Below are 144,179 nucleotides of genomic sequence, written 5' to 3'. Positions count from 1 at the left end.
ATTTCAACTGCGAAATGGGATTTTGTTTTTAGCTAGCTAGCAAAAGAACTTTTGTTGCATCAGTTTCAAAAACTATCACATCAGAAAGAAAAGCTTTAAATATATCAAAATGTACCTTGCTTTTTCTCATCAGATAATATCTGCCAGGTAATAATTAGTGAAGTTGAACAGTTAAATAATTTTATCATTTTTTCCATGGAAATTTCTCTTATGTTCTGAAAAAAGAAAATATCCAATCTAAGGAAAATGGCACATGGTCATTGTTGCATCTTCACTGATAATGGACACAAAATTCTCTATTCTAAACGAAGTTCATATATATGAACTCAAACAAATATTCTGTTAAGGAACAAAATAACTTGCATAGTTTAACATGGGTACCCAAATCAATGTGCAAACCAAGACTTAACTTGCTTAAGAGAGCTATTTAGAGAGTCTAGGACAGTGATACTCAAAGAGAAGTCTCTGAACCATCACTTTGGAGCTGTTTAGAAATGCTGAATCTTGGGCCCACATCAGAGCTCTTGAATCAGAATCTGCATTTTTAACAACCTTAGAGGATTCGTGTTCATACTGAATTTGAGAAGCACCCGTCCACTACTATTTTCCGCAAGAATTTTGGACATAATATGCAAGCAGTACTTTCATAGACAATAATGAGACTAGTTGGTCACAAATATACCAGAATACTCGTATTCAGATTTGTGCCATTCCTGGTGTAGTCACACTTGGAAGCTATATACTAACTTCCCTCATCTCCATCCGTGAACCTATGTTTGGAAAGCCCCTTTTGGATTTGTTAAGACTCACAAAATCAGTAGCATTACCTTATAGTTTCACTGCCTTTTAATACCAAGAGCAGCTTTTCACACTGATTTTATTCACAAAATTAAGCCAAATAACACGGATCTTTCCAAAATCAAATCCATTTTCAAACACAAATATTTGTTCTCTTGGGGAATAAAAAGAAAAAAAAAGGGGGGCTCCAGGCTCTGAAAACCTGAGGATAGAATCAAAAAACTGTTCAGATGACAGTGGCAAATTACAAAAACATACAGCATGACTCCTTTAAAAAGGGCAACTCTCACTTATATGTCCCATTAAGTTTGGCCATTTTTGTTGTTTCAACCGGGGACCCAATTACAGATTTAACTACTTAAAAAACCGACCTGGTGAAGATCTTATTGCAAGAAGATACCATGAGGTATTCCAATCTGTCCTTGGAAGAAGGAATTCTTATAAAGGAAAGGAAATGTTTCCAGATTGTGGAAGTAAATAGACATTTGTGTTTTTGTGGTCTGGAACCTTCTATCAACAAATAAGCTCTATTGTCAGAAATTGGAGAGGAATTGATCCTTTGTTTGGGGCAACGGGAGGGAAGACTGCTGATCCCTGTGGGTGAATTCCCAGGGGTTGAATGTGGACAGTGGATACCATCCAGCATGGTATATTACTAGCAGGTCCTTGGGTGGTGTGCAAACCTAAAGGATAGGCACTAAGATGCATGTCCTGTGGAAATGCTCTCATTCAAAGGAGCATCATGGTCTGGAGATCCATGCAGCACAGTGTGGTAAAATGAAGCAATGCCACAATGACCCCAGGCAATGAGTTCTCCTGGGGCCAGAGGAGCCATGGGGCTTTTCTTTGGGGCCTCTGTAAATCCACAGAATCCTTAAATATTTCCGATTAGGGGAAGGGGTACTCCAAGGGTACAATATTGATGTTTATGTCTATCATGAAGATAAGATTCAAGCCAGTTTTGATTCAACTCAGAAATAGAAAAGAATAAAAGATGGTGCCTGCAGCCCAAGTCTTATAGGGCAGATCATTAGAAATTAGAAATTAATTAGATAATTAGAAATTAGAAATTGTTATTTCCTTGTCATCATTTTCTGACCATACCTACTCGAGGTGTTAAATAAAGACTCTCACTGGCAACAGTTGTCAAGATGGTCAATTTCGTGACCAGCCACTTCAGAAGTCAGTAATCTGGGAGAATAAAGGGAAGTAGCATGATCTGTAGTGTGGGATACAATGGGCCAGGTGAGGGAAATGTAGGTTCAGAGAACAGAGATTATAAGACATCCATTCAGTCTTTTAACTGTGTTCATGGAACTTCTTTTCCCTCCCACCCCCACCCCCCCCGGAGCTTCTTCTATAGCATAGACACTGCATGCACTGGGCAGAAAGCGTGCAAATCAAATAACTGGTTTTTCCAGAGTTCGTATTATTGAAGAGAAAGGGATATATGATCATGACCATGTGATCTCGGGGAATAAAGGGTGTCAGCACAGGACGCAAAACAAAATAGTTAAGTTTATAGGTTGGGGGTCAGACAGGGCTGTCTGAAAATGTACTACCCAAGTTACTACCCAAGTTGGACAAGTTATCTAAAGAGAAACTTTGGCCCCCCCCCTTAACTTGCTAGAAGAATTTAAATTGCGGGGACTTTCTCAGAATGAGAGCTTCTACCAGAGATAAATTTTATCTGAGTGATCCATCTGTATGGCAAGGCAAACATCTAATTACCAATCACTTGCTTCTCTTCTCATTGCCCTGTGAGCTGCTCTCCTCCCCTTTGAATGTATGTGGGCTTCCTGTATGTATGAACTTAAATTTGACTTTTCTCCTATTGAACCATCTCATGTCAACTTAATTCTTAGACCAGCCAAAAGAAACTCTGAAGGGTAAATAAAAATTTTCCCTTCTATGGTACACCTGGGTCGCTCAGTCGTTAAGCGTCTGCCTTCGGCTCAGGTCATGATCCCAGGGTCTTGGGATCAAGCCCTGCACTGGGCTCCCTGTTCAGCAGAGAGCCTGTTTCTCCCTCTCTCACTCCCATTGCTTGTGTTCCCTCTCTCGCTGTGTCTCTCTCTGTCAGATTAATAAATAAAATCTTAAAAAAAAAAATTCCCTCCCCAACAGTCACAAGAGAATTAAAGTACATGGTTCATCCAGGGGTTGAAAAGGATTTAAATACAATCATAATAAGAGGTCTGGGAAAGGAGGCAGAAATGATGATGAAAATGTAAAACAGGGCTGTGATGCGGCTGGCCACATAACCTCTTAGCAATGAGGAACCAGCAAATGTTTTAATACAAGGAGCAGAATCAGATATATATTTTAGAAAGAGAAGTGTGGTACTTTGCAAAGACTAGAGGAGAAAAAGTCAGTAGTGTAGGGCATCTAGGATAGAAAATATTTGAGGAAAATCAAATAAACAGGGGCGACTGAGTGCCTCATTGGTTGAGTGCCTGACTCTTGGTTTCAGCTCAGGTCTTGACCTCACAGCCAACTCCACACTCAGTGGGGAGTCTCTCTGAGATTCTCTCCCTGTGCCCTTTCCTCTACTTGGGTTCTCTCTCTCTCTCTCTCTCAAAATAAATAAATAAAATCTTTTTTTAAAAAAAGGAAAGAAAGAAAAAGAAAGGAAGGAAGAAAGAAAAAAGAAAATCAAATAAATGTACAAGGAAACCCTTGGGAATTATTGGTGAGGGAGATGGGAAGATGGGCAACAATATTATGACTGTCTTTCTCCTTCTTTTACACACATACAGACCCCAAAACCAGTATATTTATGTGTTGGTCCTATAACCTCTGTGCCTCATTATCCCCATTCATAAAAAAGGAGGTAATAATAGAATGTCATAAGGATAAAATGGGTTGATACATAAAAAGTTTCTGGCACATAGTAAGGATTATATAAACATAGTTATCACACTCTTTCCTATCATATCAACTCCTCCCCCTTTTTCCCTGGTTTAATCACTGCCCCCTTCCCACTGTCAACCACTCTTTTATTTTTAAAAGATTTTATTTATTTATTTATTTATTTGACAGAGAGATCACAAGCAGGCAGAGAGGCAGGCAGAGAGAGTGGGGGGGAGGCATGCTCCCTGCTGAGCAGAGAGCACAGTGCGGGGCTTGATCCCAGAACCCTGGGACATGACCTGAGCCAAAGGCAGAGGCTTTAACCCACTGAGCCACCCAGGCACCCCTGTCAACCACTCTTATGTCACCAAATATCCAGCTGCAAATTTTCAGGCCTAAAATGTTTAAAGAGTTCCCCTGCTTTAATTCAATTCAATACATTGTAAGCAGCTCCCTCTATGTTAGAAGAGAAACTTTGCTTCTCCCTTAACTTGCTAGAAGAATTTAAATTGCGGGGACTTTCTCAGAATGAGAGCTTCTACCAGAGATAAATTTTATCTGAGTGATCCATCTGTATAGCAGACATGGTAGGGGAAAGTCCACGTATTAAAGGAATTATCCTCTTTTTTCTGTACTAAGGAGGTACAGAGGGAGAATATACGAAGTACCTAAGGTAAAAAACATGAGCTAAGGCAATGAGAGAATTTACAATGAGAGACAATGAGACAATGAGAGAAATTACAACCAAATGCACAAAGGAAAAGCACTTTGCTGGGTATCAGAAGACCCATGTTCAGGGGCACTTGGGTGGCTCCGTTGGTTAAGTGTCTGCCTTCAGCTCAGGCTGATCCCAGGGTCCTGGAATTGAGTCCCACATCGGTTCCCTGCTCAGCAGGGAGTCTATATGCCTCTGCCTTGCCCCCTCCCCACTTATGCTTGCACTGTCTCTCTCTCTCTGAAATAAATTTTTAAAATCTTAGAAAAAAGGGGCGCCTGGGTGGCTCAGTGGATTAAGCCGCTGCCTTTGGCTCAGGTCATGATCTCAGGGTCCTGGGATCGAGCCCCACATCGGGCTCTCTGCTCCGCGGGGAGCCTGCTTCCTCCTCTCTCTCTGCCTGCCTCTCTGCCTACTTGTGATCTCTCTCTCTGTCAAATAAATAAATAAAATATTTAAAATCTTAGAAAAAAAAAAAAGACCTATGTTCTAAGTTAATGACTCAACACTTACTGACCAAACTTCCTGGGCAAATTGCTGAACTCTGGATGGAGAATGTGCTGATTAATCGATGGGGTCTGGAACCAGACTGGTGGATTCTCATGGGACTCCACTATTTACTCACTCTGTAGCTTGGGACAGATTACTTTACTTCTCTGTACCTCTGCACCTCAGTCTCTAAGAGGAAGATGAGAACAATAATACGTGCTTCCTACAGCCGCTATTCCACGAATTAAAACGTGGAAAGTTCTTAGAACACTGTCCAGCACAAAGAAAGCACTCCATTAAAAAATGAGCTATTTTCAATATTTCTGAACCTCCATATCCTTTACCATAAAGTAAGGATAACTGTTATCAGACTATCCTAGAAGGTTATTTTGAGATAATTCACATGAAATGAGATAATTTATCTGAAGTATGTTATTTGCTGAGTATATAATATACAAAAGCATAATGTTACTTATAACATGAAATGAACAAGTAATACTGCCAGATAATAAATTATTTCTTCTCAGAGTATCCTTTGGCCGTCTTATAGATGGGAATGCCATTTGCAGCCCTTCCTAAATGCATCAGAACTAGAATGAAGCCTTTAGATCTAGCTTACTAGAATTCTAACCAGTGAGAATTTGGGACAATGTGGAAAATAACAAAAAGTGTCGTCAATGTTTTTAAATAATCATTTGAGTGGGCTGTTTTTAACCAATGAACATGTAGGCACTAATGACCATATTTTTGAAGTGATATTAGAGCAAATACAAGAAATTCAATCTTTTTCAAATGTTATCCACTCGGGATGTCTGTTGACATTTTGCAACGCAAATCATAAATGTACTTAAACTCTTGAGTAAAACATCAAAATTAAAAATCAGCCTATCTTTTCTCTGCGTACCTTTCTCAAATGGCACAGAGAACTTTACACAAGCTCCAGGCACCTCTATATTTAATTCCTAGGGGCAACGGTATTCATCACTGCATTAAATATCCTGGTCAGGTACTGCTGAGTCAACCCTGTTCTGGGACTTTCCTTGATTGTGAATGCAGCATACAAGCCTGGAGATGTCATTATTCCAACATTATGATAAGGCACTCACTTATGCCGCAAAGGGGAGCAGATTTTGCCACCCCAAAATATGTCTCTGTGGCATAAGGATTATTTTGAGCTAAAAGCAATCAAAACCTAGCAGATTCAGGAAAAGCTCTTTACCTCCTCCTCAACTGCCTAAATTTACATGGGAAAGAGGCTATTATCAGAGATACTTTTTACCCAAGAAAGTTATCTGCAGGGTGCTGGGTGGCTCAGTCAGTTAAGCCTCTGCTTTAGGCTCAGATCATGATCCCATGATCCTGGGATTGAGTCTGGCATGGAGCACCCTGCTCAGTGTGGAGTCTGCTTCTCCCCTCCCTCCTGCTCATTCCCTCTTACTCTCTCTCAAATAAATAAATAAATAAAGTCTTTAAAAAAGAGTTATCTGCATAACAGGGTAACCTTTGTTTTCCAAACATCTTCTCTGCCTTCCAGTAAATGGTCTTCTGTCCCTCCACCTCCCCAGAACTCTATCTCTTTCCTTAGCTCAGGATGTTATATAAGCCTCAATTACCTGGCTGCCCCTGGGTCTCATATTTTTAAGTATGAACTTTGTTTTTCTCCTGTTAATCTGCCTTATATCAATTTAATTATTAGACCGGCCAAAGAACCCAGAAGGGAAGAGGGGCTCATCCAGTGCCTGGCTGGGGAAATCTTAAAACACAAAATACCAACATATTTGCTCCTTTGGCCTTTTGTAAGTGAGAAAATTGTGGTACACATAAGGTAGAGTTGTTCTCCAGGTCTCAAAAGCCTTAACAAAGCTCAAATGTGGCCTCTCTAGTCTTTGATGTATAACCTCTATAACCTTTACCAAAGTAAATTCCAAGGCTCTGTTTTACCTACTGGTCCCTTAGTTGACTAGTTAAATGAAGTTTCGTTTCTAGAGTCATTTACCAAAGGGTGATGCTAATTATTAGAAATAAGACTAAGGATGACATGCAAAGTCTCAGCGGAGCAGCTGGATACAATTTAAATTGAAACACCGGTCTGTTTTAGCAACAGAATGAGGATGAAAAACACCACTCCACTGACCATAATATCATCATCACTCTTTACAGCTGGGACTGTTTGTTCTCTACTCTAAACCACACCCAGAACACAGTCAACCTACAAAGTTTGCTTCTCTCCTTGCCATCTTGCATGTTAATCCTGGGCCAGCTGCCTTGACAAAGACAGCTTTCAGATAACCATGAGAGGGCTACGGGTTTTTAAAATAAGTAAATAAAAAAGGTTCCAAGTAGTAGATAACTCACAAACATTTGATATTTGACTTTGGAATTCTGAGGCATAGACATTAAGAAATGCTTACATCCCCACAGGCTTACTCTGTTTCTGAATCAGGACTTACTCTGCAGAGCCCAGGTGTGCGCTTCTCAGGGTCCCCGTGAAAAACAAAGATGAGACCAAGCAAGAAGAACGGACCAGGATCTGGAATTGCATAGAATCCTTACACCTGTCTGCAACCCCTAGACCGGTGATACAAATCATCATCCTGGATCAGATCTGGGGAGACTCAGCCTGCCTGAGTCTGGACCTCAAGGGGCAAAGGTCTATTTTCCAATAAGGATTTAAGGGAATGTTTAGAAACAAGCCATAGTTCCACACTTGGAAATACATGGATGCTCTGAGTTAGAAACAGAGATCATCAGCCACACACGTAAATTCACACATGCGGACCACCAGCATCTCAAGTTAGTAGGGCCTGCACTCACCGCACTCACTCATGGCTACTAAATTCCAATTTAGGGCAATTCCAAACGACTGTGAACATGTGTGCATTTCCATACATTTGACGGAATAGGTTGTACCTAGCTCAACAGCACACAGTACTTAAAATCAGATTACAGATTTCACCTCTGCGGGAAATAATATTTATCAATATTACACAATGATCAAACCCAGATGATCCATTATACATGACAACATCTTGGACAACAATGAGTCCACTCCCAGGAATCAAGAAACTGTACACCAGGGGTGCCCGGCTAGTTCAGTCAGGGGAGCGGATAACTCTCAATCTCGGGGTCATGGTTTCAAGCCCCACACTGGGCAGAGAGTTTACTTAAAAAAGAAAAGGGGCGCCTGGGTGGCTCAGTGGGTTAAGCCTCTGCCTTTGGCTCAGGTCATGGTCTCAGGGTCCCGGGATCAAGCCCCACATCAGGCTCTCTGCTCAGCGGGGAGCCTGCTTCCCCCTCTCTCTCTGTCTGCCCCTCTGCCTACTTGTGCTCTCTCTCTCTGTCAAATAAATAAATAAATTATTTAAGAAAAAATAATTTAAAAAATAAATAAAAAAGAAAAGGAAAAGAAACTGTACAACAGAAACAACTCCAATGGCTTTCGAGTAGTAAAAAGAAAAAACTATTTGTGGTATGCCCATGCTGTGAAATATGGCTCAGCAGTCGAAAGGAACAAATTATATGGACACACATTACGTCTAACGGCACAGATGAAGATCAAATTCATTATACTAAGTAAAAGCAATTAGATGCAAAGAAAAAGCTATATACTGTATGATTTCATTTACATGACATTCTGACAAAGGCAAAACTATAGGGATAGAGTGCTTTTTCAGGATTTCAGGTTACAGGGGAGTTGACTACAGATGGTAAAGGTTGATTACAAAGGATTGCACAAAGGCATTGGAGAGGAGGAAGGAGTGATGGAAATGTTTTGTCTTCCTGCTGGCTGTGGTTACATGACTCCTTGCACTTGCAAAATTCATAGAATACTATACCCCCAAAAGTGAATTATCCTGTATGGATATTAAAAATTAGATAACAAGTGCAAAAACTTCAATATTTCTTTCTTATGTATCCAGAAAGGGAGAACTGTCTTTTGAATATTCCTATCAAACTCTTACCACTTCAAGAACTTAGTTCAATGTCACCTCTTCAGTAAAGCCTTCCCATACTTCTCTGTATGGGAGACTTTCTAGGTCTCTCTTCCTCCCTGCACCTCACCTTTCTTCTTTGAGGAAATAAACATTATTCATATAGCTCAAGCCCATATGTTAAAGGATCCCTCTCTCTCCAGAGATAACCTCCATCTGGAAGGTGGCATGCCACTTCCCTGACACATCTGTATACTTCTACTATATAATTATGTATGTACCAACAACTTTTAGACTTGGAAAGGTTTCCAAATCTTTTCACATCAACAGTTATTAATATTAACATTACTACCACATGTATTCTTTTGCAATTTGGTTTTTTTTCACCCAACACTGCTTTGAAGACACTCTATTCCTTTTTAACTGCTGCAGAGTATTTCACGGTAGGAATATGCCCATATACTCATTCTTGACAGATATTTAAGCTGTTTCCATGCTCCATGTTACACATCTATCTGTTCTGTCTCCTTTTTTCCGCAAGACAATGAGCGACGCCAGGGCAAAAACCCAAAATCCCAAATCCTTGTACCTCTCCCTAACTTCCATCACCCCAGAGAATCGAGGCACGTGCAATGTGCTTCGCATGGAAGACGATGCTGTGTGCCTGGCATGGGTTGATTGAATAAGTAATGGCAAAATATTTCGAATCATGTGCTCTCTACGCGCTTCTCCATGGTGTAAGATTTGAGGGACAACTGACTCAATTCTCAGTACAACGCCCTTTAAACAGTCCTGTGTCCAAGCAGACATCTATGAAACAAGATCACTTCACAATTTGCTTACTTTCTCATTAGAGGATCTCAAAGCACTATACAAACCGCGATTTTCTCCACTGACATTTGTCCCCTCTATGTGCCTCAAGGTCAGTTCAGAGCAGTATTCAAAGCTTGAACACCCTTTCCCGGTAGCTGTAAAAGGCCGGAAACCAGAATCTGGGTCTAAGTAACAATAACAACCTACTATTCCCAGGTCTTTTCTTCCTCCAGGATTTGGTTTTTCTTTCATGGGTCCGCGTTTGTGCTCCAAGTCGGTTCACCTGGGTGGTTTAAGGCTCTGACATGAAACTGCCTGCCCTTAACGGGTCTTAAGCCACCCGCTGCCCCTCCCCCACCCCAATGCCTCCACTCCCTTACTACTAGGTAGATCTAATGCTGTTTGATCTCATCTCCAATTCTTCGCAGTTTAAGAAGCTGTGTAGCCTTGGTGTACAAAACAAATACACGCTCTAGCTCTGGGCTTTCAAAACCATCTATCATCATCCTGCCTTTGGACGTGACCAGTACATTGTGTGTTTCTGAGAAATTAATCTGGTGTTTAGGAGGAGAAAGGCATTTCAAAATCATTCTGCGTGCAGAACCTTCCTGCAGACCTGCTGAGGCATTTTTCGACGCCTTTCGCCCCTGCTCAGCAAGCCTCAAACTTGACCTTCGAGAGGATTTCAAGGATAGTACCTTCCTCCCTCTCCCTCTCCTGTTCCAAGAGCGAGCGCAGGCCTCCTTCTGAGAAACAGCTGCCCCGGACCAGAGCTCGGAGGACTGCACGTCCAGGCGCGCGGACGCGGCGGTGAAACCGCAGGAGGCGCCGGCGGAAGGCGGGGGCTTGGGGCGGGGGAAGAGGGGGCGGAGGGGTGCGGGAGAAGCGGGAGGGAGGAGGAAGATTATCTGCATATGCATGAGGCACCCAGCACTGCCCTCTTCCCCGGCAGCTGCTCGGGCGGGAGCGGAGGAGGGAGGGGTTGTGGAGGGGAGGGAAGAGGCGCGGACGAGGCGGCAAGAGCAACCGCTAAGGCCTACGCGGGTTCGGGGAACGGAAGAGGTGATTTGCATGGCGCCTGGTGATTGGATGATGGCCGGAGGCTGGGTCTGAGAGGCGGCTGCTGAATGGTTTAACAGAGGAAATTACAGGATTTATTTGGCTAAAGAAAGCCCAAGAGGGTCCGGTCTGCGCAATATGAAGCCTGGCCGCGAGGGGGCGCGATGTCCCATCTTTGTTCCTGTTAAAGGCTCCTTTCACTCCTCCCCACCCCCTCCGTCCCTGCCCCCACCCCCCACACACAGACACACGCAGAAAGTGCAGAGAAACCCTGTGATCCAGTCAACTGGCTCTGCCCCGTCTATTAAGAAAGATGAACACTCCTTTCTCTTCCATCTCCTTCATGGGAGACCACTTTTCATTTCAGATTATCACATCAATAAATATTCTTCCAGGAATAAAAAAGGCACTTTGCCAAAAGATAAGAGAATATATATGAAATGTGGGGATTATTGAGAAAGACAATACATGTAGGCAGGGGAATAGGCACACATATGTAAATAAGCACATAATCACCCTGAGAACACAAAATATAGTGCGGGTTGGGGGTCCAGCCAGACAGGACACCCGGAAAGAACACACATCACTCACAAGGTGCTCACGGGCTGTACACGCTCGCCCACACGCTGAGGCACACACCCACTGACCAGCAAACCCACCACCACCACCAGCAGCAGCACCACCACTACACACACATACATACACACACACCCCTCAGAAAAGGCATCCAAGTTAATTCACACGCAGTGGAAAGACTGCCGAGAAAATATGGGAGAAGAATATAAATGGTTCATCCCCTCCCCCTCCAAAAAATACTCAAGCATAATGATTCTATTTGCATAATACTAATATATGCAGGACGGCGACAGGGGCAAAAAAAAAATGGCTCCATTTGAGGCACACACCAGATAATGCGTGTATACACACACACGCACACGCAAGCGCGACTGTGGGCGGGACACACCCACAGCCGGTCTCCTCCGCCCACGGGCACAAGCAGAGGACAGATGCCATCAGCTGCCATCAGTACAGTTTTCCAGAAAACACTAACGTGAGAAAAACGTAAAGAAACCCACTCTGCTATGCCACAGAAGAAACGTCATTATTAGTGAACCCTGATTTTCTAAACACACACACATACACACACACACACACACACACACACGCTTATCAGACAGGAGAGTTAGGTTCAAAGAAATAAATGGCTGCACAATAGATAACAGAGCTAGAGTGTGTCATCAGCTTAAACAATACTTTGAAATTACTTCAGCCTGAAGATGGCTTTCTGGGATGCTCCTGAAAAATCATACCTAAGAAAAAGAAAACATTTTCATTTGTTCTGCTTTTCTTTATTCTCCCCCGCCCCACACCCCGCCTTCGTATTTTTTAAGACAGGGAAGGGGGAGAATTCCCCTTCCCCAAAGACGGGTAGCCCTGTTTTTGTTTTGCGAGCTCAGGAGCTTTCCAGTTGATTTCCCTGGGAGGACTAGGTGCTAGCGAGAGGTCTTTCCCGCAGCCTCCCAGCCAGACGGCACCACAAAAGGCATTATTACACATTCCAAATAACAAGGGCTGTCTATATATTTACAAATCTGTTCAAATATTTAACCTCTTAACTTGCTAAATATCCCCCTCTTCTCCCTTACTTTCTCTCTTGCGCTCTCCCCTCTCCCCCTTTCTGCCCTCTGTCCTCCTTTTCTTTCTCCTTCTAAAAGGGGCGGGAGCGAGAGGTGCCCTTCTGGAGTCCAAAATGTGGCTGGGGGCGCTGGGCTTTACCTGACCCTATCTGAATGCCAATTTCGTTTCAGGCAATTGCTTCTTTGCCAGCCAAAAATCGGTTTTGAATCACCAGGGCTACCTTTTTTTAAAGGAGATTTTGATGTTGCCTCTGTTTTTAAACTGCCACCAAAAGGCATCTCCTAGATGGGAGGGATTTTCCTGACCCTTTGGAGTTGTAGGTGCCCCCAATCTGTGATGTTTTCCTCTGCGTTGCACCTTCAACCCGTCAAGGGGACTAATAGAGGGCAGCTGCTTAAGTGTGGACCTTCTAAACACAGACGGGGAGTTTCCGCAGCCTTTTGGCAACCCGGCCAAGGCCAGAGGTGAGGCACACACCCATTGCAGGAACCAATTTGGAATGCCACCGTAGAAAATTTCTTACTGCACAAATCTGTCTTTATCGGGCCAATAAACTCATTCTGAGAGCCAATGTAAAATGTGAAGATATTTAACAATGGGCCTTTAATGCAGTAAAAGTGCTACATTAATCCAAAATTGAGGTGTACTCACTTTGATGCCTAAAGGGAAACGAAGAGTTGTGGGTGGGTTTTGCGGGAAAGGAGCAGGTGACCCTCTAAGGGCGCTACGCTGCCCACTCCCAACTCTCCAGGAGGGTGACCTAGATGGGCTTCACTTCGAAGGACCCACAAGCACTCTTCCCCTGGGGTGTTCCAGCCTCACCCAGAACTTTCCTGTGACACAATTTAAGGTGCCCTGAAGGAGCGTCCCGCGCCAATCTGGGATATTCTTTTTCGGGAAGAATTGCAAGGCAAATCCGCTGCCTCTCAAGTTGACACAGAAAAGGCCGTTTCCTCTGGCCTCAAATAGTAACTTCAGTTATGTATTTATTTGTTGCGGGGTGATGGGAACAGGGAAACCGCAGTTTGGCAAGATAATGAGAGATGTGTCTCATGCCATATTTATTCAGGTGACCACATAATATTTCAACTTCCACCATCTTCAGATCTCTGCTCTTCTCGGAGGCGAACTACTCACCAGAGGCCAGAAAGCGCTTTAGAAAAACCAGCCCTCACCTTGGACCCTAGCCTCCAACACACTCAGTTTGGGATACCCCCCTCAGCGTCCAAGTATTCCTCGCCTCCGGGTCTATTTGCCCGGAGCTGACTCTTTCGCGGTGATAAAACGCGCCTGTCTGCATGATAATGACCTTTGCTCGCTAATGTCGGGGCTGGAGTGCCGTGCCAGGAGCGCTTAGAGCCATCCAAACCTTGGACAAGGGGGGCGGGAGTGGGAGGGGTGCGGGCAACCGATAGGAAAGAGGGAGTAGATAACATGTATGTTTAAAGAGGTTTCCTAAAAACTTTTACAGATGTCACATAAGGAAGGAAGACTGAGTTAAAAAAAAAAAAAAAAGTATGTTTACTCTTCGTGCCACGGCAGACGCGGAGGAAAACGTTGGCACGGGATTGTTATGCGATGTGTTCTGTAAAATGCCGTCTATTTGCATGACTGTGTGATGGTCAGGGCATTTCCCCCCCATTGCACAAACCCCTTAGGAAAACTGCGGGCAGTTTAAGAGTTTTCTAGTTCTTCCTGATCTGAAAAGATATTCATCCAAAGACATCATCTAAATTTGCGAAAGAATGAAGGCTGCTTGTCATGCGTCCTTCGTCTCCAGTAATATGTGCCGCCCAATTAGAAGCAATTTAAGCAATCAAGGCCGTTATGAGAGAAGGGGTGTTAAAAATAGGTTTTCTATAGCCTCAGAACTCTAATTCGGAAGAAAATCTAAAATTACATATGTATCATTTCTTTATATAAAATAAATATATAATTCAAGTGTCTCCTGTTTGCTCTTCTTTTTTCTTCCATGGTCCCTCCCCCATCGCCTGCCTTCCTTTTGGGAATTTATTACAGAAGTGAAATGTAAAGCTCTGATAAACCAAAGAGATTAGTGTCCCTAAAACGTCTTTGAGACCAACGTGAGGATTTGGGTGGGGCTTGGCCCAGCTTTTCCCGGTGTCTCGTTCTGTGTCAAGCACCCTTGGCCTTGGTCGTTATCTGAGTTCTGTCCGTGGTGGGCAGGAAAATCTCAAAAGTAATGCCCAGATGTGGAGGGACCTCATTCCCGTAACGGAATTGTAGGACCTCCCCTGGCTCCCGGGAAGGTGGGGGGTGGGGCGGTCAAGGATGGCAGCCTAAGACGGTACACTCCGGGCACTTAAGGAAAATGAGGATAACTGCTAACACATGCACTCACCTTGGAGCTTAGAGGTACAGGGGAAAAAAGGGGGCAAAGAGAAGGCGTTTGGGGGAAAGAGGTAAATAAAAGCAGATGCATGTTTCCAAACGGAACGGGGAAAGTAGAAAAACAAGAAAGTAAAGCAGAACAAAAAATAGACCCCAGGCGGTGTCCTCTGGCAGAAGCAAGAATGCAATACTCGGGAGCGCCACTTCTCACCCATTTCCTGAGTTCCCACTAGGCAAGCGCGAGCGCGGGGAGGCCTGGACGAGAGGCGGAGAGCCGGAGTGGCTGAGTCCCGCGCTTCTTCCCCGGACGCCCCCTCCCCGCCCCCCGCCCTCAATGGAGCCTGCCCTTCCAGCGCTGCATTGTATCCTCCCCAGCTCTCCTCGGAGAGAGAAGAAAGCCCGTCCGGAAATGGACACAAGTAAAGTTGGCAGAACTTTCAGGAAGAGAAAGGCCAGTGCCTCTGCTTCCTACAGGCGCCAGGTCCTGAGCCTTTGATTCCTTTGGCCAGGAGGGCCGGAGTTCTTTGAAAGTGAGTTGTGCTCACCGCCAGCTTGGACCCTGAAAGCCGTTGGCGGAACAGGGAGCGTGGGGAGGAGTCTGCACGGAACCCAGCTCTGGGCTCGGTGTGGCAGGGTGCCCTCGGGGAGGCAGGAAGTCGCCCTGCACTCCACACATACCAGCTGTCTCTAGGGGGCTGACAGCCTCTGGAGTGGGGATTAATCACCTGGCAGTAACCCCCTTCAGAACCCAGTCTTCTGGAAGGAGCTTAAGGTCAAAACAATATACCATCCCCAAAGCCTCTAAGGGTAGAGGATGAGTACAGAAGTGAGAACAGTGCTCTCAGATATGCCACTGTTGTTTAAATAGCAGTTTCGGAGGAGGTAGCAATGCCTCAACAGGACAAGCGGAGGATGAACGTTTGGGTTTCTCAGAATAAGAGCTCCAGGACAACTGCCAGGCAAGTAAGGCAGATGCCAGGGGCCCTTGTCATCCTCCTATGATTCTTCACAGAAAGTTCACAGACACAGCTCCGATAAGATTGCAGTGTTAAAATCCTTCCTAATAATACCTAATTTATTTCCTACTTTTACTGCTTATTTGCATCTGATTCATGAACGGAAGCCATTTGATTTTTAACAAATTGATTTAACAATTCAAAAAGTAATTATTTTCAAATAATCTCCCCTGGAAAACAATGTTGAAATTTCTTGAATTTAAAGTTTCATGAAAGCTTTCATGAAAACTTCATGAAAATTAATTGCACCCATAATTCATTGAAAAAATATGGTATTTGGGGGGCACCTGGGTGGCTCAGTTGGTTAAGCAACTGCCTTCCATTTAGGTCATGATCCTGGAGTCCAGGGATTGAGTCCCCTATAGGGATCCCTGCCCAGAGGGGAGTGTGCTTCTCCCTCTGACCCTCCCCCATCTCATGCTCTCTCTCTCTCTCTTTCTCTCTCTCTCTCAAATAAATAAATAAGTAAAATCTTAAAAATACTGTATTTTTATACAGCTGAGTTAGAAATACATGACTTTTTAAATAAATAAATAAATAAATGAAATATTTATCCTAATGAGGTTGTGATTTAATAAATATAGATTTAAGCATTTTTTAATTTAATTCCTCCTCCTGCTACATAATGTCCTAATATGTTGGGGTAGAAATCAGAACAGATATTATTATTATTTTAAGATTTTATATATTTATTTGAGAGACACGGAGAGAGAGCACTAGTCAGGTGAGGAACAGAGGGAGAAAAGGCTTGCTAAGCAGAGAGCAGGACTCCGGGCTCAGGCTCAATCCCTAGACTCCAGGGTCATGACCTGAGCCAAAGGTAGATGCTTAACTGACTAAGGCATCCAGGCCCCTCCAGAACAGATATGATTGACAAACAACAGTACCCTCTTAAAAGTTAAATTTGTCCTTTAAATCTACTCTTTTCATATAGTAGTTTGAAAGTTTAGCACATACATACATATATGGATAGAACATAATATAGCCTTTTCTCTATTATAAACTAGTGGGTGAATGTAAGTCTTTTCTCCTTACTGGGTCTCAGTTTTGTTAATTTTGGAGATTGAACTAAATAATCTACAGTTCAAAAATTATAGGGTTTTTTTTTTTTTAAAGATTTTATTTATTTGAGAGTGAGAGAAAGGGAGAGAGAGAGAAAGAGAGAGAAGGACAAGCATAGGCGGGTGGAGAGGAGGGAGAAACAGACTCTCCACTGAGCACAGACCAGAATACAGGGCTCAATCCCAGGCCCTTGTGATCATGATCCCAGCCAAAGGCAGACGCCTAACCGGCTGAGTCACCTAGGCACCCCCCAAAATTATAGTTGGGGTTCTTTTTTAGTTGTTTTTTAAAGATTTTATTTGACAGAGAGAGAGAGAGAGATCACAAGTAGACAGAGAGGCAGGCAGAGAGGGAGAGGCAGGCTCCCTGCTGAGCACAAAGCCTGATGCGGGGCTTGATTCCAGGATTCTGGGATCAGGACCTGAGCGGAAGACAGAGACTTTAACCCACTGAGCCACCCAGGCACCCCAGTTTTTTTTTTAAGGTTTTATTTATTTATTTGACAGAGAGAGCACAGTAGGCAGAGGGAGAGGGAGAAGCAGGCTTGATGCAGGGCTCAATCCCAGGACTCTGGGATCATGACCTGAGCTGAAAGCAGGTGCGTAACTGACTGAGCCACCCAGACTCCCCCAAAATTATAGTTTTATAAAATGTTTACTTCAGTGTGCTTTACAGTTACATAAAGACAATATTAATAAACATTTTTCTGGCTATTCTCTACAGTAAGTCTGCATTTTAACTGTCTATACAATACTCTGTTTTAACCATCTGGGAGGACTATCTAACCTGATCCATCACAACATAACAGTCCAAGGGAATCCAGGATGAATTATAAAGGAATGTGTATCTTGATGCATATAACCGCTTTTCTGTAAATGAAGTCATATCTCACTAGATTCCCAAAGAGTCATGATTCAGAAAAGCTTAAGAACCGTTGACCAATACTGGAAGCATTTGTAGGCAAAAACACAACAAACCCTGCAATCGTTTCATTTGCATTCCTTTGCATGGATGAAAGAGTTAGTTCTTAAATTTAAGGGCACCGAATGCTATGTGAACTTGTACAATAGCACTCCATCTAGCTGTAAAAATTGAAAATCTCAGGAATGGTGTTATCTGCAAGAATTTTATGACCCCGAGAAGAGCTTAAATTTTTCCTCCAGCTATTATTGAAGTTGGTGAATCAATACCTTTGATAATTTTATAACTTTCTCTGGAAGAGAGCTAGTTCATTTCAGTAATTATAAGAATCACGAACTATGTGGAGAGGTGCCTAGCTGGGTCAGAGGGAGGAGTATGAGACTCTTGATCTTGGAGTCGTGAGTTCGAGCCCCACATTGGGGGTAGAAATTACTAAAAAATATATAAACTTTAAAAAAGAGAGAAATATGTAGAGAATATGCTCTCTGATAGTGTCTTTGAAGTTGTCTTTTCCTCCAGTAATAATCTGTTCTCAGTTCTCTACTTCCTCACCCCCCACCCCAGCCCCTCTTCTAGTCCCAGTATGCCATCCCCACCTAAGCCCATTCTTCCAGGCTGACCCAAACTTATTTCGTCTGAGCAACATTTTCAGGAATCAGCAGCAGCAGATTACAATGAACAATTTTTTTTTTCAATTTGGCCCAAGTCTATGAAATTAATTTCCATTTCGACAATCACAAGACTTCCCTTGGAAATATCAGTGACTGCACAAGCCATAGACAGATCAAGTGTAGGTGCTCAATCATCTGAATGGGGTTGGGTTATGTTTTCAATTGGAACAAGGTATTAAGTGATTAAACTGTGCCAGCAGACATAACACTTTTATCAAGCCCTTTTCTATCCAAGCAGGCACAAGGATAGTCAATCCCTGGTTCTGACAGTCTCTAAGGAAAACTTGGAATGCTTTAAGAAGCCATGTTTGCAATTAAAGCACTGGCATTTTTCTTTCCATCACAGAATAAAGGCTGAATACCATTTTGGAAACTTTACCTTTCTTTTTATTTCAGTAAGCTGCTTAAGATCCTCTTGCATTCATTGATGGGATTTTTGGCCGCATTCTGCTGCACTAGTCCACAACCATTTAATTATTAAATGTTAACAGATTACAAGTGACTTAACAAAGGCACATTCAGAATTCCAGATACCGTTATCTTAATTCCTACCACAGCTAGCATTCGTACAATACAGAAGATCAAATACCAATTTGGGTACCATGTTTTGCCTGCCTTTTTGTAGCGAGAGTTAGAAGACTGGTATGTCTTTACTTTATTCCTATCAGCATACCTGGCACATGGATGGGAGAAGGCATTAATTAATAAATGAGTGAATGAATATGCAGGGTACTCAGTGTCTGTTTGACTATTTGAGTCATGGGAGAAGCGGCAGCTTTTTAGTAGTTCCTAGGATACTTCCTATAAGTGCTCTTTAAATGAAAAATACAAAATGAACACAATAAAATACTAAATATATACAATAAATCTGAAATAAAATTAAGTAGTCCTTTATACATAAAATTATTTTTAGAAGTCTTCCAACTGATGGAAATGGGAGAAGTCAAAATGAAACTTCCTTGGGAAGGCCAAGAGATTATGGTGTCAGCATTGTTCTTTGTATTTTATGTGGATTATCTCCTTCAATCTCCCAGGAAAACCCTCTGAGACATGGACTGTTTTGACCATTTTACAGGTGAGGAAATCAAGGCAAGAGATATTGACTCACTGCTCCACGTCATATGATGCTGATGACTGCTATATGGTGGAGCCAAGTTTCAAATGGAGGCAGTCTGGTTCTAGACAGAGCTTTTAGCCATTGAGATGGTACTTCACACAGAACAGTGTTAAACTGACGGTCACATAATTTGTTGAAAGACATATAAGAACATGGAAATTAAAGAAATATTCAGAAAAATAGCAAGTGCTTCAAAGACTCTGGAGATTATACTCATATTTCTAATGGCAAATAAATAAATAGGCAGCACAGTATGAACTGTAGTGTCAGCTGAGCTGGGTTCACATCTCTAAGGCCTCGCTTTTTGCTGTGAGACCTTGGGCCAGTTACCTAACCTCTCTGAGCATCAGAGCTTCAACTGTAAAATGGCAATAAAAATAACAACCTTATGGAATTATAAAGATGAAATATAATGGATACAAAGTACTTTCTATAAAATAAGTAGTATATTATATTTATATACTTATTATAAAATAAGTAAATATCAGTTACTATTATGTGTGACATAGACTGAATTGTATCCTAATTTCAGCATTGACTCGATTTTGAAAATTGAAATGCCAGTTTTCAGTTGACTTAGGCTCCTCTAGATATTTCCACAACATCCCACTGTCTTTCCCAATCTGATATCTTCAGAGAATGTTTCTGTCACAATTAAGATGAAACCAAAGTTATGCTCTTTGTGTTTCTAAGATAAACTTGTAGTCTCCCTGCTCCCACCAAAAGTACTGTCTTTGAAGTACAAAGTATATCTAATCCGAAAAGATGCCTGGATGGTTCAGTCAGTTAAGTGTCTGCCTTAGGCTTTGATAGTGACCCTAGGGGCCTGGGATCGAGTCCCACATTGGGCTCCTTGGTCAGCAGGAAGCCTGCTTCTCCCTCTGCCTGCCGATCTCCCTGCTTGTACTCTCTCCACCCCCTCCCCGGCAAATAAGCAAAATATTTTTTTTAAGAATATTTAATGTGGAGAAGGCCTGAAATATGAGGAAGATGTGTGCAAGGGCATGAGGGAGCTTAAAATGAGAAGACAGACTTTTCAATCTGGCCATTAATTTCCCTGTAAGAAGAACTCTCTCTGGTAATAACATATTTTTAAATTACATGTATTTAATTATACACTTATTTTTTTTTCTTTTCAGCATAACAGAATTCATTGTTTATGCACCACACCCAGTGCTCCATGCAATATGTGCCCTCCTTATTACCCACCACCTGGCTCCCCCAACCTCCCACCCCCCACCCCTTCAAAACCCTCAGATTGTTTTTCAGAGTCCATAGTCTCTCATGGTTCTTCTCTCCTTGCAATTTCCCCCAACTCCCTTCTCCTCTCCATCTCCCCATGTCCTCCGTGTTCTTTGTTATGCTCCACAAATAAGTGAGACCATATGATACTTGACTCTCTCTGTTTGACTTATTTCGCTCAGCATAATCTCTTCCAGTTCTGTCCATGTTGCTACAAAAGTTGGGTATTCATCCTTTCTGATGGAGGCATTATACTCCATAGTACACACTTATTTTTTTTTAAGATTTTATTTATTTATTTATTTGACAGACAGAGATCACAAGTAAGCAGAGAGGCAGGCAGAAAGAGGAGGAAGCAGGCTCCCTGCTGAGCAGAGAGCCCGATGTGGGGCTGGATCCCAGGATCTGGGATCATGACCTGAGCGGAAGGCAGAGGCTTTAACCCACTGAGCCACACAGGTGCCCCTACACACTTATTTTTATAAAATTTTTTTAAGGTAAAAGATATATATGCTTAAAAATAATAACATAGATTGACTTATGATGAAAAGGAACAGTGTTCTGCCCTTTCTTCACTTTCATTATACCCCCTCATAAAGAATAATTTTAGGGGCGCCTGGGTGGCTCAGTGGGTTAAAGCCTCTGCCTTTGGCTCAGGTCATGATCCCAGAGTCCTGGGATCAAGCCCCACATTGGGCTCTCTGCTAGCAGGGAATCTGCTTCCCTTCCTCTCTCTCTCTCTCTGCCTGCCTCTCTGCCTACTTGTGATCTCTGACTGTCAAATAAATAAATAAATAAAATCTTAAAAAAAAAGAATAATTTTAGATGTTCTGATTTTTTTTCTGGTGATTACTACCATATGGCTCAATATTGTGTTTATACACCTATTTGTTTGTTTATTAATTTTGGACAATGTCATAAACTTCCTGCCATGGTTCTGAATGTATATATAGGTTACCTGTATGTACCATTTCCCATACATTTTTCCAAAATAGTTTCCTCACCACTTTTTACTTTCTATATTGTTTTTCTAATTTTAAATAATACATTTCACATGTGTTTCTTGAGGCAACAACCACAAGTAACATCCTTTAATTTCACACTTTAGCTTCTCCTCCCATCTCTCACCACCCATAGTACTTTTTGTATTTTATATTTATCTTAACAAATTTGATGACATTACATTCTGCTTTTAAAATTCATAAAATTAGGTTTATGTACCTTTTTATAAGTTAAGTGTAAAGTTGAAAATCAATAAAGTTTTATTGTAAATAAATAATTTTATTTTTTATTATTTATTATATTTTTTATATTTTATATATTTTATATTATTCTATATATTTAATATATTTATTATTTATAAATTAAATGTAAATATTATTTATTACATAACTATAGTATTTTCTTTTTTTTTTCCTAGAGTTTCCTATTCCCTTTCTTCCCCACCCCTCAATTCTCTTTGTTGCCTCCATAAATTTTGATAGAGTCAAACCTCTGAAGTCTATTTATCTAAAACTTCCCTCCAAGAGCTTTCTCCTTTCCTTGACAAATTCTCTCTAAGAGAATTTCTTGACAAATTTCTCTCTAAGCAGTCTCTACAACTGATAGACTGAGACATCCCTTCATTACTTTCCTGGGTGGTAGCCAATATTTTCTGCATTGCATCTGTCATTTTCTTTTAAGATTTATTTGAGAGAGAGAGAGAGCGCACGCATGTGCATGGGGTGGGGAGGGGCAAAGGGAGAGAGAGAATCTCAAGCAGACTCCCCATTGAGCAAAGAGCCTGATGCAGAGCTCCATCTCCCAACCCTGAGATCATGACCTGAGTCAAAATCAAGAGCTGGATGCTTGACTGACTGAGCCACCCTTCATGTCATTGTATGTGTGTGTGTGTGTATGTGTATTAAGAATTCTAGGTTTAAAATATTTTCCTTTAGAAAATTTAAGACACTGGACACCTGGGTGGCTCAGTGGGTTAAAGCCTCTGCCTTCAGCTCCCGTCATGGTCCCAGGGTCCTGGGATGGAGGTCCGCGTTGGGCTCTCTGCTCAGCGGGAAGCCTGCTTCCCTTCCTCTCTCTCTGCCTACTTCTGATATCTGTCTGTCAAATAAATAAATAAAAATCTTTTTTTTAAAAGAAAAGAAAATTTAAGATTCTGATCTGCTATCTTTTGTTATGGCTGCTATGAATCTGATTCTTTTTCCGTTGTTAAAGTTCAGGCACCCCGATCCCCAGGAAACTTTCAGTATACTCTTTACCCTTAGTGTTCTGTACACTTAAATAATGTATTGAATATGGGTCTGCACTTATTTACTTGTTCTGAGCATTGAATGGATACCTTCAATCTAATTCCTCATGCTCTTCAACTCTACTTCCTTTCTTTAGTTGTCTTTTTTCCTGTTTCTGAAATTTCTATTAGCTTTTAAGACTAATTTTTTCTCTCTGCATGTCCTTTATACTTTCCATTTACCTTTCTACTTGTTTTTTTTGAAATTTACTTAATTTTATTCTTCAGTCATTCAATTGTTTTTTAGTATGATCATCACATGTTAAACGCAAGGAGCACTTACTCCATCTATAATTTTTTTTCCCCCAACCATTCTTATTTTACTGATGTATTATGCTTTCTACTTTTTTTGTGGTAAAGATTACAATTTTTAAGGATTTTTTCTGTTGTTGTTGTTCCTGAACTATGTATTTCCTTCAGGGTACTGTCATCTCTGTGTCTGTTTCTTTCTTTTTAGGTCTTTCTCTGGGCCTTTCTAATTCATAATGCTGGCTCTTCTCAAATGATTAGAGATTCTTGAACAGATATATCTACTTATAAATAGGAAATAGTAAAATGGCTAACTGGTTGTTCTCTGAACATGGGTAGGGTCTTATTTACAGGCAGTTCAATTAATAAGATGTAATTTGGAAGCTGGCCATTTTATTGAAGAACAGATACTTGTCATAACTCACAGGTCTTTGTTCTGTAGTTTCAATGCCAGCACAAGTTCCCTGGATCCACTTTGACAATTTCTTTGGAGAAGGACTTTCATTATATTGCAAAATGGTATGATTGTCTGTATTCTACATATTGGAGTAAGGGCATTGATGATTTCACATGCAATCTATTAAATGTCTGGTTTGGGCGCCTGGGTGGCTCAGTGGTTTAAGCTGCTGCCTTCGGCTCAGGTCATGATCTCGGGATCCTGGGATCGAGTCCCGCATCGGGCTCTCTGCTTGGCAGGGAGCCTGCTTCCTTCTCACTCTCTCTGCCTACCTCTCTGCCTACTTGTGATTTCTCTCTGTCAAATAAATAAATAAAATCTTTAAAAAAAATAAAATAAAAAAATAAATGTCTGGTTTTTGTCACACATCTCACCCTCATCCTCCCTCACACCTATTTAAGAGTTCTAAGACTTTCAGGGTTCCATGGGGCTGTCTGAACCCCTCTTTGCCTATATTCACCTCTGCATATATTCTAGGTAGTGGCTGCTTCTCCCCTGGTTCATTAGTTACTACTTCTCCGTCTATTTTTCAACTCCTAGGATTTTCACAAAAATCTCTCTTTTGTTGTTAGATTCTTCTTCTTCTTTTTTATTTATTTATTTGATATAGAACGAGAGAGAGAGACAGAGACAGAGCACACAAGCAGAGGGAACGGCAGGCAGAGGGAGAAGCAGATTCCCTATTGAACAGGGAGCCTGATGTGGGGCTTGACCCCAGGACTCCAGGATCATGACCTGAGCCGAAGGCAGACACTTAACTGACTGAGCCACTCAGGCGCCCCTGTAGTTAGATTCTTCTTATGTTCTTTTATACATTTAAACATGGTTTCCTATAATTTACTAATGTTTTACGGCAGACTGCCAAGTTGAATCAGAAGCTTATGTTTAAAAAATTTAAAAACCTCTTTATATTGTTCACACTTATTTCAGACATCTGATTTATTGCTTTTTATTGGCAATTTGTAATCAATCATGAACTTGAGTTTAATTACAGTATAAATTAGATAGTTTGTTCTAAGGCATACTCTTGGATGATTTGAATGACCAAACATAACTCTTTCTTTTGCAAACTGTGCTTCAAAATGTGAAATGGATATAAAATATTTATTTCTAGGGAGTCCTATGTTAGTGCTTAGAGCCTAAAAAAAACAATGCTCGCTTCTGCAGTACATATACTAAAACTGAAACGATACAGAGAACATTAGCATGGAGAGACTCTTTACTATAGAGAACAAACTGAGGGTTGGTAGAGGGAGGTGGGTGGGAGATGGGCTAAATGGGTGATGGGTATTAAGAAAGGCACTTGTGTTGAGAACTGGGTGTTATATGTAAGGAAGTATGAGGAAGTATGATAAATTCTACTCCTGAAACCAGTATTACACTATTTATTAACTAAGTAGAATTTAAATAACAAACAAAAAAGAGCCTAGAAAAGACAATCTTGGATTTCATGTTATTTATTTATATCTCGTATCTTTTCTTTTTTTTTAAGATTTTATTTATTCGACAGAGAGAGAGAGATAACAAGTAGGCAGAGAGGCAGGCATAGAGAGAGGGGGAAGCAGGCTCCCTGCTGAGCAGAGAGCCTGATGCGGGGCTCGATCCCAGGACCCTGGGATCATGACCTGAGCTGAAGGCAGAGGCTTAAAACCCACTGAGCCACTCAGGTGCCCCTATATCATGTATCTTTTCAAAAGCTACTTGAACAAACTAGAAAGTCCTATTTGTAGCAAAAGCATATACACCAATAGTTGGCATTCCAATAGTAGTTCTAAGTTTGCTTACTAATAAACACTGAATATTAGATCCTCCTTTAAAAGTACCTTCAGGGACGCCTGGGTGGCTCAGTCGGTTAAGCCGCTGCCTTCAGCTCAGGTCATGATTCCAGGGTCCTGGAATTGAGTCCCACATCGGGCTCCTTGCTCGGCGGGCAGCCTGCTTCTCTCTCTGCCTCTGCCTGCCACTCTGCCTGCTTGTGCGCTTGCACGCTCTCTTTCTCTCTCTGACAAATAAATAAATAAATAACATCTTAAAAAAATTTTTTTAATAAAATAAAAAAATAATAAAAGTATCTTCAGTACCAGTGCACCTGGGTGTTTCAGTTGGTCAAGGGTCTGCCTTTGGCTCAGGTCCTGATCCTAGGGTCCTGGGATTGAGTCCCCTGTTGGGCTCCCTGCTCAGTGAGGAACCTGCTTCTCCCTCTGCTTGTGCTCTCTCTCTAATAAAATCTTAAAAAAAAAAAAAATACTTTCAGTACCATCACAATAGTCACAGCATTATATTTAATACTGGAAATGATACACATTATTTGACCCTCGTTCATCCATTCATCTTATAGATCAGCTCCAAGGTGGCTATGGTCATGTCTTTTACCGCCGTGTCTCCAGGGCCTAGCATAGCTCTTGCACAATGTAGTCAACTGATAAACATGTACTGAGTAAACGCTGAATGAACTATGTGTCCAAACAAGGTTCCGAAACTGACAATCAGGTTTGGGAAATTAGATGTAGTAAGATATATTAGGAGTAAGAGTCTGCAGCACGTGATAAATGTCACAGGGGTCACCTGTGTTAGTGCAATAATAGACATTTCATAGAGGGAGAGACTGTTTTAAGCCAGGTTGATTACAATATACAGCAGAGAATGAGGGATGGGATTTTGTTAGGTAGAAATGAGAAGGGCCTTTAGATGGCATGAAGGGTTTAAGTCAAAATAATATCCAACTTATAAAGTGTGCGCACTCATTTAATGTATTTAACGTATTTAACAAAAGCCCGACTTACAGAATTCAAAAATAACAGTTTTATAAGCACTGAAGGCAAATCAGGTTTTCTTTCTTAGATCAACTCTATAAAGTTATTGAATGGATATTTAGACATTTTCATCTTCGTATACAAAACCACATTCTTGAGGCAAGGTTAAAGACCATATCTGCTTAGCTTTGGAGCTGAATTAAAATATAATAATTCACTATGCAAATGCCCCGTACAGTTGATTATCTGCTTAGGAAATAAGGGCAAATTATGTTACTGGATTATGTTATTCCTGATTATATTACTGGAAGTTTAAGCAATTTCCATGTGCAGTTCTTAGATTTTCTTGATGAAAACAGAATGTCTGGATATTTTAATATTCTGTTTACAAATATCCAGGTGCTCACACTTTAATCAAATAAGCCACAAAGTAGATCAGGCAGAACTAAATGAATCTGGCTAATATTCCCCAAAAGAGCACAAACAGGGACAGACTGTGACACTCAGGGTGAGCTGGTGCATATACCTAGAAGAGTTTTATCTGGGCCCCCTCTGAAGCTGAGTTGAGAATCACCATCAACTCCAATGTTTCTAATAAAGCAGTATTTCAAAAAGGCACAAGAATAGGGTGGGCACCTGGGTGGCTGGGTTGGTTAAGTGTCTGACATAGGCTCAGGTCATGATCTCAGGGTCCTCAGACTGACTCCTGCATTGGGCTCTCTGCTCAGTAGATGGTCTGCTTCTCCCTTTCCCTTGCCCTCCCCCCACCACCCCCACTCAAAGACATAAATAAAATCTTAAAAAAAAAAAAAAGACAAGGATATACAGGGCTTCAGAGAAAAAAAAAATGTAATTGAATAAAGAAAATGAGGAAATAATGATAACACATGATAAAATGGTACTAAGAGTCAAACACTCTAATCAGTTCACCTAAAGAGAAAACAGAAGAAAGAAGGTGAGGAGATAATTTATTTTTCTAGAAAGTCTGATCTTAAAATGTCATATAACTTCTCCACTGTTGTCCTTGAGGAAGTATTATGAACAGGATCCTCTCTCTCCCTTACAGTACTGTGGCTCTGAAGTCTTGGATCTTGTCAGAAATGTTCTGCTTCAGATTTTAGGTGATAAAAGAGGCATTCACAGGAAACTCCACCAAGATAGCCAGATAGGGAGAAATGCTTGGTGCCCTTCAATTTAGGGGTACTGGGCACTCAAATTAATTGTATTAATAAATCTCGATGCAAATTCTAGATTTCTTAAGCCTAAAAACTGGAGTTTCCTGTTGTTTTTAAAATTTATTTATAAGCTATATTCTAACATGTTAAGTCTTCTTCTCAAAGGACACATCATAATTTTAAATAGAATGAATGATCAAAAAGCACAGTGGTGAGACAGGAGTCTTGGAAATGTGGATTCTAAGCTCATCTCTGACAAGAATCACCGGGGTGAGGTCATGAAATAGACCACGGTTTTCTGGACATCTAATGTTGCCAGAAACTCACAACTAGAAACCTGCTGAATGCCACCACCACCTACATCCCAGCAGTGCCAAACTGGTTATGTCTTTGAACTTTTTGCATTATTTCTGTTTTGCATTATTTTGCATCTACCTTGATGAACTGGCTGAGCTCTACAATTCTAGTTCTAAAGAAATGAAATGTGCCATTTACAGCCATCACATGGAGGGGCTGTGTACTATACTATTCAGGACATTTCAGGGGTATAAATCGATTTTAAAAGGCAGAATCATGGGCACCTGGGTGGCTCAGTGGTTTAAGCCGCTGCCTTCGGCTCAGGTCATGATCTCAGGGTCCTGGGATCGAGTCCCACGTCGGGCTCTCTGCACTGAAGGGAGCCTGCTTCCCTCTCACTCTCTCTGCCTGCCTCTCTGCCTACTTGTGATCTCTCTCTGTCAAAATTAATAAATAAAATCTTAAAAAAAAAAGGCAGAATCATACACATGCTTTAGTGGAACCCCATATTACAAGTCAATATCTAAACCACTTGGTCCTTTTAAGTTTCAAAGATTATGCCTTATCTTTCCTATTTTACATGAGCAGGGCTTACTGATGCTCTAAAACATGCAAATCAAAGTCCAGCAAAATAATGCAAGCTAATGGCAAAGCAGAAAGAAACTTCTAAAACCTGCTTTTACAAAATTTTGACCTCTCTTACAAGCACCAACTTTTTAAACATGAGTTTCTGTCTCAAAGGGACTAATAGGTCACTTTTTCATTTTGCAGCATCTAAGACACCTTGCCCACACTTACAACACTTAGTTTGCACTCCCCATAGGTCTATGCCCATGCAGACACTAAATTAAGTGACCAGTAGTGGTTTTTTAGACCAACAGCTTTTTAATTCTGGCAAAGCCAAGCAACACTGAAGGCTGCTTCGGAGTTGGAAGCACTGCCAAAATTACACCCATGTGTGAGTACCACTTTTGTGGCACGCAGGCCTCCAAAACAGAATTTCTGCTTCCGTTAGCAACAGAGTGTCTCTAGGCAGGAACACTCAGAGCCCCCACGTGTAAAAGAAGCAACACCTGGAAAGATTATGAGAGCATTTGCAGGCTGTGCATAGTACTAAAAGCTCTGCTGAATCGTTCCACTGCTGCTCTAGTCAGTAACAAATTGAAGCACTTTATAAAATTTGTAGCTCTTCAATAATTTTGAATCACTTTAAAGTGCTCATGCTCCAAACCATAAAGTCTTTCTTAACCACTGCAAACATATAAAAGGTACATCATCAAAATGACAGTAATCAACTCCTTCAATTTTAGGTGTGAAATTGTTCTGTGTTTTTTCTCCTTGTTTTTGTTCACCAAGTGCCAAAAATGGTCATAAGGACACAATGTGCAAAATCTTCATTTTTCAATAGCACTAAGTAATCAAACTCCAACAAATTTCTCAGATGAAGAAATATTGGATTATAGATAAGATACCCTAGGTAGGCATGTGTGTGTGTGTGTGTGTGTGTGTGTGTGTGTGTGTGTGTGTGTTACATCTGTCCAGGACATTCACAGGTACAAAAATTGCTGATGCAAGTCTTTGGGAATGCCCTTGAAATAAGATGTACCAGGTTGCCAGGGGAAGTGAGGGAAGGGAAGGCAAAAGAAGTAAATTAAGGCACTTGACAGTATCTGAGTTTCTTTTTGAGTTAAAATGAATTTCTTGTGGCTTAAACCACTAGCTGATGAGCACTAAAATATTGTCATGTTGACACAATTTTCTAATTTGCTTTTTTCGTTAAATTATTGAATTGATCCCATTCAGATTAGGTCCTTTCAGGTAATGAGTATCAAGCCTGGTTCAGACTTGTTTATAACCAGACCAAATAAAACCACACCATTAGCTTCTAAATGAAGGTGTTCGACAATGTAATAATGTCTTTCATTTCCCAGGATAGCTGGAAATTATCTTAGAAACAGTCTATGTCCAGTTTTAGTACAACTCAAATTTAGTTCACATGAAAGCATTCATAAAAATTAATATATCCTTACAAATTTGAGGCTGGGTGACACACGTCTCTTCTCACAGCTCTAGCTCACCCTAGTTAGTAAAACTGGTCACACGGCCCCACCTACCTGCACAAGAGCTGGGAAGTATGAGGGAACATTCACATATTAGTTACGCAGTAAACATCTCTGTCATGGGTTCTACCCAAAACAGAGCAGTGCATCCACTAAGTTTTTTTTTTTTTTAAGATTTTATTTATTTGACAGACAGAAATCACAAGTAGGCAGAGAGGCAGGCACAGAGAGAGGGGGAGACAAGCTCCCCGCCGAGCAGAGAGCCCAACGCGGGGCTCAATCCCAGGACCCCGGGACCACGACCGGAGCCGAAGGCAGAGGCTCTAACCCACTATGTATTCATACAGAGCTTACTCTCAAGTCTAAGGTGATAATTTTTTTCAAACATAACATGGATTGAACCTTATTTCCTTTTCCTATATTTGAATAGTTGGTGAAACGAGGGGCAGATTTTTTTCTCCTCTGAACAAGAACTCAAATTCCTTTTTTTTTCTTTTTAAGATTTATTTGAGAGAGAGAGAGCACGCACACAAGCAGGGGGAGGGGCTGAGGGAAAATCCCAAGCAGGCTCTGGGCTGTGCAGAAAGCCCAATGGAGGGCTTGATCTCGCAACACTGAGATCATGACCTGAGCTGAAATTGAGAGTCAGATGCTTAACCGACTGAGCCACCCAGGTGCCCCAAGAATTCAAATTCTTAAGGGCAGAACACAAACAAGCTCTTATTGAGTCCCAGTGTGCAACGGATCGAATCAAATTCATCTGTTACAATCCCAACCTTGAATGTGATAGTTATTAGGAGGTGGGGCCTTTAGGAGGAAATTATGTCATGGGATGGAGCCCACCTGAATGGATTTATGCCCTTTTAAAAGAGACCCCAGATATTTCTCTATCCTTCTTTCCATCGCAGTGGGACATAGCGAAAAGATAGCTAAAGAGGGACCCCATCAGAACCCAACCCTCTGATCTGAACTTTTAGCCTACAGAACCATGAGAAATCAATTTCTACTATTTATATGTACACTCTATGGTATTCTGTTATAGCAGCTTAAAAGGACTAAGACACAGTAGCAAAGAAACATCTCCATCCGGAGACTGTGCTATCTTCCCGATGCAGGTAGGCTACTTACTATATACACCCACAGTGAAGAAGGGGAATGAACTTGTTCCAGCAGCCTCCTGACCCAGAGAAAACATGGCCCTTCTTCCCTCTTCTCAGGGAAAGAGCAATAGTCCTTAGCACATCAGGAAGGACACTCAGGAGAGAGAGTCCTCACTCACCTCTCTGTTTACGAGCCTGCTGAGTATAGCCTTGACTGTAAACTGGAAGCTGACTCGACTGAACCCAAACAATCTACCATTTCTATGAAAATGTACAGCTCAAAAGCTAACAACACACATTTCATATATGGCATTGAGGTCTTAATTTAAGGGACATTTTAATGACAGAAGAAAATTTTCTTAAAAAACAGGATTTGGTTTTGGGCCTAGGTACCCAATTAACAGGGGACATTTACCAAGCCAAAAGGAAGCTTTTTTTTTTTTTTTTTTTTTAAGCAAGGAGAAAGCATTGATTTTACAAGGCTAACCAACTTGATGGACAATAGATGGAGGGAGTTAAACTGTTCTGTGTGCGTTTCCATGTGAATTAGTGTGAACCTAAGAATGTGTTAAGGAACAGCTATTATACAAATTGCAAAGAGCTCTGGGGGTCCTCAACTAAGGGAAGGTTGCCTTCCTACAAGGCAGTGGGAAATGGGTAAAAGTGCTTTGTTTTTGCTTTTTAGTTACCATTTTTAAGTTGGGGGGGGCTCAGGTGGAAATAGTGAATGTAGAGTTAGGGATACAAAATATCTTGCAGTGTATGTGACAATCCTATAATAAAGCGTTTCTTGCTGAAAGTACTAAGTGATAAATATTGAACTAAACACATACAAAAAGATTAAGTTAAAGGTAGAAAAGCACTGACTCTTTATATTCCTCTTTTGAGGAGAGGCAGGAGCTCTCCCTAGCATATACCCAGAGAAATCCAGATTAGTCTGAAAAAGGAGATAAAGTACATACAGTTTGGAGGAACTTGAGACAAAGATCAGTAACATCTCAAGTTAGTTTTTCTTCAGATATTTAAAAAAGTACTTTGAACCGGGATGGCTGGGTGGCTCAGTCAGTTAAGCTGCTGCTTTTGGCTCAGGTCATGATCCTAGGGTCCAGGGATTGCGTCCCACATGGGGCTCATTGCTTGGCAGGGAGCCTGCTTCTCTCTCTGACTCTGCCTGCCTCTCTGCCTGCTTGTGCATGCTCTCTCTCTCACTCTCGCTCTCTCTCTGACAAATATATAAATGAATAAAATCTTAAAAAAAAAAAAGTACTTCGAACTATTCCTCCTCCTGAACAATTCAGTGCTTAAAGGATTCAGATGGACAGAGAGGAACAAGGTGGTGGAGGAATAGGAGACTGATATCATCAGGTCGCAGGAGTTCAGGTAGATAGTATCAAACCATTCTGAACACCTACGAACTCAACAGGAGACAGAAGAGAAGAAGAGGGGGCACCTGGGTGGCTCAGTGGGTTAAAGCCTCTGCCTTTGGCTCAGGTCATGATCCCAGGGTCCTGGGATCAAGCCCTACATCAGGCTCTCTGCTCTGCGGGGAGCCTGCTTCCTCCTCTCTCTCTGCCTGCCTCTCTGCCTGCTTGTGATCTCTGCCTGTCAAATAAATAAATAAAATCCTAAAAAAAAAAAAAAGAAGAAGAAGAGAAGAAGAGCAGCAATTATAGGAACAGAAAATCGACCAATTTCCAGAATGTAGGAAGTGAACATGAGGCAATTGATGGGAAGATAGAGGGCAGGGGGAGGGGCCAGCTCCCAGCAAGCGGTAGAGAAGTGGAGCACAAAATCGGAACTTTTAGAAATCTGCTCCACTGAGGGACATTACTCCAGAGGCTAAGCAGGAGTGGAGCTCTCATGGGGCCACTGTGGTCCCAGGACCCGTGGGGGTCACAGAAAGACTGGAGGTGTCTGAGTGTGACAGAGCGCCCAGGTATTAGAGCGGGGAAGCTAGCTGCCGAGAAAGAGCTGAGCAGTGTGCTCTCAGCTCGGGGTTACCTTAAACTGTGATCCATGGCACAGTTGGGCCACTGCTTTTTGAGCAGGGACCCCACAAGCAGCAGATCTGGGGAGACACCTTCCTTCTTCCTCCAGGAGGAGCGGCAAGGGAGGGGATGACAGGATCTGCTGGGTCTGGAGAATCCAAACAGAGACGTGCTCTAGAGATAGAAATGCTCAGTCTGTCTATGGCCATACCACCCTGAACGCGCCCGATCTCGTCTGATCTCGGAAGCTAAGCAGGGTCGGGCCTGGTTAGTACTTGGATGGGAGAAATGCTCAGTCACAGGCAGGGTGAGCTCAGAGCATGGCCAGAGACCAGGGAGACGGGAGAGATTGACTGCTTTTTTGACCCATTTAATGAATGTGAGTCCATATGATTTAAATTAATTGTACATTTGGTGAGTACCAAGATATTTATGTTTTTTCCAAAGTTCCTTTCCACAAAATACTTATTACAAAGAGATTTCAAAAAATATATATTCAGAGTGGCACATACCGCTTTAATCAAGAGATTTAAGTGAACAATAATTGTGTGCCAGCTGATAGGATACAATGAGAAAAGCAAGATGTCACTTCTATGATAATCCTCCCAAAGTTAAATAACCTGAATTTACTCATAATGATCAGAGAGAGGGAGGAGTCTAGATGGTGGAGTAGCAGACTGAGATGACATCAGGTCGCAGGAGTTCAGCTAGATAGTTATCAAACCATTCCAAACACCTACAAACTCAACAGAAGATCGAAGAGAAGAAGAACAGCAATTCTAGAAACAGAAAATCAACCACTTTCTGAAGGCAGGACAAGCCGAGAAGTGAATCCAAAGCCACAGGAAGATAGACCGTGGGGGGAGGGGCCAGCTCCCGGCAAGCGGTGCAGCAACGGAGCACAAAATCGGAACTTTCAGAAGTCTGCTCCACTGAGGGACATCGCTCCAGAGGAAAGCAGGGGTGGAGCCCTCACAGGGACAGTGTGGTCTCAGGTCCTGCAGGGTCACAGAAGGATTGGGGTGTCTGAGTGTAGTAGAGCTTACAGGTATCAGAGTGTGGAAGCAACTGCAGAGATAGAGCCAAGGAGTGAGCTCTCAGCTTGGGGTTACCTTAAACTGTGATCTGCGGAACAGTAGGGCCGCTGGTCTTTGAACAGGGATCCCACAAGTGGCAGATGCTTGGAGACTCACCTTCTTCCACCAGAGGAGTTGCTTGGCAGGAATCTGCTGGGTTTGGAGACTCCAAATGGGGCTGTGCACTACAGACAGAAACGCTCGATAGGTATGCTCAGTCACAGGCGGGTGAGCTCAGAGCACGGCCAGAGACCAGGGAGACAGGAATGACTGACTGCTTTTCTCCCAGGGCACACTGAGGGGTGGGGCCCCAAGCTCTCAGCTCCTCTAGGCTGGAGATTGGAGGCCGCCATTTTCATTCCTATCCTTCAGAACTCTACGGAAAGCGTTCAGGGAACAAAAGTTCCCAGAGAGCGAACTTGAGCAGATTATGTAGCCCGGCCCCTGGCAAGGGCAGCACAATTCCGCCTCGGGCAAAGTCACTTGAGAATCACTGCAACAGCCCCCTCCTGCAGAAGATCAGCAAGAACATCCAGCCAAGACCAAGCTCACTGATCAAGAACAGTGAGAGGAAGGGATAGCAAAGCATGGAATTCATGGCTTTCTCCCCATGACTCTTTAGTCCTGCAAGTTAATTAAATTTTTTCATTTTAGTTTGTTCTTACTCTAATTTTTTTTAACTTTCCTTTTTCAATGTTTCTTAACTAGTTTTTCTTACCAATAACTTTCTTAAAAAAACATTTAAAAAAAATCATTTTAAGCCTTCATTATTATAGTCATATTTTATCCTTCATTGTATCTAACTTTTTTTTTATACATATAGGGATTTTTCTTCTAAAAAATTTCGGGATACAATTTCTTCTAATAGATCAAAATATACTTAAATCTACCACAGGCCTTTGATCGAGTCTCCAGCCTGAACACATAATCTCCACTTTCTTTTTCCAACCAACTTATCTTATCAATTCCTTTTTTAGAATTATTTTAAAATTTTCATCTTTATAGTCATATTCCATCCCTTCATCACATTTACGCTTATTTTTGTACATATGTTTTTCTTTCTTGAAAATTTTGGGAGGTAGTTTCTTCTAAGAGACCAAAATACACCCAAAATCAAGTGGGTGGCTCTGTTCTATTCACCAGTCTAATATATATATTATATATATTATATATATATAATATATATATTATATATATTATATATATATACATATATATATTATATATATAATTTTTTATAATTTTTTATAATTTCTTTTTACCCCCTTTCTTCTCCCCCCAATTTGGGGTCTCTTCTGATTTTATTAGCATACATTTTTCTGGGGTCTTTGCCATTCCTTGAGTATTTTATTCTCTTGTTCATATATTCTTATCTGGATAAAATGACAAGGTGGAAAAACTAACCACAAAAAAAAAGGACAAGAGGCAGTACTGAAGGCTAGGGATCTAATCAATATGGACATTGGTAATATGTCAGATCTAGAGTTCTGAATGATGATTCTCAAGGTGCCAGCTGGGCTTGAAAAAGGCATGGAAGATATGAGAGAAACCCTCTCTGGAGAAATAAAAACTCTTTCTGGAGAAATAAAGGAACTAAAATCTAACAAAGCTGAAATCAAAAAAGCTATTAATGAGGTGCAATAAAAAATGGAGGCTCTTACTGATAGGATAAATGAGGCAGAAGAAAGAATTAGTGATATAGCAGACCAAATGATGGAGAAAAAAGAAGCTGAGCAAAAGAGAGACAAACAACTACTAGATCACGAGGGGAGAATTAGAGAGATAAGTTATACCGTAAGATGAAACAATATTAGAATAATTGGGATTCCAGAAGAAGGAGAGAGAGAGGGCCAGAAGGTATATTGGAGCAAATTATAGTAGAAAATTTCCCTAATATGGCAAAGGGTACAAGCATCAAATTCCAGGAGGCAAAGAGAGCCCCCCTCAAAATCAATAAAAAGATGTCCACACCCCATGATCTAATAGTAAAACTTACAAGTCTTAGTGACAAAGAGAAAATCCTGAAAGCAGCTTGGGACAGGAAGTCTGTAACATACAATGGTAAAAATATTAGAGTGGCAGCAGACCTATCCACACAGACCTGGCAGGCCAGAAAGAGCTGGCATGATATATTCAGAGCACTAAATGAGAAAAACATGCAGCCAAGAATACTATATCAAATTAGGCTATCACTGAAAATAGAAGGAGAGATAAAAAGCTTCCAGGACAAACAAACACTAAAAGAATTTGCAAACACCAAACCAGCTCTACAGGAATTATTGAAAGGGGTCCTCTAAGCTAAGAAAGAGCCTAAAAGTAGTAGACCAGAAAGGAACAGAGACAATATACAGTAACAGTCACCTTACAGGCAATACAATGGCACTAAATTCATATCATTCAATAGTTACCCTGAATGTGAATGGGCTAAATGCCCCAATCAAAAGACACATGGTAGCAGATTGGAGAAAAAAACAAGACCCATCAATATGCTGTCTACAAGAAACTCATTTTAGACCCAAAGAAACCTCCAGATTTGAAGTGAGGGGGTGGAAAACAATTTACCATGCTAATGACCATAAAAAGAAAGCTGGGGTGGCAATCCTTATATCAGACAAATTAGATTTTAAGCCAAAGACTATAATAAGAGATGAGGAAGGACATTATATCATATTCAAAGGGTCTGTCCAACAAGAAGATCTAACAATTTTAAGTATCTATGCCCCTAACATGGGAACAGCCAACTATATAAACCAATTAATAACACAATCAAAGAAACACATCGATAATAATACAATAATAGTAGGGGACTTTAACACTCCCCTCATGAAGTGGACAGATCATCCAAGCAAAAGATCAACAAGGAAATAAAGGCCTTAAATGACACATTGGGCCAGATGGACATCACAGATATATTCAGAACATTCCATCCCAAAGCAACAGAATATACATTCTTCTCTAGTGCACAGGGAACATTCTCCAGAATAGATCATATCCTGGGTCACAAATCCCGTTTCAACCAGTACCAAAAGATTGGGATCACTCCCTGCATATTTTCAGGGAAACTATGAAGAACTCTATGGTCAACTAACCTTTGATAAGGCAGGAAAGAATGTCTAATTGAAAAAAGACAGCAGAGGCAGTCCTGAGAGGAAAATATATAGAGATACAAGCCTTTCTCAAGAAACAAAAAAGGTCTCAAATGCACAACCTAACCCTACACCTAAAGGAGCTAGAGAAGAACAACAAAGAAAGCCTAAACCCAGCAGAAGAAGATAAATCATAAAGATCAGAGCAGAAATCAATGAAAAACAAACAAACAAACAAACAAAAACAGTTGAACAAATCAACGAAACTAGGAGCTGGTTCTTTGAAAGAATAAGATTGATAAACCCCTGGCCAGACTTATCAAAAAGAAAAGAGAAAGGACCCAAGTAAATAAAATCATGAATGAAAAGAGGAGAGATCACAACCTACATCAAAAAAAAAAAATACAATTATAAGAACATATTATGAGCAACTATGCACCAGCAAATTAGACAACCTGGAAGAAACGGATGCATTCCTAGACACATATAAACTACTACAACTGAACAAGAATGAAATAGAAGGGCGCCTGGGTGGCTCAGTGGGTTGGGCCGCTGCCTTCGGCTCAGGTCATGATCTCAGGGTCCTGGGATCGAGTCCCGCATCGGGCTCTCTGCTCAGCAGGGAGCTTGCTTCCCTCTCTCTCACTCTGCCTGCCTCTCTGTCTACTTGTGATCTCTCTCTGTCAAATAAATAAATAAAATCTTTGAAAAAAAAAAAAGAATGAAATAGAAAACCTGAACAGACCCATAACCAGTAAGGAGACTGAAGAAGTCATCAAACATCTCCCAACAAACAAGAGGCCGGGGCCAGACGGCTTCCCAGGGGAATTCTACCAAGCATTTAAAGAAGAATTAATTCCTACTCTCATGAAACTGTTCCAAAAAATAGAAATGGAAGGAAAACTTCTAAACTCATTTTATGAGGTCAAAATGACCTTGAGACCAAAACCAAAGACCCCATCAAAAAGGAAAATTACAGACCAATATGCTTGATGAACACAGATGCAAAAATTCTCACCAAAATACTAGCCAAGAGGATCCAACAAGTACATTAAAAGGATTATTCACCACAACCAAGTAGGATTTATTCCAGGGCTACAAGGTTTGTTCAACATCCGCAGATCAATGTGATATAATACATTAGTAAAAGAAAGAACAAGAACCATATGATACTCTTGTTAGATGCTGAAAAAGCTTTTGACAAAGTACAGCATCCTTTTTTTTTTTTTTTTAAGATTTTATTTATTTATGTGACGGACAGAGATCACAAGTAGGCAGAGAGGCAGGCAGAGAGAGGAGGAAGCAGGCTCCCCGTGGAGCAGAGAGCCCGATGTGGGGCTCGATCCCAGGACCCTGGGATCATGACCTGAGCCGAAGGCAGAGGCTTTAACCCACTGAGCCACCCAGGTACCCCAACAGCATCCTTTCTTGATCAAACTCTTCAAAGTGTAGGGATAGAGGGTACATACGTCAATATCATCAAAGCTGTCTATGGAAAAACCCACAGCGATTATCATTTTCAATGGAGAAAAACTGAGAGCTTTTCCGCTAAGGTCAGGAAATGGCAGGGATGTCCATTATCACCACTGCTATTCAACACAGAACTAGAAGTCCTAGCCTCAGCAATCAGACAACAAAAGGAAATTAAAGGCATCCAAATTGGCAAAGAAGAAGTCAAACTATCACTCTTTGCAGATGGTATGATACTTCATGTGGAAAACCCACTCCAAATCTTCTAGAACTCATACGGGAATTCAGGAAAGTGTCAGGATATAAAATCAATGTACAGAAATCAGTAGCATTTCTATATACCACCACCAAGACAGAAAAAAGAGAAATTAAGGAGTCGATCCCATTTTCAATTGCACCCAAAACTGTAAGATACCTAGGAATAAACCTAACCAAAGAGGCAAAGAATCTGCACTCAGAAAACTATAAAGTACTCATGAAAGAAATTGAAGAAACAAAGAAATGGAAAATTGTTCCATGCTCATGGATTGGAAGAACAAATACTGTGAAAATGTCTATGCTACCTAAAGCAAACTACGTTTAATGCAATCCCTATCAAAATACCATCAATCTTTTTCAAAGAAATGGAACAAATAATCCTAAATTTTATATGGAACCAGAAAAGGCCTCAAAGAGCCAGAGCACTATTGAAAAAGAAAGCCAGAGTTGGTGGCATCACAATTCCAGACTTCAAGCTCTATTACAAAGCTGTCATCATCAAGACATTATGGTACTGGCATAAAAACGACATATAGATGAATGGAACAGAATAGAGAGCCCAGAAATAGAGCTTCAACTCTATGGTCAACTAACCTTTGATAAGGCAGGAAAGAATGTCTAATCGAAAAAAGACAGTCTCTTCAACAAAATGTTAGGAAAATTGGAGAGCCACATGCAGAAAAATGAACCTGGACCATTTCCTTACATCACACACAAAAATAGACTCAAAATGGATGAAAGACCTCAATGTGAAAGGAACCCATCAAAATCCTTAAGAACACAGGCAGCAACCTCTTTGACCTCAGCCACATTAACTTCTTCCTAGAAACATCGCCAATGGCAAGGGAAACAAGGGCAAAAATAAACTATTGGGGGGGCGCCTGGGTGGCTCAGTAGGTTAAAGCCTCTGCCTTCATCTCAGGTCATGATCCCGGGGTCCTGGGATGGAGCCCCACATCGGGCTCTCTGCTCAGCAGGGAGCCTGCTTCTCTATCTCTCTACCTGCCTCTCTGCCTACTTGTGATCTCTGTAAAATAATTAAATAAAATCTTTCAAAAAAAAAAAAGAATACCCTTTATTAAAAATAAATAAATAAACTAACTTTTGGGACTTCATCAAGATCAAAAGCTTTTGCACAGCAAAGGAAAGAGTCAACAAAACCAAAAGACAACTGAGACAGAATGGGAGAAGCTATTTGCAAACGATATTATCAGATAAAGGGCTAGTATCAAAAATCTATAAAGAACTTATCAAACTCAACACCCAAAGAACAAATAATCCAATCAAGAAATGGGCAGAGGACATGAACAACCATTTATGCAAAGAAGACATGCAGATGGCCAACAGACACATGAAAAAAGTGCTCCACATGCTTGGCATCAGGGAAATACAAATCAAAACCACAATGAGATACCACCTCACACCAGTCAGAATGGCTAAAATTAGAAAGGCAGGAATGACAGATGCTGGCAAGAATGCAGAGAAAGGGAAACCCTCCTCCACTGTTGGTGGGAATACAAGCTGGTGCAACCACTCTGGAAAACAGCATCGAGTTTCCTCAAAAAGTTGAAAATAGAGCTACCCTACCACCCAGCAATCGCACGACTGGGTATTTACCCTAAAAAGATACAAATGTAGTGATCTGAAGGGGCACATGCACCCGAATATTTATAGCAGCAATGTCCACAATAGCCAAACTATGGAAAGAACCTAAATGCCCATCAAGAGATGAATGGATAAAGATGTGGTATATATATGCAATGCAGTATTATGTAGTCATCAAAAGAAATGAAATCTTGGGTGCCTGGGTGGCTCAGTGGGTTAAAGCCTCTGCCTTCAGCTCAGGTCATGATCCCACGGTTCTGGGATCAAGCCCCACATCAGGCTCTCTGCTCCCTCCTCCTCTCACTCTGCCTGTCTCTCTGCCTACTTGTGATCTGTCAAATAAATAAATAAAATCTTTTTAAAAAATGAAATCTTGTCATTTGCAATGACGTGGATGAACTAGAGGGTATTACACCGAGCGAAATGTCAATCAGAGAAAATCAATTATCATATCATCTCCCTGATATGAGGAATTTGAGAGGCAAAGTGGGGGTTTGGGGGCTAGGGAAGGAACAAATGAAACAAGATGAGATCAGGAGGGAGACAAACCATAAGAGACTCTTAATCTCACAGAACAAACTGAGGGTTGCCAGAGGGAGGGGGTTATGGAGAGGATGGTTGGGTTATGGACATTGGGGAGCATATGTGCTATGGTGAGTGCTGTGAATGAAGTGTGTAAGCCTGACGATACACAGACCTGCACCCCTGGGTCAAATAATACATTATATTTTAATTAAAAATTAAAAAAAAAAAAAGAGAGGGGCGCCTGGGTGGCTCAGTGGGTTAAAGCCTCTGCCATTCGGCTCAGGTCATGATCCCAGGGTCCTGGGATCGAGCCCCACATCGGGCTCTCTGCTCCGCGGGGAGCCTGCTTCCTCCTCTCTCTCTGCTTAGTCGTGATTTCTCTCTGTCAAATAAATAAAAATTAAAAAAAAAAAAAAGAGAGAGAGAGAGAGAAAGCCAAACTGAGGGTCATCCTAGGAAATAACCCACCTAAAATCTTCAAATGGCTAAGGCCGTGAAAGCCAAGAGGATTAAAAAGCTATTTCAGACTGAAGGGCATGACAACTAAATTGAGTAGAATTCTATACTGGAGGGGCGCCTGGGTGGCTCAGTGGGTTAAAACCTCTGCCTTCGGCCCAGGTCATGATCCCAGGGTCCTGGGATCGAGCCCCACATCGGGCTCTCTGCTCAGCTGGGAGCCTGCTTCCTCCTCTCTCTCTGCCTGCCTCTCTGCCTACTTGAAATCTGTCAAATAAATAAATAAAATCTTATACTGGATTACCTAAGGATATTTTCAACAAAATTGGCAAATCCTGAGTGTGGTTTAAAATTTAGATAGAAGTTATATATCAATACCAAATTTCTGATTTTGATTGTTGTACTGCTTATATAAGAGAATGTCTCTGGCAAGAAAACACTATAGGATTAGGAAGTGAAAGGGCTTTTTTTTTTTAAGATTTTATTTATTTATTTGACAGAGAGAGATCACAAGTAGACAGAGAGTCAGGCAGAGAGAGAGAGAGAGGGAAGCAGGCTCCCCGCTGAGCAGAGAGCCCGATGTGGGGCTCGATCCCAGGATGCTGAGATCATGACCTGAGCCGAAGGCAGCGGCTTAACCCACTGAGCCACCCAGGTGCCCGGAAGTGAAAAGGCATTTTGTGAGCAACTTACTATCAAATAGTTCAGGAAATTTAAAAATCCTTTGTATTGTATTTGAAACTGAGATGTAAATTTAAGAGTTTTATGTTGTCTCAGTGGTTCAGTCGGTTAAGCCTCTGACTCTAGATCTCAGTTCAGGTCTTGATCTCACAGTTTTGTGTTCAAGTTCTGTGTGGAGCTTACTTAAAAATGAAGATAGTTTCATAAATAAAAAACAAAAACTAAAGTAATAATAATCATTTTTATAAGGGCCTGTAATAAAACAGGCTGTCTGCTAAGTCCTTGAGATACAGTAGGAGGAGGAAAAAAAAAAAACCAAACCCTCAGTTCCTGCCAACTGGTCCTTAAAGTCTGGCAGAAAAAACAAGAGTTGAACAAGTAATTTTAATTGCAAGGAAGGAAGCTATTCAACTGTAGACTGACGAAAACCCAGCCCCTCCCTGCCAAGAAGGTGGTCTTTACACTAAGGATAATGATTCATAGGGTTAGTTGGATGATCGGTGATTGAGTAGGAGTCTGTATGCTGTGGGGCATGGGGATTTTGGATTTGGGCAACACGGTATCAGTGGTATGATAAAAGTGTGTAAAAACTAGACATGCAAAGAAATTATTTATGGTATCCACCATCAGTATGACAGGTCTGTAAAGTGCAGATACCAATAGTTTAAGCTCCTCAATAAATGATTAAAATGAACTGGGGCATCATTACTGTTAAATTTTGTAGAGATTGAATTTTGAAAGAAAAAAAAAAATATGTTCTAACACCTTGATTTTAAGTGGCTCCTTCCTAAAAGAAATTCAACATATTCTCATTTGCTAGTCAATTTTTGAAACATTATTGTTGAAAAGAAGTAGTTTGCCAGTACTGTTTTATACTGGGGAAACTGGGGCAAATGACTTGCATGAGACTCACATAAATCTTAAGGTGGTAGTGCCAGGACTGCATCATTCATTTTTAAACACCCATACCAATAGTTTTTATAATTACTTGCACTGAAAATACATCAACCATATTCTTGTGGCATGAAAAAAAGAGGAAAATATTTTACATTCTTTTCATTATATAAACAGAAATATACTTAGACTACTACCGAGTACAAATACAGAATTACTTTATTTCATCAGTGTCAATTTGATCACTTTTCCCACTACAACCAATTTCTCTTCTGTCCAGACTTTACTTTATGGTGACCATTCTACTTCTAGAGATTTCAAACCTTTTCCTTAGCAATTTATCCTCAAACATAAATGAGCTCCTACTTCAAAGACCCTTAACCTCTTTGGCCACAAATCTGAGAATTTGATGCATAGTACGAACCACTTTCTCTCCCAAATGTTCACACAGAAATATTTGAATGAAATGTTGGGTTTGCTGAGCTATTAAAGAAGTCTACTTTCCTTCTCCAAGATCATTTGTGTACCCCAGATTATGAACCCCTGATCTTCTATATGTCAGTCATGGATTTATTTTTATTCTTCATGACAACCCTGAACCCAGGAAGCTACTGTTACCTTCAGAATACTGTACAGGAAAGTAGGCCATACCAAGTAGTATAAATATGCTAGGATTTGAATCCATGTGTCTTCCTTCCCTAGATCTTTCCACTTACATATTCTTACCTCCAAAATAGCCCTAAAAAGTCACCAAACTAAATCTAGAGTTCTATATTCGGCCTTCATCTGTCCAATCAGCTTCTTCCACATGCTAAATCTTTTGACCATTTTCCCACTCATCTGAGAAAAATCAAGTCTACCAAAGCTGCCAAACCTCTCAGGAGACTTATAAAATTATTTTAATAGTATCTTCTTGCTAAGTGGTCTCTGGAGGCAGCTTCCTAAAAACCAGCCCAGCTTTTAGGGTCACTGAAAACTAATCTTACAAGTTCCCCAGTGAGGAATAGTTCCTTTGTCCAAAGCTTCTGTTTGTAACTACCAGGATAATGATAAACAGGGATGTGGCAGGTCTTGGCTTTCTAAAGTCTCAGCTGCCTCCTTCTGGCTGGTTTACCTCTTTGGTGACAATGTATCCTAATCTCTAGAACGAATCCTGTGTCTTTCATCTTCTCACAGTATTAAAGAAGGAGCTATATGGTACTCAGAGTTTTGGAGTAACTGGTTATACATAACTGAAACAGAGGAAGGTGAAAACACTACCTCAACTAAGGCGTTCCTTTTTAAAGAGCTGTAGTCTAAACCTGAAATAAAAATTTACCTTCTCGTACTTACATGCATCAGCAGGCAGACAGACAAATTATTGCTGTCACTTCTTTGTTTGATTGATTGGTTATTGGAGCAGAAGGAAGAAATGAGTTAAGTCCCATTAGATGAATTAAACATGGGCAGATTCAGGATTTTGTTGTTTTTTTTTTTTTTTTTTTTTTGAAGCGTATATAATTTGGGGGACTCTCTTTAAGAAAAATATGTAATTATGTATACAGAATTCGGTTAAAAAGTGAATAGGTATTTACAGTGAAAAAAATCACATCATAATTATTAAAACATTGAAAATAACTAGGTCACAAAATCCAGAAAAACAACATATTTTTTTAAAAAGATTTTATTTATTTATTTGACAGAGAGAGAGAGATCACAAGGAGGCAGAGAAGCAGATAGAGAGGGGGAAGCAGGCTCCCCGCAGAGCAGAGAGCCCAATGCGGGGCTCAATCCCTGAGATCATGTCCAGAGCCAAAGGAAGAGGCTTAACCAACTGAGCCACCCAGGTGCCCCACAACGTATTTTTATTAAATGACATATCTCTGGACCAGCATCTCAAGGCATGATGCTGGATGAGTGAGTCAGCAGAATGGGAAGTAGAAATATTCTAGAAGCCAGTCCTTTCCTTGGATGGCCAACAATAACTACACATGGAAGAGACAGAAAATCACATAAATATACCCCACTAAACCTGAATAACAGAGATCTGTAATTTAACTTCCCTTTAGGTGGATGCCCCATACACTTCAAACACCATCCAACATCAGGAGCAGGGTAACCAGGAGTTAGTGTGAGTTTGAGTAAGCTGTCTTGAACTGTACATTTTGCAGAAAATATTAAAATTGAAGAGATCCAGGAAAACTGATGCCTAAACTTTCTTCATTTTGCCTACTAGCCAATAATTATCTTCATTTGAGACTACCACAAGGTCTTTGCCTTGGCAATGAATGTGCAAAGATATTCTGCTGTAGGACCACCTCTCCCCCTCTCTGCACCACACAATTCATCCCATTTTCCACTGTCCCTAATCGAAACTCCACCTCTAGGCTGCTCTAGCTTTTGTCTCTGTCTCTGGATACATGTATGCTTTATACATTTAGTGTTTTCTATTAGCAGCTACAAAGATAAAAAGATTAAAGCAAAGGATTCAGATATAAACCATCTCTTCTTCTTCCTTGATATACTACCCCCCCCCCGCCCCCCGGCTTATAACTAAGGACTCCTACTAAAACCAAATTTATAATTCAGATTCAGACCTCTAAAATAGTGGTTTAAATAATGGTTCATACTGTTGCCCCATGTCTGTGATTGGTGAATATATTTTTCTTTCAATATCATTCCAACTACGAAGTTTGAAATTTCTACCTTATTACTCTTAACATTAAGAGTATTGATGAGGCGCCTGGGTGGCTCAGTGGTTTAAGCCGCTGCCTTCGGCTCAGGTCATGATCTCAGGGTCCTGGGATCGAGTCCCGCGTCGGGCTCTCTGCTTGGCGGGGAGCCTGCTTCCCTCTCACTCTCTCTGCCTGCCTCTCTGCCTACTTGTGGTCTCTCTCTGTCAAATAAATAAAAAAATTAAAAAAAAAAAAAAGATTAAAAAAAGAGTACTGATAACTCTTGGGCGCCTGGGTGGCTCAGTGGGTTAAAGCCTCTGCCTTCGGCTCAGGTCATGATCTCAGGGTCCTGGGATTGAGCCCCACACCGGGCTCTCTGCTCTGCGGGGAGCCTGCTTCCTCCTCTCTCTCTGCCTGCCTCTCTGCCTAGTTGTGATTTCTCTCTGTCAAATAAATAAAATATTAAAAAAAAAAAGAGTACTGATAACTCTTAACATCTTGTTTTTCTTAACATTCAGCTAACTCATCCACACAAACTCCAACTTCCAAGACAGCTTTCATCCTTCATAAAGTTTTCCCTAAAAATCAAATATACATTAATCTTTAACAAAGTACTTACCATACTGTATGGCAATCATGTCTCTCAAAGAGATTAGGAACCACTTCGAGGCTAAGATGATCTTGTTCACATTTATATGCACAGCACACATTACAGTGGCAAACAGTAACCACTAAATATTTGCTGGGCAAACTAAAGCACACTTGAATAAAGGATACATATCACTTAAACATACACTTAACATACATAGATACAGTGCTCGCTTCGGCAGCACATATACTAAAATTGGAACATACATAGATACAGCTATCAACTAGAACACTTGGAACTTCACCTTGCTTTTTTTTTTAATTTTTTTTTTAATATTTTTTTTTTATTTATTTGACAGAGAGAAATCACAACTAGGCAGAGAGGCAGGCAGAGAGAGAGGAGGAAGCAGGCTCCCCGCGGGGCAGAGAGCCTGACGCAGGGCTCGATCCCAGGACCCCGGGATCATGACCCGAGCTGAAGACAGAGGCTTTAACCCACTGAGTCACCCAGGCGCCCCTCACCTTGCTTTTTAAAATGTATTACCACAGGGGTGCCTGGGTGGCTCAGTGGGTTAAGCCTCTGCCTTCAGCTCAGGTCATGATCTCAAGGTCCTGGGATCAAGCCCGCATCGGACACTCTGCTCAGCAGAGAGCCTGCTTCCCCCCCGCCCCACCTGCCTCTCTGCCTACTTGTGATTTCTGTCTGGCAAATAAATAAAATCTTAATAAATAAACAAACAAACAAATAAATAGTACTGCCATATGGGGCACCTGGGTGGCTCAGCTGGTTAAGCATCTGCCTTCAGCTCAGGTCACGATCTCAGGATCCTGGGATCAAGCCCCCACACTGGGCTCTCTCCTCAGTAGGGAGTCTGCTTCTTCCTCTGCTCGCTCTCTCTCAAATAAATAAAACCTTAAAAAAAAAAAATGTACTACCATACAATGTAATTGCAGTTGTACAAGTTGATGAAGGTTTAAATTATTTCCAGATAATGTGAAAAGGTCAGTGGAAATTACAAATAAATATAAATAAATGTAGGAACAAAAAATCCCAGCTCACTCCACCCTAAAACATAAAAGACCATGATTAGCCTTTTTGGGTTCCATTATGGATGGATTCCTACCACTTTCTCAATGCATTGCCCTACCACTTTCTCAATGCACTGCCAAATGCAGGTGCCTCCATTTCCCACCCCACTCGTAAGAGAGTTGATGAAAGAATTCTTCTCTTGGACTCTGAACTTCAGAAGATCCTGACATTTCCTTTCACCACTGGATGGATGTGAGATGAGATCGTGGAAACTCTCTTTGGTTCTTCTGCCTTTTTTTTTCCCTCCTTTGCTCAAGAGTGCCCGAAAGGATCAGATACCTATCTAGATTCTTAAACCAGGTTAAAGTAGATGTAAAAGAAATACCATAAAGCAACAGTATTTTAGTGCTATGCAGCAGGAAGATTAAATTTTCTGAAAGTTTTCAGGAAATAAACTGATAAAACCTGTGGCTCTCATATTTTTTTTTTTAATTTCAGGGACTAATAATCAACTTTTATTATGATTGTATAGTAGTAGACCAAATCTACTTATTAGTCTCATTTCAAAGCAGAAGATATTTAACACCAAACTCTAGAAACAATCTTAGAATGAAGAACCTTAAAATTTTATCAACTTAGCTTCATGAAGAATATATTACATTGTCCTATTCTCCCTATCTTGCTACACAAGAATAAACACTCCACTGCATTCAGAAACCTAACTATGAGCTCCATTCTTACTCAGCATTCCTGGAGTCTAAGATTTATACAACTTTAATAAGCTATAGATGAACTTCTTTTTTTTTTTTAAATAAACTTTTAGAGCAGTTTCAGATTTACAGAAAAACTGCAAAGACAGTACAGAGAGCTCTATATACCCCATACCCAGTTATTTCTTTTATTAATGTCCTATATTATTATGGCACATTTATCACAATTAATGAACCAATATTGATATATTATTATCCAAAGTCCATACTTTGTTTACATTTCCTTAGTGTTTATCTAATGCCCTTTTTTCTCTCCCAGGATCCCATCTAGGATATGACATTCTATTTAGTTATTTTACCTTCTCAGTCTCCTCTTGGCTCTAACAGTTTCTCAGAATTTCCTTCTTTTTGATATTCTTGAAAATTCTGAGAACTATTGGTCAGGTATTTTATAAAATGTCCTTCAACTGGGACCCCTTTCTGATGTTTTTCTCATGATTATACATACTGGTATTTGGGTTCTGGGGAATAACACCACAACGCAAAAGTGCCATTCTCATTATAGTAAAGGTACACGTTATTAATATAATTTACTGTTAACCTTGATCACGTTGTTAGGATGAGGTTTATCAGACTTCTCCACTGTAAAATTCGACCCGTTTCCAACCTGTACCCTTTGTGATGAAGTCGCTATGCATGTATTGTTAAGTACTACTATGTAAAGTTTTCCATTGAATATATACACTTTATTCTACTATTGATGGACACCTGGACTGTTTCCCATCTGGGGCTATTATGAATAAAGCTGCTATGAATATTTTCAGGTCTTTCTGTGAATATATTTTTATTTCTCTTGGGTAAACATTTAAGGATAGAATTGCTGGGTTGTTGGGCAGGTGTGTTATTAGTTTTATAAAAAAAAAAAACAACAAACAGGGGCGCCTGGGTGGCTCAGTGGGTTAAAGCCTCTGCCTCCGGCTCAGGTCATGATCCCAGGGTCCTGGGATCGAGCTCCACATCGGGTTCTCTGCTCAGCAGGGAGCCTGCTTCCTCCTCTCTCTCTCTCTGCCTGCCTCTCTGCCTACTTGAAATCTCTGTCTGTCAAATAAATAAATAAAATCTTTAAAACAAACAAACAAACTACAATTTTTAACAAAGTGATTGTATCATTTCCATGTGGCTGTAGTACAATGGAGGAGAGTTCCAGGTGCTTCATATCCTTGTCACCATTTTGTCAGGTCAGAAGTTTTTGGTTTTTGTTTTTTTAAGTATGCTCCATGTCCAGTGTGGAGTCCAACACAGGGCTTGAGTTCATGACCCTGAGATCAAGACCTGGACTGAGATCAAGACTTGGACACTTAGCCAACTGAGCCACCAAGATGCCCCCAGAGTTTTCAATTTTAGCCACTGCAGTAGGTATACAGCAGTATCTCACTACGGTTTAAATTTGCATTACCCTGGTGAAAAACGACATTAATGACACATTATTTTAAAATACTATGTGAATGGAAGGCTGTCTCTGAACAGACTCTTCATGGAAACAGAAAGTCTCTAATAAAAAATTAAAACCCAGAATTTGGGGCATGTTCCTTTCAGCCACAGTGAAATTAACAGGGATCAGATGTACTCTGTCTTATAGAACTACTGAAAGGGAAGCACAGGACGGTAACCCCTGAAAGAAGAAAATTACCAGGTGAACTCCACTCCAGCTTACTGACTCAAAGCACTGAAGCCACAGGACAGCAAAGAAGACCCAAACCTGAACCCAGTGGTTCAGGTTTGATTCTTTGAGCTGAGAATCTGGTGAAGAAAAGGCAACTAAAAATCAGGGAAAGAGTATCAGAAAGGGGAACTGCAGAGAGGGAGCTCTAGAGATTGGCAGAGTTCTTTCATGTCTTCAGCTGAGTTCTGATGAATGGATGCATTTAAGGAAATCACCCGGTGTTGGGGAAAGAACCACCAGAAAGGAACAGGCAGACAATCCTTGGGACTCAAATGGGTGTGGAGGGTTCCTGTTCCCAGGAGTCAAAGTGGGCACTGGTTGAGTATTCAGAAGGGTATTTTCCTCAGCAGTGGGTAAAAAGTAGCATCAACTTAAAGGCTGCTCTTGTCTTAACAGAAAGCTTCAAAATTATCAAAACTAAATCCTAGGTTTCCTAGGAACTTAGATGCATTTCAGAACAAAGCTCAGGAATATTTAAAGAAATATAAAAATATCCAATATCCAAAAAGGCAAAATTCAGTGTTTGCCATCCAAAGATTTTCAGGAAGGCAAACAAATTAGAAAATTTGAACCACAATGAGAAGAAAAAATCCATCAATAGACACACGTTCGAAAGTAAGACAGAAGATAAAATTAATTGGGGCACCTGGGTGGCATATTCTGTCAAGCATTCAACTCTTAATCTCAGCTCAAGTCTTGATCTGCTCAGGTCTTGATCTCAGGGTCACACTGGGTGTGGAACCTACTTGAAAGTATAAACCTACTAAGGAGAGTCATGTAGGAAATATAGAAGACCCAAATTGAACTTCCAGAGATTAAAAAAAGGTCCGAGGTGAAACACACTGGACGAATTAAACACCAGATTAGAAACTACCCCCCCACACACAAATAAATAAATAAACTTCAAGACATAGCCATAGAAACTATACAAAATAAACACCGAGAGGAAAAAAAATCACCTAAACAAAACCAAACCGTGTCAATGAATTGTGGAATGAGTTCACATTAAAAAAAAATTGTTTTATTGCTTTACAATCAACAACAAATATAGCTTAATAATTACAAACATGGTACTTCTAAGTGGCACTCAAATGAAGTAACAAGACAAGAAAGTGCTCTTCACTTAAAATGTGAGAACTAAAATCCACTCCTTCTGCCAAGAACCTTAATACTCTCAAGTAAAATCAATACTTAAAGAGGTAAAGAAAACTATTATCAAATTTATTGCATATGTCTGCTCATATAATTGAAAAACCTTTTATGCATGATCTAGATAGTGCTAGTACTTAACATTTTATTGAACCATCCTAACTTTTAAGAATTGAACACTCTTTTCTTTCAACACATTCTTCTGCAAAAGAGCTGTCAAAAAAATTGTAAAATCCAACAATGCATTGCACTTCTTCTTTTCTCAAGACAGAAAAATTAGTCACTCTTTAACTTGACCTGATATAAAAAACCTAGTGATCTAAGAATCTCAATTCAGTATAAGAAATTTAAGAAAATTTTAAGGAGGATCACCATAGTAAACTGCTAGAGGATGAGGACTTTATCGTCTGCTTTGTGGTCAACTGTGAAGTGTCTATTTAAATTTCTTGCCCACTTCTTTATCTTTTTTCTTTTTTTTTTTTGGTAGTTTATATCCTGAACACCAGTCCTCCTCATGTTTTGCAAATATTTTATCTGAAACTATGACATGTCTACCTTAACAGGTTTTTCTGATGAGAAATTTTTAATCTCTATGAAATCTTTTTATCATTACAATAAATTTTATGATTATTGCTTACATAGTAAGGAACATTTGCCCAACCCTAAAATTATCAAACGTATTACCTTATGACTTTCTCTAAAAACTATATGGTTTTAGCTTTTACAACAAATTAATATGGTCCCTCTTGAATTCAATTTTGTGTGTAGTTTGAGGTATGACATACTACAAATGGAAAAACTGAGGTTCATTTTCTAAAATGTGGATATCTCATTATTCTAGTGCCAACAGTTGAAATGACTCTGCTTTCAGCATTACTGCAGTGTTACTCCTTTAAAATTTCACTATTCAATTAAAAAAATATTTTTTAATGATTTAAGTTTGTTAAATAAAATTTGGTTTATTCCTGTAATTCATTTTTTTCTCTGATGCTGATACACAGTTTCAAAAGACTGTCCAGTTGGGACTATTAACCTTAGACTTAAGTCACTTATCCAAAACTGGTACACGGACTATCTACCATAATGATAGAAATTTAAATAGGTTTAAATTTTTAAAAGTTAATACATTTAAATTTTAAAAAGTTCATGTTTAAATTTTAAAAAGTTACATCTCATGCTCTGAGAAAATGTTATAGAACAAGTAAACAGACACATAAACACAAAAGCACAGAAATTCCTATAATTTATCACTGCTCCTCATTTGAAGTAATTCTACTAACAGTTTTGTTTTAGTCATTTGGAATTATTTATTCATAAATATAAATTGTTTCACTAGCATTACAGAAAGAAAAATGCATCCCAAATAAAATAGATGTTAAAGCTAATTTTTGTGGCGCACTATTTTAAAAAATACATTCTCTCATTTTTAATATTTCAGCAGTGGGTACACTTGATTTACTCAAATCGTGTTAGAATATTTAAAATTTTGATAATGCTATTAATCGAATTTGTCCTCAGCCATGTTACCCTCTGCATAATTACCTTTGTTTAACAGATTATCTAACAGATTAAAAAACTAGTGGGTAAAATTTGTCTGCCAAATGGACAGATCATATTGCTCTAGGGTCCTACAATTCATTTGAAATCCTTTGAGTCTTTAAAAGTTCTACTGAAAAAAAAAGTAAACATGTTTGAATTAAGTTAAAAAGCACTTGACAGAAAAACTGTAATAAGCGGACTCAGGAGATTATATTTCTTATATGCTTTGCTGTTCATTAGCAAACAAGCAGCATTTAAATTCAATGCCTATAATCCTTTCTGTACAATACACCAACCCAAAAAGGGGATTATATAATACTGTCCATCTTTTCAAAAATTTCACTAGTGAGCTCACGAATGATAAAGTTCAAGCAATTGGGGTGTTTTGTTTGTTTTTTTAAAGATTTTATTTGACAGACAGAGATCACAAGTAGGCAGACAGGCAGGCAGAGAGAGAGGGGGGGAAGCAGGCTCTCCACTGAGCAGAGAGCCTGATGCGGGGCTCGATCCCAGGACCCCAGGATCATGACCTGAGCCGAAAGCAGAGGCTTTAACCCACTGAGCCACCCAGGTGCCCCTCGAGCAATCGGGGGTGTTTTTGTCAACCAATGAATTACTAAGAAAACTGATAGCAAGAAAGAAAAAGAAAAACCCACTATGACAGGTCTTACCTTCTGCAAGTCATTATCAGAAATTACTTTTTCAGTGAAGCGGTTCCTCTTGATGCTCTGCTTAAAATTTTAGCTTTATCCCTACCCTCCAATTTCATATTCTCTCTCCCTTCCCTGATTCCTCCCCAACTTCCCCACTCATTAGATCTTACCACTCTCTAATATATCCTACATTTGACTCATTTATTTGTGGCATTCCCACACCAAACTCTAAGCTCCTTGAGGGGAAGGATTTGGTATTTTGTTCACTGCTGTTATGTAGGGCAGTTTCTGGAATATTATAGGTACTCAATAAAGATTTACTGAATGAATAATTGAAAGAGTACAAAACAAAATGTTCCTGGAGAAAACACTCTTTGTGAGTCATTTTCAAGGAACGGTAAGTGAATTTCCTCTAACATGATCTGTGACCATTCCTGAAGCCAAAAATTGCTATTCACTTTTCTCACGCTAACATAAAGAGAAACTGATACCAGCTGTAGAAATATATAGCCACAGATAAAATGTAAATTCCCTGAAAATTCAGTTCTATTTCATTAGTATAGTTTGAATGCCTAGTTAAGTACAAAAAAACAGCTAACTGAAGTCAGTAATGGGATGTTTCCTGATTGTTAAATTAACATTCTTTCCACAAAATTATGCTGCTTCTTCATTTAAGATAATGTATAGTCTTTTACCAAGTGGAAGAAAGGAGGGGAATAACCACATATAGCTAGTTGTAAGGGGGAAAGAAAGTAAAGAACAACAATGAAATAGAGAAATACACATTTTCTGAATCACTGAAGATAGGCCCATCCAACATAATAGTTTGTAGCTTAAGAAAAAAAAGTGCAATTTTAACAGAAGAAAAACTTATGAAGAGGCTTTATCTGGTTTTTCTTAGGAAGAAAAAACAGTAAGTAAAATGTTTACCATTTTAAAGGAGAGGAAGTTTGATATTAGTTTTGTGATCATGCTGTATCCATGTCAGAGTTTTCATGGCATATAACCAGCTCAGCTATGAACACAGGATACAGACATAATGGGACAAGTAAGAGTTAAAAGATGATATTGTAGAAATATCTGAGACACTCAGTTCATGGTCTAGGATCATGAATGTGTTCAAATCTGATTTTTTAAGCCACCTAAAGGTTTGTGAAGATGCAAGATGATCCACATTCAAAAATCACTTAGTTTTATTTTGCTGAATAGAGCCATATACCATGATAGACCATTTTCAATTATGAGATGGCTCAGAAAGTGTGTTTGAATTCAGAGAATGTTGAGACCCTATGCTTTTCAGTACTGAGAATTTAATCTTTCATTTGAAAGAATAAAATCTATCCAGTGAAGTTCCAATTATAGATTTCATAATGAATTCTACTTAGTGCTTCCTGGACCTATCAATTCCATTAATGGATGAATATCTGTTCTGAATCATAACTCAAGAAGAAATGTCACTATTTTACCAATGATATTTATATCAGAAACAATAAGACAATGAGCCCATTCTGCTTGGATGCGTTGGTCATTTATGCACAGCAATTGGAATTCTGGGGAAAATGCCAAAGATAATCAAAATGCATACGGATATTAAGATAAAATTATATGCTTTTCATTTCAGACATATCAATGGGGGTAGAAGGAGAATACAGCTCTGATTTATATAGTGCAATGAATGGGCAGAGGGTGGGGGGCAGGAATCAACAAATTGTCAAACGCAATCCCACAAAGCATATGAAGCAAGATTATAAGGATTCCTATTAATTTAGTAGAAATATAAAATAACTGACCTATGAAGCATTTATATTGACAAGAGCCCACCATAAAAAGAATTCTACTGGCCTAATTAAGAATATTAAAATATAGGGGACCTGGGTGGCTCAATTGGGTAAGCGAATGCCTTTGGCTCAGGTCATGATCCTGGAGTCCTGGGATCAAGTCCCACATCGGACTCCCAACCCCATGAGGAGTCTCCCTCTGACCCCCCCTCTCATGCTCTCTCTCGCAAATGGATAAATAAAATCTTAAAAAAAAAAAAAGAATATTAAAATATAATTTGGAATCATTTTGGAATTTATATATATAAATTCTGTTATGCACCTAAAATAAATACAATGTTACATGTCAATTATATCTCAATTAAAAAAATATTTGGCTTACATAAAGTACAAACCCTTTACACTCAGGAACAGAATTTGTATGGAGACAAGATGCTTAAACAAACCAGTAGTTATAACCATCATTCTCTTCAAATTTGTTTGGAAAGACTAAAAAAACCTAAATCAAACCCATTACTTTAATATGCAGTTTGCACACATTCACAGTATACTCAGGGAGATTTCAAGTCTAAAAGAGTGAATCAATAGTATTTTAGAAATGCATGTTATTTCATCCAGTAATAAATTCTAAGTCTTCTCACCCCCCCCCCCCATATTACTTCTCGGTACAATCTTTGAAACTCAAAATAACTTAAATTATAGTTTTTAAAATGTAGCTCTTTAATAAAAAGGTTTTAAGTATCAGGTAAGTTCTTTTCAAGTCCAACATGTGAGAACTTTCACATACAAAATAAATGTTATACTTTGCTATCATCTTGTTAAAAGATAGTTATTTTAGTGGATGGTGTTATCTCAAGATGTATTTGGAATGTTTCTTTTGGAAATTCACATGAACTACCATTAGGCTATATTAACAATTCTGATCAACCAGAGTTTTATCCAACTTAAGCACTTATTATTCACTCATATTTAAAAATATAAGCTAATTCCAAAATATCTTTCTATACCAAAAGACAGGAACTTGTCTGTATTGCGATTATTCAAATGAATGTGAACCACAAGCCTTGACAGTAATTTCAAAAGACCTTCAAAATTGCTTTCAATAGTGACAATAGCACTGATATATAGCCTCTCAAGAATATTCTTTGGAATAAAGTTTATCTATAAATTCTACTACTTGTTCAAAAAAGAAAACAAACCTTATTTATCTCTTATATTCATTCCCTTTATAAATGAAACTCTTTATTTTAGGTTTTAGATAAACAAAGCATCAAAAAATTTTTTTACATATTTTTTCATTCCTATGAACTTTCCCTTCAAATTATCTCAATTATTCAAAACACTATAAACTTAAAACAAATCCTATTTAACATGGGTTTAAATTATTCCTGTAGATTTGGTCAGTGGGAAAGGTTCTGATGTTTGAAAATGACAGAAAAAGAATTTTAATTTGGGAGAATTCATCCAAGTATTTATAAAATTTTAAGCAGTCTCACACATGGGCAACGCAAATAAATTGCTTGATCTGATGAACTTTCAAAATGTATTTTAATCTCATTCCAAAAAGAAAGAAAATTTCTAGATACAAACACAGCTCATTCAATCACATTTAATATACATTCAGCAACTTAAAATATTATAAGGATCCAATATTTTCACCTTTTATAATCTCAATATATTATATATTTAATATATAATATATATACAATACAATACATACGTAGTCAGCAGGATTAAAGTAATTTTTTAAAAGTCCGATCAATATTGATAAATATCTTTAGACTATTAAAAGAACTGTATTTAGGATCACAGAATAAAATAAAATATGGGAGTTCCAAGCCTATTAGATTGCAAATGTTCATATGGCCAATCACTTTAAAAGATCCCTCAAGTTGGACAGAATACATTTTAAAACAATACTCTTGCTACTCTCAAGCAGCAGTACTTGTAGATATTAAGCATGTACATCTGCTTTAAATTAAAAATTACTATGCAGCTTTTTTTTACTGTAATATACAGTAGCTATTTCTTCCTTTCTGTTGGATTTTGCTATTGTTGTTTGAAAGGTGACTAATATATTACCAACAGAAGTGACTCTAGCTCCTTTCCCTCTCCCAAAGCATGGCTCAGTTTGAAGACTGTTCTATAGGCAGCCACTATGAGTATTAACAGTACCTTTACACCACTAAGAACAATCAATCAATAACTGGAGTCATATGAGAAGTTTCAAAGACTGCTGGAGGTTTCTGTAAAACAAGGTAATCGAAGTATTACCCCTGTAGATAGCCCTCTCACATCAGTTAATACAAGGAGTTAAAATTCCAATGCCACAGTATAGCAGTTAATCATCTACTCTGTAATTTTAAATATTATACCATTGATTCACCCTGAGAATACAGAGGAAGCATTTAAAACAAGATACTCCGATATGTTTTTTTTCCTTTGTATTTGCTTTCTTCTGGTTTCCACCAGCCCTTCAAGGGCACAAGCATTTCAATTCAAAGTGTGACTTGGATATCCTTTTTTGTTAACTGAGATTCATGCCACAGTCAGATACTGGTGATAGAAAAGCCCAAAAAGGCTTGTAGAAAAGAGACAGGCAGCAATCCACCAGGTCAGAAAAGACAGAAGTCCTCGAAAAAGCAGAGGAGTGAAAATATTTTTTAAGCTGCTCAGTGCCACTGTTATTTGTGTTACAGTTACCTTCATCTTCCCATCAGCAGATGGTAATTCAGAGTAAACAAAGTTGGAGGGTAGACTATTATCCACTGGCAAGACAGAGATAGATTCTGGATATATCCCCCAGGAATGATTACCTAGAAAATTCAAGATACAAATAAAATTTGAAGACTAACTGCAAATCCTCTAATTAAAAAACAAAGAAAGAAAGAAAGAAAGAAGTTTTAAAATTATACTTGAAATTAAGAACAGGAAGTTTAGTGGCATAACAAATTTCTTCATGTTGAAAATAAAGTAAAATAACCTTTGTGCATATCCGGTAAAAAATTCATTTAACCTGATTAGACTACAAGCTGGTCTTACCAGTAAAAGTACACAAAAAAATCTAATTTACTTTTAACTAACTGCACTAAAATCTGGTAAAATAATAAAAACAATTTTTTTCCTTGTATAATATATTAATCAACTACCTCTACTGGAGTGACAGGGACAAACTCAGTAACTTCTTAGAAATCCTTTCTACCTCTAGAATATCAGAATAAATTTCTTTCTCAGAAACTATCTATGATTTTAATGTGAGAGACTATTAATAGCTTCCAGAAAGTTTTCATCGTATATTTTCCCATGTTGGATAGGATGTGAGTCACATAATTTATAACTGAGCTACTTCTTTATGTTTCATAGATTCCTAAAGGCCATTTACATCTATCATCAGCTCTATAGTATCTATGAAGCCCACCCAAATAATACCTGTTTAGTTCCTTTGGGCTTCTTAAACCCCCACACTGGCTGGCTGCCTGATCTGAGCAAAGGGAAATAATCAATAAAATAATGAATAGTTCTCAAATAACACCACACAGGAACTGGATAGTTTAGTGAACAGACTTATAGGAGAACTTCATTCTTCTGCGGAGAAATCTTTATCCTATCAATATCTAAAGTAGAACTCACTAAAGGATCCTGGATTCATGTAAGTATACAACTACCTTATAATAACTGAAATGATCAGGCACTAACAAAATCTTTCATCACCCTCTTAAAATACAAAATAACTAAGACCAAGAGTGCTCATTCAAGTTTCTCAGTAAATACGGGAATTAATCTTTAGCTAATAATTCTTATAAGTAAAGCATAATATAAAACTATATGGACCCGAAGATGACGAATCAACTTTTAAAAGTTTCCCATGTTTCTTCTTAAAACTCTCCAAGAAAACAATTTAAAGAAGCATATTTCTTTGTAGGTAACAAAAAGCAGTATTAATTATAGGTAGAAAGTCAAACACATTTCCCAGTTGCCAGGGCAAGCCTACCTAGTGTTTTCAAAAGCAGAGTTGTGTGAAGCAGCATTACCAGAGGTGCCACATACTGCAGGGCAATGACACAAAGGTAATAAAAGACTCGAGCCACCTGCAACCAACAAAATTCTTAAGTATCTAACACGACTGACATGTTAGGAGTGAATTAAACTTTCATATAATTGTCAAAATGAACTGCTTAAGAGATAAGTAATCCCATCACGGGAAGGAAGCTAAATGTTATTAGGTCTGCACTTCATTATAAATGCCCCCAAACTGACTTCTGACTTTGAAAGGCTCAGTTGGAAGATAAGTTGTAAATGTGGAAATACTAAATTCCTTGAAAATAGTTAAGTGGTTAATATAAATTGGAGGAAATAATCCCTTAAATTTAAATGGTATATTCACTTACATTTCAAATATAAAACAGAATGTTAGAATCTCTAGGCAGACATCAGAAAATCAAGCTAAATAAAAGTAACAGATCAGTCATAAAACCCTCATAAAAACATCAAGCCCCATTCTACATGAACATATGTAACTAAAATTTGAGGAAAAATCAAAGAGAGAACAAAAATATGTAAGGAAAAACAATAAGAAAGTCTCTGAATCTTGATGAACACCCTGACTATGAAAGAATATGAAAAACGGAACACCCAACACCAGGTTTCTAAAAAAGACATGATCAGTTATACAGATCCAATTAACTAGGAGCATTGGTGGTATAGTGGTTAGCATAGCTGCCTTCCAATTAACTATAATGGTGGATGGACTCGTAGCCCTTTCTTTCTCTGGAATTCCCATTAAGTTAAATATTTACATTTCATGTTCAAATACTTGGAATAATGTTACATGTCACTAAAACTAGTACTTCCTACCCCATAAGTCTTGAAGGCTAGACAATAATATATTGTAATGTCTTCCAAATCAATTGGGGGTCCCATTTAGCAATAGTAGATATACCACAGCATTGCAACCCAAACTATAGGACTTCAAGTACTACGGTAAGAAGAGGACTTGAGACGATTTCTTCACTTAGCACCAAAATCAGATTTCGGTCTCTTCAGTATCTGTCAATTTAAGATTATGCCATTTATTTCAACAGGAGGAGTACTGTGGGATAAAATTACTATTAAGGAAAATTAAACGCTTTGTTTTCTTATAATACAGTGCTTGCTGTTCTTCACTTGACTACAGTACGAAACTTACCATTTTCTGTAGCTCAACTGTACTTATCCGCCCTGCTTCTTTCTTCATCTGATCCACACATTTCTGGGCTAAATTTAAGTAAGCTTGCAGGTGACTGCGCATCATGGCCAACCGCAAAGCACACAGCAGGATTATTAACCAGAGTCGCAGAGTATCGAATGTAGCTTCTGTCATTCTATAGATCAGAAAGTTGACATGGTACTCTCAGAGACCAAAATATGTTAGCATGCTAGTTAAATGTATCAGTGCTTACCATATAAAATACAGGATATCTATACTTACAGTTGGAGATATAAAACAAAAGTATTCTACTACATTACAAACTTATCTATATAATTTGACTTATATAATAGACCTAGACAGAAAATTGTATCATTAAGAACAGTAGTAACAGATATCTAGAAGAAAAGTGTAGAAAGTAACTGGGATCCTCTTCACTATCTATCCTCCTCCATGGAAAAAAACCTGGTTGTGAAATGGAGAGAGAAGCTGGGTGCTGTTAAACTGGAGAGTAAGAAAAAGAAACTACAGGAGACTGCCTGTGGAAGTATCAAGTCAACAACCCATGCCTAGATTTTTGTCTGATTATATAGATATTTGAACAGGTATCAGTCACTCTGCTGACTTCCTGATTGGGATCATAGGAAAACCAGAAATTCTGATCTATTATGAAGAAATTGGATGTCTCAGATTTTCTCCAACAAGTCATTTAAGCTATGTGCTCAAGCTGGCTCAGTTGGGCACAAGACTAAGATGAGGATTCCAGGTAGAAGATGTACCCTTACGATGTTTTTTTCAGTTGACTGACGAGGGCTCCTTACAGGACTTTAGAAAGAAGAGGTAATTTCTGATGTCCTTTGTGGTTTAATGTTTTCAAAAGGCCAGGGTTTCTCCTTTGATATAAGGTAACACTGTGAGTAATTTGAAAATAACACCTAGACCATGCTCTGTATCTGTTCTAAACTCTAGCACACATCAGGCACTTAATACAGGACGGCTGAAATGTATGAACTTACTTTTAAATAAACATGTTGTAAATTTGTCAAGTTAAAATTACCATTAAGACTTACTTGTGTGTGCGTGGGAAAACATTATAACCTCAACGAATACTTCCCTAGTTCAAAGAGAATTCTTAAAATAAAATAAAAGCCCTGGTCATCACTGATCATATACTGGAAGACAAATCTATACCAGGCTCTGAAAGAAATACATAATATAAAATGTATACTGTGGAGTCAATGACTTGTTAAGGTTTTCTACTTTAATTCTGATGAGGCAGAGCAGTGAAAGAAACATTGATTAAGCATTTATTTCCAGCTGGTTCCAGTACATGCATTCTTTCATTTAATTCCAGTGATAACTCTGTGAGGTAGATATTATTAACTTCATTTTCCAAATGGGGAAACAGAGGCTCGGTGAAGTTAATCTCCCTCAAGTGACAGTTTCAGTGAAGATTGGAACTGGCATTCAAACCAGCTTTGTCTCAATCTTTCTATACTCTAAAATAGTTCCACAAGGCTAATGAGTTAATATGTTAAAGTACAGTTATTAGTATCTTTTAATAAACTGTTTGTGTTTCCTTATCATCTTCTTTTGTTAAAAGGGGACTTATGACCTAGTATTAGATAATAATGTTAAGGCATTTTTCTGGATAAGTAGGATGATAATATTATGTCAGAAAATGTCCTTATTTCTTAGAGGTACATACTCATGTACTTAGGGGTAAAAATGTTCAGACCTCTACTTCACTTGAAAAATTACTTCATCAAAAAAAACAAAACAGAGGCGCCTGGGTGGCTCAGTGGGTTAAAGCCTCTGCCTTTGGCTCAGGTCATGGTCCCAGGGTTCTGGGATCGAGCCCCGAATCAGGCTCTCTGCTCAGCAGGGAGCCTGCTTCACCTTTCCTCTCTTTCTCTGCCTACTTGTGATCTCTGTCTGTTAAATTAAAAAAATATATAAAAATAAAACAAACAAAACAAAACAAAAAAGGGGTGAAACAAATATGGAAAATATTAATATCCCTTACAGGGGCTGAATGAGTTTCCATTTATACTACTTATTTTATCCTGTTAATTTTCACAGTTAAGAAAAAAAGAACTGAAGAAACTGTCTTAAAAATAGGGCCAAGACATAAAAATGTCAGATAACAACTGGATTGAGAAAAACCTAGAAGTGTACAAGATAACTGTTAATGTGTATTAACATTCATTCATTAATGAAGATCATAAAAAAGTTAAATGATGATTTGTAGCTTGTTTTAGAAGACATCTTTTAGCATTTCCATTAATGCTTTAAAAATACATTATTCTAGTATTATCATTAAAAACTTAAATTACAGTATATACCATTTTGGAAAACAGTTTTGATTCTATAAGGAATCAAAAATTAGCCCTCAAATACCCATACTTACAAAGGGACACTTTCTTTACCCAATGGTGGGTTCATAATGTAGTCTTTGGTGATTGGTTTTACCCAGAGCAGAACCATAAATAAAGGAGCCAAGAAGTTGATATGAAGTAATGTTCTGAAAGTATGTAAGAAATAAATATAAAAACCCAGGAACAGAATACACTAATAAACTACAGATACTTGGAACTTACAAAATGAAGGTAGACACTTATTTTCAGTATTCTGTATTAAGGTACTACTGTCATCATTATTTTCTATTTATCGTTATCACTCGACACTGATTTGAGCCCCTGCAAAAACTACCTCATTATCTGAAATTTTCAAATGAGAACATTTAGATTCAGGAAAGTTAAATGACTTGTTCATGGCAATATTACAGGTTAAAGGCAGATGTAGCACTAAAATCTAAATCTGTTCAGTTCTATCCTAGTGTTCTTTAACAATCCCCTACTATATCCCTGATTCAATACACAGGTATTTAAATGACTAACTTTACACAGTCAATGAATCCAATAGATTTTCAGTATAGAGGCATCATCTTTTGACACTTTTTCAGCACAAGCTAAAACAAAGTGCCTCCTTATTATTTACAAGTGAGAGCCAGTGATTAGCAAGGTCCATAATACTAGAAGGCATACGGAACATGGAACCCATTACAACAACTTACAATTAAGGAAACTTTCAATATGCAATGATCATGTATAATATTTTAATACACTATTAAAATCATAAATGATTCATATATTTTTATTTCTTCATGAAGTATTATGAAGTTAAATTCCCTATTCTACACATACCAAGAAAATTTACATTACTCCAGAAAGGTAATATACCTAATATACCAAAAAGTTTTAGGTCTGAGTTATAATTTTATTGTTAATTATTGTCCCAAGTTTGTATCATACAAAGACAGATGACTGTAAAGACTATTCTTATTTCAGAAAAAAAGACAAATTCTTCTATTTTATTACCATGTCCTGTTTTCAGGATTAACCACAGTGATGGGCTAAACTGGAGGGTTTTAAATACACACATATGCACACACACACATTTCAAAATCTTCACTACAGTGAAAATGACAATGATCTATGTGAGGAAAACAGGGCTGCGTCAGAACACCTGGCAGACAAAGGTGGAACCTCGGTTCTAAGCTCTGGCATTTAAACAAGTACTAGTGCCTAGACACGGGGCTGAGGAGAACGCTGCTCTTTGTGCCAGTCATGCTATTCTCACACCAGAACAAGGTTGCCCATACTCCTGTTATCATGGCAGAGTGCTATAACACAATCGGGGGCTGCAATGAATTGAAAATAAAGCTCCAAACCCCAAAGGGGGGAAAAAAACCCTTAAAAAGGAGCTACATTTTACTGAAAAGGAAACTAAAATGTGCCCCCTCCCAATCATAAACCACCACTAAATGCTTTAAATGTTTTTATGAAGTGATCCTTTCATCCCCCAGCCTGGGTAAACCACCGGGTGTGGGGAAGAAAGCAGCAGTATTAGGTATGCAGTGTTGCTAGGGAACACTCTAGCATCAAGGAGCAGCCCCACAGCGGTTTCAGTAGCTGGTGAAGGGCTCCCCTCCACCCACCCTTTCAGCTTATTTAAATCCTAACACTGGGGTTAGTGGACTGAAGTGTATGTGTAGAGAGGAGGGGGAGAACCCGGTTTTGTTTTTAAAAGAAGCCATTAGAGAGAGGGATGGATGTTGGGAGAAAGGCAGGATGCAGCCAACAGCATGCTAAGTAAAAGGAGGGGAAAAAGAGGGATGAAGAAGTGGGTACTGGGAGGTGAGAACAGGTAAACACGTGTGCGCACAGACAAGTGTGTGCATGCACAGACACCTGCACGCGTGTGCACGCACACATACACACTCACAGACAAAATATGTAGAAAAATGGAGGTTAAGGAAAAAACAAAAAAGATTCAAAATTAAAGGAAAATGACATATGTAAGAGAGAAGAATGTGAAAAGACTACAAAATCAGCATCATCAAATACAGTTTTAAGAGCAGAAATGTTAAGAAAAATGATCATTCGGAGAAACTCAAAGACTATATATACATATATCAAAATGGAATATTCTCAACTTGGGAGTCTACTGCAAAACATAAAGACAAGATGGAAATTTGTCTGGATATGAACTGAAAGATAGAAACCTGCCATTCTGCCAAGGTGTCTGACATCAACAAAAAACATCTATAACAACCATGAAAAATATAGTAAATGGGCTTTGAACTTTATGTAGAGATTCAAATATGATTTCTCCATTTGAGAACTGAAATAGAATCTGGCAGTTAAAAGTAATCTATGATATTTAATACTGTACAGTATCAGCATCTCCAAATAAAATATTGTTTTAAGTCTCATAAACCAATCAGTAATAAAGGAAAAATATAAATTTATGTATACAGAGTTAACTTTCAAAACACTTTTAAAAATTAGATTTACATAAAATTTAAATATGTTAATGAAAACATTCTGATTTAAGAGAATTACCATAGATCCTTAGTTCAGTTGTAGAGACTACAGTATCATAAACACTGACTTCTGACTAACATAAATACTGATATTTCCTTTTTTTAACAAGTAAAAAAGAAATTTAGTAATGGTATGTTTTTAGTCATAGGACTTAAAATTTAGAAGTGAATAAAAGAAACCTGCTTATAGAAGTAGTGTGACATCAAATAGTTATTAATTTTCAATATAATTTATGATTTCATTACAATAATATACCTTCATTAAGATGGAAAACATATATTTATCTGCATGTGCTTATGTACATTTTCCGCTTACTGTGTAATTTTTTCTGTTGCCAAATTCAGGGCATCCAGATGCATTTGAGCCAGTCGTAATCCAGGAAATGTCAAAAAAGCCCCAATGAGTGAACAGATAATAGCCAGGAAAAATTTGAAAGTAAGTTTTGAAACAGGACCCCTAAATAAAATTTAAAAAAAAAAAAAAAAAAAGGTAGTAAGTTCTTTAACTTTCTAGGAATTTCCTTTCTTCTAATTACTTTACAAACCACAATTCGTAGTAACAAAAACTAAATAAATTTTTACAAAAAGAGTGCTCAGACTCAATTACCTACAAAGGATTTTGGTCAACTAGCATCTCTAGCCACACTGATAACAGCCCAACCGGCATATTCAACACAGAATTTGATATATGACTCAGATATAAAGTTATTTAATCTCTGGTAGTATAGAAATTAAGTCAAAATAAGAGCAAATCCAAATAAGAATTCTATCAAACATATTAACTTTATACATATGTAAAAATTAGAAGTGAGGATATTTCTAAAAGTCCTGAAAAAAGAACTCTTTCCAAGGATTAAAAACACAAAGCCACTTACAGTAAATGTTTCACAAAAAAATGAAAAAATTTAAACTTAGGTGATACTTAGTATTTTTAAAAACTTACTGAGATTCTAAACCTTGCTTTTCAAGAAACTGCATCGCACTATCTGAAAAATTTGTAAACCCTGCAGGGAAAAAAAAAATTATTCTTAATACAGACTCTCTTTGGAAATAAAATGTTAGGAAACAGAACATCTTAAATCTTGAAGTGACTAGCTTAGGCTCTTTCATGTGCTAATTAGTATGCCATAATGCAATAAAATTTGGTTATTAGCAGGAACAGTCTTTGAAAACATGCCTTTGATATTTGTACATTCCATAAGTGTGCATAAAATTTGCATCAAAATTTGCATCTTTATCTATGTGAGTAAACTTCAGCATTGCAGAAACTTAAATTTAACTTTAAGGAAAAAATGAGGGGGCAGCATTTTGGAAAAAGCTAACAAAAAATTTAGCTAAAACAAACAAAAAAAGAAAATTAAGAATAATAAAGGTTAATTATTTAGAAGATTACTGTACATCTCAAACCTAATTTTAAAAACATAAAATATAAAACATAATTAAATGAAGTAAAAAATATTAACACTTGATAGAGCAAAACCGATTTTTAAACTTGTATGAAATGATTACCTGTTTCGAGTCCAAATTCCAGATAGTTTTCTGTTACAATCAAGACTGCCATTGCTTTTACAAAGAAAAAAAATCCAAAGGTAACACAGACTGATCTCTCACCACCATCTTCTACTTTAAAATAGTGTGTAGTTAATGAAAATAGAACTTTGCTGCAGAAGATAAAGTTCAGGAAAAACCACAGGTAACTTTGTGGGAGTTAAATAGAATCATCTTTACAGGACTTAAACTCCAATAACATCTGACTACAACATTTATTTTGATTCTAAAACATGTCTATCTACAAGGTGCCCTTTGGAAGGAAGTGAAAAACTAATGAAAATCTGATTAGTCTTTCAGGAAATAGGACATAAAAACAAAGCAAATTTTAGTGAAGTTTGTAACATTTTAAAATTAATGAAAAGTGCACATATACATGTTAAGCTGTAACTAGGGACGGAATATATTTCTGTTTTATTAGATTCAAATTTTACTAGGAGGTTATTATAATAATTTTATGAAATAGGTTCTCAGTGACATGAAAAGCCAAAGTAGAGGTTATTTTAGGAAACTACCTTTTCTTTGGCATGTTTTTTGAGTAAATTACATTTAGAATTAAACACACAACCAAACATCACAGAAACCATCAAACCTTCAGTAAATCACCCAATAATTCAAAATTTGAGAATTACTAATAGCCACTGGTAAGCTGGTATCATCATTTCACAGATTACCATTAAACAAAACACCTAGAGAAAATAAGTTCCAGCTGAGTACTCAAAAACAGCCAAAGGTACAGCATGCTTATTAAAAAAAAAAAAAAGCTTTTCTGTAAAAATATTAATTATTTTATCTGAACTCCCCCACTCCTCCAACTAAGTGATCAAATGAATATCAAACCAGTGGATGATGCAAAGCTAGAATCCAGATTTCCATTATATCAAATTGTTCTTAAAAACATAAACCTGCCAAACCAAATAATGAGGTGCTTGGCAAAAAAAAAAAAAAAAAAAAATCTATAAAAGAAACTTTTACATCAACTCCATGTCAAGCATGGAAAAGAGTAATAGCTGTCATTTAGTACTTGCGAGTGCTAGGCATTACTAATTAATTTCATCCTCCCATTAGCCAACTATTACCATTACTCTACAGATTTTAAAAAACTGTGGCACAGAAAAATAACGTGCCCAAAAGCACACAGCTTAATTAGAGGAAGTAAGGATTTAAATCTAGGCAGTTTAGATCCAGAATGTTCACTTAATACTGCCTCTTCTAAACTGTAAATAGCACCTAGGTCATGTGGTAGTTTAGCAGTAATACAAGAAACCTAAAAACAGAGCTGCCATGGAAGATGGGTATAGTTCAAACATTACAATGATCAGAAGAATCCTTCACAGAAAGTTGGGAAAGGATAAGAACTCTCACCCCTGTTGCTCAAAAAGCTGTTCTTTTTTGCCCTATTTAAAAATGGGTTAATAAACTTATTGCCCATTCTCTCTTTCTCTCCCTCTCCCTCTCTCTCTCTCTATATATATTTTTTTGGATACTATCTAGCATACTGGATAGAAATGCAGCGTCCCAGCTGCTCTAGCTAAGGTCACCTATCCAAAACTAAGACAACTTAAAGGTAATAAAGATAGATGACTTTTCGGCAGTTTTCAAATGGAACTTGAAATAAATCTCTACTGGAATGTAAAGTCCATTAAATCAAGGATTCTTCTCTCTTGTTCACTGCTGTAGTTAAGAGTTCCAAGAAAAATGCCCAGCACATAGTAGGTACTCAATCAATCAGTGAATGAATTTTGCCATAGAAATGTTTTTACATGGCAGTTTAGGTAAGCAGAAAATAGTATTAATTCTATGCTGCAAGGGTAAATAGATCTTTTGAAAATGATATCAAAAACAACACTTTTTTCCTGGGACAATATACTCGAAAAACAAAACAAAACAACCCACTCAATGTAGAAAAAGTTTTAGTCTACAGATCTGTTTTTATTATTGGTAATAACAAAAATATAAATTATTTACCACTCATGGTTATAAATTTAAAGGACTGCCTTGCTTTTATAAAGGCTATGGCGTTGTTTTAAGGCTTACTTAGAGGGTAGTTTCCCCCTTTAAAATGTAAAAAAAAGGTAGTACAGGAATAGCTCATCTTTACTCACTTATTTCAGATGAACCAGGCCCCCCAGAACAGTACATGCTGGGTATTTTATTAACGCCCTTTACTCGGTTCATTTTTCAGTGAGTAGCATCCCCTGCCTTTCACTGTTCTCATCTCTTCTCATGTTACTTCCACACCAGCTAACCTCCTTTTCACATAAATCTCTCTTCTTTTTCTTAAATACCATGATGCAAGATAAATACTTTCTCTAATCTGTTCTCCTAATTACTTATTAGTAACAGTGCTATTTTCTTTGGACAATTATGGTCTTGTATACTATGTTACAGACAAAATGAACTGTCATGGGCTAATATTGCTGGGGGAGATGCCAATTATAGCATTATTTCTTTTAAAAAGTATTATTTTATTTCTAGGTATTTTAGAATACAGTCTACACATTAGTTTGGAGATACTACCTACAAATCGCTGTATAAGAAACTGATTTCAAGTAATATATTTCTTCATAGATTGTAATATTTTTGTTATATTCTATAAATAAAATACCCAATTTGCTTCTAAGGTAAGACAAAACCAAATACTGAAAAGCTAGATGATAACCCCTGAACTTCTTATATAAAAGACTTCTACATGTTTTCATATTTACTATAGTGAATACCTGCTTTAGGGTATGTAAAACCAGAATACACATATAGAACTTCAGCATACAACTTCTGAAGTCATTTACCAGGTATGTTAAATGTCTTCTTATATCCACCATAACTCAAGTTAAATATATACTGGTTAAGTATTTGAACTAATTACTTCTTTAATGTAAAAAAAAAAATAATAAGACTAATAAATAAGCAAATGCCATTAGTTTACAGTTATAACCCCCAGCAAATATTCAGTACTCTATCACAAAGTTATTTTGCTCAATTTAAGTCTGTAGTACTCTAGTAATAGAACAGAGAAATCTAAAACTCAACTGAAGTGAAAAAGCTAACCCACACAGTAATAGATGTCAGTTTCTATTACTGAGCACTAAGGGGGAAAGGGGAAGCTAAATTGTTTTTATAAATCCTCAAGTCTTATAAATCTGAAAAACCAACAATCTCTGCAATTTACAATAAGAATTTCAAGAGTGATATTTACATTGTTCTTATTTTGCAGTGTGGTATTTTGTGGCAGTCCATGTGTTATCCCTTCATAATTCTTTCTGAAATCAGCCAACGTTATTGTACAAATTCTCCCTAACATATCTGTCAATCTTTTTCCTATCTTGGCTAACAGCTAGTAAATCATTTACAAGCAGTAAGAGTATATCGCATCATTGCAAAAGTTGGCATGATTTTGTAATATTCAGCTTAAGCAGGATTGTCAAAATGATAGGATGTCAATTTCAGTTAAAATGATTAATGAGAGTTTAACAAAGCAAATTTAGGTTCCACATCATTTTAAGATGTAATCTGAATTATTCTTTAACTGTTTTACAACTTAATCACTGCATATATTCTATCATTATATTTTTCTCAGAAAGTAAGAATATCTTAATTTTAGAGTTTTTTCATTTATGCTCTCACATCAAAGACAAACACTGGTAGTCTATAGCTGCTTAAAGTATAAAGACTTTCCAAAGCAGGGGGGGGGGGGGGGGGGGAGACGGTAAGACTATATACACCACACAGGGCCCTGGCCCTGACAGTAATCAAGAGTTTCCAGCGAGGGGAAATAAAGGCCGGATCTGCCCAGCCATCAACATAGACCTGCTCCATTAACCTGGGTGAAAATACATTGTAATGAAAGATGCTTCTGAGAGGAGCTGCGTTTGCATACAGAGAAAAAAGCTACAAAGTATTAAGCTAAACCACCATGCATAATCTAAGCTTGTAGGATCGTTTTTCTAATTAACAAAAGTAAAAACACACTGTAGCTTAAATTTACATTATGATTTAGTTTTCAGTAGTTTACTTAAAAACTACAAAATTAAGACTTCTCTGCTTAAAACTTCCTAACTTCTACTCAGAGAAGAAAAGCATTACACATGTAAGCTCCTATTATATAATTATTCCTTTTAAAAAGAAAAGATTTTATTTATTTGACACAGAGAGAGAGATCACAAGCAGGCAGAGAGAGAGAGAGGGAGGGAAGCAGGCTCGCTGTTGAGCAGAGAGAACGATGCGGAACTCGATCCCAGGACCCTGAAACCATGACCTGAGCTGAAGGCAGAGGCTTAACCCTCTGAGCCACCCAGGTGCCCCTATACAATTATTCTTAAAATAATGCAATAATAAAAGCATAACCTCATTATATCTATGATTAAGTGATATCAACCACTTTATTAAGAGCTGAAACCAGGTTAAGTGTGAACATTATGAAAGCAAATTAAAAAAAGATCTGACTTTTTCAATAAATAGGACTACTAAACTTTTCCCCATGCAAATCACTGTTTTTTTTATAATGAAGTAGAGAATCTATCTCTGAGTACCAAGTTTTCTAAGAAAGCAAATTAGGAACAATTTTACAAGTCTTTTAAACTTCATCTTAACTTTCAGCATTAAAGGAGTGAAACAAAAAACAATGTTTAAGATTGATGATGAAATTCTAGAATACAGATGCTCCAATTTTTCCCTCTAGGATATTCTGAATCCTGTTGTTTCTTACTCATTTAAGTCTTCTCCAAAACTTAAAAATAAAAGAAACACCATTGGTGGTTCATTTTACTATATCAAACACTATACATCCATCTCTTTCTTGGCGTTACACACTGGGAAAGAATAAGAAAAACAGAGTAAGATTAAAAAACAAAATACAGCCCATACCTCCCTCAAATCACAACTGAACTGCTTTTGAGAGCTACTTATGATCTCTCTCATTGGCTAAGGGCTCTAAGCCCAGGCTGGAAAAACACTGCTTCATTTTTACTGAAAATGGATACAGGAATCTAGAGACAATTTCCAACTCCTTCACTTACAATGAAAAGCAAAACAAAATCTTAGCCAAAAGTGCAATGAAATGACCAAAATGAAATTTCTCAAATATTACACCCACCGCAATACTTTGTTACCATAGAATAATTAAATTACAAAATATGTCAACACTCAAGGGAAGAAAATAACAAAATTAGATGCAATGTAATCCAGGCAGGAAGCATAATGTTCCTTGTATCACTACTACCTTAATATATTAACCACAAACACCTAAAACGTTATAACCTCCGCACCCTCAATTCATATTGAATACTGGATGAATCTTGAAACCAAGTTTCTATTGAATCCCATATTAGAACAAAACCTTCCCATAACCCACAGTATAAAATACACATACAATATTCTGAAATGTAATATTATGATCTGGCTACACCCATATGTTCAAGCTTTCATTCAACAGTCCCCAAGCCTCTACTTAAATCAGAATGGTGTGTTAACATTTTCTAAAGGTAACAGCTATACTGTCTTGGATCACAACCTATTATCTGAACTACTTTATTCCCTTCTACCTACTCAAAAACGTAAGCTCTACATCCTTTGTAAAGCTTACCATTAACTCTCCAGTCCATTGTCTCCCTCTTCTGAACTCACAGCATCACTATTCTAATTCACCTGCTATGTTTATCAGATGCTATCTTTTAGGCTCCACACCCAGCATGGAGCCCAATGCAGGGCTTGAACTCACGACCCTGAGATCAAGACCTGAGCTGATCAAAGAGTTGGATGCTTAAGTGACTGAGCCAGCCAGGCGCCCCATCATATGCTATTCTGAACTATAGTGTAACATAGAGGGAAAGAAAAGCATTCTCTAGATCTAGGCTGCCTGCTTGAATCTTACTCTTTCTATGTGATCTCCACGTAAAAGTTAAGTAACCTCTCTGTGTCTCCAATTTCTTCATTTGTAAAATGCAGCTAATACATCTAAAACCTCAGAGGGCTGTTTTGAATATTAAAGATTTCTTTGTAATTTTTAGCAATAATGATGTTTTCTACATAATGGAATAAAATAATCAACTTCCAATACCAAAAAGTAGTATGATTGTATACAAGGACAAATAGATTATACAATAATAAAAAAATAAGTTAATTTTACTTCATATACAATTCCCAGTTATATTTCAATATTTCAACCTTTTCTGTGAAAATCTAACCTAGGAGGTACAATATTCTACATAACAGCAGGGTCGTGTCAGGCTGAAGAGAGAGGAGGGGAGCTGCCTTCTATGTGAGTAGAAACTGGATGCCCAACTCTCCACTCCCTGTACAGTCAGATAACAAACATCACTGTGACTCGAGCAGAAGATGAAGATTTAGCCTCTCAAGAAACTGATTCTGAAGTACACAATTTAGATTAAGGCAACTGTACTGAAATCAGAATAAATGAAAGCCTACATACTCAAAGGTGTTCTCACCTTCAGAACATGTGCAGCAGGCTCACACCCTCAGGTGAGGAGAGCAGACTCTCTTCTAGAGAAACCAAAAGGCCCCAAAGAAAAGACCAACAGATAATGACATTACAGTCTACCCAGAACAAAACTAACTTCAGCATTAACAAGTTTTAATCTCCAGAAAAGCTAACCAAGCCCTACTTACATAGTTTCCAACTCACTTGTAGTGTCTGACTCCTAACCATGAAAGAAAAGCAAGGAATCTACAGACATTAAAGCAGGGATCAGAAAACTTTCTGTTAAGGAACAGACTGTAAATACTTCAGGCTCTGTGGATCATCAACAGTCTCTGCAGCATATTCGTCTGTCTGAAAAATACGATGCAACTCAGATGCAGCAGGCCAGTTTACCAATCTCTGTATTAGAGGAGAGCACCTTATGTAAAAGAGAAAAAAAATAGCGTTGGGGAAAAAATAACTTGGAGAAAAAAAAAGATGAAAAAGGCAACAGAGTGAAAATTTTTTACATTTATGTTTTTATACACAGATATCTACATATGAGATGTATCTGTATTTCATAAAGTTATTTCATTAGGCTAAGCAAAAATCAACAGAAGAGGCAAAATAACTTTTTATAAGATTTATTTGACAGAGAGACAGAACGAGATAGGGAACACAAGCATGGGGTGTGGTAGAGGAAGAAGCAGGCTTTCCGCTGAGCAGGGAACCAGATCTAGCGCTTGATCCCAGGGCCCTGGGATCATGATCTGAGCTGAAGGCAGATGCTTAATGACTGAGCCACCCAGGTGCTCCACAAAATTTTTTACAGATTTTATTTATTTGAGAGATAAGACGAGAGCGAATGAGCACAAGACAGGGTAGGGACAGAGAAGCAAACTCCCCGCTGAGCAGAGAGCCTGACTTGGGACTCAATCCCAGGACTCTGGGATCATGACTGAGCCACCTAGGCATCCTAGGCAAAATAAATTTAAAAAAATATGTTTGCAAGATAAAGTTGAGGCAAAGTTCCATCAAGCATAAACGGTGACAAAATGAGAGGATCAATCTAGGAAGTACAGTATCTGACTGAAAGAGAACAGGGAGTGGGGAGGTTACAAAAGGGAATAAGTTATCAAAGACAACATAAAAGATATTTCTAAAATCAAAGTATCTAAATTAAAATAGCCTACCAAAATCCCAGCACAAAGAATAAAAAAAAAAGATTTCCAACAGGTATGTGATCATGAATCTTCAGAAACCAGACAGAGAATACTGTAAAAACTTCCTGAGAAGAAAAATAAAACAAATCACATGCAAGATTACATATCATGACGCTGTACTTAACAGTAAAGTCTGGGGTTGAGAACAATGAAACTTCTTCAGAATTAAGAAGAAAAATATCAACAACCTGCAATTCTATATCAGGTTAATCAGAATACAGAATTAAGACACTTTCCAGACTGCAGTCTAAAACTAGTGACCGTGAATGCACACATCATCAGAAAGCCCCACCAAAACATTTGAACAAACCAAGAAAGAGAAAAACACTGAATTGTGGAAATGGGAAATTAAACTTAGGAGAAAGGCAAAGAGAATTCCAAGATGACAACAAAAGTAAGTCCCAGAATGATGGCTGTCTGGCAGGCCTGAGGGCAATCCCTCCAGCTAGAAGCTAGAGAATGAAGTCTTCAGGAAGGGTATCTCCACAGGAAGGGGAAATGTGTGGAAACTAATACAAGTTATAAGCGACTTTGTGGAAAACAATACCGAGAAGCTAGTGGAATTAATAATAAGAAATACAAAGAAAAATAAGTAAATTTTTTAAAGTAATGAACAAAATTACACAAGAAGCTACAATACTTTTTAACGCTCACATATGAATTATATTTACATTGGTATAATAATTATTGGATATTGAAACTTTACAGTAAAATTGTGAAGTAATTAAGAACATAAAGGAGAGGAAGCAGAGAGGATGGCATAATTTAAGGAAAATCCTCACCTATCAGAACTGTTGAATTAACAGTTAGTAGTACTAGCATTATATTTAGAAACACAAAGATCTTTAAAAGCCAAAATAACCAGCTAAAACACAAACAGAAGTGGCAAGGGAGATCAGGAAGTGGACTTGGTTTTCAAGACAACATGTTAAATAGTTTTGTCTATATAACCTATGTGTACACATTGTTTGACAAACATTAACATCTGGAGAAATTCAAACTAGGTTTTAATAGTCTTTTTTTTCAAGATTTATTTATTTATTTATGTGACAGACTGAGATCACAAGTAGGCAGAGAGGCAGGCAGAGAGAGAGTAGGGAAGGGGTAAGGAGGCTCCCCGCTAAGCAGAGAACCAGATGCGGGGCTCGATCCCAGGACCCTGGGATCATGACCTGAGCCGAAGGCAAAGGCTTTAACCCACTGAGCTACCCAGGCGCCCCTTAATAAAGTCTTGATCTACAACATACCCCCCACCAATGCCAGAAAAAAGATACAACGTGTCCTGGAGTTTAACAGAACCTAAATAACTATGAATTCACAGCATAAAGCATGTATGTTTGCTTTACCACCTTTTCAATCTCATGCACTGAAATTATTTCCACATCCTATTAAAATATAGTGACATGTTAATGGTAATTAATATTAACCGTTAGAAATGCTTCAATGCCATGAAACACTACCATCGTAAAACTGTTATGATTTCAATCCTTTTTAATCATCCACTGGCAAAAACCTGATGTATACACAACCCAGAAGAGAACAGAACAAATATTTAACTTATTTTATAAACAAATAAACAGGCAGCTTTTCCAAGAGTTCTACTCTTTCTCCAAAAGAAAAATATCTGGGGAGCCTGGGTGGCTCAGTCGGTTAAGCATCTGCCTTCAACTCAGGTCATGATCCCAAGGTGCTGGGATAGAGCCCCACATCGGGCTCCCTGCTTGGCGCAAAGCCTGCTTCTCCCTCTCCCATTCCCCCTGCTTGTGTTCCCTCTCTTGCTGTGCCCCTGTCAATAAATAAAACCTTAAAAAAAAAAAAGAACGAACGAAAGAAAGGAGAAAAAGAAAGGAAAAAGAACAGTATCTGTGTATTTTCCAGCAATAACCCCAGTGCCTAAAAGTTTATTCCTGACCAAAAGAATTATGCAAAGATTTGCTGAACCAACTGAAGTCTATCATGGGATTTTATTTTGTAGACTCTTCACCATGTTTCAACTCAAAACTCATCTGCTTGTTTCACCAAACTTTTGGAGCAATGTGTATTTTATTCAATTAATATATAATAAGTCCAAACTTGTTAAATAGTATATAGTAGTAGACTAAAGAAAAACTTCCTATGATGACAGACTTTTGTTAGCATTTGACATATGAGAATATAAAACAGGCTGATTTTTTGAGACAGGCGAAATAACTACACTGTGGTGCCCCATTTAGAGTTCCTCACCAGTAACTGTGGTAACTCTATTTTGAGATCACTTACAGAGACTCTCTATACTAGCTAAGATAGTAAAGTTTTTGTTGAGCTACTTACCAAATGTCTCGAATACCTAAATATAATAGATTATTTTGATAGGAAAAATCCTTCTATGCTCTAGTCCCATGAATATGCTTACTAACTGTAAATTATTCATATAGAAAAATAAGTAAAAGACTATACCTGAAATATGATAGGAATGACTTTCAAAATTAATTTCTCTTAGTTCCTTTAAATCTGTTCTTTCTTCCAAGTAAGATATACTTACTTTTATCCTTTCATACATAAATACAACCTGATAATGTAAATAACATTATACCAAAAAAATTAGGCTTCTGTATTTACAGACATGTATTGCAAAAAACATTAAAGACAAAACATTTCCTGATTTATAATTTAATGGAAATAATGATCAAGTACTTTGAGTAAACTCTTCTGCTATCTTTATCTTGCTATTATTTTCATAGATCATCCTGTATATTAGACTTTCATAAAGAATATATTAGTAAATATTCAAAACAGCAAATGCAAAACTACTGATGCAAATAGTCATTTTCTTTTAATAATTTTTCTTCCTTTTTAACCCCTCAGTCCCAGCTGAATGGACCACATACTTTAAAGGCTAACTTATTTTACTTTAGATAACAAAATCTCAACCCTTAAAATAAAAAGAATGTTAGAGATAGGATAAATTTTTTTTCTGCCACATGGCTGACATTTTTAAAGTTCTAATGTAGTATCAACATTTTTCACAACTGGAATTAAGCAACTATACGGGCAAATACAAAAATTTCAGTATGTAAGAAAAATCAAGGATAAGTGGAAAGATTTACTCAGTAGGAAATATTTTAAATATATTTACCTTTGAGCTGAAGGAAGAGCTTTTAAATGATGAATAGGCTCAGTTTTTAGATCTAAAATGGCAAATTTCTCTCAGATCTAGGTTAGCAACTTACAGAACAGCTACTTATAAAGTTTTAATTTAATTTGTACTTGCATTATTTTAAAGACCCAATTCTCATTTTAAGAAAATGTCTTCTATACCCTAACATCTTGAAATTATTCAAAGATATTTATCAATGCTTTTTTTGAGAAGGAAGGAAATAGAAAGAGATCCCATTATGAAAGAATTTTGTTGCCAATACACAAATCTAATGGATACTATCCTAAGAATAAACACAGAGGTTTTCCAGAAGTTTCTAAAAATTTTTTCAAAAAATTTATAGTATTTTTTAAAAATATCATGTTTCCACTCAATTAAGTCATTTTCATGTAAACTGAAAGTTTTCTACTCCATGAGAGATTATAGTCTTGTTTTTGTGACAACTAACAATAAAAAGGTTTCTTCTATTCAAATGGCTAACCCTCCTACATCTATTTTTATATAAGAAAAAGCAACCAAAATACTGAAAACACTGTACTTTGCATCGTCACTGCAAAGCCTAAAATCTATCAAGAATCTGCTACAGTACATACACTGAAAACTAACAAGTACATTAAGCCTTATGACCTATCAAGTAAAATCATTTTAAGAAGATTTGAGTCTGTCTTCCAACTTAAAAAATAGAACAACCAACTTGAATAATTTAAACTAAAATATTTTTTCATATTTTCTTCAGAGAAGAAGGTTCAATTACTTCAAAGAGAAAACAGAGAACCTAAATTTCTCTCAGTTAGGCAAAAAACAAAAACAAAAAACCCCCAAAACAAAAACAAAACTATTATGCATGTTTAGAATTTTTCCCACAAAACCCTCAACCTAGCCAGATTGTAGAAGGAAATAACAGTCATGGATTTTGGGGAGCATAAAATATAGGTTTTATTTAAAAATAAGCAAGCAAACAAGAAACTATTAACTAATGATCTGGATTAAAATAAAGCAAAATAATGAAGATTATCCTTAAACTTTTAGGTGTAGGAGGAAAATTATCACTTCCTAGCCAAAAGGGGGGAAAAAGTCTCAATTATAAATTAATAAACCAGAAATACTAGTTTTATCTCCCAAAGTAAGTTCTCTGTTTAACTCTGGGCTTCTGACCTGAAAGGCAAATAAACTGGCAACAATGGTATCACAGAAGATCTCCAAAAGTCTGTAAAAGAAACAATCTTTGACATACCATGCTACGTACAAATTTTTAACCAAGTACTTTGGTTTAGACTCAATAGCTTTTATTCTGTTCCTTTCTCACCAGGAGACTTGATGGCTTAAAGATGTAGTTCACTTCAGGGTTTAGTGTTTCATTTTTCTTACTGATATAAAGCAGAACGTTTTATAAAATACGAATACAGTAATTTAGAATCCTTTAAAGAACTTAGAAAAGGTGACCAAGTTGTGATGGTTTACTATAGCTGTCTATTTACTACAGCAAACAAATGTAGCATTTAATTTGCACACCTTAATTTACAAATCTACAAACAGAACTTAATATTTAATGCAGAAAACCTTAGAATTTATTTCCATTTAAACCATTCCCAACTTTTGGCACTGTATGAAATTTGCATGTCTGGCAACCAAGGCAAATTAAAAATTTAAAACATAGCCTTAAAAACATACATAATAGGGTTTTGTATCTTAAACCATCCACATTGTAAAATACAAGCAATGTGGAATTGTGACTAATGATCCAGTCCTTTAACCAAATATAATAGGACTACTGAGAAGCTTTATCATTCTTTGTAGAACAGCTTTCTTCTCACTCAAATTCACGTAATTGACTCAATATTACTGTGTGATACAGCTTATTCATAAGAAAGTTTCTTTGAAAAAAAAAATCCATCGATTATAGAGTATTTTAATTTTTAAAAGTTTTACTTCTCCCAAAGGATTACTGAATTTTTTGTAAGCATCATTTTTACCTTTTGCTTTTCCTTTGTTCATAAATGAAAATGGTATTATTTCATATTATAAAATCAGGAGACATTTCTCTAGTGCCTCTAAGACTTCATGGGTGCAGGAAAGACAATTAATACAACTGTTCCATCCTTACTCTAAGGCTTTCTCTACCCTTTGTCTTCCCCATACCATGTAACTCAGCATAAATGGCCCTGGAATACACACACTTGATCAAATGAGGTGGTTAGAATTACAAATAGGCAAGGAGTAAAGCTGAGAATGAGCCTGGGTTTAGGAGTGAGGCCAGAAGATGTGATAGCTGAGATGCATGTACAACTTTGTTGAAACAGAAAGCAGAGCTGATGGTAAGAGTACTAGGGTTCAAGAGTTCAGTGTCACACATTTTAAAAAAAAACCTCATTCCTGGGCTTTTACAACTTTCAAGATTCTGTATAAGTTATAATTGTGGTCCTACATGCGTGTGCGTATGTCAAATAAAACTGATGGGGAGAAAAAAACAAAATAACCATGTAATGAAACAGTTTTCTTTCTCACTTTTAAGTGAGCCAATTGTTTAAGTTATACATGTCTAAATTTGGGACCACTTTAATAAAGGACATTTTATCAGTAACAACTGCAGAGAATTTCTGAATCAACTGATGTATGTGTAACTCTGGAATTAAGTGCAACTACTGTCCTATGTAATCAATGGAGACATGTGTCTGACTAATAAGTAGGCACATACAATAAAAAAATAAAGAGAAGCCAGACAGGGGTCACTGCAGTTATACACTGTTCATACGGTGTGAAAGGCAAACCAGATATGTTATAACTAAAATAAAAGATGGGCTATAAACAGACTCCTCCCTGATATTAAGTCTGGATAGCTGGCATTGAATTCTGGATTCCTGCATACCACTGAAGGCAGCAGGTCATTTTCTCACATGCTACAAGATCGAAGGAAAATCACATACCTAAACACACACACAATTCTCCTTTCCTTCTTCTTCCCTATCCCCTTTGTGCAGGGTTAAAGTTGGCAGAAAATAGCTTGGATTCTAAAGCCCTTCACACTTTCTGTCTTCTCTAGGATGGCGAGACAGCCAGCTACCAGATTCCCGCAGAGAAGCTATTGTCTGGAGCATTTCACAAGTGCACTACTTAAAACTAAGCAGAGCCAGTTCAGTGCAGAACACTGTGTGGGACCTTTGCTCTCGCATTATTAGGCATTACTGAATGAAATGAAAGATGAAATTTATTCACATAAACAATAATCTGAGTAGCTCTTAAGAGGTACATTTTTCTAATTTCTCTGGTAAATAGGTATTAAGGGTTGTAGAACATTAAATAAAACTGGATATCAAGTATGCATTTCTATATAAATACAACAAATACCATTTTAATATCCTATCAACAATGATGAAAATGAAGAATATTCCAAAATAAGCAGTATTTCAGAGAAATATTTCAAAATATAAAAAAAAGAAAGTAGTCAGCTAGTGCTAATTATCAAGTTAAGGTATTTTTAGTGTGTTTATGTAACTTGACGTCCATGGCTGGGTCTTTATTCTGACTGCATAGTATTTTTACATATTTAACACTACAGAATTAAAAAGTAATATTCTAATTGCTTATCAACTTAATCTCCTCCTGAGATTAGTATAGCACAAGATATCTGGGGATGTTTCTCAACTGACACATATGATCACTATTTCTATCCAGCAGAATACATACCTGGTGAAGATGTCAACTCTTAAAGACTTTGTTCTGGCTCTTCTGGCCTACATTACACCTAAATCAATTCAAAGAGTCAACAAGGAGCATACTGATGTTGAATGTCAAATCCTATCATATATTCAAAATAGTATCCATTTACATTTTTAAAAGACAGTTCAGCAGTCTCTAGTTGAATGTAAAAGATGTAGGATATGCATTTATTCTGCTTACTCCCAAAATCTGACTAAACCATATAGCAAAGAAACTAAAAGCCATCAGAAACAAAGAAGAGGAAAAGATGACAGTTGCTAGAAAAGCAATGTCAACAAAAGTTTGGAAGACAGTCTAAACAGATGAACAAGCAATAACTGATTTAGGCTTCTACTTTCTCTGTTACGCTGGGGTCAACAAAGGGAGAAACCCAGTAAAAAGAAAGCCAACTCATTCACAAGCTCTAGAAAATTCAGAAAATGGAGACAGCAGGGACCTTTGAAGGAGAAGTTGCAGGACGAATGAAAACAGGATGATGGGTTGAATGACTATATTAGCAGTAATCAGACTTGCCAGAGCTTGTCTTGCCTAATCACACATATTAGGTGATGGCCCTTCCCCCATACTGGCAGAATCCAGAAGAAATACTATCTGAAGATACAACATCAGCAAAGATCTGGCTTGGAAGCACCAGGCAAAACTTAGGGTGACAATGAAGACATGAAAACAAGAGGCACTGGGGGGACCACAGATATGCATTTAAATTAATGTCTCTACATTAAATATCTGAGCCTTCTTCCCCAGTTAGTGCCTATAACACTGGCTGTCAGATTTATACCCCAAAGATGAGAGAACGGACAATTCTTGTCAGAGAAAATGACAATCCAACAACCTGCAGACACTGATATTAAGAGGTCCCCCAGGATAATAAAAAGTCCTCACTCAGTCATCTGCAAAAAAGGCCACCAACTAACAAGTTCCAGCCACTTGTACAAAACTTCTAATTTTTAACTGCCTTCTTCTTGAATATAAAGATAGTCAAAGGTCATTCAACATTTTAAGAACAATCTCTAACACGACAATGATTAAAAAGGCGGGGGGGAGGGATACTTAGAAAATAAACAACGCTAGGCATAAATTAAAACTTAAAAGATACTAATATCCTTAGAACTAAAAAGATGTTACACATCCATGACACAAGAATGATATGGATATAGAACATCAAAGTCTTTAAAAATTTTTTTAAAAGTTGATATTAAAGAATTCAGCAAAAGGGTTGAAAAAATTAAGAGAAAAATCAGAAAATAAATGGAAAAAGGGAGATAATATTAAAGAACCCATTCAAAGGAAGAACAAGTTATTACAAAGAGTCCCTGAAAAAGATGACAGGAAACAGAATTTTAGCACAAAGTCAGTACGAAACTTCCGGAAAAAAGTGCAGGTTGAGCACATCCACTGACTTCTGGTCTCTCCTCCACCAAAATGACAGTATAAAAAAAAAAAAAATGTTTTTAAGTACATAAATACAATCAATGAGAAGGAAAAAAGCAGGAAAATTCTTCTAAAAAATGACATTACTTTATTTAGAAGATGAGGTGAACGGGAAATGATCAGTGATAGATTACAAGCCACACATATGTACCAAATTGTCATTTACACGGAAACCGTATCCGTTAAAGCTGAAAACTAAAATCAAGTAGGAGCTTTGTACCCACATGGAAATACTCATGTAAATATCAAACAAAAAGGAGCTATTTCTGGAGAGGCAGAAATGGAGGAGTAATGTTTAATTTTAATAAAAGTAAGGAAAAAAACTGCCAAGTAAAAAAGGATGAGTCCCCAGATTTAAAAGCTAAACCTAGAATTTAACCCAATTATGATGAAAACTTCAGAATACCAAAAGAGAAAAAGCATTTAGAGGGTGCACGTAGGGGAAAGGGAGGCATATGCCAAGGACAGGAAGGCATCTAGTTTCCTCGAGAGCCTTCAAAACTTTCAGGAAAAACTCTTTCTTGGAATTTGTACTGAGCCAAACTATCAACTGAGTATGAGGAAAAAATAACTTCAGGCATGCAGATTTCAAAATTAGAAACTGTAACACCCCTTTCCAGGACACTATAGGGGAAAGTACTCTGCCAATGGACAGTAAACCAAAGACAAGCAGATGATGTGATCCAAAAAGAGGCACAGGGAATTCTTAGGAAGACAGTAAAGAAAATCCCAGGTTAATAGCTATGCAGTTAAGTTTACAGAATTGAGAGCTCCAGAAGGATATTTCCAAGGGAAAACAAAAAAGAAATGATGTGTTTGAACTTCTGAGGTTTAGAATTCTGTAAAAAAATTTAGCATCTACATACAAGAATACAAAATTGTTCAAGGAAGGTGGTAAAACACTATAATGCTTACTATAAATAATATTTTCATAGGTATCACTAAAACTGTCTACTGATTTGGTAAAACAGTTGTTTCCTTACCATTATGGAGGAACTGAAGAAAGGGAAAAGAAGGGGGAGAAAGGTGCAATAACCTAAGATTCAAGAAACACCATTATCACCATAAGCAACATCATTTAAATGTCACCATATTTAAACATATAGAAGAAAATCTCAGAATACTTAAAACAGAGGAAAGTGGCTCCTCTGTTACATGAAATTCACATAGAAAGTGAAGGCAAGAAACTGGCATCTTTTCTCGTATTTCACTTTTTAAATTATTTAGCTCTACTTATAAAGTTTTTTCTATTAAATAAAGAGGATTTCAACAAAGAAAAATTTTCTACCCCAATTTTTTTTTCAAATCAGAGATGAGATCTAATTGTATTAGCTACAAAAGGAGCACAAACTTAATATATTATTATTAATGATGTTCTGAAGGATACATTGCAAAAGATAAAACAAGCAGGCACCAGACTAAGCTGATATTCATTTCCTGTGTGGGCTTCATAAAATTGTAGTAGACTTCAGTTACTAGATACACAACTGTAGCAGCCACTGTGAAATCCACCAGCCACTGGTATTCTGGAAAATAATGCAATGCTGAAAAATAAAGGTCAAAACAAAAGTTTACTTAAACTTTCATAAATAGCTTAGGAGGATTTAACTATAATTAACTTTAGTCGTGCTAAACTTTTTCATTTGTTGATATGCAATGTAAGGTTTGCAAATATGAGAATCTAAAAATGCAGGAAACAGAGAATGTTGATACTCAAAATTAAATTTTAATACCTCACAAATTAAATAATTTCTTAAGACCTGGAATGATTACCAAAAACTATTTAAACTGTTTTTAAAAATATATGATTACAAAATGTGCTGGTATTTTCTCAGCTAATTAGCTGTTTTTTACAGAAATTAAAAAATCAGGGTTTAAAAAATTTTTTTTTAAGATTTTATTTACTATTTTAGACAGAGAGTCCTCGCTTCAGCAGCACATATACTATTTTAGACAGAGAGAAAGCAAGAGCAGAAGGAAGAACAGAGGGAGAGGGAGATAATCTCCAGTAGATTCTGCACTGACCACAGAGCCTGGTGGGAGGCTCAATCCTGTGACCCTGAGATCATGACCTGTGAAACCAAGAGTTGGACACTTAACCAACTAAGCCACCCAGGTACCCCTCTTTTAAACATATTTTTTAAATTTTTAAAAAGATTTTATTTATTTATTTATTTGTGAGAGAGAGAGAATGAGCAAGGGGGAGGGGCAAGGAGAGAGGGAAAAGCACACTCCCCATTGAGCAGACAGCAGACGGGCTGGACCCTAGGATCATGACCTCAGCCAAAGTCAGGTGCCCCTCAAGACTTTTTTTTTAAGATTCTAAAGTATGATACTTTAACATGAAGGTATAAATTGGTGTACAAAGTTAAGTTTATTTACATTTTTCATTTCTGTGAAGTAAGAGAGTTAAGCTTTGCTATAGTTACTAACTGCATGCATTAAAGGAAGATTAATTAATTTTTTGAGTTAATGCAGATTTTAATAACCAATACATATACTTTTTATTCTTGCTTGTGTTCCTGCAAGAAAAGTCGATGAAATGCCTTCAATAAAAACGATAGCCCTTCCAACAAAGGGTTTACATTAAAATTAGCGTTCTCCGATAGTAAATCAAATTCTCTCTCTCTTTTCATCTCAGATATTCTGGTTTACTTCTGCCTGAGTGCAGTCCAAAGTGCCAGCATCACTTTGCAGAAGACCTCATGAAAATGTGGGAGTAAGTCACATACACAATCATCAATTCCTATGTTTCCATAATAAAATGATGTACATTGCCGTGGAAAAATTTTAGTTGCAAAAGGTAGTATCTGAGAATAACTTAAAATCATGCATTCATAGAAAAAGTATTTTGAAATACTTTTTACTACTTAATACTCAAAGACAGACATTTAAAATATTAAAACAACTAATTCGTATCTTTATAAGATAACAAAAATTGCAAATCCTTTTATGACTGGGTAAATTTTTAATTTGCATCTAGTTATTTTAACTGTGTTAGGTTTTTTTTTCTTTTTTTCCTGATAAATATTAACAGCTTATGAATAGCAGTCTGAAAGATTTACCCTGAAGTAGTTGAAGGATTCTTACCCTCTAGCCACCTCACTTCTCCTCTAAAATCACCCTAAAATCTAAAATCTAGAATCAATGACTTCTCAGAAGGAGGTCAGGGAAATGGGAAGAACAGACAGACAACTATCTAGTTGGGTAGACAAACATCCATTTATCTAAAAGCTTTCAATTTTTATTAAGAACTGAAACAAGTGTTCCAATTCGTGCTGGCCACATTCAGAGGCTTCCTCCAGGAAATTCACTCACAGCAAATAGGCAAGTGACATTTCAAATAGTTTTCTATTTTTATGCGCTTTTAGAGGTTCTTATAACAGATAGCTAATACAAATTTAGACTTTCAAGGTACTTATTGGGATACCAGTAATATACATACATTCAACAAAAGTACAAATTATACATAATCTTGGCTACATATTTTACCAAGTATTATATTCTTTTTGTATTCAATAATATAATTATCTATGTGCCTTTTATTAGGCTATTGGAAACTAAAGAAAACTCATCAAACCTAGTGCTTTGTCTTAAGCTCATGAGTGTACCTTATTAAATTCAAGGAGAAAATCCTCTACCTTCACCTAAACACACATACACAGCATACATTCACAAATGATTACAGAAACGTAAATAAAACATCTCCCCATTTTACTCTGCTCTTGAAATTATGTGGCCAGTTGTTAAACTACTATCATTTGCAATTAGTTTCAAAACTGTATTAATGAAACAAAATACTGAAGAAGCTATGTGATAAGGCCTTAATTTTAATCTTTTTAAGTTCACTAAAATAGCCTAGTTCTCACTAACTGGCTCTATCACATTTGGCGTACAACCCACACCAAGTTATTGAACAACTATATGAATTCAATGAGTTCAAGGGGGAATAAAAAAAGATCAATAATCGGGGCGCTTGGGTGGGTCAGTGGGTTAAAGCCTCTGCCTTCGGATCAGGTCATGGTCTCATGGTCTCAGGGTCCTGGGATCAAGCCCCGCATCGGGCTCTCTGCTCAGCAGGGAGCCTGCTTCCTCCTCTCTCTGTCTGCCTCTCTGCCTACTTGTGATCTCTGTCTTTCAAATAAATAAATAAATAAAATCTTTAAAAAAAAAAAGGTCAATAAAAGTTACATACCTCACAGAACTGGAAGAAGGCTAATTAAAGTAAAGCACTTAAAACAATGCCTGATAAATACTCAAATTTAAGCTATTATTAAAGTTAATAAGCTGATAATTATTCATTTAAGATGAGTTACTAGTAAGAATGACAAAAATCTGTACTAGAAATCAGGGAGAATGTGTATGTATTCTTATATTTACATGTCTATGAACATTTTATACATGCAAGCACACTTGATTAATAAAACCAATGTGACAACTAGTCAAAAAGTCAAAGTGCTTTTAAATGTTTTAGATTTTGCATGAAAAATAGTTAAAAAGAAAAAAGAGGATGACATAACCAGTCATAACAGTCTTAATAATATTACACTGTTCCTCACTGACATTTTTGGATTCTAGGACACCCTTTCTAGAACATATTAAAAAATATGTGTGTGTGCGTGTGTGTGGGGAATACACACGTAAAAATCTTTATAAATATAGAATCGGGCGCCTGGGTGGCTCAGTGGGTTAAGCCGCTGCCTTCGGATCAGGTCATGGTCTCATGGTCTCAGGGTCCTGGGATCAAGCCCCGCATCGGACTCTCTGCTCAGCAGGGAGCCTGCTTCCTCCTCTCTCTGTCTGCCTCTCTGCCTACTTGTGATCTCTCTCTGTCAAATAAATAAATAAAATCTTTTTAAAAATAAATAAATAAATAAATATAGAATCAACTTTCAAATATGCTGAAGCCATTTTGTATCACTAAATAATTCTATATGAGATGTTACATGAAGCTACTAAGGTTTTTCAGGGTGGTTATGATTTAACACAAGAAGGGCCAAATTACATATGATACTTATACATTACCAAAATTATTTTTTTAATGTTATTTTTACTCCTCACTTATCATGTAAACCATTAGTTCTCAAACCTGGTCCAAAGTCAGAACCACTAAGAGCATTTTAAAAAATACAATTTCCCAGAACCCACTCTAGCTTTACTGGATCTCCAGGGGTAGATATGAAAAATCTTTCTTTTTAAAGAGCTACTCAAGGGATTCTGAGGGACAGTCAGGTTTGAAAATCAGTGTTTAGTACAGTATCATCTTAGATGCCATTCCCTTACAGGATTCAAATAATTTCATATAAATTTTATTTTAAATATAAAATCATTATAGTTATTATACAAATACAAACATTGATATACGGGGGGGGGGCACGTAACTTATCAGAAATATCCCATGGGCAAAAGTAAATCATGAATAAGTTTTCTGATTCCTAATCCAGATCATTGCTCTAATGCCACTTTCCTATCTAAGCATGAGCATAAAAGTTCAGGTAATTAAAAACAAACACCCAAAAGCATTTGTGCAAGCCACTCCATAAAAGGAACAGAATGGCACTTATGGCAGTAAGTCTAGAATTCAAAATACTGAAAAGTCACTGTGATCTCGACATAAAACAGAAAGTGCATAACAAACATGTAAGTCAGCCTTTCTGAAAAATGGGAAAAATAATTCTTAGTACAGGTTAAGTGAATTGAAAAAGAATTTCAATTCGAATGAAGTCATTTTGAGCTTCTAAGTTCTGAAAAAGATTTCATATTCCGTAAAATGGACTTAATGATTAAAAACCATACAAAAAATAGATAAAATGAAAGTACTTTCACTAGCATAGTAGAAAACTGAGATTTACAGAACACTTTACCAAGATTTCCCTTACCTAAAGTATCCACTTCTGTAACTGACTTTGTTTCTAGATGGAGATCAATATCCTTTGGAATGGTCAGTGGCTTATTTTCAATGTGACCATTATATTTCCTATAAAAATCAGACAAGTGACACAAAAAGCAAGTTACCTATACTGTTATCCAAGTGCTTGTATCAACTAATCAAAAATGGGGTGTTAAATTTCCCAGTATAAAAGAAGCAGAATTTTTAATATTTCATCAAAAAGGAGGTACAATAGTCAAAGGTAGTTTTTAAAGGGAAGACTATAAAATGTGGATGTAAATTATTATGTGAGTATGCAGATTACGAGGGAAAAGAGTTACCTAAATTAGTGACAAAATCTTTATTAGCTTAGCACTTCACCCTATTTCTCCTACTCTCCTGTGTAGATTTAAAGACAACTAACATCTTTTCCTTTAAGTACAAGAGTAAAAGCAAATAAAAAATTAAAGAAACATCATTATCACGCAATATTTAAACATATGGAAGAAAACCTCAGAATATCTTAAAGAGGATAAAGTGGCTCCTCTGGACATGAAATTCACTTAAGAAAGCAAAGGCAAGGAACTGGCATCTTTTCTAGTATTTCACTTCAAAACAATTTAACTATTTCTTAGGTGCAAGAACAAAAGCCAATAAAACAAAAATGCATTTCTCTTTGAAATTATCTATGTCCACACATATGTATAAAGAGACCTGTAGCTATAAACAAGTCAGAGTTGAAGAAATATATTAAGATTTATGTGTGTAAGAAATTCAGTAATGTGAAAGGCTCATCTAGAGTTGCTTTTACTGAATCACGAATGGGGGAAATAAGAGTTCTTTAGGTGCATGTGTATCATCCCTAAATTTAATTTTTAAAAGATAATCACATATAGTAATAAACTAAGTCTCAAAAGCATTAATTACTATACCAACAAACAATTTTCATTTATTCTGGAAAAACTTCGATAAAAATATCAATTCATGTCAATAAACCAAACAATAATTATTGCTACCAGGAATAAGACAGTGCCATTTTGGCATCTTTTTGTACACGTAAAGCCTTTTCAAAATAAAAAGAGAAGGAGGGCTTACATTTAATATTCCAATGATCTTCAAGATCAAATGATCTTCAATGATATTCAAGTGTAAAAGAGAATGGTAGCAAGATCAGAAAAGTCTTTTTAAAATTTCCAATTTCATGCCAAAGAATCATGTTTAAAAAATGTTTTAAATTTTTTTAAAAATTTAGCACTTAAAACGCATTAGCCCAGTTTAATATCATTTTTATGATACACATGAGAAATTTGGTGACTATTTTTTGTCACTGACATTTTGGAATGTATCAGAATCATAGTTTCGGGTCCTAAGAAGTCCTCCTCAGCTAAGGACACTAAGGCCCATATAGAGAGGCTTATTATCATGTACTTTACTTGAGAATTCAATTCAAATAGAGATAAAAATTTTAAAGCTGTAAAGATCCTTCAAAATTACTGTTTGGTCCTTCCATTTCACAGATAAGACTGCTGTGGTCTATTCAGTGAGGTTTATTAGCAGGCAGTTCTCTTCATAAAGGTTCAAATGCCAATATAATTTGCAGTAACTGAATGGTACCTACAAAGTTACTCTGTCTACCCTATTTGAAAAAATAAAAAGTCAAAAGCATGTAAATTTGCCCAATCTCGTAATACTGAATAACAGCAAAACCTGGGAAAGAACACAAATCAACAGGTAAATGAGTTACAGGGTAAAAAGATGAGCTCTGGTTTTCTCCCCAGTCAACCCCCACCAAGTTCTAATGATGGCTATACTGTTTTCATAATTTATATTCAAAGAATCAAATTAACCATTCTTAAGTAAAATAATCACTTCTGTGCTCATATATTAAATTACTAAATACTGGGTTTTCTTAAAAGGTAATTCAAAACTATTTTAGATCATTGGTTTTAATCTCAAATTTATCAAACGCTCATAGCATTATCAGTAAAAGTTCCTTTAACCAATGTACAAGATAGATTTACATAAATTGTGTCAAATACTTAACACTTTATAAGCTCAACAAATTAACTTACCTATCTTTTCTGCTTTTCCCTTTTTGCTGCTTCCCTGCAAGAATTCTTAATTCTTCTTCTGTAGGATGTTGATACCATCTCAAACTAAGAAAAAAAGAATCCTTTTAAATAAAGGAATTAAGATCACCAGAATTATTCATGTATTGTACAAATATTTATTGAGTTTCCTATTTGTGAAGACACTGAAGGGAAATATCAGGTGAAAAACTCTAATCTGAATTAAGATACTACTGCTTATGCCTTAAAAGGAGTTTGATTCAAATCCAGCACTTACCAAGCACTTACTAGATGCCAGACCCTGCAATGCTGTTTATAAGTATATTTCTTATAACTGATAATTATTAACATATATTAAGGCTATATAGGCCTACTATTAAAAAGTAAATGGACTGAACTCTGCAGGCAAGCTGGCATGAACATATTAGAATTCTCCACCCATCCTTCATTTACACAGAAGGAATTGAGAGTTGTCTTAAAGAGTTCTCTGAATGTTCTCAAAATAAAAGTAGTCTTTGCTTTCCTTTCCTGTCCTTCCCTCCTTTAATTTAGTTGGAGAATTCTCAAACTTTATGTGAACAAAAATAAGAGTAAATCGTATTTATAAAACCCTTAAAGTTAGGGCTCCAATTAACTGGGTGTATTTACCTCCACCACACCATCAAAACACCCAAACGAATCACTTATTCCCTCCCAAGCACCCACCTGCTTATTTTCAATTTCCTGTCTCACCTGAATTTCCTACCTACCAACTACCTAAACTTGATATTCAAGTTTAATTTTCAATGCGCCCTCTCCACATATTATCGTTAATTCTGTTCTTTAACTGGAGTCCTTGTCTTCCCTGCACTCTAAATATGTTCTTTTTTCTCTCCCCCCCCAATGCATTCTGATCCCAACTTTAGTTATCTTTCCATAATGCAAATCTTATCAAGGTAAGCACCTGTTGGAATCCTTTCCAAGAGTCTTCACAAGGTAAAGCAGTGAGGAGACAGCTAGGCAAAGACTTCGATCAAGGCCCTGTTTTTATAAAGGAGAAACATATCCCTAGTATTGCTAAACTTCCAATTTCTCAATTACAAAATCTAAAATTTTTAAAGTAAAATATCTCAATTAAAAAAATGCTAGCAACTGATCTGCTGTTTTTGAAAATTAGCAATTTGCATAATGACTGGATATCTGATGATGTTAGGAAATTACTGTTAAAAACTTCTGGCTGTAAAAATAGGATTACAGTTATTTTTAAAAGCTCACATAAAGATATACACAGAAATATCTATGAATGAAATAATATTTGCTACAAAATAATATGTTGGGTAGAGGAGAGATGAAGGAGAACACAGATGAAACAAGTTGACCACCAGGTGTTAATTGTGATAGGTACATAGATCATTATTTTCATTATATATTCACTGTATTATTGTCTACTCTTTGTACATGTTTGAAATTTTCCACTGAAGTTAGAACACACATTGTAAGGCCCAAATATGCACAGGATTTGTGACCTGTTTCCACAGACTTTCATGATCGGACTACCTACTCTACCATACTCACCTTCAACTACCTTTTTTAAACATGACATTCTAGCTAACTAAATAACATTTTATTCCATGAATTTGTTCATCCCTTGATGTTTCTGCACATATTCTTCTATCTGCTTATAAACATCTATGCTCCTATCTGGCATACATCTAATTTATCTTCTACTATTTGTAAGGCAAGTTGTCCTGTAGTATAAAAAAGAAATATATCTGGTAATTATCCCCAGTTCTTGGCAAAGAGCTTTAAAAGCCTTTGGAATTAACTGAGTGAGAGGGGGTGTCTTAGTTATGTTAACAAGGGAGCTCCCAGTGGACCTCCAGATAGCTTCAGAATGGTGGCTGGTCACCAGAAATAGCAACGTGATTAGAGTTGGGACGTTCAGACACCTGATCTGCAGGAAGGAGATGGGGGCTAGAGATTAAGTTCAATCACACATCTAGTTATTTAAAATCTTACCTATGTAATGAAATTCCGTAAAATCTCATGGCAATGAAGCTCTGAGGAGCATCCTTGCTGGCCAAAACACTAATGTGCTTGGAGGGTGACATGCCCTGACTTCACAGACAGGCCATGGAAACCACACTTCTTCCCAAACCTATTTCTCTATCATCTTTATAACAAAACTGTAATCATAAGTATAGCACTTTCTTGAGTTCGAGTTGTTCTAGGAAATTACTGAACATGAGGGGTGTCATAGAAATGCCCCTAATTGTAGCCAGTAGCCAGTTTTCAGAAGTATGGGTGGCCTGGGGATTCCAAGAACTTGCAGCTGGCATCTGAAGCCTTGACATTCTTACAGAGAACTTTGTCTTTAACCAATGGAGTCTATGTTAACTCCAGGTAGTGTCAAAATTAAACTGCAGTTGGTATCAGACCAGTTGGATAAAATGAAATATTCCCCTAACTGAAAGATTCTTGGAGGAAAGATTTTATGACTTGTTTTTGTATGCTTCAAAACTAGTACAGTTACTGGCATATAGTAAGTGCTCAAAAAGGATCACTGAACCAAAATGAATTCAGTTCTCCTCATAGTTGGAAGGTTTTAAAATAAAATATTTATCCCAACCAAAAAGTCTCTAAACTGTAATTAACATGGTGAAGAGGCACTTCCTGAAATTTCCATTTAAGTCCAGAATTTTAACTTACAGTCGATTCTTGTTATTCGCGGTAGTTATGTTCTATAAAGTCGCCGCGAACACTGAACATTGCTCCTAGGGGAAATACAGGGTTAGGTTCCTGTAAGCCTCTGGTCACAACATTTTCATCAATCAATACAAAACCTTGTATTATGTGTGTTTATGTTTAAAGACACCTTATTTAATATATACTGTTGATTCGTTAAACATTTAATTCACAGCCAACAGCACTATCACTCATGCCTAAATAAAGCTTACTTAACAACTGTAATCTTAAATACAGTATTTTCCTGAGTTCTGTATTTCTAGCAAATTTTCTCAATAAGGCAAAGCCTTCTTGTGCTTAGGAACACTAGAAAGCCCTTCAGCACTATTCTTGGAGGCCATTTTAAACGGTGAAATCAACAAAAAGCTAAAACGTGAACGCCATGATACTAAACAGACCATGAAAAGCACACTTGTTTATGATATAAAAGGTGAAACAAGGCCTCAGCTGGGAACATGGGCACTGGGCCACTCAAATTTTTTGCCACTCTGGATATGTCTTTGAATGACCTTGAAAGCGTAAGTATGAATTTGGGGGTTATAAATGAACTTCAGCAAGTACGCAGATCGCAAATACATAATTCATGAATAAAAAAACTGAGTGCATAACATTTAGAAGACCAATTATGCAATAACTCACAAAGACTAAAATTAGTCATTTACCTCTGAGAAATTACTAATTATTGCTAATCAATGAAAGAACTCGGTAAAGGAAAACTTAAGTTACTTTTAGAATACTACAATAATGAAAATTTTAAGATTCTTCATTTTTTAGGACTCATTTTCTTTTTTAAATACACACAAACTTGTCTAATCTCATTTTCGTAAATCCATTTTTCTATAATGGATTGCACTTATTATACTTTTTATTGGGCAACTCAGGTCATCTACATCAGTAATAATTACTGTTCAAAGCTGGAACCTAAGGATGCTGGGTGCTCTTAGGGCCCCTTCTTGTCTGCTACTCATGTACCATTCATCCATCCATTCATTCATCACACGCTTATGGAGCTCCTTAGAGCTGTTGGGCAATGGAGATTTAGTCACATACAATAAAGCCAAAGTCCCTGCTTTCTTGATACTTATATTCTAGCTGGGGCAAAATTTAACCAATTAAAATATGACCAAAAAAAGAGAATCACAAATTTGTATACTACACAAAAGAACCAAACAAATGGTGAAAATGAGAGAGACAAGACTTAAGTTGTAGGTTAGGAAAATCCCTCTGAGATGACATTTACCCAGCAACCTAAAGGATGATAAGAATGGAGGGGAACAGCATTCCAAGCAGAGAAGACCATGTCCAAAAGCACAAAGGCATGAAAGAACACAGAACACTGCAGTAACCAAAAGGCCAAAGAGGCAGTTGTAGCATATGCAAAGAGAAATGTATGCGGGAGGCTGAAGAGATAAAAAGTAAAAGATCATGCAAAGCCTCCTCTGTCACAGTATGGAGTTTAGATTTTATGCTAAAATAATGGTCTCAAAACAGGAGAGAGCAATAACTTGATCTGCCTTTTAAGATCTCTTTTGCTGCTCTGTGAATCAGAAGCAGGCAAGAAAATGAGATATATTTTGGACACTGAGTCAACAGGTCTTGCTAATGGACTAAATGGAGGAAGTGGGGGAAAATAAAGAATGAAGGGTATCTACCCTTTTGAGTTGAGGAAGATGGAAGTACATATTCTGCGATGGAGCAGAATAGGAAGAACCACGAATTTAAATATGCTGAGTTGTTAAGTATCTGTGAGACATCATGTGAAAACGTCAAGAGGACAACTGTTTATTGGAATCTAGAGCTCAGAGATAACTTAGGGTCATTAGGTAATTGTGGTATTTATGGAATCAGTAAGATCACCTAAGAGGAAAATAAAACATGGCAGAAGCCTAATAGTTAATAAGGAAGTGAAAAGTAGGGGCACCTGGGTGGCTCTGTCGGTTAAGCAGCTGCCTTTGGCTCAGGTCATGATTCCAGGGTCCTGGGATCAAGTCCTGCATCAAGCTCCCTGCTCAATGGACAGCCTGCTTCTCCCTCTCCCTCTGCCTCCCACCACAACTTGTGCTCACTCTATCTCAAATAAATAAAATCTTCAAAAAAAAAAAAAGGGAAGTGAAAAGTAGAGTTCATGAAGACAATTCATGTGACAAATGTTGCTATAATAGAAAAAAGGGAAATAGGCCAAAACTAAGAAATGGACATGCAAGGGGCTTCGGGTTTTAAGGCAGAAGGGAGGCAGGCCTCTTCTTTATATATTGTTACTTTTAAAAAGAGATCTTTAAAAAAAAAATTATGTGTATGTGTGTGTGTGCTAACAGGAATAATCCAAAGGAAGTGAAGCAATTAATGACAAGGAAGAAAGGAAGCAGTATGTGAAAGTTAGAAGAAAAGAGGTATAGTGCACAAATGCAGTAACTGGGCCCTGAGAGACAGGACACCACCTCCTCAAGCCAAAATTAAAATTTATACACTTTTTTTTTTTTTTAAATAAAGATGGGTTGCACATGTAACTAGGATTGTGGGTTTGGTGGTGAGAAAATGATTGTGGGGCTCTGGTTTCAAGAGCTGAGCCTGAGGCAGGCATACATAGTATTTGAGGAGAAAGATTTAGAGTTGAAAGCTGCCTGAGAAGTGGAGCAGACAGAGACTGGCAGGCAGCATGGAAGAGCTAAGGTCTGAAAGTTCAAAGTAAAACTTAGAAGTACAGTTGCACCGTTTTCCTTAACAGACAGTGCTTCATACATAGCTGGATTCCATACCATGTGCTTCCCATGTTCTAGACACTTTAAGCTCTGGTCTCAGTTTTTAGCATTTTCTTTTGCTATTGGTTGGTATGTCTATCTTAGCAAAATAACTTGCAATGTGCTTATAACTGCTGCACCATGCCTTTCTAATACGGGCTTGGAAGACATATGAAAGCTAATTAGCTTTAGATTCTATGTAGCAGTTAGTAAGAATGGTTACAAAAATACAATTAGAGAAACATGTTTTGTGTTAATGTTACAAAACTGCACATACAGTATCATTAAACCATGACAAGAACCTATGAATAGAAAAGATTAGAAGGAAATACAACAAAATGTAGTGATTATCTTTAGCTGATGAGAATATAGTTCATTACCTCTTATTTTTCCTTCTTATCAATTTATTATCTTTCTGTATCACAGGCATATATTGTTTGAAATAGAGAAAAAAAGACTTTAAAATAAAAAGTATTAAGAGGATCTCACTAAAAAACTGAACTTCTTACATTTAAGTTAAATGCATTAATATCAGGGTATTTTATGACATATACCTGGCTATTCAGTGGCTTTGTTTACCTATGTTCAAATTGTCAGCAGTGTCTCAGATAATAAAACCAACCTGGTGTTCCACTTCACTAAATCACTGAAATAATTTTTTACTACTTTTCTTATATAAGCCTCTTACATAAAATACCAGCAGACTATAACTTTTCTTACTAAAGTTCAATAGCACTGAAAATATAGGTATCAGAAAATACAGAATGCACTGACCCAGACTCTTCAAAAAAAAAAAAAAAAATTTAAAAGCAATGTCATTTAAAGCAAACCACTTTAAAATTTTTCAAAAGTAAAAATTTCAGAAATTTGCAATGGAAATCTAAACATGAACAAATATGTTCAGTTAGCTAGCATATAGTACATCATGAGTTTTTGATGTAGTAGTGTTCAATGAACTATAGATCCTCTCAGTCTTCATTCTAAGTCTCAGTAATTGTAACAAATGAAAAGAAATTAGAGAAAACAAACACCACTTAAAACCTAGAAAACCTTTCAGCACAAGTAACTAAAATATCACTATACATACACACTCTCGTTATTTACTGGAAACTTTACTAGAACAGCATGGCGTTAACTAGATGGAAGTTAAGAGGACTAAAGGCAAGGACAGCAAGGACTCAGGCATTCCATAAGGGTAGTAGCTGACAATTTAAACTTTCCCTTGGGTTTTAGGTCCCACCTACTGTGCATTTGAATAGTAGGTTTCTCTCACCAAAGGGAACTTGCAGATTCTTGGATCAGGCAACATGCAAAAGAGAACAGGCAAAAAGAATTAGAGAAACTGAATATGAAGGTGTTGCACGCCATTTACTCAATATAGGATGAGACAAAATCAGAATAAATCCAACCATAACATGTTTCCAGCGAGGAACATATGATAAGAAGGTAGCAGATCAAAGTGAGAGCTTCAGGAGATAAAGGGGTAAAGAAGAATGCAGGTTTAAGCTAAACAATCAATGAAATGGAAAGCAGGTCAGCAAAGAAGCTAGTATAGGGGGAAAAAAAAAAAGCAAAATCCTACTTCCTCATGCAAAACCCACTATTCAAATGTACAAAGAATGTAACCTATCACTTACCTCTCCATGAAAAGAGGGGCCGAGCAAACTTCAAAACAAAAAGGAACTTTAATTACAATAGAAAGTAGAGAATTCTTTGGCTACTATACAGTGGTATGCGGGACATGATAAAAAAAAAAATCTCTGGATGATCTGAGCAACTGTTAGAAGTGTTCTTTATGTTAGGGACAACAGTTTATACTAAAGGTACAAAGAAACCAACTTCCCATGGTTTTTCGTCCCTCTGGGGAAAGAGGGAGGAATGGAACAGTGAGAGCAGTAGACTCCACAGTTGCTTTTTTCAAGGTCAGTAACAGATGCTCACAGGTTATAGAAGAAGAGATTTTGTTACCCAAGTCCTTGTTAAAGCAGAATCCCAACAACAAAATCTGACAGTCACATAAAAAGGCATGTAAAAAAGGAGAACTAATAACATTTTTGAGAAGAAAAATATTTTTCTAGTAAAGAAAACTGGAAGAATGGAATACAAAATATTTATTATTTAGTAATGTGGTATAACTTTAATTTCAAATAGTGAGGTGAGAGGTATAATTTGAACAGATGATATTTTTTAAACTCTTCTTCACACTAAGCACATCTGTGGTCATCAAACTCAATGTTCAGGTGCCTTTTCATTCAAAATAAAAGGTGGCTATGCAGTCATAGAAAAGCCAGAATACAATAAGCAAAGACAAATCATACACCAACTACATATAACCTGACGGACAGCTTATACACGGCTAAGTACCACTAGGAACAGAAGGTAGAAAAAAAATCTTAAATAAATTACTCTGTTAACTGCCAAAAGAAGTCACAGTAATTGTAGAAAAGTTCACCACCACCAAATTCCAAACTCTGTTCAAGTACGTCAGTTCCAGGACAGTATCTAGAGTTGATGAGCAGCAATACATTAAATAAATACTATACTGTGAACTGAACTTCATGATAAGAAGCCTAGATCTGTTTCATTTTCTCATGAATACGAGTAAAGTTAAAACTTGTTTTCTCATCTATAAACACATCACCTACAGCAGAGAAGGACCAGACACCAAACTTGCTTTTACTCCCTAGGTACAATGACAATTGAATTCCCAGATTCCCTTGCACTTTGGCCTGGAGTCACACTCTACTTCCTTTAGCTGCCAAGTGACACAGCATCTGTAACACAAGATTCCAAGGTAGCAGGAAGAACGAAAGAGCCAACAAGTCTGAAAAAGCGTAGACTCCCTAAGTCACCACTTTAAGAAGAGCTGAATCCTTAAAATATCATTTCATGAAGAATCTACCTGGAGAGCTGCCCAATCCCTTCCTGAATCTCCCATCTGACCCTGATTCCCACCTAGGCAACTGGAATGAGAAACTAAGTTCAGACACTGAGATTTCTGAGGCCTTAACATATCCCAAATACATCCCCTCTCCTACCTAGTTCAGTGTACAGATCCAAATGGGATAACAGATACAAACATTTTTATCAGTATTAAGTTTTATAATAGTGTAAAACCAATATTAACTAAGCCAGGTTAACAACTAGTTTAAAAAAAAAAAAAAGCTAGAGATATACAACACTAAGAGCAATATATATATTATTTAACAAGAGCTAGCAAACTAGTTAATTTTTTTATATTAAAAATCAACAAGGTGCTGGGGTGCCTGGGTGGCTCAGTCACTGGGCATCTGCCTTCGGCTCAGGTCATGACTGATTCCAGGGTCCTGGGATCGAGCCCCGCATCAGGCTCCCTGCTCAGTGGGGAGCCTGCTTCCCCCTCTCCCACTCCCTCTGCTTGTATTCTCTTTCTCGCTGTGTCTCTACCAAATAAATAAATAAAATGTTTTAAAAAAAATAATAAAAAATAAATCAACAAGCTGCTAATATAAAGCAAAACTGTTTATTCTTTCAAGGTATGACTTCTTCAAGTAAATGGCGGGAGGCTTACTCATTAAGTAAACGTAATAAAATCCAATGGCACTTTAAACCTTCCATTCCAAAAAGACACAGACTGATGAGAGATATGAACATAAATTTATGACACAAAAAGACAAGCCATAACTTTTAAGAAAAATATTTATTTACAATATGAAGATATGATACTAGTGGAACAAATATTAGGACAATAGAAACAGAACCTAAAAACATGTCTCTTCTGTCATACTCATGATTAAGCTATCATGGAATCTACACATCTATTCACTTGAATAGTCCTATTCAATAGTTACATTCAATAAAGTCACTCCCAAGCCATGAGCCTCACCTCTTAAATTCCTTTAGACATTTTACAGTCGATAAAGAATGCCCTCAGATCTTTCTCTTTCTTAAACTCAACAGCATCATATGATTTAAAACGCAAATGGTCATTTCTGATCAATATTTTTACATGAGCAATTCAGAAGGCATTCTACATTTTATTAATATTAAAACAGTATAATTTCATAACATAAAAGGGTGATACAACAATAATTATGCCAAAAGGATAAATCAATGATCATATTCAACAGGTTGGCAACAACATTTAGCAATTTGACTTCATGACCTAAAAATTTCAGGATTAACATTAAAGAAAGACAGATGATCTTAAAAACACAAAACAAAACAGGAAATAAAATTAATTATGACAGAAAAGTTAACTATTACTAGAAAATTCTGATTGCTATCTCCAGAACCTGATTTGGAATTAGAAACAGCACTAATTAACACTAAAGTTAATCTGTTCACAAAAGCAAATCGGGATCACAAAAAATTAACCAAATTCATGTTTATATTTAGGGCTGAACTCCCCCCTCAAATCAGTAGTATGTATATTTATCAAACAGTCTTATCAAAAAAGTAAAGATTTTAATTATAATATGTAATTCCAATATTAACAAAGAGAAAAGAATTCAGTTTTCAATTCTGAAGTTTTAGTTTTTACTGGTGAATGTAAGTTTTATAAACAAATGGAAAGCAGATAATGTAAGAACATGGAAATTGAAACAAGTCTGCCCAGATCTTTAGAGCCAGTAAGAGATCTGGAACTCTCACTGGAGACTCATTACAGAGTCTATAAACATGAAATTCTCGGTAGAAAACAAGTTATTACCTTAACATATTTTTTATCTAGTTCATTAATTCAAATTCCATTTATTTAGAATGAATGATAATTTGCCTGGCTGATATTTATCTTTTCATGATTTATTTGATCAGCAAAAAAGTAAACAAGACTACACATAGGGCATAGGAGTACACAGTTAAAAACTAGACTAGTTTCAGGTGACTGATTTTTCTCTTATAAATAACTCTTGATGGAGGTTTTCACCTTCACTGAAACTTTAGTCATTATTTACTTTGCTAATAAAACATGTTTTAAGCAGCTGTTCTCTCTTATTCCGTGTGTGTGTATTAGTAGTCAAAAAAAAATTTCAGCAGTCCAAATAATATTTTTCTATATTTAAACAATATGAAAAAAGTATGAAGCATAAAGAATATTAAACTAGAAGACAAATTCTAATGGAAATTTAAGCTTTGTGGATAGAATGGCCTTGAACTAATAATAAAGGCTTATTATTTGTCTTGCAGTGTATGAAATCATTAAGAGAATAAGAGCTATCCATTGTTTTCTAAGTCCAAAAGGTCTAAACAAAAGAAAATGGACCTACAATTAGTAAACAGAATTTGGTTATTTACTGGGCTGAATAATTAGAATAAAACTATAGACATGGTACCAAATCTGTAACTTCCCTTTCATAATCGCACAGGATTTTGACAAGTAGTTCTATATGCAATTTTCCTGCATTTATGTCATAGCCCCTAAATTCAACATCTTTACTTTCAATTTTATTATTTTATTGTACAAATATCAGCAAGGAAACTTAGCTCCTTTGTGGAAGGACTGGGAATAGTAGTAAGCTTATAGTGCAGTAGACACAATTAAAACCATAAAAAGTAACTTTGCTCTCTCCTTATCAAGTTAGAGTTTAAAATTCTTTGCAGTAGAACAAAGAACCCCTAATTCTTATAATAAACTCTCAACTGAGTCACCAGTAATAGAACACATACTCTCGGTCATTTTTTCCAGGAACAGTGAAAACACTTAAACACTTCAATTTATAGTCTCATCCTCTTGTTGGCCAATGTTTTAAGAAGGTAACTAAAGAAAAGTTATTTGGTATTTTCATTGGCCATGAACAAAAGTGGACAGGAGGGAGGAGTGAATTCTTCACCATGATCCAATTACCTTTATACTAAAAAAAATAAAGTATCAATATCTCAAGTAAGAAAAAGGAAGCTAAATTTTTCTCATAACGTTCCTTTTGTCATGTTTTTAAAAAAATGGAATTCATACTTAATTGAACTGACTTCTGGGAAGTCAATCAGCCTGAGATTTGAAAGTGACACAATCAGCCTATCTTCACCTTACCTGCCATTACAGAGTAGCCATCGGGCAAGAGAATAGTGAGGTATAATCTTCTGCATGACACTGGCCATCACCATGGTAACGACCAGCTGTATACCTATCACACCCTGTATAAAACAAACAAACAAAACAAGTTTAACAAAGAATGAATTTAAATTTGACGACAGTGGTGGAAACCTTTCTATACATTCTGAAAATTATACCTTAAAAAAACACGAGTTTACTAATAAAATATATATTATTCTGGCATTTAAACATTCAAGACATGTTTAAACTTAAGACATATAATTTCATAATCCTGTACAAATTACCCAAGGATAACATCTATGTTAATACAAGTTAAATGAGTTAGCATGCACATTTAAAATTAATTTCCAAGAAACTTTTCTCCATTATTTAAGGGTTATCAAAATGAAGTGAAAAGTAGTGACTGTTTTCATCTTTCTCCAAACTTTTACTCTATTCAACACATTTAAAACACTAGTTTGGCAAGCTTTAAAAGGATTATGCCCTACCTTTTACTTCTAAGTTGGTACTGACAATTAAATGAATAAGCAAATGATTAAAGAACATTAACTAAAGTGAATATGATGACAGAATCGGCCTAAAAGTCACTAGAGAAAAAAAAAAATTCACTCATGACGTCATCACCAACTTTCAATGGGTAGGCCTTCAACAATGTCCAAAAACCTCCTTAGTTTACTTTCATTAATCCCTGCCTGCTCTCAACTAACTCACTCAAATCCTTCTGCCCACTCCTTATACCTTCAATCTCCCTCAAACCTCTAACTCTCCACTCAGTAGAGGACATCTTGAACTTCACACACAAAGAAAATATGTATCACTGGGGCACATGGGTGGTTGAGTCAGGGAAGCATCAGACTCTTGATTTCGTCTCACGTCATGATCTCGGGGTTGTGAGATGGAGCTGCACGTGGGGCTCCCTGCTCAGCAGGGAGTCTGCCCAAGATTCTCTCTTCCCCTCTGACCCTCCCACCCCACTCTCAAATAAATAAATCTTTTAAAAAAAAAAAAAGAAAGAAAAGAAACACTATCAAATGGGAACTCTCACTTGCTACCAACAAGCTCACAATCACTTGTATCTGCACCCATCTTTTCCTGCACCCTCTAGAAATAATGGAACATCTTCTATACAAATCCGTGCATCTGTGCTTCAGAGTCTATCCTCTTGATTTTCAGGAACCTCAATTACTGAATAGTTCACTTACTGTATTTTCTTTAATCTCTTCTGTATCTGAATCCTTCCTGCCAGCGTTGTAGCATCTGTATGTCTCTCTCATCTTTCTGCAATAAAACAATAATTTTCCCTCATTCTATAGCCCTCTTCCTTCATACTCACAGCTACTTGACAAAAGACTTGTTTTCACTATTTTATGTTCTTATGCCCCCACACAGTTTCTATCTGACTTGTGCTTCAGCCCATTCCACTGAAACATCTACCATCAAGATCACTTCATCTTGCAAAATTACCTTTCCTTATTTTAAATCACAGCAGTATCCCACAACGTCTACCACATGCCTTGCTTTACTCACAGCATGACAATTCTTCATACTCCTCTTTGCTAGCTCTTCCCTCTGTTCAAGCAGTCCAAAAATAAAGTTGAATTCCTACCTCAAACCTATTATACCAAAAGAGTTCATAGAAAATATAAAAGTGTTTAAAAAGAAGCAGTACAGTGTACAGGCTTAAGAACACAGATTCTAGACCCAAGGTGCCTGGGAATCAGCCATCTACTACTTGCATGACTTTTCACAAGTTACTTAAACATTTTGTACTTCTATTATGTCTCCTATAAAATAAAGCTAATTCAACCTACCTAACATGGTTAGGGATTATGCCTAACATAGAGTAAGCTCAATATGTCTTAGTACTATTTGTTGTTTTCATTGTTATTACTACTATTGTAGGATAACTCTTAAAGTTTTTGTTTTAATTCTGTAAGACAACTTTTTAAATTTCAAGACAGAGAATAAATATCATAAAATGACAAGTCTCCTAAGTGATAAAAGACCAAAAAGTAAGTTGAAAAAAATCAAACTTCATTAATTATAGCAAACTGTTCGACTGACTGTTCATCACTGTAATAAATGTATTACTGTGGAGTGAACCAGTGATTGGACGAAGCCCTGGGGGGGAGGGGGTGGTTAAACATGTACAAGGAAAGGGTATACAGGAACTCTCTTGTACTTTCCATTAATTTTGCTGTGAACCAAAAACTGCTTTAAAAAATAAACTTCATTAATCAAAAAAAATAAAATTTCTATAACAGAGAACAATATGTCAAATGACTAACTGGGAAAGGCATTTGTAACTCACATCACATCACAAAGGGATTACTTCCTTATATTATAAATAGAGTTCTCATGAATCAACTACAGTACTCCCCCTCCCACCACCCACCCCCCATTCTGAGGGAGACGTTCCAAGACCCCCTTTGAATATCTAAAACCTTGGATAGTATCAAATCCTATATACACAATGTTTTTTTTTTTCCTTTGAGCTTTTTCTTTTTAAAAAAATTTAAACTTAGGGGCGCCTGGGTGGCTCAGTGGATTAAGCCGCTGCCTTCGGCTCAGGTCATGATCTCAGGGTCCTTGGATCCAGCCCCACATCGGGCTCTCTGCTCCGCAGGGAGCCTGCTTCCTCCTCTCTCTCTGCCTGCCTCTCTGCCTACTTGTGATCTCTCTGTCAATTAAATAAATAAAATCTTAAAAACAAAACAAAACAATTTAAACTTAATTAATATATAATGTAGTATTGGTTTCAGAGGTAGTTTAGTGAGTCATCGGTCTTATATAACACCCAGTGCTCATTACATCACATGTCCTCCTTAATGTCCATCACCCACTTTCCCCATCCCTCTACCTCCCTCCCCTCCAGCAACCCTCAGTTTGTTTCCTATGATTAAGTCTCTTATGGTTTGTTTCCCTCTCTGATTTTGTCTTTATTTTTCCTCTCTTCCCCTATACTGCTGCTTTTTCTTAAATTCCACATGAGTGAGATCAGGTAATTGTCTTTCTGACTGACGTATTTCGCTTAGCATAATACCCTCTAGTTCCATCCATGTCATTTGCAAATGGCAAGATCTGATTTTTTTGATGGCTGAGTAGTATTCCATTGTACATATATGTTACATCTTCTTTATCCATTCATCTGTTGATGGACATCTGGGCTCTTTCCATAGTAGTGGACATTGCTGCTATAAACACTGGGGTGTACATACCCCTTAGGATCACTACATTTGTGTCTTTGGGGTAAATATCCAGTAGTGTGATTGCTGGGTCATAGGGTAGCTCTATTTTCAACTTTCTGAGGAACCTCCATACTGTTTCCCACAGTGTGTGCACCAGCTTGCATTCCCACCAACAGCGTAAAAGGGAAACCCTTTTTCCACATCCTCACCAACATCTGTTGTTTCCTGACTTGTTAATTTTAGCTATTGTGACTGGCGTAAGGTGGTATCTCATTGTGGTTTTGATTTGTATTTCCCTCACGCCGAGTGATGTTGAACATTTTCTCACACGTGATTTTTTTTCTATACATACATACCTACAATAAAGTTTAATTTATAAAGTAGGTTCAATAAGAGATTAAGAATTGTTAATAACAAAATAGAACAATTAAAATGACATACTGTAATATAAGTTATATGAATGTGTTTTCTGTCAGAAGGTATCTTATTATTCTATAGTCATCCTACATGATTAGATGAAAAGAGATGAATGTCCCAGGCATTGTGAAAGTATTAGGTTACTACTGACCTTCTGTTGGTATGTCAGAAGGAGAACCATCTGCTTCCAGACCATGGTTGACTGCAGGTAACTGAAACCATGGTAAGGAAAACCAAGGATGGTAGGCTGGGGGAGGGGGATGGCGGGTAACTACTGTACTAAAAGACCAAATGCCTAATTAAAGAATGAGGAAAAAACATGAACAGACAGTTTTCAAAAAAAAAAAAAAAAAGTAAACAGAACTGCTTTTAAAATGCTTTTGAAACCTGCCTCAACCCTGCTTTTTACTGTGATATTTTACTGCCTTAAATTCTACCAATTGGGTTAAAGTTCAGACCACTTTTATATTCACCTAACATCAAAGGTTACATTTTTACCTTTCTACTTTCACATTTCCTATCACTTGAATTTACTATCCTATTTTCTGCGTAGTTTGTGATAGAAGTTCTGCAATCTCCATACAATGAATGCCATTATAAAGAACTCTCTCAGGCAGAACAAGGCCAAGAAATATATTAACGAGTATGTCAGAAGGTTGGTCTATTTGAGATTACAGACGTAAAAGCAGAAGATAAGTTTTTAGTCAGGAAAGTTTTGTGGACAAAGTGAATCTCAGTCTAGTCTTTAAAGCAGTAAGTGATAGTATCACAGAATCTTCAAGGTCATCTTGTATAATCTCTCACCAACATATACACCAATTTATTAGAGTGTAAGCTCCTTAATAGCAGAAATCATATCTTAGTCATATCTAATAAATGTTACAGGCATTAAACAGCATTTCAGAAAGACCAATATGGAAAATATATATGATGGAATGTGATGAACTGAAAGAAAAGAGATTTTGTTCAACTCTCTCCTCTTACTCCAAATCACTAAGCATGATACTACTGATAGACACAGTATGGAAGATGTAAATCACATGAAGGTGAAAAAACAAAAATCAGCAAACTGGTTTGATTAAAATTAGGAATATCAACTAGGTTTTTACAATGACCCAGACCAGATATAATGAACCTTTACATTACAGCGGTTATTGGGCGCCTGGGTGGCTCAGTCAGTTAAGTGTCTGCCTTCAGCTCAGGTCATGATCCCAGAGTCCTGGAATAGAGCCCACATTGGGCATCCTGCTCAGTGGGGAGCCTGCTTCTTCCTTTCCCTCCCCGTGCTGCTCCCAGGACCCTGGGATCATGAGCTGAGCTAAAGATAGCCAATTAACCAATTGAGCCACCCAGGTGCCCCAAATATTTCTCATTTTTAATTAGTGAGAATGATGAAATAAATCTGACCATAAACAACCATATATTTCACAACAGAAAACTGCTAAAACTGTGCAGAGAAGTAGTGAGGCTACAAAGTCCATCATGGCTGAAGACTCAAACACAGCCATATGGATCAGTGATTCAAGTAGCCTTAATGCTTTTATTAATGTATCAAAACATTAATAACTTCACCAAAGAGATGGTTTCAGTCTAAAGTCACTGCCCCTAGACCCTGACTATCTTGATAACTAGAACTGGGAAAAGTCATTTAGGAAATAGCTCTCTCTCTTTTTTTTAAGATTTTATTTATTTATTTGACAGAGATCACAAGTAAGCAGAGAGGCAGGCAGAGCGAGAGAGGAGGAAGCAGGCTCCCTGCTGAGCAGAGAGCCCGATGCGGGGCTCGATCCCAGGACCCTGAGATCATGACCTGAGCTGAAGGCAGAGGCTTTTAACTCACTGAGCCACCCAGGTGCCCCTAGGAAATAGCTCTTAAGCACCCAAGAAAGGTGAAACATTAGGGCAACTTAGGTTTCAACCTTTCCATATCAATTAACCTGAGGCCATGAAGAGCAAGACAAAGTTATTTGCCTTTAAGTCTCTAGAAGAACAATCATTTCGGTTTCTGTCAGTAATCATTTCTGGGTTAAGTTAAAAAAGTTCTTACCAAGGAAGATTGAACAATCTTCCAAGAAATAAAATATATCAGATATCAACATTTTATCTTACTTGTCAATATTGAAAATAAAACTCCTAAACTTAAATATAAGTGCTACAATCTTAATATTCAAACTTGGAATATTGTATCAGATTCAGTGGAGCTGACGTTATTGTTTTGCTTCATTGAACTAGCTCTCTTGCTGACAGACTGAAACAAAGCACACACTGTTTACCATCAGAAGGCATATTTCCATTTATACTTGGGACTCTGACCAGCCCAAATGATTTTAAGTATAATCTCCCTGAATAAGTTAGAAGGGAGAAAAAGGAAAGAGGATATTACCTGTACAGGCTGCTTTTAGGCAACAGGCTTGAGCAATGGAAACCTGAGTAAGGCAAAAGGCCCCAGAAAGACCATGGAGCTGAACGCAAACAATCTCATTAAGCACCCATCTCAAAAATAACTGCAACCCCTAACTGACCAATTACAACCAAGCACAGTTCCCAAGATTACCAAAAGAGCGGAAAATTCCACACCCTCATACTTCCTTAGTTTACCCAATAAATGCTGCCCCTCACCACAGCCTAGTTGCAGACAGTCTCTGCTCTGCTGTCCTGCCCACTGCTCTGCCTTAGGTGAATCCTTTTAGAGCCTGTGCTGCTCGCCCCCACCCAATCTGAACACCCCAAATTTGGTGGCCCTGCCAATCAACTGGAGTGCCCCACATAACCTAATGACCTTCCTATTTTTTTGTCTCCTGACTGTTTACATTTTAGTGATAGCTAAACGTTTTGAGATAGACTTAAGGACGCTCAAATAATTTAAAGGTGTAAGTTTTATTTCAACCTAGATTTACATAAAACGTAGAATTCACATTTTGAGCACTTAAACAAACCATCACTGAATAATTTACAAATAAGGAAATCAGGGTACAAACAACGAAGATCAAAGTTATATACTTATCCAAAACCCAGACCCTTAATTTCCAACCTAATGCTTTTTCCACTAAATCAATTCAGTGTATTCGATTAACATTTGATGAGCAACAAATTTGATGATCATTAGATCACTCACACACAATAGGGAGAAATAATACAGTTCCTGCCACCAATGAGCAGCCAGGGAACCAGGAGAGTTAATGCATCATTATGATACAAAGTGATGAGAGGATAGGCACAAGATTCTGAGAACACAGCAAAATGAGAGAGAGAGAGAAATTAAGGAGAAAAAAGCTGTGAAAGGACATTTCGGAAGGTAAAGCCCAAGTCAAAACCCAATGAACTCAGTCTGGTGAGCCATCAAAACAAAAGAATTTAATCTTGAAGGCTATAGAAAACCACGAAAAGTATTATCATCAGATCATTATTTAAGAAAAATCGCTCTGAATAGCATGTAAAGAATGGATGAGGGATAAGCCAGCAGCACTAAGACAGCTAAGCTCAGGAAACGAAGAGCTGTACTAAAGGTTGTAGTAGTACTATGGGTATAGTGTCTTTCACTTCTGCACTAAGAGCTATATATCATGTGACAAATGAGTTAGGGTCTCACTCAAACAATGCTAAAAATCATATAAGTCCAACTCATATTACTATAGAAATTATATATACCTATATATAATAAAAGCAAACAAAAATTTAATTTACAAGTACGGCTGTCTGCCTAACATACGTCCAATATCCTGCTGGCTGTTATCAGCAACTTGGCAGAGTAATTTTTTGTTTCACTATAATATCCCAAATACTTAGCAAAATGATACTTAGAATAGTTCAAGGCATGTAACAGGGCATTTGATATTTGTTGAATGACTGAATGAAAGGGATCACTACAGAACAATCAGTCTTAACAGAACTTAAAATCCAAGATTATCATACTAGGTAACAAAAATTATGTTAAGGAAATATTACAGAATAAAATTGCAGAGTACTATTAACAAAAGTAATAAAAATTGAAAAAACTGAATATGAAAGTTTCGAATAGATGAAACCTAACATGAAAACGGAAATCAGAGATGAAGAATAAAAGAAAGGGAATTCCAGGTTAAATGACAAATAGTAACCATGGGACAGTGAAAATCCTAGCTCAACCAAAGCAAACTTTAGTATCATATGGCAAAGAACTGTGAGCAATATGATGAAAACAAAATTTTACATTGCTGAGTCTTTATAATCAAGAGGGCATATTTAGCTGACATATTTAAAAAGATCACCTTGGAAGACTTTTAAGCAGAGGCACGAGGATGAAATAATGCAAATAACGTAAGAAAAATGAGATACAGCAATACATTCATCAATTAAAGAGAAAACCTAAGACTAGAAGCAGTTGAAACTAGGAAAAAAAAAAGTATGTCAAAAGGAAACCAATCAGATTAACTTTGAGTGTGACTGAACATGAAGGAAAACAACGACAGAATAAAAATGAGGACTATCTCAAAGATTATTTCAGGATGTTTCAGTCAGAGTGACTGACAGATTCCTACACACACTGGGCAGGAAAACTATAGACTCAAGGAAACTCAAGTGGACTAACAAGTCTTAGGTAGGTCTCCCAAGGACAGCAACCTGGCTACATCCTAAGCTTCAGAAAACAAAGAAATACATGCTTTGTTGGTACAATCAATCTATATGAAACTGACCGACAATAATCAAGTTCTAACAATTTTATCAACTAATTTACAGTGAAACAAACTATCAAGGAAATCAGAAGTTCAAGTTCATTAAGTGTTGCACTAGATTACTATCTTAATGATCCTTTGGAAGTCAAATTATAAGGAGGCTGCTTGGTAAGTAATAATTTATTTTTATTTTTATTTATTTTTTTTTAAGATTTTATTTATTTATTTGTCAGACAGAGATCACAAGTAGGCAGAGAGGCAGGCAGAGAGAGAGAGAGGGGAAGCAGGCTCCCCGCTTAGCAGAGAGCCTGATGGGGGGCTTGATCCCAGGACCCTGAGACCATGACCTGAGCTGAAGGCAGAAGCTTAACCCACTGAGCCACCCAGGTGCCCCTATTTTTACTTTTTATTTAAAGATTTTATTTACTTACTTACAGAGCAAACCCATGAGCATTAAGTAGGGGAAGGGGAAGAGGGGAGAGGCAGCAGGAAGGGAGAAAGAATCCCAAGCAGACTGCACTGAACACAAAAGCCCCAGCCTTGATCCCATGACCCCGATATCATGACCCAAGCCGGAATCAAGAGTTGGACACTCAGCCAACTGAGATGCCAGGCTCCTCAAAGTAAGTAATGAATGATTTAGACCAAAGGGTAGCACTGAGGGATAGCTCAGTCAGGCAGTGTTAAAGTTTAAAGAACTATACAGAATAGCTAGAATGTGAAATAATCTCAACCCTTAATAGTTCTGGATAAATACATTCAATTCTGGCTATCGAAACTTGTAGATTTTCAATTGATAAAACTGCATTCCAATTTACTCACTCTTTCCTTAAACAAAAACCTATCTAAAAGTTAGTCTATCTTTTGGTATGTAAATAGCACTGCTTTAGCTACAGTCTGATCTATCTTAGGTCTTGGAACCAATCCAAATCTAAGTTCAAGGTGAAGAAACAACTCTTTCATCATATCTTTCATAATTTTATCAAACTCTTAAAGTGTTAGCCACTCCTAACTGTTACCTACAAATTATATGCGATAAAGGTATGGTAGAGGTCAATGCCTGTGTTATGGGAGCACTCCAAGAAAAGCAGTGATTAAATCTAAATGGGAGCGCTGGGAAAGACTGGTTCACAGAGGTGACATATGAAGTAGTCTTACAAGGTTAAAGATGTATCCCACTCTCACAGAGAAGTTAAAAAAAAAAAAAGTTCAGATATACCTACCTGTAACAAAGAAAGTAAATGGCATGATCCCAAATAATGAGCAATTCCATATGCTGTAGACTTTGATATGGACTGCACATAATGGACTTTTCTGCAGGTATTTAGAAGTAAGTCCATGATCTCAAGGCTAGAATGAACCAAGTCAAATATATTTTGGAAAGCCAAATGCCACTATGGTCGAAAATTAAAGTGAAAAGTTAAAAGTAACTGGAAGGAAAGAGGTAAATTAAAAGTCCTTTGAAATAGTCCAACACTGTAAGAGCCTAAACTAAAACAGCTTAAAAAACAGCAAAACCGGGCGCCTGGGTGGCTCAGTGGTTTAAGCCGCTGCCTTCGGCTCAGGTCATGATCTCAGGGTCCTGGGATCGAGTCCCGCATCGGGCTCTCTGCTCGCTCGGCAGGGAGCCTGCTTCCCTCTCACTCTCTCTGCCTGCCTCTCTGCCTACTTGTGATCTCTCTCTGTCAAATAAATAAATAAAATCTTTAAAAAAAAAAAACAAAAAAAAAACAGCAAAACCAGGGGTGCCTGGCTGGCTCAGTCAGTAAGGTCAGTGAGTACACAACTCCTACACACACTGTTGTGAGTTTAAGCCCCATGTTATACACTGACCTTACTAAAAAGGAAAAAAAAAAAAGCAAAACCAAAACCAAAAAATTAAGATTTTTAGAGAAAAAAGGGAATTAGGCATAAGATTAGTAATTATCTCTGCAAAGACAGTATCATCAGTAAGTAAGACTAAAACTTAAGTGATTATGTAGAGATAAAATGGAAAAAACACAATTATTTTCTGGAGAAACTGAGAAGAGGAAAATCTAATGGATATGAGAATAACTGACATACAAAAATATATAAAAATATATCTTCATAATGGGGAAAATATACATACTTAAGGCAAAAGGGAAGGAACAAATATTGGGGGGTGCTGGTGAATATTCTAGAAAGAAGTGTGGGAATTTAATCACTTAAGAATCAGAAAAAGATGAGACCAAAGGTATAAGCCGAAAAAACTTTGAGGCCTTGTTCTACTGAAGAGAAACACAAACAGATACAGAATTGTATTAAGTTTAAAAACTGAGTGGACAAAGTTTGAGAGATCTTGAAGAATAACCATACCAAGGTCAGGATCTTGACAATGTGACCGAGAAGAGATCTAGAAACTCAGGGGACAAAGGTCTGATAAACTTATACATGTGGATGACTGACAGACCCAAGTTGGTTTTTTAAAAATAATTACTCCTAATAGGGTCTTTGATAGGACTGAGGACTGTACAGATTTAATCGAGATGGGAAATCCTTCCATATAATGCCAATGCAGCTAAAAACAGCATAAAACAATCATGAACAGGAAAGGAAAATCTTGCCCATAGGCCATTTCTAGAATCTTAGGGTTCATTACATGGTCTACTCTGGCCTTTATCTGGTTTTATAATATATTATATTATATATAATATAATATAATATAACACGGTGCCTGGATGGCTCAGTCTTTGGGCATCTGCCTTCGGCTCAAGTGGTGATTGGGATGGAGCCCTGCATGGGGCTTCCCGCTCTGCGGGAGGCCTGCTTCTCCCTCTGCCTCTCCCCCTGCTTGTGCTCCCTCTCTCACTGTGTCTCTGTCAAATAAAGAAATAAAATCTTAAAAAAAAAAATGATAATAACAAAAGGTTATTTAGCACCCGCAAAGAATTAGGATGTTACCTACTGATTTAATATAAATTTATTAACTGAATTATGTGAAATCATAGATATTTAATTGTTTTGACCTACAAAACAGCAATTTTATATATTTCAAAATAATACTACCTAAAAAACTATATAAATGAGAAGGTGATATGAGAGACAGAAAACTGTAAAACACAATTATCAACAGCTCTGATATGAATTCAAGCACATAGGTTTTCACATTTAATTGCTTACAGAATTTGTCTGGTGTGCTAGCATCATGTGTCATAGCACAAAATATGTTTTTTTTAATTCCTTAAAGTAAAAAGTATGAGCAGAAATTTTTGTCATTTTCCAACTCAGAATAAGAAATGTAATGTACTTTAAGGTCAATCAAAAACCCTCAATAAAATGCCTTGGTACGTCCTAAATATCTTAATTAGACATAGATGGTAGAAGAATGCATCAATTTGACCTAACTATATTCAGAAACAACAGCTCTAGACTTCTTGCTTAAGATGATATAACGCATTCCATAGGGACGCCAGGGTGGCTCGGCTGGTTAGGCGACTGCCTTCGGCTCAGGTCATGATCCCAGAGTCCCAAAATCGAGCCCCGCATCAGGCTCCCAGCTCTGCGGGGAGTCTGCTTCTCCCTCTGACCTCCCCTCCCATGATCTCTCAAACAAATAAAAACCTTAAAAATAAATAAATAAAACCGTTCCTTGGAATTTGATTAAATTTAGAAATAAAACTTAAGATATGTTCTTTGATATAAATTGATAAGGCCAAAGTGGAAGACCAACAACAAACAGGACAAAAATAAATATTTTTTCCACAAGAATGGAGGGCATTTTAATGAAATGTAACTCATTAACCATTTCAACATATTAGTGTGGAAATTAACTGTTATTTATTTTAAAAGAGAATTTTCCTGTTACAGTAGGTTGAGTGGATGATACAGTATCTCATATAAAGTGATACCAGCCAATAATTAAAATATTGATGAAGAATGAAATATTTTTAAAGATGTTAGCAAGCCAGTTCACCTCTTTCTAACACGTGCATGTTTCATTGTAGTACTGATAAGTAACAAATAAAAGGTTCAATGGAAGAAATGATCTTTAAATCTGGTACTTTTCCTTAACTGTATGTTTTGACATTAGAGAAAATATCCCTACAGATCTATATCCAAATCTCTTAGTCAAAATTAATAAATTTATATTTGACATTTATAAGATATCTACTTCAGAGCAATTCCTAACCACTCTTCAACATTCACTGCACTTATAAAACCTTCCTTGTTAAAAAAACATATGCACAAGCCCGGAGCAGCTTTTATCATGCTCAACCATCACCAACAATTTGAGGGTCTCTCCCCCATTGAAAATGTATTCATCTCATTTCTAAAGTCCTAAACCCACTCCCCAGAGAATGCCTAACATGACAGGCTTTCAAGTTATGCTGATGAAATAAAAGGATAAAGCATAAATTTGCCCACTGTCCTTCACTACATTAAAGTTCCTAGTATGTGTCAACCACTGAACTTCAGCATAAAGAAGAAAATTATTCACTTTAAGATCAACAGACAATATACTGCATCTCAGAGAAACAGGTTTATCTATTTCTTCAAGATAATCCTCTCAATTTACTGCAATAGGTACGCCTTCGAAATACCTGCTTTTAAACAAACTAAAAATTACAACTTTGGTAAGTACACAAATATTCATCAAATAAATTTAAAATAAAAATTTCAGCTTAATGCTAAATTTTTTTTTTAAAGATTTTATTTATTTGATATATAGAGATAGATCACAAGTAGATAGAGAGGCAAGTGGAGAGAGAGGGGGAAGCAGGCTCCCTGCTGAGCAGACAGCCCCATGTGGGGCTCGATCCCAGGACCCTGAGATCATGACCTGAGCTGAAGGCAGAGGTTTAACCCACTGAGCCACCCAGGCGCCCCTTAACGCTAAATTTTAAGCCATATACAAAAGCCAAAAAATTTAATGTGCACTAAGGGTAACTATCAGAAACATGCACTCATTGCAAATATTTTAATGTACTGAATAATTAAACATACTAGAATCAAAGTAATTCTCTGTCACAAACAGCAGTTAGACAAGTATTCTCTGGGACTCATTCCTTATCTACAAAATGACAAGAGTTGGCAAATGATCTCCAAAATCTTCAAAGATCTTATTGTTGATGACTGCAATATTTTAATTAAAAACACAATGGATTGTTGGCATTCACAAATTTACAATTTCTAAACTACCTTCAAAGCCTGTAAGGTGTAGTTACTGCTGACAGAACTAATTATCCCTTCTTCATAAGGATTAAATGAGCTAACATTTATAGAAGTGAAAGTAAAATCAGAGCTACAAGTTGATATGAAAGAGTATACCCAGCCCACTGCCCAGCAATCTCCTTTCAATGGTGGTGCATACCAACAGTCCTATTGTTTTAATTTGAATTTTTAAAAAAGTTTATCTCAGATACTTGGCCAATTCTTTCTTATTAAATGATTCACTCTCTTTATGATTTGTAATTTTCTTTTATCAAGAGATCTAGGATGACCTTAAATACTTCTGCTACAATTGAGAAGCTCTCTATCAAAACCAAGAATAAGCACTCAAATAATAGTTAAAATCAAGTCAGAAAATAGTGCTAGTCTTAAAGAACTAATGTTTCAGTTACTGTTATAATTTAACATTATAATGAATGTTACCCAAGTTCTCTTATCTGTCCCTCCTGATTAGAGAACACATTTAGGGGGTATTTGGGTGGCTCAGTCGTTAACTGCCTTCGGCTCAGGTCATGATCCCAGGGTTCTGGGATTGAGCCTGCTTCTTCCTCTCCCTGCCACTCTGGCTACTTGTGCTCTTACTCTGTCTCTCTGTCAAATACATAAATAAAATCTTTAAAAAAACCACACATTTAGTTTGCAACTAATTTGAATTCTATTAGCATCTGCCCTACCCAACCAACCAAGCTGTCTAGTAATAAATGATACAGTGAGGCTTCTTTGTCCTCATGTTAATTAATCTAATAGGGGAAGGGAGGAAAGACACAGTAAGCAAGAATTTAAATGTATTTTTAACTATTAATAAAAGCAAAACTTTTCAGGAAAAAAAGTCATGGCTTCTTTTTTGAGCAAGACTGTATTCAGAAACAAATGATTCTAGTCATAAACACTCATACCTGAATACATAAACCATAAAGAAACATTTTTAGTCAGTCATTTATACTGATCATAAAAATGACCAAAATCTTCTGAAATGATTAAAAATATTTAATAAACATTCAACTTAGAGGAATTATGATGGAGCAGAATCCTCCAATGTGACTTTTTCTTTTAGGAAAAAAAGTCAGGAAAGTGTGGCATTGCTTTTCTAAGTACATCATTGTATTTGGGCAAACAGTAGCAATCAAGAGGTAAAAGATAACAAAACTCAGCTCTAAGTCCTATGTAAAGGGCAGACATAGATAACTACATAAAAAAATAAGCAATCAGATTAGTATTTCAAAAGGCTTCTACTACTTAGCACAGAAAAAAGTGTTACGTTTATTTTAAAAAGTAAAGCAGCCATAGCCTTGCAAAGTCTTACAGTGCCTTACTTGTGACATTACTTGATGGCAGTCTATAACCATATATTTATAATACAGAGCACAACAGCTTGTTCAAGTTCCTTCTTCGTAAGTAACTTCTGGTGGAGAAAGTCTCCCTTTCCTCTCTCCAATGTCCCTTAATATTTTCTATCTCACCTTTTCTTCACAATCCAAACCTCTCTACTTCAAAGAATTTATTGCAGAGACTCACCAATATCACCTAGAACCTCTACTTTTTTCCCTAAAAGATCTTTATGATAAACAGTATATGGTCAGCTGGCAAATAACACAGGAAGCTGACTTTTAAAACTCTCTTAGCAGTAAAAACCTTTATCATGTGTGCTGAACATATGGGGGGGAAAAGTAAGTAACCTACAATACATTCTTTTTCGCAACTCAGGGAAAATATTAAGTTCTAGTTGCAAACAGGTAGTCCAAGAAAGGAAAAGGAGCCCTCAGAAAAAGAAATGGGCTAACTGTGAGACAGGCTTGCAATAAGTGTGACACACTAAATACTTACAATGTAAGAAATTCCAATTCATCCCCAATTCTCGAAATACTCCTCACCTGATCAGTGTTACTAGAAGTTCATCCCTAAGCACAATGGAACTAATACAGTATGAGAAGAAATGCCTTAACTGGATGCAGTCAAGGTGGAGGGAATATGAATGACTGAATCTTTATTATGACTACAGCAGTGTCAGTCATGTTTTTGGTACCTGAGTCAGGCTAAACATTAGTGCCATGCAGATCAGCAATTATTTCTCTAATACTATATGAGATGTAATATTAGTTATTAACTAGGTTGGGAAAGATTTTCTAGAAATGTAAGAGCATAATATTATTTCTATAGGAAAATGTTTCAGAAATTAATCCTCTAAGTTAAAACCTATCAGATATAAACAAAAAGACTGGCACAACAGTATAATGGCCAAACCACCTGGGTTAAAGTCAAATTCCACCACCACTAGCTGGATGATTTTGGAAGTGTTACAAAATCCAATCCTGCTATGCCTCCATTTCTAAACCTGTAGAATAGAGGTTTAAAAAAAAAAGTAGGTAAACAAGTGGAGGTTAAAGAAATCCAAGATTAAGGGGCGCCTGGGTGGCTCAGTGGATTAAGCCGCTGCCTTCGGCTCAGGTCATGATCTCAGGATGCTGGGATCGAGCCCCACATCGGGCTCTCTGCTCTGCAGGAAGCCTGCTTCCTCCTCTCTCTCTGCCTGCCTCTCTGCCTACTTGTGATCTCTCTCTCTGTCAAATAAATAAATAAAATCTTTAAAAAAAAAAAAAAAAAAAAGAAAGAAAGAAAGAAAGAAATCCAAGATTAAATACTTCATGAAGACTTAAATAAGTTAATGTAAGTAGAGTAGATAAGTAAATGTCACTATTACTGTTATTGAAGAAAAGTAAAATTCAATTTATCCACCTAACTTCTACTTACCCTTAAAAGACTTAATCCAATCAGACTAAATATTGTGAAAATGTCTATGCTACCTAAAGCAATCTACACATTTAATGCAATCCCTATCAAAATCCCATCCATTTTTTTCCAAGAAATGGAACAAATAATCCTAAAATTTATATGGAACCAGGAAAGACCAATATTCAAAGGAATATTGAAAAAGAAAGCCAAAGTTGGTGGCATCACAATTCCGGACTTCAAGCTCTATTACAAAGCTGTCATCATCAAGACAGCATGGTACTGGCACAAAAACAGACACATAGATCAATGGAACAGAAGAGAGAGCCCAGAAATAGACCCTCAACTCTATGGTCAACTCATCTTCGACAAAGCAGGAAAGAATGTCCAATGGAAAAAAGACAGCCTCTTCAATAAATGGTGCTGGGAAAATTGGACAGTCACATGCAGAAAAATGAAATTGGACCACTTCCTTACACCACACACGAAAATAGACTCAAAATGGATGAAGGACCTCAATGTGAGAAAGGAATCCATCAAAATCCTTGAGGAGAACACAGGCAGCAACCTCTTCCACCTCAGCCGCAGCAACATCTTCCTAGGAACATCGGCAAAGGCAAGGGAAGCAAGGGCAAAAATGAACTATTGGGATTTCATCAAGATCAAAAGCTTTTGCACAGCAAAGGAAACAGTTAACAAAACCAAAAGACAACTGACAGAATGGGAGAAGATATTTGCAAACTACATATCAGATAAAGGGCTGGTATCCAAAATCTATAAGGAACTTAGCAAACTCAACACCCAAAGAACAAACAATCCAATCAAGAAATGGGCAGAGGACATGAACAGACATTTCTGCAAAGAAGACATCCAGATGGCCAACAGACACATGAAAAAGTGCTCCACGTCACTCGGCATCAGGGACATACAAATCAAAACCACAATGAGATATCACCTCACACCAGTCAGAATGGCTAAAATGAACAAGTCAGGAAATGACAGATGCTGGCGAGGATGCGGAGAAAGGGGAACCCTCCTACACTGTTGGTGGGAATGCAAGCTGGTGCAACCACTCTGGAAAACAGCATGGAGGTTCCTCAAAATGTTGAAAATAGAACTATCCTATGGCCAGCAGTTGCACTACTGGGTATTTACCCTAAAGATACAAACGTAGTGATCCGAAGGGGCATGTGTACCCGAATGTTTATAGCAGCAATGTCTACAATAGCCAGACTATGGAAAGAACCTAGATGTCCATCAACAGATGAATGGATAAAGAAGATGTGGTATATATACACAATGGAATGCTACGCAGCCATCAAAAGAAATGAAATCTTGCCATTTGTGACGACGTGGATGAACTAGAGGGTATCATGCTTAGTGAAATAAGTCAGTCGGAGAAAGACAACTATCATATGTTCTCCCTGATATGAGGACGTGGAGATGCAACATGGGGGGTTAGGGGGATAGGAGAAGAATAAATGTAACAAGATGGGATTGGGAGGGAGCCAAACCATAAATGACTCTTAATCTCACAAAACAAACTGGGGGTTGCTGGAGGGAGGTGGGGTTGGGAGAGGGGGAGGGGGGTTATGGACATTGGGGAGGGTATGTGCTATGGTGAGTGCTGTGAAGTGTGTAAACCTGGTGATTCACAGACCTGTACCCCTGGGGATAAAAATATATGTTTACTAAAAAAAAAAAAAAAAAAAAAAAAAGGATGAATACCCAACTTTTGTAGCAACATGGTCATGTTACGGGACTGGAGGTGATTGTGCTGAGTGAAATAAGTCAAGCAGAGAGAGTCCAGTATCATATGGTTCACTTATTTGTGGAGCATAACAAATGACATGGAGGACATTGGGAGATGGAGAGAAGGAAGTTGGGGAAAATTGGAAAGGGAGGCGAACCATGAGAGACTATGGACTCTGAGAAACAACCTGGGGGTTTTGAAGGGGCGGGGGTGGGAGGTTGGGGAACAGGTGGTGGGTAATAGGGAGGGCACGTGTTGCATGGAGCACTGGGTGTTGTGCAAAAACAATGAATACTGTTACGCTGAAAAAATAAATTAATTAAAAAAAAAAAAGACTTAATCCAATCAATCCTTTGTGAAACTCTTAACTCCAAACTGAATATACCCTCATTTCCTCCCTTCATTCAACTAAATGTACATCAACAATATTCAATTTCACATATTCAGAATCACAGAACCTTAAGTCATACAACCGAGGTCATCTAGTTCTAATTCAAGCACACTTTCCATGCCATAGATTTATTGTACTTTCTCTAGTCAATTTAAAAAATACGTATGCATGGGAGCACCTGGGTGGCTCAGTTGGTAAAGTGTGTGCCTCTGACTCGGGTCGCAATCCCAGGGTCCTACAATCAAGCCCTGCATCAGACTCCCTGCTCCATGCAGAATCTGCTTCTCCCTCTCCCTCTGACCCTCACCCCTGCTTGTGCTCTCATGTGCTCTCTCACTCTCTCAAATGAATAAATTTTTTTAAAAAATCACAAAAAAAACACACATGTGTATGAGCAGATAGGTTTTTCATATTACCTAAAGATTTTTAAAAAATAAATAAAACTTTATCATAGGACATTAAGATCCTGAGTCTCAATATCAAAGTATCAAAGCTGAAATGATTTCAGGTTTTTCTAAATCTTTTGTTTATGGGCAAAACACAAAAAATATTTTATCTGCCTTAACAATGGAATTACCAAGTCTGTTTTATATAACTCAAAGACATGAATACAAAATCAGGGTATTTTGAGTGAATGAGTCGTATTCTCTCAAGAACTACAGTTAGCTTAAAAGACTAAACATAGGCGGCACAGGGGCAACCTGGGTGGCTCAGGTGGTTAAGCACCCAACTCTTGATTTCTTCATGATGATCCAGCCCGCGTCAACCTTCACCCTCAGCCTGGAGTCAGCTTGAGAATCTCTCTCTTCCTCTGCCCCTCCCGACCACCCCCCCCTCGTTCTCTCTTTAAAATGATTTAAAAAAAAAATAGGTGGCATAAATCAATCTATTACATATCACCTACTACCACAGAGGCTTTTAAAAAAATAGTTTCCTGTTCACTCTTTGGAAAGATGATTAATGTTTAACTTTACTGAAAGAATTACAGGGCGCCTGGGTGGCTCAGTTGGTTAAGCAACTGCCCTCGGCTCAGGTTATGCTCGGATGGAGTCCCGCATCAGGCTCCCTGCTTGGCAGGGAGTCTGCTTCTCCCTCTGACCCTCCCTCTTCTCGTGCTCTCTCTCTTTCTCTCTCAAATAAATAAAATCTTAAAGAAAAAAAAACAAAAAAAGAAAGAAAGAATTACATAGCTACAGACAATATAAGCTTTGTGGCCAGTATTACAGTATTTTTTTAGGGCACAGTTCATAAATATGTACTCACAGATACCAGGCATATATGACTCTCATATTTGTTCCAATGTCACCTCTTCGTTAAGGCTTTCCCTGAATGCCCTATCTAAAATAACCACCCTAATCATTTTCTATCCCTTACCCTACTTTATCTATCTTTGTTGCATTTATCACCACCAACATATATTATGTCTCATTTGATTATCATCAGAATCTCCCAGTAAAGCATAAGCTCCACAAAGGCAGGACTGTCTCTGTTTAATAAACAGTTATATCCCTGTTGCCAAGAATATAGATATAGCTGACATACAGTGCTTAATAAATAATGAATGACTGATTGAATAATACTTTTGAGACAAAAGCATGATTTTTAAATGTTTGGTGAAACAAAAAGTATTATCATTCCAATCAAAACCAAGAGAATGTTCCTTTTACCAGAACTTCAAAGATTTTTTTTTTTCCCTAACTCAAGGGCAGGTGATACAGAAAGAGCAGAAAGACAATTTATAGACAAGTTTATTTCTTCAAAGCTTCTTGGCAACAAGTTGTGTTCATGCTTGATTTACTAACATGGGCAAAACCACAGCACAATATTAAGAAGATTAAAAAAAAAAATCACTCTTAGAAACGAACACTTTCAAATATCTTCTGATTTTCTAAAATCAACTAAACTTGCTTTTATACTTTTACTCCAGGTCAAACAAAGAACTAAATTACTTAAAAAGTGGACCATAGTCCAGAGTATAAGCTAGTATTTAAGAATTAATCTTGAATCCACCAAATGCTAACCAAAAAAACAGGGTCTACTTTATGTATTTATTTATTTATTTTGGAAAAGAAAGCGAGAAAGGGCTAGCGGAAGGAAGAGGGAGATCCTTAGTTCTTAAGATTGATGTGGGTTAGATCTCACAACCACTGAGATCATGACCTGAGCAAAACTCAAGAGTCGACACTTAACCAACAGAGCCACCCAGGCGCCCTGAACAGTCTCTATTATTTGAGCTAAGCTTCTTTAGGATAGAAGCAATGGAGAGAAGTCACAGGAAAAGTCAGAGAACTGAGAAGAAACACACATCTCTGCCACCGTACCGCTAACTGATAAAAACCCTGAGAATTTATCCCTCAATATACACATGACCATTCACCAAGCAAAACCACATTCTGGTCATAAAACACACCTTAACAAATTTAAAATAACAGAAATCATACAACGTCTGCCCTCAGATCACAATGCAATTAAACTCAAAATCAGCAACAGAAAGTAACTGGAAAATCCCAAAACATGTCAAGACTAAGTAACACATTTTTAAATAACACAAGGGTCAAAAAGGAAAAATCAAGACAACTTCAAAATATTTTTAATTACATGAAAACACAACTGATCAAAATTTATAAGATGCAGCATAAGCAGCGCTTAAATGGAAATTTACAGCACTGAATGCAAATGTTAGGAAAGACGATCTAAAATCAAACACCTGAAGTTCCACCTTAGGAAACCAAAAAAAGAGCAGATTAAATCCAAAGTAAGCAGAAGGAAAAGAAATAATAAATAGAGCAGAAATCAATAAAATTAGAAAGAAATCAATACAGAAAAATCAATGAAACCAAAAACTGGTTCTCTGAGAAGATCAATAAAATCAAATAAGCCTCTATCCAGGCTAAATAAGAAAATGGAAAGGACACAAATTACTAATATCAGAAATGAAAGGTGTCATCACTACAGATCCTGTGGACATTAAAAGAATAATAAAGGAGCACTGTGAATAACTCTGCCCACAGATTTTATTTTACTTTTTAGAGATTTTATTTATCTGAGAGAGAAAGAGCACACACATACACATACAGCAGGGGAAGGGGCAGAAGGAGAGGCAGAAACAAAATCCCTGCTGAGCAGGGAGCCCAACTTGGGGTTCAATCCCAGGACCTCGAGATCATGACCTGAGCCAAATAAATTTCTCTCAAATAAATACATAAATAAATAAAATCTTTTAAAATAAATAAGTATGGGGTGCGTGGGTGGCTCAGTCGTTAAGTGTCTGCCTTTGGCTCAGGTCAAGATCCCAGAGTCTTGGGATCCAGCCCTGTATCAGGCTCCCTGCTCTGCGGAAAGCCTGCTTCTCCCTCTCCCACTCCCCCCACTTGTGTTCCCTCTCTCACTGTCTCTCTCTCTCTGTCAAATAAATAAATAAAATCTTTAAAAAGAAAATAAATAAGTAAAAGGTGTCCCAAGGCTTCACTCTCCATTGTGGAGTAGTATTTAAGACAGTACTGAAATACATGCCCAAATATTATCTACAAAGATCCCAAAGATTCCTACATAATGTATTAAAAAAAAAAAAAGAAGAAGAAGAAAAGATGACAAAAGAAACTTGAAAAATCAAAAGTGGTGGGGGTGGGGGGTGGATCCTGGTGGCTCAGTCAGTTAAGCATCTGCCTTCCGCTCTCGGGTCACAATCACAGGGTACTGGGATGGAGCCCCACATCAGGCTCCTGGCTCACCAGGGAGCCTGCTTCTACCTCTCCCTCTGCCTAAGGCTCCCACTGCTTGTGCTTTCTCTCTGTCAAATAAATAAAATCTTAAAGATTTTTATCTTTATCTTTTATCAAAAGGATAAATGATAAAGAAAACTGTGAAAATCAGGCTACATTTTATTTAATCAGAAACATATACCTATTCCGAAAAATGTCCTAAAGTCAGAGAATCAGAAATGTGAGAGTCAGTAGGTGTTTTAATCCCCACTGCTCTTATCTAGGAGGAAACTGGAACTCTTAACCAAGTTGAGTGATTCTGTCAAATTCATATAACTAAGAAACGGCAGAATCTGCTTCTTCTGAGTTCAAGTACTACATGCTTTGCATATCATTAGGCCCAAGAACTGCAAAGGTTCTTAATTTAACCAAGCTGTATTAAAAATAAATTCAACTCCTCACATCATTTAATGGTTAAACACTTTTCTTTGAGGTATTCCAAGCACTGACCAAACTTGCATAAATAGACATCATCAATTTCATGACTGGGAACACTAAAGTGGAGTTAATACAGAAATGTAAGCAATAGGGGCGCCTGGGTGGCTCAGTGGATTAAGCCGCTGCCTTCGGCTCAGGTCATGATCTCAGGGTCCTGGGATTGAGCCCCCCATTGGGCTCTCTGCTCCGCAGGGAGCCTGCTTCCTCCTCTCTCTCTGCCTGCCTCTCTGCCTACTTGTGATCTCTCTCTGTCAAATAAATAAATAAAATCTTAAAAAAAAAAAAAAAAAGAAATGTAAGCAATATCAGAATGGAGTCAACTACTGGGCTGGTAGTTGGTGACATTCTCCAGGTGACATTCTCTTAAGTGACATTTTGAGAAACAGCATGTTTCTCATTTTAGGTTACCTTAACCTAAAACAAAATTACAATTTTGAGATGGCAGGAGATGGGTTCTTCTAGTATTACAGAATACTGGAACAAATTCACATTGAGCTTCTTTGTGACTATCTTAAGGATTTTTATTATACTTTTTCTTTAACTTTTCAGACCAAGAAGTCAAAAATTGAGCTTAAATTTAGGAAGTGGAGATTTGAGTTTTAGTCCAGACTATGCCAAACTATTGTTACCTTGGATAAACCAATGCTTATTTCTACACCTCAGATTCTTCCTTATGTAAAATTAGGGAAGGTTGCGAGGAGGTGGAGGTGGTTAGGCTAATTGTTTTCTTTCCCTCCTTCTCATTCTACTATTCTGTATCTTTGTGTAATATCACTGATACAAAAAGGAAAAAAAAAAAACTTCTTTATGAATACAAAGCATTAGTTATTCACTGAGGTTAAAGACATACACAGTGCCCAAGATTCATAGGTTACGTTAGCTGGGAGAGCACACCAGAAACCACATTATTTAAGTTCTTTTCTTCCACTTTTAAAAAAAATTAATTTATTTAAAGATTTTATTTATTTGACACACAGAGAGAGATCACAAGCAGGCAGAGAGGCAGGCAGAGAAAGAGGGGGAGGCAGGCTGAGCCCGATGCAGGGCTCGATCCCAGGACCCTGAGATCATGACCTGAGCCAAAGGCAGAGGCTTAACCCACTGAGCCATCCAGAGCCCTATTTTTATTTATTTATTAGAGAGAGAGAGAGAGAGAGAGAGAGCACAAGCAGAGGGAGAAGCAGAGGCAGAGGGAGGAGCAGGCTCCCCGAAAAGCAGGGGAAGGCCAATATGGGACTCGATCCCAGGACTCCGGGATCATGACCTGATTTGAAGGCAGTGGCTTAACCAACTGAGCCACCCAGGCGTCTCTTTCACATTGTTTCTAGAAGTTATTCAAAAGTCCAACATCCAACACTATAAGCTGAATAATGTCAACATTTGGTCCTGAAAAAGCATGGTACACTGAGGCTAGATTCCAAGACAGAATGCCCTCTGGATGAAAATTTGAAATCTTTTATATAGGCAAATAATTAACAGTGTTGAACTTAACCAGAGGCCTGGGATCTTGGAAAACAGCAAAGGTTAATACCCAACCCCCCACGCCGTTTTGTGTTCTGGAAACGGCCGGACGCCGTTTAATGCAAAGAAACACTGGTCCCCACAGGACTTAGGTAAGACTCAAAGATGCCCCACTTGTTTAACTATGACAAAGTCAGAAGCAAAGCCCACAAATTCCCATTTTTTGCTTCATAAACGACTGGATGAATGACATGTCCCCATAGATCAAGTGGAACAAAATATTTGTTACTCAAATTCTGGTTAAGATCCTCTTTCCCGAGGTTCCTGAACTTTGGCCCACCCCCCAGTCCGAAGCAGCAAAGACTTCTCTGGCCTGAGGGCAAAACAATCTGATCTACAGTTACATGGTACTTCCCTTTCACCTCACTCCCCCACACTTGGTTCTTTATAGGATTGCTTTACTCCTCCCTAATGAAAAGAAAACCTTTTTTGCTAAATCTTCGAGACTCTGGCTATCTTACGGTTAGGGCATTCTTCCTAGTTCCCCAAGCCCTTGCGATATTCCTTTCCAGTAAAATCTCTCCTTACTAAGTCTGAATTTTTCATTTGACACCCTTCCCAATTTCAAAATGGGCTGAGTATGAAAGATAAGCTGACTTTGCCTTTCTCTTAGTGACAAGTGTTGACCTTCTACAAAAGGATCCGTTGTGTGAACCCGGAAATTCTAAAGGGATTTCTAAGATCTTAAGTTCTTGGCTACTACCAGGCTGCTAAGAAAAAGGGAGAGGCGGAGATGATCAACCCAGTAAGGTCAACTCTGAGACCACCTGGCGCGACACGCCATACACAGTGAAAGGGCCACGAACATTCTGGCTACGTACTCCACACTCCTGGGCAGATTTCACGGTTGGGCAGGGCAGATGCGTCTTCCTCAGGGGCCCAGGAGCTCCGGGGCAGGTAGGGAGTCCTGCCCCGCGGTTCATCCCATTGCTCTCGCCCGCTCCATCCTCAGCTAGGCACCCGACTGGCTACCTTCACAGGGCTAACCTCCTGGCCTCTAGCTTCCCACTGTTACTCCAGCCTTCACAGAAAGACTCACCATGGCGCCAAGGACAAGTCGTGGGCCGGACGCCCTGGAGTCCCCAGGCCCGTCCTGGACTTTCCCTCCCCAACCTGCAGCCAGGAGCCTCTTAAACAACGCGAGGGATAGAGTTTTCCGGCTCTGACGGAAGTTCTGCCCGCGCGGGACAGGAAGTCCCTCCCCTCTCTTGAACGCTGCGACCCCACGCCACGCAGAGGTGAGGATACGCAGGACGTCCTCTAATGCCACTTCCGTGGGTGCTAGGTTAGAAGCTGGGGGCGGTGTTGACCTTGAGAGCGCGCGAGGGAGGCGCAGGCGCAGCTCAGGTAGGTGGGCGGGTGGCGCGCGATTGCCGCGTCTGTGAGGATCTGGAGGTAGGTTGGGTGTTTGGGGCCCGAGCGCGTCTTCGACCTGGGAGGTGATGGAAGTGCAGGTTGTTGAACCGGCTGGGAGCCGACCCCAGAGGATTCAGTGAGGGAGAAAAACCATAGGCCGTGCTCGTGCTGGGACGACAGTAATTTCTTCAGCTGAGCCACTCCCTTTTTACGTTTTCCTTTTCCAGGCTGACCGTCCTTGGAGACTTTCCGGATCTCCACAGACCTCTCTGTCCCTCTGTCGTCTCTTTTACCTGCTTTAGTGCGTCCTGCAGCCCTTCCCTTACGGCAGTGGAATTTGATCCTGAGACGTTTCTTCACCATTCATATATACCAGTGGAAACCAAAAGAACATCTACCAAGACCAGAGAAACCAGAAAGAGAATTCTGCCTATTGGAAAATACATTCCAATATGGATGGTTTCCTTTTATTTATAAAATATATATATTTTATAAATACATACGCATGGGTGTTTCACTTTTTTAGCTGATGCTGATATATAAGATAGATAGATACACACACACACACGAAACTCCCATGTACCTCTTAAATTTGTGTTGTTGTTTTCCCAAGATTTGTACCCTTCCACTCTGTGCCTTCTTATTTGGCTATAAGTCACAGTACTGGAGGCAGGGTTGAAGTGGATACACAGAACACCTTTAGCCCAGAAATTAGTCTCACAACTTGGGGATCCTTGCTTAAGACGTGACTGTATCTACAATTTCATTTATAAGATCTCTTTTTGCCGCTGTCTAGTTTTGTCATAAAGCTGGAATTGGGGAGCTAAACTAGGACGGTTGACAGGAGGTTAAGTTTAAGCAGGCAGGGGTGACTACGGATGTTGTTTCACCCTCCTTGTCAAAGTACCTGGAGAGCATGACATCTAGTCTATAAATGGTTGGAAGACCCTTGGGATCACTTCCTAGCCATCCAGAGGCAGCATGCACAGGGCAATTGCTTTATTAAAAAGGGGGCTAGAGACTGAGTTACAAATTGTTTTTACTTTGAATTATCTTTTGGGGGGAGATGAATAATGTGGCAGACAAGATAGAAGAATTGTAAGTACTAACATTGGAAACAGCTGGAGGTGGGATGGGGCTGGGAAATAGTTTGTGAAACAGACCTGCTGAGAATCAGTCCAGAACTTCCCTGAGGGTTCTACCTCTGCTGTATAGGGACAACGTTGTAAATAGACATGCCCCAGGGCATCTGCAGATGCTAAGTGTGGTAGAGCGGATTAGAGTCATTCTGCCTGTGTATCTGTGGGAAGCAGCTGCTGCTATCCTTGAGGAAGAAAAGGTGAAGAAGGAAACTGGCTATCAGTCTGTCAGTAACAACACATTCTGTGAAGTCTTACTCTTTCATTTCTGACACTTTGGTTCTTACATCCGTCCGAAACCTGGCAGCCTCATTGAGGTTCACAAAGCATCTCCTTCTATGTGACAGTAAGACTGGAATTATTATCAGGATGGAATCTATTCCTGCCAGAGTAAAACCACGAAAGGAAATCACAGTCAGTATTCGTTATCTGCTTATCATTTTCAATAGATCATGGGGTTCTGTGTTCCTTATTTGGTATTTGATAAGTTGATAAATAACCCTTGGTTAATATCCTTTAACATTCCAATTTCTGTTACATGGTGAAAAATCTGTTACAAGGAACATTTTTTAAAGATTAAAATGTATACCATATATGTTTAAAGGCAGCACCTCCCAGTCTTTTTTATCCCACAGAATAATTTTAATGTTTTGTATTGTTTACATGTATTGAAGTTGAGGGATTTACCTATTTTCATTCCTTAAAGTAGATGAGTCTTAAGAGATTCAAAGATAGGAGAAAATTATGAAAGGGAATAAAATATGTGCACGATGGAGATTAGCAAGAAATTCAGTAGTCTTGTAAGGGAATCAGAAGTCCAATCTTTGATAACTTTGATAAAAGTGCTAGTTGTTTATTAGGGCTTTGTTTTGAGTTGCAGTTTCCTGAGTGAGAACTGTTATCAAATACTTAAGAACACCAGCACAAAGTCCTCCTTCAACACCCACACTGACCTGGAACACTTTGACCGTTAACACCTATCACTGTTTCAAAGGCCAGTTCTATATTCTTTGCAAAATGTTTTCCTGATAAACTTCCCTTCTGAGAACTTATTACTTTTTCTTTTCTTTAATAAATATGACTATTATTGCTTATATGGCCTTTGTAATTTCTCCCCAACGTATATTATTTTCCTAATTGGACACAAATGCCTATAAAGCTGGAACCTTTTTGTGTTGAACACCTCCTTCTCCTTAAGAAATACCATTTAAATAAATGTTGTGGACAAAATCACTTCAGTACATTGCTCTTAAAATGTTTTATGGACATAAACGTTAATTGTAGCAATACTTAAAATGGTAAAAAATTAGGAACAATTGTTAGCAATTAGAGATTGGTCAAATTCTATCATGTATACTTATTGGAATATTATTTAGCTACTTTTTACAAGTAATTAGTCTTTCTAATGGGAAAAGTTTATTTTCCAACTTAAAAGAGCAGGCTACAAAATTGTAAGCATATGATTGCTTTGATGTGGGAAAAAGAAAAATCCTAGACATGGAACAAAGAGTAAAAAAGGAAGTAACCAAATATATCAATCACCACTCCTAGAATTACCTTCTAAACCTTCCCGTAAAGGGGTAATTTTAAAATTTTTATTTTATTTAACAATGGATGAAAGGAGCTTCTTTTCTTTCTTCCCAAAATTATGCTTTGTAACCTCCCTATAATTCTCATTTTCCTAATTTGGGAATAACAAAACAGATAAAGCTCTTCAGAAGTACATTGCAACCCTCTAATAATTTTTTTTTAAGGTTTTATTTATTTATTTGACAGAGACACAGCAAGAGAGGGAACACAAGCAGGGGAGTGAGAGAGGGAGAAGGAGGTTCCCCACTGAGCAGGGAGCCCAACTCGGGGCTCAATCCCAGGCCCCTGAGATCATGATCTGAGCTGAAGGCAGATGCTTAACGACTGAGCCACCCAGGCACCTGCAGCCTTCTAATTAATTCAGTAGTCTTCCTCTGAAACTTTGCCTTATTTATATATTACCATAATTAAAGCTAGGAGCGTATCATATACCTAGTTAATTAGAATAACTACTGCAAATTGTACACAAATTATACAATGCACATTTTCAAGGATCACTAACTTACATAAATGTGATCCTGGTATCGTTTGATACCTTTTGCTACTAGGAAGATCTTTGAACCACCACCACCAAGAGCAATAAGCAAACAAAATCATAAGAAAATATCAACTGTTTAAAACCTAAATTAACTTTTCATTCATTAAATATTTATTAATTACCTACTGTGTCCCAGTCACTGTTCTAGACTTGGGGAAACAATGGCAAATAGAACAGACATAGGGATGCATGGGTGGCTCATTGGTTAAGCATCTCCCTTCCGCTCAGCTCATGATCCCAGAGTCCTGGCATGGAGTCTGCTCCCTGCTCAGTGGGGAGCCTGCTTCTTCCCTTGCCCCTCCTGCTCCCTCGCTCATGCTTGCAGAGGGGACAATAATGCAAAACCATAAGGCATAAACTAATTTGGAATATTTCAGGAACCAAAGAAGCCTACCTGTTTGGAGCATGGTGACTAAGAAAAGAATAAGTTTAGTGGGGTATGAAAGAGCTAAGTTATACTGGCACTGAAAACCAGGAAAGGATTTGAATTTTATTCTGAGTGTGATGAAAAAGGCATTTTAACCTGAGGAGTGGGATGAAACAATATATTTTTTAAAAAATCTACTATGATAATATTTTTTAATTGAAGTATTTAATCCACTTACATGTAACACAGTTACTAATATGATTAGATTTGAATCTATTAAGATATTGTTTGCTCTTGGGGTTCCTGGGTGGCTCAGTGGGTTACAGCCTCTGCCTTCGGCTCAGGTCATGATCTCAGGGTCCTGGGATCGAGCCCCGCATCAGGCTCTCTGCTCAGCGGGGATCCTGCTTCCTCCTCTCTCTCTCTGCCTGCCTCTCTGCCTACTTGTAATCTTTCTCTCTGTTAAATAAATAAATAAGATTTTTTTAAAAAAAGATATTATTTGCTCTTTATTTGTCCTATCTCTCCTATGTTGATTTTGCCCTTTTTTCCATTCTTTTAGATTAACTTTTACCTATTCTATTTCTCCCAGCTTGAGAGCTAAATATCATTTTAGTAGTTTGTATTGTACCTCTTCCTGGATGATATAACAACCTGAAAACCCATCAACTTCATTTACTACCCCAGCTCATGTTATATACATAGTGTATACTTAATCTCTTACTTAATGTCTTAAATTCCTCAAGGCATCATTTTTCTAGAAGTACTGTGCATTTATATTTACTCAACCATTTACCATTGTCTCTTGTGCTTTATGACTCCTTGAGTTTCTGAGCTTCTGCCTGGGGTCTTATTTCTTCTTCCTGAAGAACATGCTTCATTATTTCCTTTGGTAAATGTCTGCTGGTGATAAATTCAGTTTTTGTATCCTGAAACTACTTATTTTACCCTCGTTTTCAAAGAACATTTTTACTGAATTATTTTGAGCTAACTAAATGTTTTAGGTTTTCTTTTTGAGGTTTGTAATGTTTGTTGAATCTGGGATATGATGTTCTTATTCTGGTTTGGAAAATTCCCAGCTCTTGGATATTGCTTCTCCCCCATTCTTCACCCTTCTCCCCTCCTTCTGGTACTTCAATGTATGTTAGATCATTTCACATTATCCCTTATGTATCCATTCATTTGTTCCTCATGGTTCATTCTGGATAATTCTTACCGTTTTTTGAGTTCACTGTTTCCCTTTGAATAGTCTCTAAACTACTGTTAAACCTATCTGTTGAATCATTTATTTCAGTTACTACTTTTTTGGTTGTTGTCAGTTTGGGCATTTCTGTTTGTTTCTGTTTTATGGCTTCCAGTTGTCTAGCAGTTACCGGTCTCAATCTGATCTTTTATTTTCTCAAACACATTAAGAATAATTATTTTAAAACTTCTGTCTATTAACTGTGGGGACTGCTATATCTGAAGCTCCTTTGTTTCTTGTTGTGGTTGTTTATAATATTGTCTCATTTAGTTATATGTCCCATATATATTTTTTTAAGTTTAATTGTTTAAGTAATCTCTACACCCAACATGGGTCTCAGACTTATCACCCCAAGAACAAGAATCACATGCTCTTCTGATTGAGCAAGCCAGGTGCCTCTGTTACTCATATTTTTTTATTTTGTATTACTTACATTATTTTTTATTTATTTATGTTTATTTTTAACATTTTGTTCAGTTATGTTGTTATTATTGATTGAATACTAGAACTAGTATGGGAAGAAATTATACTTTGAGGCTTAAAATTATATTTTCTGCAGAAAGGATTTATGTTTCTTGGCAGGGGTTTTGGGCACTAGTAAGCTAAAATCAATTTAATCAAATCAGTGATTGAGATGATTGGACTCTGAGCAGGTCTACTTCTAGTTCATACTTTTTGCCGGGGTATAGATCTTTGGGGTCTCAACCTGAAGTCTGTAGAGTTTAGCAGAGCAGGCCCTGAACTACAATTTCTGTCTTAGTAACTCCATGATTTAGTCAGAAGCTCTATTCAAGTTTCTTGACCATCTTCTCAGGAATCAGCAGATACCTCAGAGGAAAAGCTATCATGAATGTTGGATTCAATAACTTTTTTCTTCTGGATATTCCCCTGTCTCATTAGCTCTCTAATGCTGTCAAATGTTTGTTTTATATTTTGTCCAGCTTTTCTAGTTGTTTACAGAAGAAGGACTATTCTAAATTACCAAGTCCATCATTACAAAAAATAGAAATAAAAAAAATACTGTAAGTGCACATGAACTACTTACAAAATTTAATCATAAAAAAAATCATTTAAACTTTAAAAGAATTGGGGCCGCCTGGGTGGCTCAGTCGTTAAGCATCTGCCTTTGGCTCAGGTCATGATTTCAGGGTTCTGGGATCAAGCCCTCCATCAGGCTCCCTGCTCTGTGGGAAGCCTGCTTCTCCCTCTCCCACACCCCATGCTTGTGTTCCCTCTCTCTCTGTGTCTCCCTCTTCCAAATAAATAAAATCTTAAAAAAAAAAAAAAAAAAAGTAAGGGCACCTGGGTGGCTCAGTGGGTTAAGCCCCTGCTTTCGGCTCAGGTCATAATCTCAGGGTCCTGGGATCGAGCCCCACGTTGGGCTCTCTGCTCAGCAGGAAGCCTGCTTTTCTCTCTCTCTGCCTGCCTCTTTGTTGACTTGTGAGATTTCTCTCTCTGTCAAATGAATAAGTAAAATCTTAAAAAAAAATTAAAACAATTGGTATTATTAGATCACATTGTCTAATAACAGTATAACTAATTTTGCAGAAATCTAAGAAAACTCATATATGGAAAATAAATTCATTCCCATATATGCTGGATCAAATTAAAATAGGATTCTCAATGAAAAATAGAAAATGCATATTCAGAACTGGACAATGACAGAAATACTACAAACTAACACCTACAGAATAGCTAAAACAGTACTTCTAAGGAAATTGAAAACTCTAAATATTAAATTAAGGAAGACTGAAAATTATAGATCTGATAATCTGTCCTAAACCTGAGGGATTAGGAAAAGAGTAATGGGGATTAAATCAATGAATAAAACAAAAAGCAAATATTCAATACAGACAGGCAACAAAGTCAGAAGTTTTACCTTTTAATAATAATACTGATAAATTTTTCACAAGATGACCCAAGAAAGAAAGCAGACACAAAGAATATTAGAAACGAAAATGGGGGGCACCTGGGTGGCTCAGTGGGTTAAGACGCTGCCTTCGACTCAGGTCATGATCTCAGGGTCCTGGGATCGAGTCCCGCATCGGGCTCTCTGCTCAGCAGGGAGCCTGTTTCCCTCTCTCTCTCTCTCTGCCTACTTGTGATCTCTCTCTGTCAAATAAATAAATAAAATCTTAAAAAAAAAAAAAAGAAATGAAAATGGGGACATTATTACAAAGTCTGTCGAGATTGAGGAGATGTCATGAACAATTTTATTACAACAAATGGGAAAATATAATTGAACTAGAGGGTTCCCAGAAAAAAAGTAATATTTCAAAAATTATTTAAGAAGAAATAGAAAATACAAATGGTCTGATTACGATGTAAGAGACTGAATCAGTAGAAATTTTTCAAAAAGAAAACATTGCCCAAAAAACAACTTTGAAAAAATTAACATAGCCATGAGTAAAACCTTTTGCCAAATTAGAATAAAACCTACAACCAACATATTTAACAGTGAAATTTTGGAACAGTCCCTTAGAATCAGGAACAAGTACCATATTGGAGATTCCAGCCAACATTTTATGACAGTAAAAACAAAAAGATAAAAAGATTGAAAATGAAGAAACAGTTTACTGATAAATATTAAAATAAGACTTTATAATGATTCTGGATATAATATTAATATTCAAAAGTGAATTGCATTTCTCTCCAGCAGAAGTGAACTATTAGAAAATGACTTTTTAAACGATACCATTTACCATGTTATTTTGAAAATATGAATTACATAGGAGTAAGTTTATGATTTTAAATCTTTTTCCTTCAAGGGAAAAAACCCCACAAAACATTAAAAGACATCAAAGAATGTCTAATAAGAAAAATATACCATGTTCAAGGATTTAGACACTCCAGAGTTAAGACAACAAATCTCCCCTACAATGAAAGCAATAGCATTTAAAATCCCAGCTGAGTTTTCCAGAAACTTGACAAGCTAGTTCTGAAGTTTCTATGAAAGCACAATGGATCAAGAATTTTGAGGTACTCCAGAAGCAGATTTAAGATGGAAAGAGTTAAATTGTCAGATAGTAAGAATTATAAAATTATACTAGTTAGGTATTCATTAATAGCCAAAAGGTGGAAATGACACAAATGTCTATCAGCTTACCAAAAGATAAATAAAATGTGGTATATCCATACAGTGGAATATTATTTGGCTATAGAAAAGAAATGAAATACTGATACCTGCTATAACATGGATGAAGTTTGCAAATAGTATCTTAAATGAAAGAAGCCAATCACAGAAGACCATATAATATTCCATTCATATAACATTTCTGTAATAGGAAATCTATAGAGACTGTATACTAGTAATTGCTTAGGGATGGTGAGATTTAGGGAGATAGGAGCACAGGGTAGTAATAGCTAAAGGAAATGGGATTTCTTTTTGAGGTGATGAAAATGTTTTAAAATTAACTATGGTAATTGTTGCACATATCAGTGAATATCCTAAAAAACATCCTATCTTAACACTTTAAATGGGTGAACTATATGGTATGTGAATTACATCTCAATAAATTTGTTGAAACTACAGTAATAAGGATAGTATGATACTGTCTTAGGGATGGAAAAAATGATTTATACTGGAATACAACTCTAGAAAGAGATGTACTCTTATAAGGAAACTTGATTTAAGACAGAGATGGCATTGCAGGCCAGCAGGAAAAGCAAGAGCAATTCAATAAACGGTACCGGATATTCTATATGAAAGAAAATGAAATTGGAACTCCCTATTTTGACACTATACAGAAAAATCAGTTCAAGGCGAATTAAAATTTAAATGTGAAAGGAAAACCTATTAAACCTTCAGAAGATAAGATAGCAAGATTATCTTTATGATCTTATGGTAGGGAAATGCAAACTCAATAAAGAAAAAAGAATTATATTCAAATGTATTAAAAAGCCATGTTTAAAAGACACTAAAAGCTCTTGGAGTAGCAGTTGATTTCAGTTAGGTACAGGAAATGTAGACGATGAGCCTGGAACATTTTGTTTTGCAAGACAGCAAGTAAGTTATCCTAGAATCATGTCAAATGGATTCAGGAGATAACTGAGAATCATCCCACTGCCCAAAGGTGAGACAACTTTACTGTCAGGACATACAGGTTTATAGAAATTCTGATATCTACCTGAGCACAGGTTGGAACATAAGAAAGCAGTGGATTGGAACATATCAAATTATCAAAGGTGTGTAAGTCCATTAGTTTATAATAATAGTAAGACTAACAAAAAACATCTACTTGGTCAACACTGGGAGATACTCTGGAATCAACTCATTATTTTGAAAACCAATAAAATGTATTTATTATAAAATTAATCAAGCATTTGTCCTGCCTTTTTTATGTGCACTGTACCACAGGTAACCAAATAATAAATGAGGTTAAGTTTCTCTAAATACATGTATTAATGAATGGAAATAGAAGGATAGAATTAGAAAGTTGCCATTTTGAGATTCTTAGTGAATAAATAGATTTATTCATTGTACATCAACGGCTACTAACATGATGAACAAGGAAGCTTTTCTATGCCTCAATGGAAAAACACATCATCATCACCTCCTAAAAAATCTTGACAAAAAAGTTGAACCCAGTACTGGGAAATACAGAGACCATGTTAAACACCAGGAAAATTCAATCTATGGAAAATCATGGGACAAATTAACTTTAACAAATATGTTGCTGGAGAGAGGGAGGAAGGAGAGAAAGTGATAGATTAAAAGAGACTTATTTAAAAGACAAATAGGGGTGCCTGGGTAGCTCAGTTAGTTGAGCCACCGATTCTTGGTTTCAGCTCAAGTTGTGGTCTCAGGGTTGTTAGACTGAACCCACTTCAGGCTCTGCACTCATTGAGGAGTCCGCATGAGACTCTCTCTCTCTTCTCTGCCCTTCCCCCATTGTCCGCACACATGCACTCTCTCTCTTTTTCAAATAAATAAATGTTTTTTAAAAAATAAATAAATAAAAGACATATAAAGTGGTGCCCAATTGGCTTAGTCAGGATAGCATATGACTCTTAAATCTCAGGGTCATGAGTCAAGCCCCATTTTGGGTGTGGAGCATAATTAAAAGTAAAATAAAAAAAATAAAAGACATATAAGGCACTTAGCTGGGTCAGTTGGTAGAGCATGTGACTTTTGATCTCAGGGTCATGAGTTCAGGCCCCATGTTGGGCACAGAGCTTACTTAAATAAATTAATTAATTAAAAATAAAATAATCTGGCTATTGTAGACATTGCTGCTATAAACATTCGGGTACACGTGCCCCTTCGGATCACTATGTTTGTATCTTTAGGGTAAATACCCAGTAGTGCAATTGCTGGGTCATAGGGTAGTTCTATTTTCAACATTTTGAGGAACCTCCATGCTGTTTTCCAGAGTGGTTGCACCAGCTTGCATTCCCACCAACAGTGGAGGAGGGTTCCCCTTTCTCCACATCCTCGCCAGCATCTGTCATTTCCTGACTTGTTAATTTTAGCCATTCTGACTGGTGTGAGGTGATATCTCATTGTGGTTTTGATTTGTATTTCCCTGATGCCGAGTGACGTGGAGCACTTTTTCATGTGTCTGTTGGCCATCTGGATGTCTTCTTTGCAGAAATGTCTGTTCATGTCCTCTGCCCAGAAAGAACCTAGATGTCCATCAACAGATGAATGGATAAAGAAGATGTGGTATATATACACAATGGAATACTATGCAGCCATCAAAAGAAATGAAATCATGCCATTTGCGACGACATGGATGGAACTAGAGCGTATCATGCTTAGTGAAATAAGTCAATCGGAGAAAGACAACTATCATATGATCTCCCTGATATGAGGACATGGAGAAGCAACATGGGGGGGTAGGGGGATAGGAGAAGAGTAAATGAAACAAGATGGGATTGGGAGGGAGACAAACCATAAATGACTCTTAATCTCACAAAACAAACTGGGGGTTGCTGGGGGGAGGTGGGATTGGGAGAGGGGGAGCAGGCTATGGACATTGGGGAGGGGAGGCGAACCATAAGAGACTATGTACTCTGAAAAACAACCTGAGGGTTTTGAAGGGTCAGGGGTGGGAGGTTGGAGCAACCTGAGGGTTTTGAAGGGTCAGGGGTGGGAGGTTGGGGGAACAGGTGGTGGGTAATGGGGAGGGCACGTTTTGCATGGAGCACTGGGTGTTGTGCAAAAAGAATGAATACTGTTACACTGAAAAAATAAATAAAATGAAAAAAAAATAAGACATATAAAGCAATATGTGAACGCCCATTAGTTATCTACTGCTATACAACAAATTACCCCAAAACTTAATAGCTTAAAACTGAAAATACTTCTCTCATAGTTTCTAAGGGTCAGGAATCCAGAGTTTCTCCTGAGTTTGCCGTCACGCTGCCGGCTGAGCTGCAGTCTTCTGAAGGCTTGACTGGTGACAGATACACTTCCAAGATGGCTCACTCACAGGGCTGCCTAAGTGTCTTCACAACGTGGCACCTGGCTTTTCCCAGACCAAGTGACCGAGAAAAGGACAGAAGAAGCCAAAGCCATCAAAATGATATCCCATTACTTCTCCTTAATTCCACAGATGATTCCTGATGCAATGTGAAAGGGAACTACCACAATCTGGGCTCCAAAGATTCATTCTTCCATTATTCAAAATACACTCATCCTATCTCAAAGCCCCTTAAAACTCTCAACCCATTACAGCTCTAACTCAAATCCTAGAGATATAAATCAAGTTCAGGTGTAGATGAGGGTTTTCATGTATACTTCCTTAAGCACAGCTCCTTAAATGGAGTTCCTCTTGCTCTGAAGACCTGTAAACTAAAGACATAATATCTGTCTCCACATATGTAATGGCAAATGGGTAGGATAACTACTCTCCTATACTATAGACATGTGTATTCAAGAGGAGGGAAATGAGCACACAGGTTGACAGAAATTACTAAATCCACCTGGCAACAGGCTGGTAGTTCCTTGATAAAGATTCAAGAACTGAGAGTAATTTTCCATGACTCTTCACTCTGCCTTCTGGTAATAACTCACACACTGAGTTATTCTTCTTTGTCCATGTTTACAGCTTTATAGTTGTCTGCTTTCTTTCTTTTTTTTTAAATTAAATTTAATTTTTTTCAGTGTTCCAAAATTCACTGTTTATGCACCACACCCACTGCTCCATGCAATATGTGCCCTCCACAACACCCACTGCTTGCTTTCTGCCTATAGAAAGTTGGATGTCCGAAAACCTCATTTCATTTGGTACTCTGTTCCTTCTGGTACAGGCTGGAAAACAGCCTGGTAATATAATTCTCTTTAAAAAGTCTCTTTTAAAAAAAAGCATATTCTTGGGGCACCTGGGTGGCTCAGTGGATTAAGCCGCTGCCTTCGGCTCAGGTCATGATCTCAGAGTCCTGGGATCGAGCCCCGCATCGGGCTCTCTGCTCCGCAGGGAGCCTGCTTCCTCCTCTCTCTCTGCCTGCCTCTCTGCCTACTTGTGATCTCTCTCTCTGTCAAATAAATAAATAAAAAATCTAAAAAAAAAAAAGCATATTCTTTTTTTTTTAAAGATTTTATTTATTTATTATTTGAGAGAGAGAGAGACAGAGAGACAGAGAGAGACAGAGACAGAGAAGAGAGAGAGCATGAGAGGAGAGAGGTCAGCGGGAGAAGCAGACTCCCTGTCAAGCAGGGAGCCCGATGTGGGACTCGATCCCAGGACTCCAGGATCATGACCTGAGCCGAAGGCAGTCGCTTAACCAACTGAGCCACCCAGGCGCCCAAAAAAAGTATACTCTGCTAATATAATTCTCTTATAAACTTTGTGGGTTTCCTGTGAATTCTAGTTGAGTTCATGCCATTAGACAAAGCAACAGCCATACTTCTCTTCCATATAGATCCTTCTCTACCTTGGGAAGATGCACCACACCCTTGAATTTAGAAGTCCTGTAATTTGATTGAGAGGTTCTGGGAGGCACACCCTTTTTGTCTGTATGAAATTATTCTGAGGTGCCATGTTAGATCTTTCTGAGGTCTAAAGGGACTTACTAACTACACCCTCAGCTTCATATTATCCTGTTAGTCCCTGGATTTGTTCTTTGTTCAGAGCCATTTTCTAATTTTAACATCATCACCTGGAGAGTTGGGAATCTTCAACTCTGCAAGTTCTGGCTCCTTGTTTACCAGTCCTTCCTTTAACTTACCTCCCGCCTCTCATTTTTACAGTAGGCAGCAAGAAGAAACCAGGTGACATCTTTAACATTCTGGTTGGAAATCACCATTTTATTAGGCATATTTTCTATCTTACATATAACTTCAGCTGACAAATTTGCTAAACTTTCTGCCACTTTCCTCCAATTTTCAATAACACTTTTCTACTAATCTGGTAAGACCTTATCTGCCACCTCCTCAAAGTTATCAAGCATCTATAAACAAATTTCTTCAAGGCTTTTCAAACTTTCACTAACACCATCCTCCAAGTCCTTCCACTTTTCCGTTGACTGCCACTTTCAAAGGCACTCTTCCATTTTAGATATTTGTTATGGCAGTACCCCATTTCCAGATACCAAAATCTTTTTAACTTTTTTTGCTTTATAAAAACTACCTCAAAACTCAATATTTAAAGCAACAGAGACATTTCCTATTTCATGCAGTGCCTGAGGGTCAGAAATCCAGAAGCTGCTTAGCTGAATGGTTCTAGCTCAGGGAGTCTTGTGAAGTACCAATCAAGCTGTCAGCTGGGCTACAATCGTCTGATGGTTTAACTGGTGCTAGAGGATTCACTTCCAAGATGGCTCACTCCTGTGGCTATTGCCAAGATTCCTTATTGGCTGCTGGGCATAATACTTTAGTTCCTCAGCACACCAAAGACCCGTCTGGCTTTCCCTAAAGCAAATTATTTGAGAGAGAGAGGCAGAGGCTACCATGGCTTTTATGTCTCTTTTGATCTAGCCTCAAAAGTGACATACCATTACACAGATAGGTGACCAACAAGTTGATCACACATACAAACCAAGGTACACTGTGAGAGGGAATTATGCAAGGGTGTGAATACCAGAAAGTAGGAGTCACTGGGTGCCACTTTGGAACCTACTTACCACAGAATTTTGTCTGGGTCATTATTCAAACAAACTTCAAAAAAATTTTGTGATAGGGACACCTGGGTGGCTCAGTCGTTAAGTGTCTGCCTTTGGCTCAGGTCATGATCCCAGGGTCCTGGGATCAAGCCCCGCATTGGGCTCTCTGCTCAGTGGGGAGCCTGCTTCTCCCTCTCCCACTCCTCCTGCTTGTTGTGTCCCCTCACTGTATTTCTGTCAAATAAATAAAGTCTTTAAAAAAAGTTTTGTGATGATTAGAAATTTGAATGCTTACTATTTGATGATATTATGATTTATAAATTATTATGTTCTAATAATAATTTTAAAGCCCCTTTATCTTTTAAAGATACATATTAAAATACTTAGAGATTATAATGATATAATGTATGCAATATACTTTAAAATAATAAGAAATGGTGAAAGTTGGTGGTTGTATAAATACTTTAGTTCCTCAGCAAGGAACTAAATGAAGCAAGATTGGCTATAAGCTGATAATAGTTGAAGCTGGATAATAGGTAAATGGGAACTCAAGATTCTATTCTGCATACTTTTATATATGTTTTAATATTTCCTGTAATAAAAATCCAGTGGCTCAGTGGGTTAAGCCGCTGCCTTCGGCTCAGGTCATGATCTCAGGGTCCTGGGATCGAGTCCCGCATCGGGCGCTCTGCTCAGCGGGGAGCCTGCTTCCCTCTCTCTCTCTCTGCCTGCCTCTCTATCTACTTGTGATCTCTCTCTGTCAAATAAAAAAAAAAAAATTAAAAATAAAATAAAAAAACAAAACAAAACAAAAAAAAACCCCACCATAAGGAAAGTAGGAGATAGGCCATAAACTGGAAGAAAGTCATTACAACCCTTATTACTAACAAAAGGATTAGCATTCATATTGTGTAAAGAACTAGTACAATTTAATTTTTTTTTTAAAGATTTTATCCATCCATCTGACAGAGAGAGAGAGATCGCAAGCAGGCAGAGAGGCAGTCAGAGAGAAAGAGGGATGCAGGCTCCCCGCTGAGCAAAGAGCCCAATGCGGGGCTCGATCCCAGAACCCTGAGATCATGACCTGAGCCGAAGGCAGAGGTTTAACCCACTGAGCCACCCAGGCACCCCAGTACAATTTAATTAAAAAAAAAAAAAAAGATAATGCTCTATGCCACACCCCACTACCCCACATAGACAATTCATAGGTGAGGAAACCTGAAGAAATGCTCAAACACAAGGAAATGCAATTTCACACCTTACACATAAGCAAAAATTTAAAAGTGACAATATCCCAGAACACATACTTTGCTATTTAGAGTATAAATTGGTATAATCAACTTGGAAAACCATTTAGCATTATCTAGTAACCTTGAAGAGGTATAACCTCTATGGTCCAGGAGAAGTGTTCCAGTGTATATAAGAAAGAAAATTCTTAACAGTGTTACTTATAACAACAAAAACTAGAAACAGTCCAACTGTCTATCAACAGTAGAATGGTTAAGTACATTGTGTATACTCATACATTAGAATACAACAGTGGAAAAAATGAGTTACAAATCCATGGACATGAATGAATCTAACAATGTTAAGCGAAAAAGGAATTCACAAAAGAATATTACAGTAGGATTCCATTTCTCTAAATTAAAGAACCAATAAAAGTAAACAATTTGTTGTTTAAGAGCACAAGCATAAGATATAAATCTATAAATTAAAGTCGGTGAATGATAACCACAAAATCAAAACAGTGATTTTCTCTAGCTGTAGAAGGAAGGGAATGGAATAAGGAAGGGCACACAAGAACATGAAAGTAGTGTGATTTTACATTTTGGTTTAGCCAAAACAGTCCTGGCTCACCTATTTTCCTGGTGTTATAACTAATAGCACTGTCACTCTCAAATGTGTTCTGGTTTATATAATAAATCCTATGTTCATCCTTTCTAAAGCAACTTTCTTCCTTTTAATCTGGATGGAGGACATACTGATGTCCATTGTATTGTTCTTCCTTATATCACACATATATTTTACAAATGTTCATTTGAAACTAGCCAACTAATATAATTTAAAATTTTAGACAGTGACAATATAGTGAAAAAAAAAATCTGTATACAGGGTAAATGTATATAGGATTTGAATGAAATCCATCCATCTGGGTGGATATGAAATAAATAATATACTGTGTGCCTGGCATCATGTTTAGGTCTTTGTAGGTATTACTTCATTTTCATAGCAAGACTTTCAGATAAGTATTATCTCCATCACACACATGAAGACTCTCAGGCACAAAGAGTATATATAACTTAGCCAAAATCACACCATAAGTGACAGAGCAGAATTTGAACCCAAGCAATGTGAGACCAAACTACCTGCTCTTAACCACAATGCCAGAGTCCACAAAAGACATTCTTAATCTTTTTGTGTGTCATGGCTCCCTTTGGCAGTCTGGTGAAGCTTATAAAGCCCTTTTTAGAGTCTTGTTTTTAAATGTATAATATACGCATAGAATCGTTAATGAAACAAATTATATTAAAAAACAGTAATAAGATATTCAACAGAAGTGTGCTATATATGTGCTTCTTTATTAATGCATCAATAACAAAATCTAGGAGAGATCTAATTCTAAAATTTAAAAGTAGTGAACACCAAAAACAAAACAAAACAAAACAAAACCCAACTATAATGGTAGTAATGGGATGGGAAAATATCTGTGATTTTTATTAGTGAAAAAGTCATACATACTTCTAATACCACTGTGGTTGATTATATATGTTACAATAGAAAGAAATGCTAACTTTCACCGAGAGGGTAGCAAAATTAAGGTATAATATTCTCCCATTGAAATTCATAGCCCTCTATATATTTTACTTCAGTAATGTCATTTTTCCCCACTCCACCTTGCACTTTCTGGTTTGGGATTATATTAAAAATGAGATGCACAAAAAGTTAGTTTATTAGAAATACTATATGTAT

The 144,179-nt window shown here is 37.5% G+C and overlaps 1 protein-coding gene and 1 long non-coding RNA gene across 4 annotated transcripts; one reads left to right on the top strand and one right to left on the bottom strand.

Annotated features, from left to right (window-relative positions):
• Nucleotides 1-57,381: 57,381 nt before the first annotated feature.
• TMEM161B (transmembrane protein 161B) lies at nt 57,382-127,093 on the bottom strand. Of its 3 annotated transcripts, none has more exons than XM_045999889.1 (12): nt 126,971-127,093; nt 101,870-101,973; nt 90,404-90,487; nt 88,342-88,439; nt 83,850-84,006; nt 66,502-66,689; nt 65,936-65,996; nt 65,309-65,449; nt 62,515-62,628; nt 60,105-60,279; nt 58,911-59,007; nt 57,382-57,735 (listed from the first exon to the last, which is right to left on the bottom strand). In XM_045999889.1, exons 1-12 carry the CDS (start codon nt 126,971-126,973, stop codon nt 57,458-57,460), a joined length of 1,500 nt encoding a protein of 499 aa, XP_045855845.1. In that variant the 5' UTR covers nt 126,974-127,093; the 3' UTR covers nt 57,382-57,457. The 3 variants fall into 3 exon arrangements, with proteins under 3 accessions (XP_045855845.1, XP_045855846.1, XP_045855847.1); XM_045999890.1 differs by having other exon boundaries at nt 66,502-66,653; XM_045999891.1 differs by lacking the exon at nt 88,342-88,439 and adding an exon at nt 93,089-93,153 and having other exon boundaries at nt 66,502-66,615; nt 126,971-127,083.
• An 87-nt stretch (nt 127,094-127,180) lies between these two features.
• LOC123939342 lies at nt 127,181-127,785 on the top strand. The gene is made up of 2 exons (XR_006817825.1): nt 127,181-127,278; nt 127,515-127,785. It is a non-coding gene; the product is annotated as an uncharacterized LOC123939342 (long non-coding RNA).
• Nucleotides 127,786-144,179: the final 16,394 nt, after the last annotated feature.

Source organism: Meles meles, chromosome 3 (assembly GCF_922984935.1).
Source record: "Meles meles chromosome 3, mMelMel3.1 paternal haplotype, whole genome shotgun sequence".
Lineage (NCBI taxonomy): Eukaryota > Metazoa > Chordata > Mammalia > Carnivora > Mustelidae > Meles > Meles meles.
Note: the sequence above shows the minus strand (reverse complement) of the source record. Positions and strands in the feature narration are given on the sequence as shown.

Excerpts from the sequence above, each read along its gene's own strand:
- TMEM161B (XM_045999889.1), bottom strand. Across the intron at positions 88,440-90,403 it reads GGGAAAAGCAGAAAAGATAG|GAAATATAATGGTCACATTG; the intron begins GTAAGTTAATTT and ends TGATTTTTATAG. Across the intron at positions 57,736-58,910 it reads TCTGCTTTTGAAAACACTAG|GTAATCATTCCTGGGGGATA; the intron begins GTAGGCTTGCCC and ends TGAATTTTCTAG.